The sequence below is a fragment of the Numenius arquata genome, chromosome 6 (genome assembly GCF_964106895.1).
Source record: "Numenius arquata chromosome 6, bNumArq3.hap1.1, whole genome shotgun sequence".
NCBI lineage: Eukaryota > Metazoa > Chordata > Aves > Charadriiformes > Scolopacidae > Numenius > Numenius arquata.
This window is the reverse complement of record NC_133581.1, coordinates 51303080-51447258: the sequence shown is the minus strand read 5'-3', so window position 1 is coordinate 51447258 and position 144179 is coordinate 51303080. Positions and strand designations below refer to the sequence as shown.

General features: G+C 38.1%; 1 protein-coding gene across 3 annotated transcripts; it reads left to right on the top strand.

Annotated features, from left to right (window-relative positions):
• The first annotated feature begins 23324 nt into the window (after positions 1-23324).
• Positions 23325-139625, top strand: STXBP6 (syntaxin binding protein 6). Of its 3 annotated transcripts, XM_074149511.1 has the most exons (6): positions 23325-23424; positions 62334-62519; positions 112359-112489; positions 113506-113671; positions 133029-133186; positions 136499-139625. In XM_074149511.1, the coding sequence occupies exons 2-6, from the start codon at positions 62366-62368 to the stop codon at positions 136520-136522; spliced, it is 633 nt and encodes a 210-aa protein (XP_074005612.1). In that variant the 5' UTR covers positions 23325-23424; positions 62334-62365; the 3' UTR covers positions 136523-139625. The 3 variants fall into 3 exon arrangements, with proteins under 3 accessions (XP_074005612.1, XP_074005613.1, XP_074005614.1); XM_074149512.1 differs by lacking the exon at positions 23325-23424 and having other exon boundaries at positions 62340-62519; positions 133050-133186; positions 136499-136522; XM_074149513.1 differs by lacking the exons at positions 23325-23424; positions 112359-112489; positions 113506-113671 and having other exon boundaries at positions 62340-62519; positions 136499-136522.
• The last annotated feature ends 4554 nt before the right edge of the window (positions 139626-144179 follow it).

Genomic DNA, 144179 nt, shown 5'->3' with positions numbered 1-144179 from the left:
AACCCAGGCATCTGTTGGTCATGGCACTTATTCACCTGTTATACATCAGTTCAGAATCCAATGTTGTGAGCAATGAGCTACAGTGAAACTTCTTCAATAGATATGTATCAAATGAAAAATAATGTTTGCTTTCTAGTGACTCCTACTGTATTTTGAGCAGGTAACAATCTCATGTTAATTTTTAAACCTGACTTGTTTCTGGCAGTTGCAGAAGCTAGAAGAATATATCATGATGGCAATTTGAGCTCTGTGTGCAGCTGCCAGATACAGTCTCTATCTAGGGAGAAATGGCTTGTCTTTTCCTTTTCCACTTTTATTTCATGATAACATTTTCTGTAGAGATTCTTCTTTCTAGCAGTGCCAGCTCCAACAGCAAAATACAATTCCTACAGCTCAACGCACAATCTATAAAATTATTTAACTGAAGCCATCATTTTTTTCTTCTGCTACTTTAGTCTGGCATAAAACTTGCTTTAGGAAGGAAAATATTTTCTCTTCAGCAATTTCATACTGTTGATCATCTTCTTTATTGACTAAAACCTTGTATGAAGACATAAAACCAAGAATATTTTTATTCTTATGCACCACTAACTGATCACAATAAAATATATAGTACTACAGATGTCTGCTCAGATTTCCTGTGGCATTGAAGAGGCAGAAAGGTACTGTTGAACTTCACCATAGCTGGATCTTGTCTTTTCTACATAAGAACAGAACTGGTAACTGGTTATCTAGTGCCATACTAAAACTGATTGGGGTTCCTTGCTGCTGTGTATGCTGGAAAACAAGGTACAATGTGGAAATTCACAGGCCAAAAAAAATGGCATATGAACAATTGGTACACATCAGAGTTCTCTAAATATCATCAAATTTATTTCTGGAAAAGTGGACAAAGGAGCATATTGGGTCTTCTCCGAAGTCTTCTGCCCTCTGCCACACATAATTATGGGACAGTTTGATTCTGTGGGACCTCTGTGGTTCCAGGTTAGGATGTACATCTGGTCATGCAGAGAAAAGGAATAAGTGAGGTGTTATCTTAAGCCTCCTATACTGAGATGTGGGTCAGCGCATGCTAAGCACATTTTACTTCATTCTGTTATATGAAGAATTTGCTGTGGGGCTTCCTGGAGCTGAAGTGCTTCTTTAAGTCTGTTTTTACTACTGGTAGAATGGCTGAGGCTCTTCAGGAGATTTTTAAAGAGGATTTCAAATAAAAGCTTAATTTCAGTTTCCTGTTCTTAAGAAGTCACACAGGACATGCTATTCTACTTTTAATAGAAGTTGTGTTTTAAGAGTGCGTTTTAACAGAAATGAATTTTTTTTCAAAATACTTAAAAATGTAAAACTGTACTTCCATAATGTTGGAGCCTCCTTTCAACATCTTCCAGGCTTAGGCTAAAAATCAAAATATCTTCTAAGTGAACTAAGCACAAGGCCTTCCCTTAGAAAACAATGGTTGTGCACATATTAAGGAAAACGTGCTCAAAGATGCAACATAGTCCTTGAAGAAGAGTGTTGTGTTTCTTCCTGTGCAGCTTGTTCTCTGATAATGTATGAAGCTGAGAGAGAGAATGGAATCTGCTCTTTCTGGCAGTAGAGCACCATGTTTTAACACTCTCATATTTCAAGTCTATAATGACTAAGACTGAGTCTGCACAGTATGTAGGTTTGCAAGTAAGGAGTGTTTTTTGCGTCCTTTGATGTTCTCCATTAACATCTATACAAGGACAGCTGCAGCTTTCCCCCTCGGATGTCCTGAAGATTGACTATCTGCTGGTCGTAAAGAAAGCCATATCAGCTGCAACACAGATTTTACTGTTTTGAGGCTTAAATAGATAGAGGATAGAAGTGTTGGGGTATAGATGTGCTGAAGCAGAGTAAGAGTAATTTTCAAGGTAGGAGACAGTTAAGTTGGTGGAGTTTTTGTTTGAGGGTTTTTTTTTCTCATTTTCCTAAGGTGGAAAAAACTTGTTTCCTATATGAATAATTTTTAATAGGAAATTTTATCTTTAGCCACTTGAGGTGGAATAGGATTCCATCTTACAGCCAAATCTCAAAATCATGTCAAACCATGAAACAGAATGACATTCTTTTTTTTTTTTTTCTTTTTTTTTCTTTTTTTTTTAAGGAAAACACCCAATACGAGAGACAGGTGTTGAAAGTGAACATGGTGGTTCAGAAGGTGGCACTGTTTCCCCTGTTAAGTTTAAATGCTATTGTGTGCAAGGACAGGGCACAGATGTCATTTAATGAAGTTATATGAATTCCTTCCACATCCATTAATGCATATGACAAGGAAATAGAAAATAAAATGTATGTTAATGCTTTGTTCATTACTTGCTGATGAGTCAAGTAATACACTATTACAATTCCAGTTATGTCTCTTACCTGACTTTCTGTGCTTATGGTATGTAAAATCACCTCTGTTCACATTATGGAAATACAGAATATACAATTTCATTATGAATACCTTTTTATTGTTTTTGTCATGGTCAGACATTTTTTATGTGATCCATTATGCTAATTCCACCTACAAATATACACCAAACACAGTAAAGAGCGTATATCCTAATTACCTCTTATCTCACCTGTGTAAACAATTTTGCTATTGCTTTCTCTAATAAGTAAAAGAATATTTACAGTTTTCAGTAATTTTCAGAAAGGAAAAATAAGCCACTTTCAAGCTGTAATGCATTAACTGAAAAACTGTAAAATAACAGATGTCAGTGCAGATTGGATTTATTTTTCCAATATGCTTTTAAATGAATGAATGTGAAACTGTTAATACTTGTTGTATCTCAGAAAGTTGGTTATATTTACATGATTTTAATGTCTGTTTCTTAATGTTAGAGCTGCAGTCATGTATGTGGGTGGTAACTGATGTTTGGCAGTTTCCCAAAAGAGCCTAGCTGCTATGAGCTTGTCATTTAGGATGACAGCCATCTTTTCTTTCCTGTTTATTTTGTGATTTCATAAATCAGATCTTTTTTTCATGGTTAAATACTGGATGTGGTACTTCTACTCACAGTAGAGCTCAATAGTCAGATAAATGTTCCAATAATGCTAAATGGACAAATGAAGGAGGGTGTATTTTTCCTGAAAGAAAGAAATTCTAGTCTCCTAAAGCAGTCTTGTATAGTTTTGAAGCTGTACAGAGACATTTTTTTCTTGATAGAGATAAAGAAATATATACAGGTTCTTTGCATATAGGCACCTTGAGAATGTGATAAAATTAGATCCACTAATAAACCAATCTGCAGAGGTTATGGTCAGGAAAAATAACATTGTAAAGAGTGATGTCTTATTACTCTGAATCTATATCGACTGCTGTCGAATCATATATGCTAATGCCAAAGACTTTTTTTTTTCACTTCTGTGTTATAGTATCAATATAGTTATGGAAGAATGAGCTGGACTGCAGCTTTCCTTCTACATCATCCAAATTATCAGCTTAGTTCTGTCTGCAGAATCCTCATTAGAAAGTCAAGTGGAGGGAATGAACAGCTTGCTTTTTTCAGATTCCAGATGGAGTTTGTAAATCTGACAGGTGGGGAAGAAAAATGAGTGGGAAAGAAAAATTTTTGTACTTGTGAAATGACAAAAATCTATCTAGAAAGTCTTGAGAAAATGAATATTGGACAAACCAGGGTTGTATATTATATCTTTCCTGAGTATAACAGCATTTGAGGGGTTAATCATTCAAAAATACTTGTAACTAACACCCAGATAATCTGCAATTGGAAATATATCAGATGAAGAGGAGTTAGCAGGGCTCATTGAAAGACCTTTAAACTAAATTTGAAGGGGGAAAGGGATAAAACCAGGCTAGCTAGAGATAAGCCTGGGGATAACATGCCAATGTTTGAGGGATGGTGTGCTAGCAAGGCCCTTCGGTCTGTCATCTCAATGGAGGTAGGGGATGCAGAGCCAAGCAACAGCAAAGACACACCTCTCTTGATCTTCTGGCCACACCCTTTTTTAATGCACTCCGGGAGACCATTGGCCTTCTTGGCCACAAGGGCACACTGCTGCCTCATGGTCACCCTGTCTACCAGGACTCCCAGGTCTCTCTCTGCAGAGATGCTTTCCAGCAGGTCAGCCCCTAATACATACCGGTGCATGAGGTTATTCCTCCCTACAAGACCCTACAGTTGCCCTTGTTGAACTTCATTAGGTTCCTCGCCGCCCAACTCTCAAGCCTGTCCAGGTCTCATTGAACAGCAGCACAGCCTTCTGGTGCGTCAGCCACTCCTCCCAGTTTTGTATCGTAAACAAACTTGCTGAGGGTACACTCTGTCCCCTCATCCAGGTAACTGATGAATATATCGATCAAGACCGGACCCAGACCTGACCCCTTGGGAACACCACTAGTTACAGGCCTCCAAATGGACTCTGCACTGCTGATCACAACCCTCTGAGCTCTGCCATTCAGCTGGTTCTCAATTGTCCCAGTTTGAAGTAAAACAGAACCAACTCTCTGTGTAGTAATTTTACATTTTAGATAGGCCTGTTCTAACTCTCCGAAATTAATGGCATATTGTGGAGAAACAAGCAGTTTCAGAGAGTTAGAAGAGGCCTAGCTAAAATGTAAAATTATTAAACAGAAAGTTGGTTCTGTTTTACTTCAAACTGGGACATCATTCCACCTCACTGTCCACTCATCTAACCCACACTTCCTAAGCTTTCAGTCACTAGCGCTTGTTCTCATGGGGAACTTCAACTTACCAGATGTCTGCCAGAAATACAATACGGCAGAGAGGAAACAGTCTAGGAGGTTCCTGGAGTGTACAGAAGATAACTTCCTGACACAGCTGGTGAGTGAGACAACTGAGGAAGGCGTCCTGCTAGACCTGTTGTTCATGAACAGAGAAGGACTTGTGGGTGATGTGAAGGTTGGAGGCTGTCTTGAGCGTAGTGATCATGAAATGACAAAGTTTTCAATTCTTGGAGAAGTAAGGAGTGGGGTTAGTTGAACTGTCATCTTGGACTTCTGGAAGGCAGACTTTGACCTGTTTACGAGACTGGTTGACAAAATCCCTTGGGAGGCAGTCCTGAAGGGCAAAGGAGTCCAGGAAGGGTGGTCATTCTTCAAGAAGGAACAGGAGTAGTCTGGAGAAAAGAAGGTTGAGGGGAGACCGTAACGCTTTCTACAACTACCTGAAAGGAGGTTGCAGTAAGGTGGGTGTTGGTCTCTTCTCCCAAATAACAGGTGATAGGACAAAAGGAAATGGCCTCGAGTTGCACCAGGGGAGGCTTATATTGGATAGTAGGAGAAGTTTCTTCACTGAAACAGTTGTCAAGCATTGGAACAGGATGCCCAGGGAAGTGGTTAAGTCACCATCCCTGAAGGCATTTAAAAAATAGGTATATGTGGTGCTTAGAGACACAGTTTAGTGTTGGACTTGGCAGTGTTACATTAACAGTTGGACTCAAAATGATCTTAAAAACCCTTTCCTTCCTAAAGGATTCTATGGTTCTATAATACCAGCTGAGATCCTTGCCCATGTATAGATTACTTTGCATAAGAACTTGGGCTATTAAGTGTTTCATTTGAACCTCATTTTCCTGTATTCTCCACATATAGATTGTTTCTCTGCTATAGAAACATAAATCTTACACATGCAGCTTACTTGCTTGTTTTCAAAATTCAATCATCTAATGTGTTTTCAGGCATCAAATGACTGTACGAAGGCTATACAGAATACTTTTTACTTTGTTTCACTTAAATTTTTAAGATTTCATATAACTTTTAATATGGTATGTTCCTTTTTGAGCTTGTAAGCATGAGGCTGTTGTTTTCCAGATATGGGTATTAAACTGCACTGCACAGGTGTCTAACTACATAGCCCTCTAGCTTCAGGTCGAGACTTATCTGCTTGCTTTCTTCTTAAGTGACTGTGCCACTTATCCTGAAATGAACTGGACTTAAATAAGTACAATAGTTAGTTTGTATAAATCATACTTTCTGTTTTGCACATTTGCAGATACTGGAGGCAATGGAAGGCAACCAGGTTGAAAGCTTAAAAGCTAAGCTTTATACTACAAGCCACTTAATTTCTATTATTTTCCAAATGTATTTGAAAAGCAAAAGGTAAGGGAATAGCATGGAAAAAATTTGAACATGTGATAATGAAATATATAAGACTGAAAACCAAATTTCCTTCAACAGTTTATGAATAGATACATGGATATATCTGATTGCTTTATGCAAATCCAAGCTAGGCAGCTATACAACACCACTGACAACAGCATGTAGAGGTAAGCTATACAGAACCATGTAGACATTTGTGGAGCAGGTTTGTGGAGCAGTTGTAGTGCTCTGAACTAAAATATTGCTGCCTGGCTGGCTATCATTGTAGGAAGACGAGCTAGGTTACACATGTGGTTCCTTCTAGTCCCATTTGGGAACAACTGAAGTGAAATCCCTGGCCATGCTGTATTTCCATTAATGTGAACATGCCTGGATTTAATTTTAATTTACCTTAATTTAAATTTTCTAGGCATTCTGTTGCATTCCCATCTCTGAATTTGCCTATATATTTATATGGGCATATATATATGTACACAGTATATAAAAATATTACATATAGCATACATGGATATATATAGTGTGTGTATATGCACAAATGTATATGCTTCTGGACTATAGTGTGCCATGATACAGTCCTTAGCTAGCTTGTAAGCTCCTCTAGAACATATACAAGTAAAATAAATGCTAGGTAAAATAAATAGCTTTATGTGGCTGTGTTGAGCTCTGCAGTACTTTATGGTATCTGAAGATTCACAGTACAAGTAACTCACAGAGATTCTTTCACATCACTTATGACCCAGACCCTGACCATAAGAAGTGTGATACAAAAAAATAAATTAATTTGTTTAAAAGGAAACTGAGTATGTTTATTCTGAAAGAGAGTAAGGTAATCCTGCACAGTAATATATGCCTTTACAGAATTATTTCAAGTTATTGAGAAAGGAAACTTACTCTTTGTTAGCCTACCATTTTTGAATTACACCATTAAAAAGGAATTTTTAAAAAAATATAAGTTCCTTTTCAAATTGTTCATTATTTTTCCAGTTGTCTATACCATTAGTCTTGAAATAATTTCTTGGTCTTGCATTGTCTTACTGTGGGTTTTCTGATTGTGTGTTTCACTTGACTTTTCAAGCAGGAGCCGACACTGTTGTGTTTGGAATATCAACACTGAAATATAAGGAATGTTACATAGGACCAGGGCAAAGGTCTATCTAATCCTGCCAATGACTGATATCAAAGCATAAGGAAAGAGTACAAGAACTAGAGCATTTATATAATCCTTCCCCTTTTAGATTCTGGCAGATCAGTTAAGCTGGGGCTTTGAAAGAAAAATTTTACTTTTAGTAACTATCAGTAGAACCACCTTCCAAAAATTATCTTCTCCTATTGTCTTTTAATGTATGAAATTATTTGTGTTGATTTTTTACTTACACTGCTTTACCCTTAAGCCTTTATATTAGAGATTGAATCAAGATGACTGTATTTTTCCCTAAGAGAATGGCCCCAGAAGCTGTGAATCCATCAAGCAGTGTCAAAGCACCTAGAAAAACAGATACATAAAAAGCTATTTCTATAGTCCGAAATGGGTTCTTGGCAGAGCTTCAAAATCCGGATATAAATTTCTTCTGACCACAGAAGGCCTGCTTCTGGGTCACAGAAGAGCAAGTGCTTTCAAGGAATACGAAATTCATGATTTTGCTCTCAGTGGAGTGTAAACTGCTAAAGGGTGCATGCCTGCAGCCTGCATTCAGACAGAACTCTGGCTCCTTTGTATTCATAGAAGAATATCAGACTGCTAGATATCCTCTGGGGAAAAAATGTGTATGCTGGGAAAATAAAGGTCCTGCCTCTGCCGCAGGAAAGTATTGCATTGACACTTTTAGAAACTGTGTAAGGTTATTTGTGACTTGCTATGCCGCGTTGTACACCATATATTCTTCAGATTTTTGTTACAAGCTGTTATTTTTACTTTAGTTGGATTTAGAAAGCAAAATACATTTTAAGCTAGTATTTCACACCTCACTTTCTGCAAAGTGAGCAGAAGGAAAAGGCTTATTTAGTGATTGACTCAAAGAATTCTAATTTCTCTACCCATTTTGTATCTTTATGCCCTAATCTAAACTCTTTAGGAAACAGCCATACTATTTATTCTCACAGAGGCTCTAGGTAGAGATTTGTTAGCAATGTGCTTCTGAATTCTTCAGATTAATATACAACTGAAATGAACAGTGCCCTTACTGATTATAGAAATGGCAGCCTATATAGCCAAGACAAAGCATTTTTCATAAACTTAAGCTTGATTCAAATTCCACTGCATTTGTATCCAGAATGTCTATTAGAGGTAGGTAGTACGAACTACCAGACTTACTTTTGTTTCCAACAGAAAAAACATGTATTCTAAAAATATACTTAAAATATTACTTGGGCAGCCTCTAAGAGTGCTTGGCTTCAAATTAGTCATCAAGTACTGAGGGATAATTATAGCACCGTAGCAGAGTGAGTGTAGGAATTGTGGCTCTCTTTGCTGAAGCAGAGACAATTGCTGTGAACAGGCTCTCCACCCTTGCCGTTCTATAAACACTCCGTTTGGCAGAGTGGTGAAGAGACTGCTTAGCTTATTTCTGCAGAAATGTGTCCATGCATTGTTAGTCTGGAGCATTAAGAGAAAATTTGTTTTAGTCAAATCGGTGGTAATTTTGCTGTCTTCTACAATAACTATGTCTTACGCTACCATACTATCAGAGGCTCAAATGTGCTTATTAGTCCGTTTCCCTGCTGTTAGTAGTATCCAGTTGACAACAATACCTGCTTTCTGCAGAAGTATCCCCAAAGCCTCGTGATCTCCTCATGACCCTCCCCTCTCTTTCCATTTCAGTCCCAGCAACAAAAAAGCCACACAGGAGCAGGATGAAAAACAACCCTCTCCTTTCTGAGGCAAAAATCCATGTTTCAGGTATCTAGAATCTGATTGAAATACTCAGGCCTTTTTTACTCAGGCTATGAATGCCTGCATCATACTTCTATATGGGAATATTTGGCATATCAAAATATCTTAAGCAGTTCCCACAGATGCCTTGATTCCCACCATATTTTCTCTCCAGCTCTCACCAAAACCTGAGTTGTACACAGTAGCAATCTGCTCTATGCAGAGGCTGCGGACGCAAAATGCAGTCCAAGGACTCTGATATTTCATGACGATGTTGTATATGCTGGTGCCAGAACATGCTCTAGAGAACCCGGTTGTCCCCTTCTCAATCCCACATGCCTTTTCATGTTTTTCTCCAAATCTCTCTTCTCTCTCTCTCCCACTTCCAGAATGGCCAAGACACATCTCCAAATTTGGCAGCAAATTCCACAAGGAAGAATTCACCTGTATTTTTCTCCAAAAGTAGCACAATGTATTTGGGAGAGGTTGAGAGCACTACTTCAGCACTCTATCCATGCTCTTGGCCCACAGTGGAACCCCTGCCATATGGAGAGGGATTTAACGTGCTGAAGCAACTCTGGGTAGCATGGAAGTCTGGAAAGTCTATGGTTGGACTTGATGATCTCAAAGGTCCCTTCCAACCATGAAGATTCTGTGATTCTGTGATTCTGTGAAAAATGTATAACAATGGAAAAATTCCCCAGTAGTAAGTCATACATGCAATGCCTCAGTCAGCCTAAGGAACAGAAGCAGGTAAAGCACCTCTGTTGCAGGTACGGATGCCAATTTCAGATGCCCATGCTAGTTTCCAAGATGGCAAGAGAGTCAGCAAGAAGCTTGTGCAGACCTCACCGTTCTCTCTCACGAGGACAGACACAAGATTAACAGATTGTCTTAGACGAAGAAATGAAAAAGCAGACCTTTCCTTTCCTCTTTCACTTTGCTTACATTTCTTAGCCTTTCCTTCTTCTCTAGAGGAATAGCTGGCATAATCATGCTGTCTCCTTCAGAAACCTGCAGTGTGGAATTCAGCTACCTAAAAGACAAGCATCTAAGCTTTCTCACTGGAAACAAAAATATACCTCCACAGTCCCCTATCATCATCTAAGGCAATGCAAGAAATGTTTTCCAAGTATGACCATGAATTAACATTACTTTTGTGTGAGACACAATAGCCAATGAAGACATTTTTAAAAAACAGTTCTGATTTAAAATGCTCTTCATTTTTCTGAGTATGGAATTTTAGCTTTTTGTTCTGTGATTTAAAAATAATGTCAAATAGTCTATTGTTAGACTTGTCTACTTCTGAAAACTGGGAGTCTCAGTTCCAGTCCCATCCTTCATTTGGTCATGAAAATGTATGTTCTTTATTGTAAACACAGTGTATTTTTAAAGCATTTGCATTTTATTTGCAGGTTTCTACATTTCTGAAGCAAAAAAAAATGCAGGTTTTATTACCCTTGTATGCACATTAAACAAATCATATGTTTAAAATTTGAGAAGGGCTTTTAATATAGAATGTAAGTCAACCAGTGTTTTCTCAGCCCAGTCAGCAAAACTGGGTTCTAGTTGAAATAATTATTTCTCATGTAAGAATCAAATGCTCGTAATGTGACATCTTAGTTAGCAGCAGCATCATTTTAAATACAGTTTTATACACTTGTTAAAATAAAAATCACATTATATAATAATATTTATTCCCTCTAGACAATTTTTCTTACTAGGTGACTTGTCATAACACAAAATGTCAATTCCCAATTGTTAAAAGCATGACTGCTTTGTTTATTTTAAGTATTTCTTCCCCCCTGCAAATACATTACTAAAAACATTACTGAAAAACATTACTAAAAACATACTTTCAAGACATTACTAAAAACATACTTTCAGAAGTAATTTTCAGTGCTATTCAATATAATGTGTTTCTTGTCTGGAGTTTTCCTCTGAAAAATAAGTATCTACCTTAAAATCTTCACATTCTTCACCCTATTGATTTTTTAAATATTTTGTGCACATGACAAAGTGATAATATACTTTGTAAGGAAATATACCCATTGTCCTTTGTCACTATATCCTGTCTGCAAAGTCCTGTAAATAAAAATTATATAAAAATCAATTATTTCTAATAATTCTAACTTAAGAGAACATACTTTTCTAATACTTAATAGCTAATATGTCAATTCAACATACACTTTTTGTTCAGCTTGGTTTCAATTTCCAACAATTGGCTTAGCTGATTAGTTTTGGGTTTTGTAAAATCTATTTAGAATCCCACAGCTGTTGGGATATCTTGCCTCTTTTTTAAACAATCCTTATGTTTTGAAAATCTCTTACTTATCACTGAAATCTGAATAACATTAAGTAAAAACTCCTGTTTGATTACAGGGCCATAGGAAAATTTAGTGACTTCTCCTAACTAACATTTTGAATATAGAAAGCCAAATAAATTTTGAGTGATTTTATGTTGCTTTGCTTTGGGCTATCAGGATAAGTAGCTCTTCAAGAGACTTAGGAGAGCTATAACAAACGTCAAAACTTTTGGGTTAGGCCAGTTACCGTCTAAGTTGTTAGTTTTGAGTAAGGGATTCCCCCTCTTCTGGGGAATCAGCACTCTAGGTGCTGGTTGGTGAAGAACTGAGAATTAAGCAGAACAGAGACTAAGCACCATGTACATAACCCTGATACTACAGGAGGGGGGAGAAAGCTCAAGGGATGATCTTTTTTGTATGCACTACTCACAGAGGTGATGAGCAAGAGCTTTCAAACTGGTGAATGCCACCTCCTCAAGTCTTTTGCCAGATGATAGTCAACAGTAGGCTTACTGGCTTCCAGAAATGTCCCTTCAACAGCCCGTGGTTCTCTGAGGTCAGTTGTCTACTTCAGCAGCTAAAGGGTGAACTCAGCACAGACTTATATACATGGGCATCGACTCTTCCATCTGGAAGCTGTCTCTCCGCTGAGGATCACTCTACAGCACTCAGCCAGTATCTTCCTCAGGGTCCAGACAGTATCTGGTGTAGGTGTCTGGATGTTTATGAGACAGACATCTGGCAGTCAGATGCACTGACTCCTTGCCTACCACTCTGCGGTTTTTGGAGAGCAGGAAACAGTACTCACCATTCAGTGACCACACAGCTCCTTTCCCAATGTCAGGCTGCTGTCAGGTTTCAGACCAGAAAGGCTTCTAAAAAGCACGCTGGAGATGACTGGGCTGAAAGGTAATGTTGTCCTGATAGTGATTTGGCTCTTTATGTCAGGCTTTTCACAGAGCTGAGCTCAGAAACAGGAGAGTTTAGGAACAAGCTGCCAAAAGCACTTTCAATGTGCCATGCAGATAAGCAGAGGAAAAGCACCAGGCAATCTGGAACAGCAGCCCACATGCCCACAGAGAATGCAGATGTAAATACCATAGTATGTGCTCTCTTTATTGATGCCTGGTCCTATACAAATCTGCGCTATTTAGGGATCTGAGGGCATAGGGATCCCCTTTAAATGAACACGGATGAGTGGCCTTAGGTACCAACAGAACCTTTTCTCTCCTCAAAGCTTGTCCCCTAGTTTAATTTAGCTTTTTGTTATGTTAAACACTCGTTCTAGCTGTAATTCCCTGAGTCAGAGTTCTCATTACTAACACCTGAGAACAAAATCACAGATCACTGAGTATTTTGAAAACAAATGTGTTCTGAAAAATATACAGAAATCCATGAAGTTTTCAATTTTCTTCATTTAAAATGTCTTAACCTCGCAAAGGACAGTGGGGTTATCTGTATATCATCCTATGTATTATTGCAGTGCACCCATTATTATCTTTGTGAGAAGGCTTTACCGTCATAAGTACTTGCATCTGCACTGTTGCAGAGAAGAATATTAAAGACATACAGATAAAAGATGCCAGTTGAAAAGAAAAACAGCCTTCTGGATTTGGCCTACAGGCTGTAAGCAGGAGGAGAGTTGGGTTTTTTTATTTAAATACTATGTATTTATGAAAAACTTCAGCTGAACAAAAAAAATGCTTTTCCAGTCTTAGAAAAATTTTTCACTGGTACGCAAGGAAAGCATTTACTTTATTGAAAGGAAAATGAATAGAAAAATTGGGAAGATTGCAAGATCAAAAGAGAGTAACATCATTGAAATTAGGCAGCTATAAGAACACAGCGAAGCCAAAGTGCACTTTTCAGAGCAGGGAGAGTACACCCTGCAGAATATTTATCATTAATGTCAATCCTGCCACGGAAAAACACAAGTTAACTGCAGTAATATTCTCACTGACGGAACACTAACTTTTAAAACTAGCATTTGGATACTAACAAAAGTGTATTATTTCAGGACTCTCTCTTCCTCAGCTGTCCTTTTTATTTTAGGAATTTTTGGCCTGACTGTTTTCCCTTACAGAGAATAAAGTTTTGAGAGACAGAAGTTGCATAACAGGGATATTTTCTTTCTTTTTATTTTTTTTCTAATGTAAAAAGAAAAAAAGTTAATCTTTAAACACAAAAGTGAGCAAATACAACCAGTATCAAAACTTTTTTCACTTAGGCAAGATGGTGTCAATGAAAGCTGATTATAGTACTGCTTATCTAGATACTATAACACTTATAAAGGAGAGAATTTTTCCTGTTTGCCAGATATGCAGGTTAAAAATAGATTGGTAGTGAAACAAAACACATGATGACAATGTGCCAGGTGACAACTAAATGGCCTAGAAATGGAATAGAAATCAATTATATGTAAAATATTTTCTTCTCACCTGCTCTCATTTTCTACACCACTTTTCTGTCATCCTACTCTATAGCATAAGACTCAAAAGAAGAATAGTTAACAGAATGCACTTTTAACTTCAAGTTGGAGATATGCTACTAGAACTGAAGTTGGTGTTTCAGCAGTTGAGAGTGATTTTTTTGTTGGAAACAAATTCTGGATTTTATTCATTAACTGTATTTATCATTATTTCTCTTCAACAGATTAACAACACAAGGCAACTCTAATATTAATTTTGTGTATCATTAGTTTAAATATGTCACAGGAAACTTTTCTACTAATAGTACTGAATGCCTTTTGAGAACTGAATTTATTCAAGAGATTGTTTGGTTTTCAGATTTAGTTATCTCTTCTCTTTCATAGACAGTGAATGTTTTACTGTGTTTTTTTCTTCCCTTAGTTTGCAGAAAGTAAAATGTAGCTTAGAGAAACCGATCTAGAATCCATTTTTTTAAATTTTAGATAATTATCAGAAGTGTTAACAATAAAACCTAATGAAGACAAAGCTCAAGTTGCAAAGAGGGTCTGCCCAATTTATCCTAAGAAATGTTTACAATGAGCAGTAATAATGACATGAAAGGAAGTTAATTTGACTATTATTGCTATTATTCAGGGAATGAAAGCATTTCAGAAGGAACTGCACTTTAAAATTAATCTCTTGGAATTCAGAAGACCAAACTTCAAGTACTTGTGAAGTTTATAATCCCTCTTAGGAAGTTAACATCACTGGCCATATATAGATGTGTGCTGAAATTCATTTTCTAATATGAAGGAAAAGTCATTCATTCTTTTTTAAATCCTCAAGACTATTAATTTTTAAAGCAACTTTCCATTACATATGCTCAAATCCTTCAAATGTTGTATTGTAAATACATTAACTTTCCCCAGCCCAAAATTTATTATCTCTCTGTGTATTGACTACAGCTACTGAATCACCATTTTCAGTATATAAAGAAACCTGATGGTGATATCAATTGTATTATTTGGTAAGTGATTTCAGGTCAAAAAACATAGTATTGATTAGACTCCAGTTTTGCAAGAGGTAAACAAACATTTATTGCTTTCTCTTTCTGTGGATATATATATGTGGGTGTACATATACATATATACACATAGCTGTTTATTTTGACAAGCATGGTTTGACTAGCTCCCTCAGGGAATGGTGCCATTAATCAGCTAATCATGAGTGGAAAATTGTCCATTGGTCATTTAATTCATTGTCAGAATACACAAAGCCATTTCACCTAACTGATTTTGTAAATGATTGGAGAGGCTGGGTACTATGCTATGTACGGGTTGCGAATTGATTTTCTTAAATACAAAATGAAACCCAAAAGTCACTAAGTATGTGTGCTTGCTACTGCCGTTTGCTGTATGCAGTGAAACTTTTTTAAAGTTTGAGATGCTTACAGTGCTGGAGCTGACTGAACTCCAAGGTTCGTCTCTCTGAAGTAAGGATTGTGAGCCTTACTGCTCCTGACAGTCTTGGTGGCCAGCAGAGAGCTCGTGCCATGAGTAAGTCACAGCTTTGCGCTGTTTAGGCCTCACTGCACAAAGCTGTTTCCCCTCTGCTGCAGAAATTCTCAGGGCACTGGTACTGAGTCTTTGAGGATTGTGATTATTTCAGTAAGGTGATAATGCTAAACAATATCTCCACAGAAACACATACCGCTATGAATATGCAGGATATAGACATAGGTATACACGTAAACATTAAAAAAATGTGTTAATTAAATAGCCTATTAATTTCTTTCTTAAGACCACTGATTTGATTCTTTCTGCCTCTGAAGACAAGATTTAATTTATTGTCATTTATGTGAGGAATATATCTTACAGCTTGTAACTGGACTTCTACCTAATAAACCTCACTATTCTAAAAAAGTACATTCTTCCACATGCATGCATTCCTATCCAAGAAACCTGTCTGTACAAATTTTGTCTAATATAATTTCAGTACAGCCTCTAGTATTGGCAACCAGTGAAGCTCTTTCAGTGTTAACGCATGATCAGAGCTTGTGGCTGATTTTACTAGAACCAAACTGAAATCTAGCCCTGAATTTAAAAATATTTCACATATTAGGTCTATGATACAGAGAACTTCAAAATTATTTTCAATTTGATGTGTCCTCACGAAAGGCAGACAGATGGTCAGTGGTAGAAAAATAAAGAAAAATCCCACAGGAAATCTATTTTAATGTTATTATAAATTCATATTAGAAAAAAAGCTATCAAAACAATTCAGGGAGAAGTGGTGCACAATTACTTCTAGGACAGGTTTATGTATCTGCCTTCTTGTGTCTTTGTTAAGGCTGGTTGCAGAAACAAAGGTAAACATAATGATTAGAACAACAAATCTGAGTTCCAGAGAATAAAGCTTGGCAAGATCTTGAAGCTTCTCTAAGATTTATATTCTTCCAATTTTTGACCGGTGCTGAATCAACTGCTCTGCAGATACGGATTTTCTGATTTTTATGGTTTTGTTTGATGATTCTTATTAAATAAAAAAAAAAGATGACATAAGCAGCAGTGTTGGTGAGTGAAAAATTTTTATAGTTCAGTGTGTAATTCAAAAGTATGCCTTAGCATTGTGTCCTGCCTATGATGAGTTTTCATAAGCAGAGCTTTCACTTTTTTTTTTTTACAATAAAATGCCTCCTTGCAATTTTTCTTACTCCTTATTCCCACTTTGAAGATTCAGCAATACACAAATTAGTTAGAAAAGACAGTACAATAGTGGTTCCTTGAAGAGTTTTATACAGGAGGTTACAAGAAACATAGGAAACCTTCTCTGTCTTACCAGACATCCGACCACCATGGGGACAGAGGAGAGCTTTGCAGAGTTTGCCGCAGTCATGGTCCACCTCTTCGTGTACCCCCCAGTGCCATGTCAGGACAAAGCCTTCTCAGGCAAGTTTTGAATGTCTGTGTTGGCTTCATCCAGAACCTCCTTCCAGTTCTTCAGGATGACATCTAACTCAACCATGGAATCACAGGAAAATTTAATTACACTGGGACCTTAGAGGTCATTTTGTGCAAACTCAAAGCAGGGCTAACTTCAAAGAGAGATTTGGCCTTCCCATCAATGGCTATTCCACTGCCCTTCTGTATCATCATTCTCATCACCAAGAATTTACTTCCAGTTGTACCTATATACAATACTGTAATTGTGGCAAAATTATTATAGTTACATCAGTAAGACCTATTAAGAAAAGAAGCTCCTCTTAAAAAAAGTACAAAGTGACAGACCAAAGACTCTCCTGTTCCAAACCTACCAGCTGCTGTGCAATCATGGTCACACTTCTAACAATTACTTCTAATTTTACATTTCTTTCTCATGTATATTATTTTGGGCATTTTAAATGGTTCTTCAAGTCTGGGAGAGCAAGAAGTTTAAGATCACTTTTGAAGATGCAGCTTTTGGTATCTCTGGGCTTCACTTCTTCTGAAAAGTTAGAATATACTTCATAGAGTATTATGCATGTTAATTGTAAACAATTGGTATAATTCTATTTATTTTTTTAGAATGTTGAATTTAAACTGTCATTACCCGCAGATTTCCACTAAAAGCACTCCTCAAAAGTGCCTATCACTACTCTGGAATATATGTTATACACAGCTCTCATCCAGAGCCCCACTTATGTCAGCAAGAGTGCTATTCTTGCAACTTTAGGAAGTACAGGGTACTGTCCTATTTCTGAGTTGTAATCAGACATGAAGTATGAGATGCTTCCTTTTCAGTTACGATGGGTTATAAAATATGGATCCCATGGTATTGCCAATTTGCTGTAAGGATTTCTGCTCACAGCCTTGACTCTCTCATAGGATAACACTTTTCTTCAAACTGAATGTAAGACTTGCTAACGATTTTTTTCAGAAAATTGGAATTTAGAGTGTGTTTATATGTATGTATGTATGCACCAGTAATTAGTTATGAATCCAGACAATTAAACACACAAGTGAAGGCATTCAGCCATCTTTCACAGGTAACTGAAAGCCAAGGCATTTTGACCTTAATTTTGTCATTTGCATATGCAAAAATAGAAATCAGATTGAGGAACTTTTGAAAATTTTGCATTTTCATAAACAATTGTGAAGCCAACATCATAATATTGCTAAAAATGACACAGTTTTCAAAAATCTATTTTCAACGTTTCCTCCAGCACGTAGCGTATCTTCAGTTACTTATATGGTCTTTAAACCTACTCCTCTTCATTATTATCAAGCTGTTTAAAATATAATATTCAATTTGAGGAAAATACATTTCCTGTACATTTTGTATTTCAAATATAAAATCAAATAATTGTTTACAACTTAAACAAAATCAGGGTCTATAATCACTGCAATAATAAAAAATAAACTGAATGATTTTCTGGGAGAACAAAACTTTCTCAAAACAATCAGATTTTTCTTTTCTTTTTTCACAGCTGCAAGTTGAATAGAAAAAGAAACTTGTTTCTAAGGAAGGAACATATTTGTATTAGCAAATCTGGGACATGATTTAGGGAAGAATACTACAGAGCTGATAAAACATTACACAAGCGCTTTGTACAGGCATCATAGTAAATTATCTGGTGCTGTCTGCTTTTTCTCCACTTTACCATGAAAGGCGTTTTTCAAATAATTGCTATAAACTTTCGAGGTACTCTTGACTCCAAAGCAAAAAACAAAATCTCAGTTATAAAAATTTTTAAATTAATGGTTATGAAAGCATGTTTCTAACCTTTCTAAAATCCTTGAATTTCATACTCAGCCCCATGATCTTTAACACTAGTCTCCACATGGCTTTGATACTAACCATTTGGTGATGATAAACAGAAAGGCATGCTGTGCAAATGATATATAATTTTATGTTGCATTCCCCATACCATATTATGAATCACACTAGAATTTCAGTGGTCAAGTCATATACTTTGGTAGGCCAGGCAGAATGTGATGTCACTCCCCTGGTAATCATAAACATTATGCATAGATTTTATCGCTGTTCAAGAGAAACCTGTAATTAGTGACTAAGCCAACCAGATCTAATAAAATGCTAGGGTCTTCCAAGTCCTGTAAGCATGCACTACTCAAACCCATTTAAAGCTCCCACTGCTGCCTAACCCACTGTATGTTTTTTCAGAAAAGTGCATCTTTTCAAAAAAGGAAAATGCCACTTGTGCTCTCCACTGCCTTGCTGTGGGTCTGGAAGCTTTCTGAGATATCACTGGTCATGGAAGACCATTCTTCATCTCATTCTTACATGGCTATTTTTAAACTGATCGATGCGTGGTTTGTGACAGCAAGCTCCAGTATCCTCATATTAGGAAGCTGGTCAATTCTAATGTATCCCAGTAATTTGGGATTTGGATTTCCCACACAGAAACACATATATTTCTTGATGTTATCTTGGTTAGATTTGAATTAAGGGCTATTTCTTTCAGACAGTGCTCATACTTAATTAAACATTTTAATTTTCGGTTGGAGATGAGGCTTAGAGGAGACCTGAGTTTGCAGTTAGGGATATTACTTTTAATGTAAACAGGAAATGAATAAACATCAGAGGATATCAGTGAAGAAAGACAGTGAACAGAAAAATGATGACAAAATATTATTCAACTTTTTGTGGTGCTTCATTTTGTCTGTCTTAAAGAAAGATAAAAATCTTGTAGAACAGCATCCTCCACATACTGGACTCTTATTGATATTTTGAAGTATCAAAACTTCCTGCTTCTGTTTTATGGTTCTGTCAGATCAGAGTCTCTTGATGAAAAACTTGCTTTGCTTTACATGTCCTACAGACCCTGCTGTAGAATAACCGGTGTCCAAGATGTTTTATACAAAATGTTGTTTTTTCAGTCTGACTTGCTTCCCACCCTCAATCCTTTTGGTCATTCTTTCAGCCTCATAGAACTAATACTTTTGAGAAGGTATTGGGGGGGGCAGTTATTAAGCAGGAAAGGAAGAGTCCAAAAGATTAGAGAGAAGGATTGCTCCCTTTGCTACCTGCCAATACTTTCTGCTGCCGGAAGAAGAGCGGAATTCCTGAATGCTCTCTCCATGGGTAACAAAGGAGTGGGAGCAATTTGTTAAATGACCTTATTATCACCAAGAAGTCTGTATCTATTAATATAGACTTATCAGTTTTGCAGTGCGTAGATGCATACTGCTTTTCTTGAAAACATTAGTAAATCATATTAATTCTCTGGACCAGATTCTACCAAATTTCTTTTTATTAAGCAACACTTGCTAATACTGAATACTTTCAGAAGAAAATATGACTCGGCAAGGGTGGTGGGAAGTAGACTTTTACGTTAAAAATTTATTTGTACCTTTTAAAAAAATACAGATTCAATTCTGTTCACTTTCTCATGTATGGATGCATTTTTTCATCATTAGAAAAAGCAATACTGTTTATTTCATTCTGAAGCAAAAAGAAAAACTGAGTTATGGTCCTTCGGATGACACATTGAGGATATGCTGTAGTTTTGCAGTATACATGCTGTTTGTCACAGATAACTAGTTTCTCCTTTTACCTACCTTGCACAAGGTCCTACCCCTCCTGCTGTCAGGTCTCCACAGGCCCTCTGGCTCTCCAGGCCTGCATGACATTTCTTTAGCCTAAATTCCAAGGTCATATTTTTTGGAAGCAGTTTACATATGAAATGCAATTTTAAGTATCTTGCACACAAGCCATTTCCACAGTCTCATGTGCTCCTGGAACAAAGGCTAAATTTTGCTTTTTAATACTCAGATGAGTCTTACACCCAGATAACCACCAATATCTCTTTCACCTCTATTCTTGTAGAACTGGTGGAAAGTGAACCTTTCTGAATCTGGATTTCGCTCCTGATCCCACAGGATTACAGAATACACAGGCAAGCTCAGAATTTGTTTCTCGGATCTCAACCCTGCAAACACTATTTCTCTCAGAGATGTGCCTTGGTAGCAATAGTTAAAATGGTTTAAGACAGTATCACTTTCCAGGTTTAAGCTCTGCCTCTTGGCCAGACATTGCAGCAAGGAATGTTTAGGTTAGAGGTGAGGTTAGTTTGCACTGAGATAATAGACTATGAATTGGGGTAGGAGAGACACAAACATGTCCGTTTTACTATGAAGACTTTAAGCTCTGTGAAGAAGCCCGGCATACTGCTGAGGGCATTAATCTCTCCAATTTATTCATTTAAATCCACCGAATATTACTTGTCGGAACCCTTAGGCATTCAAATAATTTTACATGGTTGACTGACAGATTTTTTGTGTGCTGTTTAGGGTTACTTACATGTGTAAACCCACTTGCTTGCCTAGACCTGTTTGGCATGAAGGCTGAAGTCTGCTGGACAGTTTTGATGTGCTAAAACTGTCTAACTAATAAATTTATCCAGTCGTAGGAGGAGAACAATGGCTGAGCACAAGCATGCCACTCAGCCTGACAAGCCCAAGGACATTGAAGAAGACATTTAACAGGAACAGTACAAGTCATTGTAAATGACAGGCTATATGCTGAGATATAAATCGAAGTCCATCAATATAATTTAGCATTTCTAGTAGCAACAAACAACTCACCAAAATTAAATACTATTGGTTCAAAAGATGATGGAAGCAAAAATGAGACACATTTGAAAGGTTTGAGTAGCTGCAAAAATAAAAGTTGGACTTCAAGTTCTACTCTCCTCTGAAATATATTGCCTGCAGAGAAGCTACAGGGGAAAAAAGGAGAAAAAAAACCCCAAACCAACCCCCCCAAAAAAAACCCCAAAACAAAACAAAAAAGGAAACTGCACCAAAATACAGTAGAACTAAAAGAAGCAAAAAGGGTTAAAAGGTTGAAGGGCTGAAAAGTGTCATTTTTAGTGTTTCTGATTGCATATTCAGCTTTTTTCTTCTTGGTTTCTGGAATCAGGCAATTAAATGACCATCTCAGCTTCAGTGTTACTAGTCTGTATGGTTGCAGAGAAGTTAGAAAATGACATTTTTAAAGACTTGGTATTTAGAGAGTAGATAAAAATGGATCACATACCTGGATGTTCCCAAGTTTACCTCTCTAAAACAGGTAGCGATGAACTCTTTGAAGGTCTCAATGCTCAGATTCATCAGGAAAAAAGTGACCTTGTTTCCAACTTTGCCTTTCAGAACTGTGGCCTGTTTTCCCCATTTTCATTTCATGGCCGCGCATTCAGCCTATGGATCCTGGAGACATTGAACTTTGCTGGCAACCAGACTCACACAAAAGGGATCTATCTTTTGGAAATTTATGTTTAATATACAGGGAAAACTGAAGGCCACTGGGGGGCTGAACTTTATATGTAAGATGGGGAGGCAGTAAGGCATTTGTGGGAGGCTGTTGCCTTCAACAGAAGTAGATTGGCCTGTTTCCACGACATCCATGAAAAATTTATTGAAATTAATATGAGTCATTGAATGGATTTCAGAGCATTTTACAGAGAGATCTAAAGGCGCAGCAATACAACTGAGTGTAATGGGCTGAAAAACTGAGGTGGTAGTGAACAACTGCCACTGTGTAACATCAGCAACCGTTAGATTAAATGATGGGATCAAAACACACAGACAGCGAGCAACAATCAACTTACTTACATTTTCATTAATTAACGGAAAATGTACTAATTACAATTCATGTTGACAATTATACAAAACCACAGTGTTGTAAATTAAACATTGTAAAACAAAGTACAAAAAATATTTTCGCTATGTTAGGAATGTTTATTTTCTTACTACCCAGCTCATTGTTTTCAAGCACTACATTCCCAGTATTGCCATAACGAGCACGCAGCAATTCCAGCAATGTGGCGCAGAAGCTGGACATCTCACTAATACCCAAGGCAGAAAGTGCAGCGGCAGAATTTGTCTCTGGTCTCACCTTCTGCGTGTGATTCAGCAGCCCCGTGTTACTACTGATTTGAAGTCGGATGCTTTAGCAGAAGGCAGTGCCTCTCAGGAAGCCCACCAGCCATTCCCACACCTGGCCCACCCAAGGCTCTCTCTCCTGCCATCCCTGAGCCCTGCTTTAGCTTCGGGCCATTTAGAAAACCCAGACCCGACCCCTACACTGCGGGCTCTCCGGGACAAGGTGTGAACGTGTTTCTGTTTTCCTCAGCGCATTTAGCGCAGCAAAACTCACGAGAGCGCTAAAAGGATGCTCTATAAATTCATTTCGGAGGCTTGTCCGTCTAAACCCTCCTAACCCAGGCGCCGGGCGCCTCCGCCCGCCCAGTGCCGGCTCAAGCGGCGCGGAGGCTCCGGCCACGGCGGAACTCAGCCCCCGCAGGGCCCTCCCCTGCCGCCGCCTCGCTGTGCTCCCGCGCTACCGCCGCCGCCGCTCCGGCTCCGCGGGCGCGGAAGCGGCGCCCAGCCCGCCACCAGCAGCGTTTGGGGTTTGCTTTGTTCCCTGCCCTCCCGCCACCCCAAACTCCCGTCCCAACCAGCCCTCCCAAACCACCTTCCTGCCGCCGCCGCAGCCGGGGCTGGTACTCCCCGCCCGCCCCGCCGCTGCCGCTTCGCGGGCGGCCCGGGACGGTGGCGGCGGCGGGGGCGGGGGGCGGCCAACGGGCGGCCCCGATTGGCGCAGCCGGCGCACGTGGGGCCGCCCTCACGCCTCGGCGCTGGCAGCGCGGCGGCGGCCGCCGCGGGGCAGGGTACGGCACGGCGCGGCACTCCGCTCCCCGCGGGTCTCCGCGCATCGCCCGCGCCGCTGCGGCGAGGAAACGGCGGGAAGGTAGGTGGGTGTGGGGGCGGTAGCCTCCCTGCTGCGGGTCGCGGTCGCCGTGGAGCGGGACGGTGGCAACTGTGCCCACCGGCTCCCTCGGTGGCGGCGGCGAGGCCGCCCCGTTGGGGCTGCCGGCTGCCAGGGCGCCCGCGGGAGGAGCTCTCGGGGGAAGCGGGGCAGCGAGTTAACGATTAACTCCACAGTGGCGTCCTCCGCCTCGGTCCCGGCGCCGGGAGCGCCGTGGGCGCCCCGGGGGTGGCGGGCTGAGAGAGCCGGGTCTGCGCCCTCGAGGGAAGGCGGCTGTTCCCGGGCCCTGCGGCGGGGCGGGGGTGGCCCGCGGAGCTCCGCGGGCGCGGAGCGCTGTCAGCAGGGCGGCGGGGGTGAGGTGAAGGGGGCGTCTGGCGGCGCAGCCCGCCTTGCTTCGCCGTCGGAGTCTGTCGGAGCGGGGCGGGTCCCGGCCCTGCAGTCAGCCCCCGGCGGGAGGCTTCGCCCTGGCACCGGCCCGAAAGCCTGGGCGCCGCCGGTGCAGCCCGGCTCTGGTCCTTCCCCCGGCGTTCCTCCCGGGGAGATCCTCCGGGTCGCGAAGAGCAGCACAGGCGTCAAGCGTATCTAGTGGTCTCTTTCCAGCACAGTGTTTTAGGAGTAACCTTGACAGTCCAGTGAAACGGCCGTCGCTGCCTGCCCTGCCTTCCCTTTGAACTGGCTTTGCGAGTGGAAAAGTAAAACTTACAGCATCTGTCTTCTTTATACTCTTGTGTTGCACAGATGCTGCTGAAGTCTGAAGTTAAAGGGAATATTTACCATTATTTAGAGAAATATGTTATTCCTTTTTCATCTTATTTTGCCCTCTGTCAAACAGAGGAGTTTTCGCTTTAGGAATTGCATCATTTTGCAAATCCCTCTATCTTTCTCTAAATATAAGCTGTCTTTTGGTATGTCTTCTGCTTGCCTGTTTTCCTTTTGTGAGTCAGAACTAGAGTTACAGCTTTTCATTGCTTGAACAGGCTCCGCAGACCCGTGACACCTCTCTTAAGAGTTTTAGGAGTTGTTGCTCATGTGATGGGGATCATCTGGCGTCTCTATGCTTAATGTTACTGAGGCAGACAGGACCTTATCCTTTTTCCACCCTGAAAGACTGGAAGATGGCAATATGGTATCTCGATTCTGTTTCGATGATGATATCTAATCAAAGCGGCAGCATCTGACTGTAGAGGCGGTCTCTGACCTGCCATCTCCTTTAGAAGAGAGGAACAAGCAGAGGGCAAGGAAGTTGTACCTTGTTGGTGATGAGTTAGCAAGTCATAGGTTTCTTTTCCACATCTGTAATTTCCAAGCACCCTTTAACCCCAAAGTTTTTCTGTAGGTGTAGTTAGCTATTTTAATGAGGCCTCAAAAACTCCACACATGATGTTTTTTGAAGTAATGAACACAGAAGAAATACTTGTGGTAGTTAATAAGTGTGAATAATCATGATGGTGAGTTGGGATTTTTTTTTCCTCACCCTCTGTGAAATATAATTTTACAGTTTTTTGCTCCTAGGAAGAATGATCCCCCGCGGGGTTGATGGTATTCTGCTTGATAAATTACTTGAAAAAGGTCTCTTTCAGTGAAATGTTTTAGGGCCTTACTGCCTGGGGGAATACGGTTATGGTGCAGTCATGCCACACTAATTTCCTGTGTGCATACTCTTGATTTTCTTTAAGAATATACCTTAAAAGTTGAATGGTGCCTTTAAAGATGCACTAATATAAATCAGTGAAAATAAAAAATACTGTGACATTTTTAGAGTGGAGTGAAAGGACTATTTTGGAAGTCGCCATTTTGTGATAGCTTCCACAGGTGAAGGAATTTCCAGGTGGAAAAAGGTCTGTGAACCATTGTGCTGTGGAAAATAGGGGGTGTTTTACCCCTGAGTAAGAGTGTTTTCTGGGGGGACTGAGGTTGCTGTTAACTTGCACATATTGATTTCTCATCTCAATTTCATTTATCTTCAAGTTTCTGAATGTCCCTCTAGACATGGTTCAGATCTGAACATCTAGAGTCAGGGAATTGTGATGATAACACAATAACCTGTGCTGTAGAAGGCCCAAAGAGAAGTATTTTAAGTTTTTTCTTCCAGGTGTGTATTCAGATCACCTCACTCTTGTGTGTATGTGAGATTTTTAGACAGTGAGGATAATATAAAAATAAGCTATTTATAAAGTCCCCAGTATGAAGGGGTGTTTTTTTCCTTGTCCTAGTTGAATATTTTTTAACTACGCCACTTCAGGGTACTTATACTGGAAGTTCACATCTTAAATAAGATGGATTCAGCAATAGATACCTCTTGTGTTTGTACTATTTTTAGTAGATTAAAGTGTACATTTTAGAGAACTTAAAAAATACCTTTTTTTAAAAAGCAGTTTTTAAAACTGTATGGGTTAAGATGACTTCTGTTTTATTATGAATAAAATTCTGTGAAATGCTGACTCTAGAAAGGAGTAGCTGTTGGTCTGTTTTGGGAGGAGGTATGCTGTCTAAATAATAGTGTATTTGTTCTTTCTTTCTCTTTTCTTTCTTTGTAACTGCATGTTCCTTTCCAGTGTACAGTTGGTAAGTTAACATTGTGAAGGTTGCACAAAAGTGTTATAATCACAGTTTTGGAAGCCTGTGTTTGTATAACGTGATGGTAAGACAAATTAATTCCTCCTGTTTTTAACCAAACAGGAATGTTATAACTAATGTGTGTACAGAGACAAATCAAGTCCTTCAAGAGAACACTTAATTTGCTTAGTCCTTGATTGGCAGTCTCCAGTGATGTTGGGGATTTGAAAAATGGATGAACTAGAAAGCCTTGGCATTAATTTGTATTGTAGCCAGATATGCCAGTGAATTCATTAATACTTTTGCATATGACTGCAGCAGGCAGTGCTGTGTTAACTGTATAGAAGCGTGCTCTTGGTTTGACTATTTCTTGTTCTGAGTCGGGACACACAAACTAGGGTAAAGCTAGTATCTTATCAGTGCTAATAAACATCACATTTGTATCTCAGACAGATTTCTTAAACTTGGAGAAAAGGAGAGCAAAATAGTAAGAACAATTCAAAACAAGAAATATATTAACAAGAGAACGGGCTATTGGTTTTCCTGCCCAGATGATGTCACTGAACATTTAGGCTGTGATCTGAAGAGGGGAACTCTGGTCCGAGAGGGATGAGGTTTTTTTTTTGCCTGCCCTACTCTGTGTAAGCTGCTATCACAGAAATGAATGATGGTTTCTCAGGAAGCAAATGCATTTCTGAGGCTATATATAGCAGAAATAAACTTGTGAAATATACTCACTGGGTAATTGAGGGGAGAAAAGAGACCAGACCATTTTACAAAATCATTATACTCAAACTCTTTCAAAACAGCCAGTACCCTCCCTCCATCCCAAAAAATCTCTTTATGGTAGTCCATTTTCCTTCTCCAGTATGCATTTGCTGGTGACTTTTGGCACGTGTTGTTCATTGTGACGCTCTGGACCTCATAGTTGAACATTAAGGTGGGGGTTTTTTCCGTCTTAAGCTTAGGCAGGCATCCTCTGCACCTGAAGTCTTTGACACAGTCGATGCTGTAGGGCTTCTTTGTCATAAGTGCAGAAGATACTAGTTCCTTTGCAAATGGGATTACATGACTGTTGGTTAACTCAATTATAGTATGTGTTCCTACTTTCCCTTTTATATTTTTTCTTTGGCAGATAGTGTTGGGAAAGAATTCCCGGCTGTGCGGGAGTGCTGCAGGTCTGGGAGCAGTTTGGACTGTAATGTTCCTGGAAGGGTGGGTTGTGTTCTTTGCAAGATAGCACTTATATTGGATTTCTGATGCTTAGAAGACCTAGGTTTATATATATGTGTGTTTAATATTGCGAGCTTCTGATTTTTATGTGTAGATTACAGTTAGTGGTAATGCAATGAGAGTAGCCCTAAGGGAAAAAAAAAAATCTAGGCATTTCTGATCTGTAAAATTTTGATTTCCGTAACAAAACAGGAGCGTTATGAGCATTCAGGATTGCTCAGCGGTGTAGAATTCTTACCAATGGTTATGAACACAAGTTGTTAAAAGTTCTACTTTTATGAGCTCATATGGATTAAAGTCCAGCACTGATAGCTAAACTTTTCCTTTCTTGCCCTTTAAACTTGGTTCTAGTCTTGCTGTAGACATAAGAGCAGTGCCAGCTCCAAGTCTCATTTTTGTTTTTTCCTACCTTAACTATCTTGTGTGGTAGACTTTAGATACTTTCCCTTCATTGCCTTTTCTTAGAGATTGCATGTGGGTTTTTATATCTTTGAAGTTTCCAAGTAGCATAAAACTGATGTTGTATAATTACAGTGAGATCTGTTAATGATAGGGAAAAACCCCAAATTATATATGAAACGCTTTGAATGGAGAGGCTTTGCAAAACGGGTTTCTGGATAGGTTCAGTTTGTCTTGTCTCTGTACAAACCAGTTCAGTTAAACCTGTGTCAGTAATAAATAATAAACTTGTCTTGAATTACACTTCAGTACAAGAAGTTAACCTACTCCTACTCCAGTTAAACTGAACCAAAATAAATCTGGTTAAATCATGAATAAAATTGTGCTGCTGTGGAAACAATTCCTTTTGCTTGAAATATTACCATAAGGTAAAATCAGAAATGTAACTTTTATAGGATTTGGTGCTTGCCTGCAATTCATCTGCAAAACAGATCTTGTAAATATTTACCATTTCTTTTTGGTAAGTGTGCTGGCCAACAAGTTTGTTATTTATGCATTTTGGTTTTGGGTCTCCTTTTCACAAGGAATTCTATGCTATGCACTTAGGCCGTTTTAGAAAACGCTGTCTTGTATCTTGCAATTACTTGCTCACAGAACCAAAACTGTAATTCCCTAAGTTTGCTTAAATTTTTTTTGAGGATTGTTGAAGTGCAAAATTGGAAAATGTTTCAGTTCCATTTCTTCCTTTCCACTTGCTGGTGTGTTTTGGAGGAGGGGAAGAACAAACACTTGGCCATATGCAGTCCACAGTAGGAAACTCCCTCTTGGTAATTAAAAGAAGTTCTAGGATGTTCACAAGCTTCCTCTTGAATTGTTTGCCTTTGCGGGCCATTATCTGAGCATATCAGCTTTCTCCCTTCATTTAAAGGTACATGATGCTCGGGTCACCGTCATTAGTCATATATAGAAAGAAAGAATATGATCAGTTATTGACAGATTAGTATTACTCTGTTAGAGCAAGTTCCTGTTAGTTCATTTATTTTCTTGAACTTGTGTGGCAGGTTCCTGAAACTGTAATAAAAAGTGTCCAAAAGCTCTGATGTGCCCAGAGGTTAGTGACTAGTCTGTTAGCATCTTTGTGACTTTACTATGAACACTACAATTAGTTTTTGGAAAATGTTCGCTGTAGGGTAATAAATGACTCTAACCTCTAAGAGCATACACTTCACTATTCTGTAGGACTCGGTGTTGGTTCATGACCCTTTCGGGCAGCATGCACTGGAGATGGGATGGATGCTTAGATGAGATGTGCTCCACTTGTGCCTGGCAATGCACAAGTGGATTTGTGGTGGCCATGAGTTCCCTGCTGGTATGCAGCGATTGCAACTGGGCTCTGTACCCATGCCTTTGCCACTTTGCTTTACTGAATGCAAGTTAAGAGATGCAGAGAGACAAAAAGAGTTTGTTGTCACTATACATCTTTCTATTGGGAATGAGCAACAAAAGAACTTACTTACATTCAGCTGCCCTAAGTCTCCTAAAGACAGGTTTAAAGGTAGGTGTTGAAACTCAGAATTCACAACTTAATTTTGTTATTTTAAAATCTATAGCTACACAAAAGTGTTTGCATGAAGAAAGCAATCTGACTTAAAAATACAAAAAAAACCCAAAAACCTAGAAGATCACAGAATCACAGAACAGCTGAGGTTGGACAGAACGTCTGGAGGTCCCTTTTTTGCAGATCTATTGTACCTATCTCTTTAGAAGAAAAGCTAAGTTAAGATTAGCTTTTTGTTTGTTTGTTTTGGAAGATGTAGAAAGGAGACTGATGTTTGTAAATTCAGATGTTTACTGGTTAAGACAGACTGTCTAATTTAGGAGGTTTTGTTTTGTTCTTTTCCCTTTGTTTTGTAAGCAGACATCTGAGTGAGGTCAGGGAAGCATTCACAGGTGGAATGGAGTTCTTGTTCTCTAGACCTTAAATTTTCCTAACATGTTTTTTCTGAGCTGTCTTAAATGGAGACCTTTCAGTTCTCCATAGGCCTTTTCAGAAATGTTGATGTTCCCTCCTGTTTCCCTGTGGCTTCTAACCTTAGTGCTTTGCTCTCCTGTTGTTAGCAGGTTGCATTAGCAGTCCATACTGTATTGGAAATGGTGGAAAGGTGATTCTGTTTCTAGGCAGAAGGAATGGAATTGTTAGTTAAAATTGTGCCCAAACTATTTATTTTTGTCTTGATCAGTGCGGAAGTTCAATTTCATTACAAACACACTTTCAGTAAATTGTTTGGGGAATGATTATTCTTGACTGGTTTCATGAAACTCCAACTTAAAAGAACTGAAATAATGTATCTGTTCATTTAAATTTTGAAAACGTTAGTTTTACTGTAGCCTGTATACATTTGCAGCTTGTTCAGAAGTGCTGTCAGAGGAGCAAGGTATGATTCACCAGCGTATGAAGTGCTGAGTACTTCCCATGTTGCTGGTAATGTAGTAAGATCTGTATTTGAAGAATGCAACCAAGACTGGATGTTTACATGTTTTTAATATTTTTTTTCTGCAAATTAGTTTGTGTTATGTTAGCAGACTGAAGTTGCTTTAGGGTAGTGTATTCAGATCACCTTCAATTCACCAGGGTCTGAAATTTGCATACAGAAGTTCATGATTGAAGTGTGGTTTTTGAAGATTCTGACTTAATTTAGCTCCTGTGGAAATAAAGAAAAGGTTCTAGTTGACTTCATTGAGACTTGAACAGAGCAGCTAGGCATGCTTTGTCCCATGGAGCTGCTTTGGGTAGGTTTCAGGCATTCCTTTAGTATCTGACTATGGGACTAGGTGACATAAGTTTCTCAGATACTGAGACTATAGTTACAGTACATAATCTTACATTTGGATATTTCAAGAATAGATTAAGGATTTTTCTTATGATGATCGTTTGTATCTTGCAAAGCTGTTAATTAACCTGCACTTAAACACAAATTGCATTTTTGCTTCAGTCTGCGCTTAAAACTAGTCTTTTATGTCAGGCCTTGCATTGACTCATGTGACTTGGCACTGTCTTCTTCAGGCACCTGATTACCCTCTGACCTGAGGTGTCCACGTTTCCTGTGTAGTCAGTGGAAGGAGTTTGAAGCCCTGAGGGCATGAATTGGATCACTGTAGTGTTTCACAAAATAGTAATGGCATTACTTCGTTAAGTAGTGTTGGAAAGTATGAACAGAAATAGCTTTTATGTGAGTTAAGAATAAGGCAATACAATTTTGTGACTGGACCACATTAGGTGATGTTAGCTATGTCTGTTGGGTTACGCCCCATTTACACGTATCAGCACACCACTGTCCCTGCATGCTCTGACTTATCAAGGTAATACTGAGGCGTGGGTGGTTTTTGTCCCCAGCCCAGGGGATCAGTTGCATGAGGGTGTCACTTGAGAAAGCTTTGTGAAGGTAAGAGAATTCATTGATCTGTGAAGTTTCTTAGGATGAAGTTGGGACCTGTAACTTATTTTTAATGCTGTGATGGGATTTCAAATATGACTTGCAACATCTTAAAATAAAAGTAAAACCTGTGTGTTCGATACGAGATTTTTAACTCAAAGCACTTATCTGACAGAAGATCAGTATGCCAGTCCTTACAGGAGTATGAAACCAAAATGCATCTACTTTGATTAAAGAATCTAGTAGATGTGAGCGATGTATAGGGCACCTTCAGATCCTTAGAAGAATTACGTAAAAGAAAACTAGTTTCAGGTTCTGTTCAGTTGCTAGACAATGTCTCATTTTAGGGGACGAGAAGTATGCAGTTAAAATATTTTAGATTCTGGTAGCTTTTAAATATGTGTGTTCTTTAAAATTTGTGCGTCTTAACCTCCTAAAAAGAAAACTTCAAAGATAATTTCTGTCAGCTAAGAAATGTCTTGATTCTACTTACTTTTCTCCATAGAAGAAAACGAGTATGTATGTATATATATATTTTGTATGTAATATGTATACACACACACATATATTGGTCTTAGTCATGTCATGTAAAATAAAACTGCTTTTTTTTGTTGTTGTTGTCTATTCTTGTGAAATAGACAGTAATGTTTTGGAGTGGGAGAATAATTGCTTATGATGGGCATTGTAAACTCCTTTGTCATGCTTCCAAATATCAGTGGGTCCAATATTACTTTTAGTTACTTGTGTAACAAGTGCTTGTAAGTACTTGTGTACTCCTAATTCGTTCTTGTAGCAATGGCTGCTTATGCACGAGAGTGTGCAGGTCTGGGCTGAGGTAAGGCTTGATCCTGTTGTCCTTAGAGTGCAATAACGGCGGGTGATAAGAACATGTTTGCAACTCTGCTTCCTCTTCCCCACCGCTAGTTTATTAGGGAGCTGAGGTTTTCTGTATGTTTGGGTAAATAAAACTAGGAATTCTCCAGTGGTATCAGACACTTGTTCATTTCACATTTGTCCCCTGTGGAAGCTTGTGAAGCAGCGTATAGTCAAGATGCTGAAATAGCTTGTGATTAGGTGCTTGTTTCGAACAGTAATGGCTGATGTCTTCAAGTTATTTATCTGAAACCTTGGAGTAACTTTAAATATTGACTGGTTTTTTCTGTGTGTAAAAGTAGTTTTGTTATTTATTCATAAGCTAACTGTGTAAGATCTGGGATTTATTCTTTGTATTCCATTTAGTCACTGGGAAAAGTGCAGGAATGTGTTGTCTATGCTGGTAACCCAGGTACCAGCTTGAATGCGAAGTGAGGTTTCCTGACAGCCCCCTCTCGGAGAAGTGGAATTCCTCAGTCTCGGCTGAGGAATGCAGCTGGGCATTACCTGCAGCACCAGCCTGGCACCTGAGGTACCACAAGCGCTTACCAGATGCTGAGCACCCCCACGCATCCGTGAGCTGGGTGTGGTGAGCAGTCATTTGTTGCTGAAGGAAATGACCTTAAGTGAGTTATTTAAGGTCATGTTATACTTTAGTGGTGAAACTGAAATAATAACACATCTTTCTATTTCCATTTTTATAGATTGCCAGTGTATCAGACTTTATCTTTTAAGCAATTCAATAAAAGACTTGAAAGCAACTTGGTGTGCATTTGAAGTCCTTTGGTATTTGAATTTGTGCATTTATGCCATGGAGAATCTTGCCCAGTTGGTAAGAAAAACTTCTTCCCCTTTACAGTTTATAACAAACAAGTTACTTAAATTTCTAGAGTAAAACAGGCAATGATGTATATGGACTATTACATTTTCTGCCTCTATGCACCTGTTGTGACCTGCTCTGTAGTCTGACATAGTTTGTGCATGTACCCTGTCTCTGCATCGGAAGGGAATGAAATTTCACAGTTAGAGCAATAGAAGCCACCCATGTGAAGATGTAGCGTCTGGATGTTCCGTAGGGGCCCGGGTTGGTAGCCAGAGTTGCACGAGTGCGTTTGCTCACTTCCTGCTGGTGACAAAGCAGTAAATCCAGAGTTAGTTTTCTGTATGTTTCCTCCATTATGAGGTTTTATTTTGTGTTCTTACCACGTAGACTTTTCTGAACTTGAAGATGTGCCCCAGCTTTGATGTGAGTGCTCATATTAATTTTTGCCTTATCGTTTCAACATCCCCCCTTCCTCCCCCTTCCAAAAGGGTGCTATGAGATAGAGGTGACAATGTCTTGTCTATTATGGCTTTGAAAGAGAGCCTTGTTCTTTTTAACAAGGGGGGTGACTACGTAGTTTTGCTGGCAGTAAGAGAAATAAGCTTTTTATTTCGTTCAGTGAGCTACCGTGGGGGGGTAGGAGGAATCAGAAAAGTGGAACCCAAACTATGATATAATGTGTTGTAATAAGCTATTCTGAATAAACTCTTCTGAAAATGGAAAACAGATGTTACAGGATTTCAGAAAGTGCAGCAGTCTGCCTATAAACGTGTCTGAGACGTGAAGTGAGACTTCAGTACCACAGAAACATGGAGAGGTGCAGTGATTAGCCTTTTTAACACAGAGGTGTGGAAGCTGTTAGTGGTGTTTATCTGATTAATGAACTAGTAGCACTGGTTTGGCTGTCCTCCTCAGATACAGATCGTTCCCATGACCTGGTCTCAGCTGTGTGTTATTCTGTCTGATCTCACTCTTTATATTTTCTGCCTTTATAATTTTGTGTATTTTTTCTGCATTTCTCATCTTCTCTTCCTTTTTATGTGTCTTTAATCTTTCTTTTAAGCCTCGTTTAGCAGTCCCCTGGAACTTCTTAAGGGACTTAATAAGTGTGTATTTCCTTGTTGTGTCTCACCTTAAACATAAACTTCTGCATCTTTGGACAAAAAATTTTGACTAGAGATTGATTTCTTCCACTGACAGGTTAGTTCTTCCCTTTCCTCATTTTCTTGTTTCCTTCTCTATATAATCAGGCTTTTCCAACTTACCTTGAAAAGAAGGTATCTTTTAGGGAGAGTAAGATGTGACATTTCTTTTCTAGCTTCCATTTCTCTCTACTTTCCATTTTTCTTCCCTTTCACAAAATTTCAGCTGTCATTCTTGTGAGAGTTGCATACTTTAAATGAAACAATGAAGTTACTGATGATAAGGGATAAAAGGTTCTGTAGATGCCACTGTGATATGTTCTGGGTCTGTCCAGCTGTGTTACTGCACTCTGTGATAAGAGGATATGAAATACTTCACATACATTGAGTAAATAATAGCTGTTGGGAATAAACCATTTTAAATTAGCAGAGCTGTGTAGCTTGTTCCAGAAAATCCTGAAATGCAAAGCTGGGAAAGGTGTGGATAGAATAAGGGGTTGAGTGGAGGGAGGGTCCTGGAGTTATTGGATAGGTAACTAAATGGTTGCTCCTTATGCTGTAGTGGACCAAAAGAAGCCAATGCCGTGCCAATGCTGAAAGGAGAAAATAGGAGTTAACGGTCACTAAAAATAACAAGGCGGCAAACTTGAGGTGGTGGGTGGTTGTTTGACTCGGAGTAGGGTGCTGGCAAGTCTGAGATATTTATCTCTCTATATATATGTAAAAAAATACAAATATTGTATAGAGTATTCTGTATGTAATAAAACTTAAAATTGGAGCAATGTACATTAAAAGGCAAAAGAAATAGATCTGGTAGTTATCTTTTAACCTTTCATTGAAAGGAGCAATTGATTTCAGTATAGTATTATCTGCATAACAAGATACAGTACACTGTATGGCTGCCTCCTCTTCTGGTTGGCGTTTTGACTTGTTCCAGAAAGTCTGAGCACTTTAAATATTTGTAATATCTCTGTCATATTTCTGAACTTTCTATTGTGCATCTTTAAAGTTATTTTTTAAGGGTTAACTTCAGTATATGTAATTAATCAGACATTTATATATATATGAAACCTCTGCTTTTAAAGAGATGAACTTGTATAATATCCATAACATGCAGGGGTTTTGTTTGATGTTTGATATTAGTTTAAAAAGTGGGACTTAAATCAAATATGAATTGTCTTAACTTCTTGTATCTGTAAAAAATCTGCTCTTATCTAGAGTATGAAGCTGAATAAAACCAATGGTCTGTTTGCAGAGCTTCGTTTTATTACCAGTACATAGAGGACCTTAGAATGGAAGTGGTCTGAGCACTATTATGTTTTGGATTGATAATAAAAATTCTGGTAGATGATTTATTGATTGGTCTGCTATGTTGAAAGAACAAATACTACTTTTTTTTTTGTGCCGTTGGACTGAACGGACAGCTGAGGCAGAAAGCATTTCTTGGAAGATTTTATGGAACGTTTATTAACCGTAGATCCTTGCTTGATTCCTGATGAAAATCTTTCAATTCTCTTTGGGTTTCCTATGAAGTTGTTCTTTCCTACAGTAAGCAAATAGTCTCTCTCAAGTATATAAATGATGCTAGAATTGTCAAGCTGAGTGAGCAACTAAAAATAATGAATTCTAAAGAATTCAAAGTATGCATCTGGCTATTAGGGCTATACCCACACTTTTCTGATATCATCCGTATTTGAAAAACGTCTCTCACTTTCTTCACTTGCTGTGCAGATGGCCATACAAAAGATTGCTCTTTGAAGAAAGAATGAAACATCACTAGGCATAGTAGCTAAAAGCACAGAATGCGTTTAACTCTGTCCTTCTCAAACTCAAAATCTCTCTCTCATGTGGATTTAGAAGCAGCTCTCATAATGATGTATCTTTTGACAAATCGGTATTCTTGTAAAAATGAAACGAAAGCCTTTTAAGAATTTGCGAGAACAATATTTGTGTGCCTATGCTCATGGCTCTTGCATTATAGATGCTGATTTTTCCAGAGATGCCTGTTTGGTCTTGAAATACTTCCTGTATAAAACTTTCTTGGAGAGACAAAGTTGTCAAATAGTAATAGGTCCTGTAGCCCTTAAGACATGTATACTTTGCAATGAAATGCATATTTCTTTCTTTAGGCAAATGGAGTAATGTGTGGGTTTTCTGATTTGTGTGGGGCTTTTTGTGTCTGTTTTGGGGGTTTTTTTGCGTGGTGGGGTTTTTTGGTGGCTTTTTTTGTGGTGTGTTTTGGTTTTGTTTTGTTTTTTGTTTGTTTTGTAAATAATTTTATGCTTCTTTTTCCCCAGAGCATTCTGGGAGATTAACTTTGGTTTTCTTCTTTGAAACCTTTCTAACATATAAAGAGGAATAATAAAGATTACATACTGCTGTCCTGATAGTATCGGTGTAGGATCTTGATGAAAACATCTGAACTTGTGGAAAGCTAGGGTCAGGTACCATAGCACAAAATGATCAGAGGAAAGCGTATGCAGATATGTGTAGGTACCCACTGTGTCATCAGACCCTTTTAAGGATAATGTTTAGTGGTTCTCTTTTTTGAAACCGCTTTGCCTATCTGTATGAGGTGTGATTCATCAATGGCATCATTGTACCAGTTACGCTGGATATAGTCTGTTAGTTTATATTTTGTCTTAGCATCACTCCTGCAATACATATTGTACATCTGTGTTCCACATAGATCAAAATGTTTTTTAAAGAGAACGTTTTTCTCATAGCTGCCAAGGCTTGAATTCAGACCTTTGAGATTCTGGGTTTGTTTTTGTGGTTTTTTTGCTACGGAATAAGTTGTGAAACTGTAGTGAGGAATGTGGGTCCTGCTTTGACCTGAGGTGTTGAAGATAGACTACTTGGCTTACAGAATTCTTCTATTTTAAAGAATAAAACTTGCCATATTCAAATCTCAGAAAGTTAGAGCTATAATGGTAACATAATAAGTGATCCTTACCAGAGTAGGGATAAAAATGTCGTTTGCAAAGCAAATGTGTGCAAAATTGAATAGGTCTGTCTTACTGTCCTTCTCGGGTATGGGTAATATTTTGTTTGGTTGGATTTTTTACTTTTATCTTTTGTTTATACAGTGTTTAATGTATTCTGTTAGTGATAACGTCTATGATAAAATGCATAGCTGAATGCTCCTTGCATAATGGGAGAGCTACTGGAACAGCTCTTAAATACAAAGAATTATCTGTGGGGCTTTAACTATCTGTCCTGAAGATCTCTCTCAGGATTGAGCAAAATAAGCACAGAACATAAGTGTCTTTAAAGTTAATTATGTATAGAACAGGATCCTTGCTCTATGTAAATGTATGACACTTACAGGTTTTCTTCCTCTCTGCTATAAGTCTGTCCTATCCCTGTTACAGGCTTGTCTTCATATTAAAATTAATAGGACTTCTCTTCCTTTCCTTCTTTTCTTTCCATCTTCTCAATTTTCTTTTTCCTTATCCTAGTGTCATGCACTTGGATTGCTTTTCTTTTATCTCCCATTCCCTCCCTTCACCAAATTTCACTTGGGTACAAGTGATTAAAAAGCCAGTAGTTGCAGCAGGATATCTACCAGGTTATAGCATGATTAGTGTGAAAGCTTCATATTAAAAGGAGAAGACTTTAAAGAAAGAAAAAAGTGTTAAGCTTCCAGAAAAAAATCTACAAAACCTTTCTGTTTAACAAGTTGTAGAATGCCACGCACATTGCAGTGATGAGTACTGATCATAAAAGAATATTACTAACAGTAATCTGAATAAGATTTTAACAATTCTAAGACAAGTTTGTAGTTGATGGAAATTTGTTTAAAAATACTTTTCTTTTGACTTCAGCATATGTTCTCACAGCTCTCTGCTCTTCCCACTGTATCGTAACAGGGCTCAAAACCCCTGAGGTAAGCCATTTTTCTTTCCTTTCAGAAATGAACAGAGGAGAGAATTGTGTTTTTGGTGAAGACAACTCTAGAGTTGTGTACGAGGAAATACTAGATCTGAATTGTTCTTGGTGCAGTTGTGAAAAGGCATCAGAACAGTAAATAACTCTATTGTGTAGCAGCAAATACAGCTAAAGAACAGTAAACATTTGGGTTTGATCTTGAATCTGATTTATATAGTTTATTTAACAAAGCTGCCTGTTTTTAGAGTAGAAGAGCAGGAACTTGTGGATAAGGTGAGTAGCAATTTGAGTTTTCGTGTGTGCTTTCCTTGGGTGTTTGTACCTTGGGCTTACTTGATGTCACATACCTTGAGGCAATTAATATATTTGCGACAGCTAGAAGGAATACTGCATACATTTGAAGCTCAGCAAACATTTGTCCTTTATTTTAGGCAAGCTCACAGGTGTCAGAGTAAACCTTCAAGACACCAAATGTGCTGTTTCACTGAAAGCACATCTTCTCAGTGTGAACACAGCTGTACAAGCTCACTACTGGGAAATAAGATCCTGAGAAGGTCGAGTCCTAACAGAAGGCGGAGATAACCTCATGTTTGAAAGACCTAGTTCTTTCTCTCTCTGTGTTAAACACAGCTAGCATCATCTTGCGGTACAAGGGAGGGAGTTGAGCAACCTTCCTGCGAGAGCTTCAGAGTCCATGCTGACTGGGTTTGAGAGCATTGTATGGAAAGATCCAGTAATCTGCTGGCAAAGTAATGGTATAGCAAGGGAGTATGGGCTGGAGTCTACTCTTAATCTGTTTGGAGTGTTAGCAAATATGAGAATGAAGGGAAGATGAAATTCATTTGATTTCATATCACTGAGGACAGCAGTAGTAGCCAGAGTAGCCTGTTGATTTCAAGTAAACTGCACAGTGTTGATTTAAAAGCCCCTAAAGACCGTAGAACCACATAAGTTTGTTTATGAAACTTCAAAAGTAATTTGAAGAGGTTTGGGGTTTTTTTTTCACGAGGCCTTTGTTCTCCCTTTTACCTATACCCCCTCCATTCATATTTTGAAGTTATACTAGGATTGCACTGCAAACTTTGATCATATGTAATTGCAGTGTGGTAAGTTTTCCCCTGTTCCCTCTCCTTAAAAAAAAGGAAAGGAAAATAAAGTAATTACTGTTCTCATTGAAGGTGTGTTGTTCAGTAATAGCAATGAGGGCATTTTATTAAAATTGTAAAACTGTCCTAAAATGCTCTTCCAGCAAAACACTGTTCTTCAAACAAAATGGATTTATGGTTCGTGGTTTATGAAGTAATCAAAAATGCAGTCTACTAATATATTTGAATTGGAAGAAATAGATTCAAAGATCTGTTTAGTTTAAGATTTTTTTTGGAACCGAAGTTACGTAAGAAGTGGCAGTTGGTCACCTCGCTGTTACTCTCCTTCAGGGAGCACACCCATAAAGTCAATAAATGCAGACTTGTATGGGAACTTATGTGCGACAGCAGAAAGATACTAATTATGAAGATGAACTTCCAAATACTGTTTTATTTCAGTATGTTTTCGGTTTCCAGCTGTTTATTTACTTGGAACAGAATTAACACTAATTACTTTTAAGATTGACCTTTCAATGTCTCTTTCTTTTCTTTTTTTTTTTTTTTAATGTATTTTTGGAGCACTTTCTTTGTGTTATTAAAACCACGTGTTAGCCTAAAATGTTACTGTTTGTCAGTGAAGTTCATAATATCTTTTGCTTCAAGGAAATGATGTGCTCTCTGCTCATAGATGACCTTTTTGTTTTGTGTGATTGTGCTAGAAGGTGGTAACTGGTGCCGATTTAAGAATGCTTTTTAATTAACTTCTTTTGCTGTTCTTCAAGGTATCTAATTCACATATTCAGTAATTAATGAGAAACTGAAAGGAAGTTACATGGAATATTACATGGCTATTTCTTTTTTGGCAATGCTTAGTAAGCATGTTTTGTCGTCCCAGAAATTGTGTTCAGTCTCAGCCTAATTTTGGAAAAGAAGGAAAACTGGTGGCTCTGCCTGGTGCTTGGTTGCTACGGGGCAGAAACTTTGTAACTGAATGAATGCACATAATTTGTGTTTGAAGAAATAACCATAAGGAAAAATTTAATGAGTTGGAATCTTAGGTTTTTAATTTGTTTTCAACTGTCATTGGAGAGTGACCAGATTCATTTAATGCGTCATGTAATCTCTCTTCATTAATATATTCTCACCATGTCTCTGGTCCTCTCCTCCTTTTGGATGCTTGATGCTCTCATTGTGGACTTCTAGTTAAATGAAAATGACAACTTCAGTGTAAATGACAGTTTTCAAATCCTCTTTCAAATAGACACTTAAGAATTTCATCTGATTTCTTGTAGATTGCAGTAATCCTCTTGTACTGCTTTTAATGGATTTGTGGGATTTCTTAAGCAGCTGGAAAAGAGTCTGTCTTATAACACTTGTCAGCAGCACCAATTACAGTTCGTAGAACGTGCCATGTACTGCTTGCTGCTATTCTGCTGAGCTATTCTAGCATGGATGCATTGTGACCTGTGAGTCTGTTGCATACCATTTATCCTGTGCATAAGCACTGCAATTACCTCATGCTTATGTGTCACAAGTATGGGCATGAACCAGGTGTGTAATACAGAATGTTGATGTACTAGAGGAATGCTTGGCAGAGCGATGTAATTAAGTGTGATGCAAACAGGACATGTATCTGTCAGACGGGAGCTCTGTGTTCTGTAACGAGTATAAATAAATGGTCGTCTTTTGGAACGATAGATATTTAGTGTTTTGATCCATCAGATGCCAGATGACATGATGATCAAATGCTAAATAGAAAGCTTTTAAATTTTGTATGTTTTAAATATGGATTTAGAAGACTGAGATCTGTATTTCTTCTAATGCTGTTCAAACTAATTCTACATTGACACACGGACAATAGTTTCTGGCTTTAAAATGCCAGATTTCTAGTTTTATTACTGCTTTTTAAGATACACTGCGTAGGCAGACAACTTGTTGTGGTGTTTGTGAGTTTGAACTATTATGTAGAAGCGGCTGAGGCTTGAGTGGTATAAATGACTGTAGTAAGTAGGATGAAAGAATATTAAAACAATACAAGGAATAGCTTGTTCTTTTTCTTTTTTTTTTTTTTGTCTAATATGCATGAAGTGATGGGTTCTCTTTGGTTTAGACAGATTTAGGCATGACATTTCCTGGTTTCATCTCCTGGGGGGAAAAAGTACCTCTGGAAGGAGTTTATCTTGGGGTGGCATTAAAACCAGTTTATACTAGTGGTAAATGTGTGCTGGAGATGTCTCCAGGAGGGGCTGGATCTTTTGAAATGCTTTCCAGACCTATTTTCCAATTTTCAATATGAATGGAACTTCTTTCAGGGTGAAAAATTCCTCACTCTGTAGTTCTGTCCCCATAAAATAGTTGATCTGTTAGTTTTGGTGATATTCTATTATCAGTAATTCTTAACTGGTAGTTTTGTCTGGCAATGGTGCTAGTTTACTTATGTTTTACTGATATTTTCTCTTTCAAATCTCAAAACATTGCCTCTTTATGCAACAGATAAGGCTGAGAAGAATCTGTTTGTTTTATCAGTAAGTGCTTGTTTACAGCGGGCAGTTATGCTCTTCATTTCATACATCCACTGACAAAAAGTGGAGAAAACCCCTGGGAAATAATGAAGACTGAAATTCACCAAGTATTATTTTGAAATATGATCTCAAAGTTTCTCATAAATGTTCAGGCAGAAGTTGCTGTCTCTTATTTTATATGTAGCCAGCATTTTAAGAGGTAGAATTCATTCAATTATTAAGGTTTGTATCCGATGTCTTATCGATAGTAACACATACTAGGGATCTGTGAAATAGTTTTAACTCTTTCTAAACAACTGCACAAAGTGCTCAAAAATCTGATTTAAAATGTTAATTTTTCTGTTTTACTTACACAATAACAATGCTAGCTCTTTCAACAATGCTCAGACATGCTTATAGCTTCAAGGATTTCTTTTTTTTTAATTTCTTCAAGTTTAATAGTTGCTTCAAGTTTATGGACTAGAGTCTCTCTGACATTCAGAAGACTGCCTGTTGCTGACCTCTATTGAAAGGGAACCATATTGAGCCATGGAGCAAGACCATTTAGTGCATAATTCTCCTTTCTGGCCTGTTCTGTTTATCTTCTCACTAGAATGGGATCATGCCCCCAGAATGTTGATAAATATTGATAAGGATCAGTTGCGGTTTTCGCAGTTACTTCCATTATGCATGAACTATTGTGTCTGAATAGGAAGGAATTTTCATTTACAGTGGTGTGATGTCTTGGGCTTTGTAATTGCCATACTGTTGTTAAAGTAGTTATCTCATTGTCTTGACTTGGAGTGGAAGAACTGGCAAGGCTTGGCAGCCCCTTTGCCTCCTATCTAATTTGGATTACTTGCCAATGTCACGGAACCATTTTTTTTAATGTGCTCTGATTAGACTAGAAATTGCTCGCCTCGTTTTTCTTTCCCACTAAATCACAGCTCAGAGTTTGTCAGAAGGACTAAGTATGTTCTTGTGATGCTGGTGAGTGTTTCGAAGAACGTCATTAGTCACTTCGGCTCTGCCTACAGGAGGCATGGTGACTAAGGGAGACGCTGTAGCCTTTCTAGGTCAAAGTCAAATCAGGCTGCTGCTGTCGTTCTGTCGTTCTGCAGCCCTCCCTCTGAAGATCTCCATCTGCAGTTCTGAAGTCCTTGTTGCCCTTGCTAACCACAAATAAGCAGAAAGTTTTTGGTTCTGTGGTATAGGTTTCAGATGCATGCGTCTTCCTTCCCGCTGCTGAGCTGGGCAGTCTCTTGCATGATTACCTTTTCTTTGAAAAAGAAAAATAGCTCAGGGTGGCTACTGCTGCTGAATTGGAGATATTGCTGTGCGCAAGCAATGGTTAGGTGTTTCTGTTCCCCCCCCCCCCCCCCCCCTTGCCTCCCTGCTCTGACGGGTTGGCTGTCCTTTGCTGGTAGTTTCCACAGTATTTTCTCGTGCTCTGCAGTCCCTTACATAAAACCTTCTGAAAGCAGTAAAAATCAATTTTGTTTGCTTGATTCCTTTGTTTTTCCCTTTCCCTGTCACAATGAGACTTGGAATAACTGTGCGATAACAAAAGGCTTGAGTCAGCTCAGGCTTTGGATCCTGCTTGCTGCTTAGTACGTTTACTCAAGCCGTTGTTGATGTACATCATCCTGTGCAAGTAGTTGCTGATGGCTTCAAGTTGGTCTTTTATTTCTTGCCTTGGTTAAACCTGGCTGGGTGCCCATGGGCTGGTGGCTCCCTGCAGCCGGGGCACCAGGAGCAGCAGGGGCTCCCTTGGGGCTTGCAGCCAGGGAGTAACCCCAGCCCAGAGCATCGGGCACCGCCCTGGGGATGAGAACAAGCCAAGGCCAGGCCAGGAGATCAGCCTGCCGGCAGGTGGGGGGACAGGATCAGGCCTGTTGAGGGGAACTGTTGTCAGATGGGGCCATAGGGACAGCCTGGGATGTCGGCCTGGCTTGGCAGGGCCCTTGGATGGGCAGGGCTGCGGGGAGCTGGAGGCTGGCCCTGCTACAGTGTGGCTGGGGCAGGGGCTGATGGCCCCTGGTTCACTGGCATGGGGTCCTGGGCCGTGGTCAGGGTGGGGGGAGCCCCATGGGGCTGACATGGGGTCCTGGGCCGTGGTCAGGGTGGGGGGAGCCCCATGGGGCTGACATGGGGTCCTGAGCTGTGGGCTGGGTGGGGGGAGCCCCAGGGGGATTGGCAGAGCCAGTACAGCGTGTCAGGGTTCTGACAAAACCTATACAAAATTTTAGCTGTAAAATTAAAATAACTAATAGAACTGTTTAAAATGCCTATTTAAATATGAGGGGGTTTACAGGAAAAGAGCAAAAGACTGCAGAAGCACCAGTGGCTGTCAGATATGCAGAAGGCTGGACTGAGGATATTTTCTGGCACAGAAAGATCATGAACGTGTTGGCAATCTTTTCTAACAATGTAAACCATAGCTTTTAAAAAATCTGACTAGCTTGTCATGCTTATTGTAAATTTCTTTTCTATAACAGTAAGAGGTGCTGTATAATTTTAATATTTCTACTGATGTACCCCAGCTGATACTTTCAATATTTAATTTTCTTTTTTGGTCAGATTGAATATTATAGAAATAACAGCTTGTCATCGCTTGTTTGCAGCTGTCTTCTTGTAGAAGTAGTCTACGTCTACATAGTTTACATCTAGATGTAGTCTACATTTAGACCTTGGCTGAGAAGAGAGGGTTACTTCCAATATTCCCTTCTCCGTCTATGTCTTTTCTTTCTCCTTTATGCTAAATAAGAATTAGTATGTGAACTTTGTTCATCTAATTGACGTGGCAAAGATCATATGGATTACAGCAACAAAAAAAGTCTGAGAGTTTTTCCACAGTAATTTTACTTTATATGGCATAAGATGACTTGTTTTTTGCTGTTGGTTGTACAGAGATAAATCAAGTCAGTAGTGCTATTATGGGTGCTACGTAAAGCAAGTGGTTTTCTGAGAGTATTCTCCCTGATGTGCCACAACTGTTCCACTTGGGAGACATTTGCTTGCAGATTTATTTTTTTTAAGCTAGACAAAAAGTGGCATAATTCTAATACTGCTTTTCATAGCTCTGAGAGTAAATTTCAAATTTATTGGGAAGAATGCCAAAATCTGTTCTCTAAACCCAGCAGTTCTCTGCCCATCAGGCAGTGACTAGCTGATGGACATGCTGGTGTATTGAATTTGCTCCAGTATAACTGACCTCTAACCATTATCGTTCTGGGCTTGTGTAGCTTTTCAGGTAGCTGACAATGCCATTAATAGACCTGAATTCAACAGTTGCATGTTGATTCCTTTACTGCAAAAGTAGAAAATCAAGGATGGTAGTGAGGTAGTGGTTATAGTAGGGTTTTTTTGGTTTTGTATTTTTCATATCGAAGTAAGCATACAGTTTACAAAGGACCTGGTCACATGCATCATACAGTGATACTAAACTCTTAAATTGCCAGCTCAAGTTAAATCTGTTTCTCAGAGTTACTAGTCTTTGTTTGGGCTACATCTGTAGCCCAGATAAGTTAAGGCATACATTTGTTGGCTAATTGCCATAGGGTTTTCCCGGATTGTTAACATTTCAGCTGCATGGAAGCATGCATCTTCTTGCATTTGGTATGAAAGTTGTGAGAAAGATCTTTATTCTGCAGTATTGAACAATATCTAGGGAATTGGATAAAGACCAGAGATCCCCTTAAATGCTAGTGAAATGAGCATAAATAAAATAATTTGAAATGAGGATTTTCTGATGGTTTGGAGATGGTCCAGTCCCATGGATTTCACTAAGGTATGGATACCTAGCTTTCATTAATGTTTTGAAGTGCCAGGTTTTCTTTACTGGGATGTAAATTAGATACATCTGAGAGTATTGTTACAAAACAAACTGGATAGGAAGGAGGAAGTACTATGTTATAAAACCACAAACCATGTGCAAAGGAGGATACGGTGATGACAAAGTGTGGGGGACGAGAACACAAGTCTGCATCATGAGTAAATTTATCTCTGTCGAACTGGCTGATACTGGGATTCTGTGCATTTTAGGGTTAGACAAAAATACTTTTTTTTTTTTAATGGGGGCAAGAAGCAAACATCATGTAGGGGCTACTTCTCTTAAGTTAGCATAACTCCACTGATGTTATTTCAGAGACTGTTTTAAAAAATTGCTAACTAACAAGTTTTTTTAAATGAAAATGCTCTTTTGAGATTTGATGTCAAACTGAACAATGCTGAAAGTCATTCCATTTAATTTCACTATCTGTTAATAAACTGTACTTGGGTCTTAGTTTAATTTTATGTCCCAAGACACAAATAATATCAGCTTTTGCTGCATAAGGCCTATGGAATTAAACTTTAAAGGCGGAAACCTGAATATTTAGAAGTTACACATTGTTAGTAACTGGGAAATCAAATCTTTATTGGCAAGACAGTGTTTTCTTTTTTCCTAAATAAATTGTTCAAGCTTCAGTAGCATGCACTGCCATTTCAGTTTTAACATAATAGTATTAAGAAAAGGGTAAGGTAGGAGCATGACTATCACACTTGTATCTTCTGCACACAAAGTAAAGCCTGATGTTTTTATGAGCAAGACATACTGAAGGAATTAATTCATCATAAACAAAACATCTGTCTCCCCAGCAGTTTTTTTCTGGGATTGGAATGAGTCATGGGTTTGGGAACTGTGCTGGTCTCAGCGCAATGAGATCACCAGAAGACTGTGCTTTCTGAAAAGAAAAATTGTATTGTGAACTCAGTAAAACTTGCCTTCTTTTTTCACTTGGACAGGGCCTCTTACTTTTGAGCCTTTATGATACTTGGACAAAATTTTCTATACTAGTAAAAGTAAGAATCTGAATGCAATGAGAAGGAATGAAGAATATGGCAAGAGTGGTGAGGACTGGCATGTTGTTAGAAGTTCAGTTTTGACATAAATTTATATGTGGGTAAATACTGTCACTGAGGGAAGAAGTAGTACAGAAATGTTTTGAAGAAAATCAGATTTTCAACACAAACTACTTGAAAAGCAGTATTATGGCACTAGTAGATGGAAAATAGTTGTTGAAGCTGTTCTATGCTGCACTTTCTTTTTATGAGGTTTTATTTGTGAAGTATTAGGTTTTTATCTAGTTGAGTTTTATTATTATATATAAGAAAATGAGGTGACTTTCAGTGCTTCAATCCGTCCTTTCTAAATTTTGAAGGAGATGTAGTAGGTTTTGAAATACTGGCTAGCAAGGATTTTGTATAACTCTATTCTCCAGATTTGATGCTGTAGTTCATAAGGTGAGAATAGCATTTTCTCGGCAGAAGTGTATGCATTTGGGTTAGCATAATCACCTTGCACTTGAGCTTTCTTTCTATAGATACTTTATTAAATCTCTAAATTTGATTTGTTTGGAAACTGATCCAGTCCCTTAAAAGAGTCTTAATTTATTTTGTACCTCAGCTGCTGGATCCCACGTGCATCCTGAGGTCTCGTTACCACAGCAGTCAGTGGCCCCATCTCTGAGTCTCTTGCATATATTCCCACATCCAGATTCTCTGTCTGGCAGTCTCGTTAAGCAGTGGGAACCTGTACTTCAGCTATTAGTGATAGGCCCACTCGCGGTCTTGTTTTTTCTTTAGGATCTTTTTTAATTTTCAAAGTTTCTTTTAATTACATTATGTCTTAGAGGTTCCTTCCTCAATTTATGTGCAGCTGACTTATAATACTCTTAAAGCATGAACAAATCTTTTTTTTTTTTTTTTTTTTTGTACTTGGCAAGACCATTAGGGCACAGGAGTCTACCGCTGAATGGCTTCCCACGTCTTTCAGAGTCATTCCTTTGTCTAGCCAGCCCCGGCATAGCTGTAGTCCAGGTTGGTAAAGCCCAAGCCTGGATTTCACAGCATCCTAACCACTCTCCATAATGTGGAGCACCTTCAGTGTTTCTGAGTCCAGGCTTGGTCTCCACTAGCACCCAGATTTCTGCAGTAAAAGAAACAAGCAATTCTGCTCCTGAAGCAATAGCTTGGTTTTGTTTAGACACTGCAGTTTTAAAAAATAAAATAATTTGTAGGTTCTGGAAGTCAAGGTTTGGCATTTATAAGTTCAGTTCAGTGTTGGAGAGGAAACAGCTTTTCTCCGGGTATCCTTTCAGATATCTGAAGCCTAGTTAGTGATGGTGCTGCCTTCTTCCACAACCCCATTTCATATCCATTGCCAGAGAAGAATGAACTGTCTCCTTCCTGGCTGGGATCTTTTGCATCTGGTGTGTTTTGCTCAAGTCCTTTGGAGGAGCCTTCTCTTCCTGTCTCTGAGCATCTATGATTGCACTTGGATAGAACTGTACGTCTTCAGATTATCTCAACCTGACGGTCGGGTAGAAGGAAAAGATTTAAAAAAAAGTCTTTCATATTCTTGGATGGAAAGCAAAGAAGTGGAGACGCTACTTCTTTTCCCTGCTCAAAAGAGATTTTGGGGTAGAATCCATTAGAAGTCAATAGCCTTGAAACAATGGGTTTACTTTTCCCCTGAGAAGTTGCCTGGAAATGGCAAATTTCTATTTATGAAACAACATATTGTAGTAACTGTACACAGACTTACTCCCTGAACCGTCACCAGCATTGGCTGTGTCACCTCCTTCTCACAGAATAAACTCCGAGGATAAATGCTCATTGCAGGAATTGCAGTGTACTGTATCTGTGTCTGACAGAAGTGGAGTTCCCAGGGTGTTTTACAGAAAGTATTCTCATCTTAAAATGCAATTAAGAAGCACGGACCAAAGTGTGTTATGCTTAGCCCATGCATATCCTTGACTGTATCTGTAGGGCTGCAGCAAGCAATTCTGATCTTTCTCCTCTCCACTGGATAAGTTTAAAAGATCCAGCTTTCGTAACTGATATTTATGCTGGTTTTTTTTTTTCATCGTTGGGGCTGAGTCTTTCTGCCAACAACATAAGATGTGCTTGGGACAGCAGCCAGGCAAGCATTAGTGTCTAACGAACCTGAGTCACTAGTGAGGTGCTGGTAGGGCATGCAGAGGATCACAGCTGAGAAATAGTGCGAAGGCAACAGGGTAAGCGATGTGAAAGACAGAATATCTTCCCTATATTACTCATCCCCCCCCCCCCCCTTTTTGTTGTAAGAAGTCATAGCAGGCTCTTACGTTTTGTCAGTGGAAGCTATTTCCAGGCACGTGAAGGACAAGAAGGTGAGCAGGAAGAGCCAAGACAGTAAACCAGGCTTGACCAATCTGCCTTCTGTGATGAAATGGCTTCCTCAGTGCATGAGGGGAGAGCTGTGGAGGCTGAACAAAATGAGGAGAGATATTCTCCTCATTTATTTTTTTTTTTACTCATTTATTTTTTTTACTCCTCATTTATTTATTTTACTCTGCAATTTATTCATTCCTCTTCTGATATCATCGTAGCGCTTTGAGAAGTGAGGCTTTGCCCCCACCTTTTTTTCATTGCTCGTACTCAGTTTGTCTCTTCTTCTGGTAGATTGTGGGTTCTCTCTGCTGTCCTGCTAGGACATGGAGGTGTTATATAGGTTGAAGAAACAAGTTTTACCTTTTTATGTGGAATGTGAAGTTTTTTGGGGTTTTTTTGTTTGTTTTTTTTTGTGGTTTTTTTTTTTTTTTTTATCTTATGGGGCAAAATATTTTGTAACTGTGCCACAGCCAAAAGCTTCTAAATCAAGGGCTTCTTGCACTTGTGGTTACAGTACTCGCTTAATTTTTTACTGGTATTTCAATGAATGTTCTCTATGTCTCCATTCCCTTCTTCATTAGAAGCTGGAATTGCTCTCTTCTCTAAGTTTCATTACTGTACCCCGTACTGTTTTGACAAACTTACATTCTTTTCAGCTATATCTTTTACTCCCTGTAACTGTGTGAAAAGTAACTGCTGGTTACTATCTAGATTGCAAGTCTGTTAAGACAGATGTAGTGAGCTTTTCTGCATTACGCATTTAAAAATAATAATGCACTTTTCTGTCGTGGTTTCGGCTGAATTTACCAAAACCGGACCGGCAGATGGCCCTTCCCCCCCCTTCCCCCCCTAAAAGAGGAGAGAGGAGGAGAAAGAGATAAGGAGATTCAGAAGTTTAGAATGAACTAAACTACTTTAATGAAAAATTAATATTAAAATAAAAATAAAGAAGAAAAATAATGAAATAGATACAATATATACAAAACCGTATCAAGTTCCCAGGCTGACAGTCACATCACCGGCAGGCACTGGGGAAGTCCCAGACTGGACTCAGTGACGAATGGGAACTGGATTCCAGCTCTGGAGTCAGGAACACACGGATCGGGATCAAAGGCAGATGAACAGACAGAGTCCCCTCTGGACGTTGGCCATCGCAGGAAGCGCTGACCCTTTGATCCCTCAGCCTTTATACTGAGCATGGGGCAGATGGGATGGAATACCCCGGTTGGTCAGGTTTGGGTCACCTGTCCTGTCCACTCCTCCCCATCAATGTGACCCCTCTACGTTTTTTCCGTTTCCGACCCTCTAAGGGGGCAAATAACAAAATTGGCTGACCTTGGTTGTTATAGCAATAAGTATAAGCAAGGGCCTCCCTGCACACCATTCCTTGGCATGGAGCACAAACATGGGTCTTATCATTCTGAGAACGAGCAGTTTTCTCCACAATATGCTGTTAATTTCAGAGAGTTAGAGGAGGCCTAGCTAGGATGTAAAGTTACAGAACAGAAAATTGGTTCGGTTTTACTTCAAACCGGGACATTTTCTTTATTATGTGCAGCCAAAGTGCTGTTTTTAATGTGGATGAACCAGGTGCAGAAATGAACCTTAATGTCACTTTTCACAAAGTTTTTGAGTATGTTTTTTGTTTTAACAAGTCTTTGTATAAATCCTTCTGTAATTATACATATTATAAGTTACCTTAAACATGCAAGCATATCCTTAGGTGATGGAAGTTTTGCATGTGTATTGTGAATTTAAGCCACCTGTGCAAATTTTCAAGCTTCTTTGCTAAATCTTTTTAGGCGCTATGAAGTGAACATGTTTGATGTACATTGTTACAGTGGTTTAGTCTAATAAATGGGCAAGTATGAGGTTCTGAAGCCATGTTTATTTGCATACTGTCTGTGTGAAATAAAAAGTAAAAGATAAAGTGAAATGTGATTTAGATCATTTGTATTAATAAATTAATCTTTTTCTTTTAATGTAGCTGATTTTGTAGGTGGGTGGTTTTCAGAAGTTATAAGTTTGGAGATAATGCTAATGCTACCTTTCTGAATTTTTTTGTATCGTTCTTCTGTGTGTGCAGAATATATGAAAGGAAAAGCCTATAGCAAAGAGATCACTTGGTCTAATATAAGATATACTTGTAAAATTTTCTGGATGCAGGGTGTGATAAGCAGTTAATTACTGACTGGACCTAGTTGCTTTTAATTACTTATGATGATTGTTAGACTACATGAAAAGCAAAGTAGTTTAGTAGTTTTGAATAAAGCATGATGTTAGGATGGGTAGAGGTGGTGTGCTGTTGACTAAATGAAAAAAAAGATTGAAGCTGTGGAGAGGAGTCTGTATGTTCATTGTAACAGACCCTATCACATCATTTCCTCTGAGACATCAGTTTAGGATTTGAGATTAATCAAGTTTAAAAATGTCATTTTCAGGCTTGTTTCTAAAGGTATGTGCAGAGGTGAGGGTAAAGTTTCAAGAATGAATTAACACAGTGAACTGTAGATTAGTGCCAAAAGTAGTGCATATTCCCACTGATTCCTCTGTGTTGATAGTAATGATGTAAGCTAAATGCAGCTAAAAACTTTAGTATGGCATTACTGTTCTCATGAATCGGCAAAAAAAAAAAGGAGATAAAAGGTGTTGACCATGTTATTTGGCAGCATCCCACAGCTAAACTGGCATAAGCTGGTGCTGAAGAGATCTTTTGGCTGAGGACAGAACTGGATTGATTTCTTTGTGAATGGTTTTCTTACCTGCAACTGGATATTTCTGTCCTTGAGCAATTGTGTGGGTCGCTACTATTGCGTAGTGATGGCAATAGTGATTCCGTAGTGAAGTCCACGTGGAGGACTTTCTTGAGCCTGGCTATGCTGGAAAAAGAATATTGCATTTGAGATAAGCATGTATATATGTACATGGATTTCTTTTTTAGGCTGCACACCACAACCGGGGATGCGTGGCTGGCAGTTGTTTTTTCTTCCGTTGTATTCAGAGGTCTTAGTTAAATATGCAATCTATTTCTTCCTGTTGCTCTTGCAGAAAGCATTTGTGGGATAAAAATCGTAACACTGTATGGGATATGTACTTGTTCTTTCAGTTAGATGTCAGTTTATCTAAGGGTGTTGCCATGTAAAATACCTTTTTGTATTTTTTAGATGGTTACTGGCAGTAAACAGTTTGAATGTTGGAGATGTCATTTTCTTAGTAATATCAATGTTTACAGCTCTGCACTAGATGTGGTATGAAGTTGATTTTGGCATAGAATCATTGCAGAGGATTTGTTGCTGTGGATGTTGTCAGTTATTATACTTCTGAATGGTGGGGGGAGATTGGAATTCTTAGTCCATTTGAAAATGTATATTTCTAAATTCAGCATACTCTTGGTACTCTAATCATCTTTGTTTAAGCCTATGAATATATATTGAGAGATGATGTTATTTCAGGGTCCATAGCTTTGCGCATTGTTCAGAGACAATGTAAATTATTCACAGTAAAGTTGCAAGTGAGATTAAGATTGGGAGGATATTTGATACATTGATTGGGCTGGTATCTTCTGGGATCAGTCTAATGAAAGAAGTACATTGCATGTTTTGTTTTTTAAACTGCCCTACTTATGCATGTAGATGCTTAAGAGCTATAAATGTGCAAGAAGCACAGAATCACTCCTAAACTTAAACAAATGTTGCAGGGTTTTTGTATCGTCCTGTCCCATCCCCACTTCTTGGATAGGGCGTTTCTTACACAAGCTTAAGTGCCACTGTTTGGTCTACCTTCTCATGCCTCCATGTTTTATTCAGTTGTATCTCAGTTCAGATGTGCAAAACACATGTAATTATTTAAAGTGGAAATATTGAGAAAGGTATTTCACTATCTTTCTCTTTTGGGAAAATGTGAAAACACATAATAGAAAAAACTAGAGAAGGACATTTTTTGTTTTGGCTGTCTAGGTTTTCCTTTCATCCCTCATTGTGATTTTATACTGTTGGTCTTAGAATTTAGTGTAGAACTGTAAAATGTTACTATGTGTTTTACAGGTATCCCATACACTTGATCTGTAAGAGATTTTAATCCCAAACTTATTGGTTTGTCCAGATTCCTAAACCTGATGAAAGCTTTCAAATCCTCAAGAAGTCACTACTTGGTCCCTGAAAGGAGTGCAGAGGGTGAAAGCTGTATCTTCTTTTTTGTTTTTATGTTAAAAGAAGAGTATCTCGTGCCCAACAGGCTATCGCTTGACAAGATATTTTCTCCCCACCACCTCCATGTTTAATGGAAACTTTCTGGTTGTTAAAATACAGTACTTCTACTACTGGTCACTGATTGCAAATTACTATGAAAGTATCAAGAGAGAGGAAAAAATCAGTAGTTTCCCTTTCAGCTTTTCTCAGGTTTCTGTGAGACTAAAGAACAATCCATTCATTTAACACACATAAAAAAACCAAACAACCAACAACAAACCAAAATCCAAAACCAAAACAAAAGAAACCAAACCACAAAACAGTAAAAGTCTTCAAATATACAAGGTCTGTTTGCAGTCTTGTTTTTTGCCTTTTTTTTTTTTTTTTTCCTCCTGAATTCTGTCAGGAGTGCAGAGCTAAGCGTTCAAACATAGTGGGGGATAAAAGCCATGGATGACATTTTTAATAATTCCTGAGATGATAACATCCCTTGAACAAAACACTGGAGCAGACTAGTTTTTCATAATTTCTTCAGTTTGCGCAACTCTTCGCAGTTTTGCAAGCGTTATTGGGTTCACCCATTTTGAAATGGGTGATATTGGAGGATTCCTGGGAAGAGGTATTCAGCATGTCAGGAATGTGTTTAGCTTGTGTCATTTGCCAGAAAGAAAACTATATTTAGTTAACTGCTAGAAAATATCGGGACACTGCCAACAGATGGTTTACTACTTTTACACAGTTCTTGTTTTCCCTCAAGTCTAATGTTGGTGTAATACTTTACAGAAGTGTCTCTGCCCTTAGAGAGTTTCTGAAATCCCCAGAACCTGATATATTGCATTCTTAAAAGAATTATGCATTTTGCTAGTAAGTGATTTTGCTTGTGTATTTGAAGTGATTGGAAAAAAATATTTATACTTACCAGAGCAAGTTGATCCACCTTTGACGAATGAAATAGAATGCTTTAATCCCCTGATGTGATGTTTTATGCCATTGTATTACTCTGCTTTTGTACTCTTCCTCAGCATTAAAGTAATATAAAGGAACAGAATGATAAAGAGTTTACTTCCTTTTTTTTTTTTTTTTTTTTTTTTCAGATATGGGTGTTGCAGGTTGCAGTTCAGAAAACTGAAAATCTTCAGCCTGAGAGACCTGACTGTTCCCTCCTCCTCTTTTGGAATATTCCATTTAATAGATGACTGTAATGTGCAGAAATTTGCAGTTTATGCCAGTTTCATGAGGAGGAATGGAAATGGAACTGTGAGGATGTGGAAAACATGATTTAAGAGCATACTGAGGTACACTAGTTGGAGTAAGCCAGTTGCAAGAGTACTATGTGCTAGCTGTTTGCTGAATCAGTGGTTTAGTTCTTTTTCTTTAAAACGCTTTCAGCTAATACTGTAGTAATGTCCTGTCTCTCTTGCAACCTCTACACTGAATAATGAAGCCATTTAACAGCTGGTTTTTTTCAGTGATCAGTACTTAGTACTTGCAGAGTTTGCCTTCATTGAGCATCTGTGACTGTTCATGTTAAGAAGGCAAAATTAGGTTCTTGTGAGATGTCTTGCCAGAGTAGCTGCTGTGACTTAGTGTGTTCTGATTATGTGGGGTATACTGCAGTAGTAGCACTGCATAATATTTTTGTATATTCCTATATGCAGCAGGTTCTGATTTAGTGCACAAATCACATTGCATGCTAACCAAGCCTAACTTCCAACCTGCCTTTTTGCTATGCCTCTGTTTAACCCAATAATAATGGAGTCAGTATACTGAGAAATTCACTCCTATCAGGAGATGTGTTCTTATCAAGGAGAGCCTCATGTGAACTCCTCTCTTTTAGCACTTTTAATTCAGTTTTGTTCTTTTTTGCAAGTTTTGATTTAAAAAAATTTCACCTAGATTGGCTCTGTGCCATGTCTTCAGTCAGCCAATTTCACTATTTCATGAAAGCTCCTGACATTTCAGGTTTTGTCTTTAAACCACAGTTTCATGTTCTTTGCAAACTAATACTGTTGGTGCCTAAGCAGCCCTAATCTTACCCCTGCTCTTCCTTCCCACGTGCTGACACGCAGCTGTGTAGTGAACGGAGTCAGGGAGCTGATCTGAGTGAAAACAAAACTAATCACTATATTTCTTCTTTTAAACTGGATTAAACCTGGATTAATTCTCTTGTCTAGTTCACTGCACTACCACATAAGCACCTGTGCTGTCAAAAGGAAGAAAAGTGCACAGGGAAATCAATCATTTCTGCCAGCACAAATGTACGAGGTGGGCATAAATTAAACGTGAAACAACACAAACTGCTGAAAGAAACGGTGCATGCTCCCAACTGCAGTCCTTCAAACCAGTTCCCTATTCCCTGGAGAACATGGGCTGCTCCTTCTCACCAAGATTCTTTAATTCCATGTTTTAAATTATTTTTCTTTTGAGAGAACTCAAAAAAAAAAAAATCAAACCAATTGATTTGTTTCTGTGATAAAGTATTAGACCATATGAATAAGTTGGAACTGGCAGAGATATCTCAACTTTAATGGTGTCTTATGACCAATGTCGAATCATGGAATTGTCAGAGTTGGAAGGGACCTCTAGAGATCATCTAGTCCAACTCCCCTGCTAAAGCAGGATTGCCTAGAGCACATTACTCAGGACTGCATCATTGAATCCAACTCGCAGGACTACATAAAACTAAACCATATGACTAAGAGTGTCATCCAGACACTCCTTGAACTCTGACTTGGTGCCATGACCACTTCACTGGGGAGCCTGTTCCAGTGACTGACCAAGTAATTCCTCAAGTTGACTCTGGTGCCGTAAGTGAAGCTGAGTCCAGATTTGAGGATTGCATTTTGTAAAAGATGTAGGACAATGGGAAAGGGTTTGGAGAGGTGAGGTGTTTGGAACAAGAAGCCTGTGAGGAATGACAGCAGAAACTGTGATAGTTCAGACTGCAAATAAAAATCTAAGGGCAGATGTAATAACTGGTCTTAACATCTAAAAATATCTAAAAGATCATAAGGATTAAGCTGACCTTAAGACTATGATTTTCAGTGTTGCTATGCAGAAGTAATAGTTATTACTGCTATGAATGTCCCAGTGTCCTAAAGGAATAAATGCAACTTGCTACAAATGCAAATGTAGTCTCTCTGGGGCTTTGTTGTAACATCTGGCAGTTCCCAAGTTTCTCTGTGAATCTGTTTGTGAGGTTCAGAACGTTTCCTTTTCAAAGAGATGACTCCAATGGCAGTCTTCCCAAGCAGTTCTCAGGTACTTTCTGGCGAACAGGTTCATTGTTTGGATGATGCTGCTTAATGGGGCGTTGTCCATCCTTATTTTCAAATTCATACATTCTCAAACAATAGCAACTGTCAGATTGTGGGACTTTTATAATCAGAACCTCTCCAAGTGGGTAACCAGCTGTCAGGGAGAGGCCCTGACAGGGCTCTACTGCCTTCTACTGAGGTGCCTTTCTCTCCCTGGGGCATCTTTGCATCCCAGAAACACACCCAGCTCTTATGGAGTCCAGGGGAAAGCACACATAGGGAGTACTCCTGCTCTCGGATGTGAAAAAACACTTAGAGACTGAATGTCCATAATGTCCACCAATTCTTGCATTATTATTTATTAACTTCTTATAGTACAGTCTTGATCCAAAATGCTAAGAAAACATAAGCAGCAATTCTTTCTAATTTGCCGCAGTTCTTGAATGTATGGTTGTTTTCTTGTTTCTCCTGTTTAAGGAGTCTATTAACTGTCTGCAGCTGTTCACACACAAACTTGCAGTACAGAAGTGTTACATGTCTTATATTTGAGTCTAATTTTTCCAGCTTGCAGTACTGTAGGTTCACTTCAGAATTAATATCCTCTTGTGAGCAAAGTTTATCTGCAACCCAACATACTGTTTACTAGGACGTTAGCTGCTAGGTCTGGAATTGCTGTGTGTTTGTCAGAACAAGAAACAATTGTTTCACCTGGAATATACAGTAGAAAGAAAAAAGTCATTTCAGCGGAAGAAAGACTCAAGTTTTAGATTTAGGAGCCACTGCTCTCTGAAGTCTGCTTATGTCCAGCTCAGCTTGGTTGGGCAGACAGTTTATTTTGTAGTTATACATGTAAGTAAAACACATTTCTTGTTTCTCTTTTAAAAAATTTCCACAAATGCAGTTTGCAACTTCATAATTTTCTTGTTGTAGAGTTAATATTTTATCCAAATAAACCAGTCATGACTGAAAGCTTATTTGAAAAAATGAATTGGAACTGTGACTGCCTACGAGTAGCTCTGGAGAGTGATTTCCCCCTGCACCTCCCCCTGTAAATACTTTTAAAAGTTGTGAACTCATGTTAGTAGGAAATAATATTTTTTTTCTGGCATGTATAGTGGCTACCACTATTGTCCTAATTTAAATAAAAATCTATCAAGAAAAGTTGTATTTTGCAAGTAGAAGGGTGACGGAAGATATTCTGATATTCTTGTTATGTTCAAGCCTTTTGAAGATTTTACCTCAACTATTTTATAGTAAGGTTCATCTAGTGGTTTAATCCTTGCTTGCAGAGCTTATTAAACTTGGTGTTATTCCTGTAGGATAGAATTAAGCTTAACTAATCTATTGCAAACCAACTTTAGAAATTGTATTTTCTAATATTTGCTTTTTAAGGATTTATAAACTACTTGCCTTGGTTTAGCAATGATTTTGTGCTTCTCAAAAGTTGTACTAGCTCTTTGAGATGACAACAAATACAGATTTTTTTTGATGAATGTAATGATCAAATATGTAGTCCCAACACTTCCAGCAAGTAAATACCAGACAATTATCACAATAGCAGAAGCTGGGCTTTTAATAATGGTGTCTTGCAATGATTTCCTAAAGTAGATGTCCTTTCTCAGAATGTTGGCTTTATTAAAAGCAGATTTGAGCGCTTGCTAGAGCTAATAGTGCAGCCCAGCAATAGCTGGTTGCTCAGATGATTTCCCACTGCAGGCAGCATTTCAGTGGTTAGCCTGTCCTGTGAGCCCATCCCTGTTTTTGATTAAACTAAAGATCCTTGAAAACAGGGAGTCTTAACATACTGAACATTTTTTCTTTTTTTTGGAAAACATTACTTGCTCTTCCTTCTCTTGCTTCTTACTTAATTTCTCCTTGCTAATTTACTACTACTTAAATTCTGCGTGCTGAGGTTTAGTTTCCCCAGTTCCTTCTGTGTACCAATACCTCAAGAAAGATACTGCAAATCTCCTTTTTTCCCCTCACTTGCATAGTCCTATAAAACATCTGGATGTAAAGATAAGTGAGCCGCTTGCTGGCTGTCTGCCCGAAAACAGTCTGAGATTCTGGCTGACCAGAAAACAGTCCAAGTTTTTTGTTGCTGAATGTGTGGGATCTGTGAAGGTATCAGCCTAAGTATCTTGGTTTTATTTAATATCTTTTAGAGATTACCTTTAATCCCCGTCCCCTCACGCGCACATATAGAGGAATGGTCAGCTGTTCCTAGAAGGAGGTTTTAGTGATAAAAATATCATGGAGAAGAATTGCAGCAGAGAAAGACTGGAGGAGATGCAGATGGACAGTGTGTTACAGGCACTAGTTCAAATCTGCACAGGAATCTTCCCTCTTGGGTGTTTTTGTTGAGCACTGGGGGCACAGTGTAAATGTTGACATCCTCTTCCATAACACTGTGATGGCTGGAGTGAAAATCTGTGGGAGAAAAATGGAATTTTCTTCGTTCAGCCAAAAGCATCGTTATAATAATTTAAGCAGAATTAACTACATGGAACAAAGAATGCACGTGAGGCAGGAAATGTTGGCTCTCCTTAAAGGCTCTTGCATTTACTGAAACATTTAAATACCTCTTGCCACAGAGGGGAAAACATTGTGAACACTAATGTACTGTCTCAGAGAGCTCAGAGATCATCCAGTAAAAGTTTCAACTTTTAAGGCACTTTATATTTGAGCATGGGGAAAACTGTTTGCATTCCACATGGGCCATGAATGGAAACTGCTGATCGTTTGAATTCGTCCTGGAATGCGTGCCAAGAGCAAACATTACTGTGTAAAGAAGTGTGCATGTACTACATGAAGTTTTGCATGTACTGCTAGCATTACTTCTTTTTAGGTAGAGAATTGTTTGTGTTGGAGAATGGGAAAAATTGAGACTTAATTCATGTTCCTTGAGCAAGTCTTCCATATTTTTTAGTAAGACTAATAAGACTCCCTTATGCCTGCTTTTGGAAAAGAAGAGTGTTGGAATGTTTTACTTAAGACTTTAATATAACATTTGCTTTTTCTAGAAACATAGAATATCTCAATTTGAAAGGGACCTGTAAGGAACATCGAGTCGAACTCCCATAGATCCACCAGGAAATATGCAGAAGGTAGCTTATTTAAACCCAGGTGCTGATTTTTGTTGACGTATGAAAAAAAACTTCATCCAAACTATACCAACAGCTCAATCTCAGGAGTCTGTTTGCGTACAGGCACAGTTGGCTGGTTTTTCTTTTTTAAATAAATAGGCTTTTGCAGTTTGTGCCAGTGTCAGTTTCCACATCAGATTCAGCAATCAGTAACACTGCATTAGATTAGTTGGTTAATTCCAGCATCTGAGGCTGTTGTAAACAAAGTATGGGGAACAGAAGGATCTTGGGCAGTGAGTGCGTGATTTAGTTGGAGATTGCAGTTACAACATTGGGTGTCTACAGCATCTGTCTGTGTACAGCTTCTGGTGGATGTCTATACAACCAGCTTAATCACAAAGCAAATAACAGTATGCAGCAATAGACTGCAATATTTGCTTGTTCTAGTCATGTCTTCTGTGTCTCTAGTGAAACAGGAGTTTGAATCTGTCTTGGAATATTGTGTTGAGCTAGGCTTTATTTAAAGAAGGATTTGTATGTTGTACGTGCATAATAGCACTTGCCTTAAGACACAGATGTATATATACATGGAGAAGTACATTAATTAAATCTCCTAGGTTTTGCATTTATTTTGGGTTATTGTCTATGTGGCAGTCACTCTAGCTTCATGCTGTAAGTTGGAGTGCATATATGAAGCAAAATTATTTGGGAAATCTATAAAATAGGATTTGAATAGTGTCTCTTGTTTGTTTGGCTTGCCTCCTGTTCAGCAGTCTTACCAAATACAGCCATATACAGTGAGATCTATTGCTTGTAATATCCTTAAAGTATACGTGGAAGTTTTGAAGCTCTAAACCGATAACAGTTACTACTACAACCAACTGTAGGTAGGGAAAACTTAATCCAGGAAACCTTTACATCACTGAGTATGTCTTTGAAATCACGCTTTATTTTGCAGTATGTGAACCTCAAAAAAAGGTCTGAGAACATCTATTCAACATCTCAGTTGCAGAATTAACAGCATCAGATCATTGCAAGCTGGAGAACACTTTTTCCATTGACTGTGACTCGAGTATGTTTTTATCTGACAGTGTTTGTGTGTGTTTTCTCAGTAGGGTATTTATTGAAAATTCTTTAAGTATGTGAAGGCCTGAGACTGAAGTTATTTTTGCAAAGATTATCAATCTTTATCTCAGCCGAAAGAAGGTCTGTGTTATTAAACCCGTAGTCATCGATACTGGCCTTGAACTTAAAAATAAAGCAAACAAAAAAAAAAAAATCCAAAAAAACCGAAACCGCAAACCAAAGCAAAAAAAAAAAAAAACCCATCCTGAAACCCTAGTCATAAACTGCCAGCAGCTCGCATGCTGGTATACGATATACTACAAATATTTTCATAACACAGAGGAGGGGAAAATCGTGGTACAATAAACATGAATGTGAAAACAATCTTTTCTAAGTAACTAGCAGGTAAATTTATTCTTTTTTCAAGTTGATCTATTTGTTGTTAAAGGTAGATAACTTACATGGCAGGAGTTATGAAATCACATCTTTTCAGGAGCTGCATGTTCTTTTTTTCCTTTGAAATTGGTCTGGATTTTTCCTTTGGCGCCATTTTTTTTAATGCAATTGATTTTTGTAAAGGTGCATGTAAAATAACTTAATGCTAAGAGTTGTCAGAGTTTGCATATCTTTATATGGTTAACTGAAGTATACTAGTACAGATTACTTTGACAAAGGATTCTATTTGCATACCAAAATAAATAGGTGGTGAATTTGATTTGGACTAATTTGTGCTCTTTCATACCTCCATGAATACAGGTTTTTTTTGTTTGTTTGTTTTTATTTTGGTTTGGATTTTTTTAGATAAAGGATTGTCATAAGTGCCTACAAAATGTTGAGACTGAAAGTGTTAAGACAATTACTCTGCTGATAGTACGCAGACTAAAGATAATGGATTCATGACTCTTTTGGCTTCATAATGTAATTTGACTGGAATTTATCTATGTTTTTTAATAGTTAAATTGTGGCAAATATCAAATGATCCCACAGGCAGAATTTCTGGCTTCAGTAGTGGAGACCTGAAGGTGATCTTGCCCATACTAAGAAAGCTAAGGGTGTCAAAGATCTGTGGGCTTAAAAGTCTTAATGATATGGAGATGTGGCATTTAACATGTATGTATTGGAGCGTCATTGTATTTGAGCAATAAAAAGGGGCATTTGTCAGTCTCTGTCAGTGAGACCTATATACTTGTTAACAGATTTCAGTGCAGAACTAGATGGAGTTATAACTGTAGTGCTGCTAGATAATACACCCTCTGTAACTGAGTTCTCTCTCCTTCAGTTAGGTGCCTCTGTAAGCTGTGGTCAGATCAACCTTTCTTCTGCTGGACAAGCTTGAATAAGCAGCTTCCATTCTCCCTCCTCATTCTCTACATCTGCCACTCACCCCACCCACCCAAATGTCTCTCCTAAGTTGGTTGCTGTTTTCTTATGAAACACAGTGAGGAACTGACCTGGGTCAAAATTGCTTAGCAGAAAAGAGGAGATGTGGTTTTGTCTGTGTGAGCACCAGTGGCTTCTCTGACACTCACTGTTTCTGTGGAGTTGCCCAGTTGATAATTAAAGAGGTGTTGAGGGGATGAGGTGCTAAAGCTGCAAGAAGTGCAGGAGCTGCTTAGTCAAGTACTGTCACCAAGAGCAGTGCTCCTGAAAGAAGTGTCTTACTGAGTCTGAAGCTTTCTGTATCTTCTATAAATGTGACTTCTTGTCTGCAAGCACAACCAAGCTCAGAGAGGACACTGATAAACTCAACCACAATGTTCCTTCCCTATGCTCTTGGAGAGCTTTCCCTGTCTGTAGGACAGATGAGCTTCCCTCAAGTTACCAGAGAGGGAATTAATGAAGCTTTTATATAGCATGAAGTTACAGGGTGTCCCTCTGAGAAGATTTTGCATCCAACTGAAGAGCTAGTGTTGGATGGCTTCTGCTCAAAATCCGCTAAGCTAGTTTCAGAGAATTTAAGAAGCGTGGAGAACAACTTAAGTGAGACTCTTACATACATGGAAAATTCTGCCTCTAAATGCATGAAATTATCTTCTAAATTCTTTGAATCATTAAAAACTTTAACAGCTCTGACCTTCAAATAATGCCCATGTAAGTTAGCTGGACTTTCATATAACTTTCGAGTTTCTAATATTATTTTTATTTATTTATGGCTTTATTTTTAGAGAGCAGCAGTCTGCTATATCTGTGATCTACAATGAATGCCAAATCTGCAATCAGTAAAGAAATTTTTGCCCCACATGATGAAAGGATGCTGGGAGCCGTCCAAGTGAAAAGAAGAACGAAAAAAAAGATTCCTTTCTTAGCTACTGGGGGTCAGGGTGAATATTTAACATACATCTGCCTGTCAGGTAAGATTAATGATTTTGACATGCAGTTATCTGTTTTGGTTTATCTTTGATTAACTGATTAGATGTTATCTGTAGCCATGAGGAGCTGTGTGACTTGACTCTTAATAAAGTAACCAGAGAATTATGATGCTTTTATCTTTAATCTTGAGAAGACACATGCTCAAGGCTGTTAATACTTATTTCATATAATAAATTGAACAGGTGGCTTCATTGTTTTAAAAAAAAAAACAAACAGGTGTTCTCTCACAGCATAGCTGCAGAGTATGAACAAATAGAATATTTGGTAACAGTCTTTGCCTATTGAGTTTGTTCTTTCTTGGAGGGATGAACTTCATAATGCATTTCCTTTTAATGCACTGAAATTTTTTGTTTGAAGCAAAAAATACACTTGCATCTTCTTTTCATATTTGCCTCTGTGTGTTACCAGCTCATTGGTTACTTAGATATGCAGCTGTCAGCCAGGGTATTTTCAGTTCATTGAACAGAACAGGTGCTACATGTCAATCACATGACTTTAAGAGGGATGAAGATGGAAATATTTGGAATGAAGAAGAAAAGCATGTGTAAAGACATGTTTTGTGAGAGGCCATGGGGAACAGGGAGAAAGGATCTATTTGTTGCTGACATGTTCAGATGAAACTAATTTGAGTTTCTCCAAGGTCAAACCAGCACTCGTGAGAGTCTGGATTGCAGGAACAGGGTAGGCAGTAGCTGTACAATGTTTTGCTTTATATTTTTATCTTTCCTAATAAAAGTAATGGTCTAATTAATGTCTTGCTTTTTAACATGTATAAAGCAAACCCACTGATTCAGTAACTTGAGATTAACTATGATATTGTAGGTTTTTGGTTGGCTTTTTTTAATGCTTTGGATACTTTCTGGTTATTGTGGTGAAATTAACCTTAATCAAGATAACAACATCTCAAGGCTGTTGGAAAGCAGTTTGTGATCCTGATTTGCTTGTACTTAATACCTGTTTTCAAACTTTAAAATGCAATTCAGTTGCCTGGAAGTAAGCATTCAGTACACTTCTAGGTTTGTTTCTTACCCTTCCTCCAGGTAGCTTTCTAGAAAGACAAAAATCCCTTCTAGTTTCTACGTCTACCAGCCGAGTGTGCGTGAATATCTTTGGTATCCTACGGTGATTTAGTCACGTTTTTAGGCATATCAGTTGCTCCCTTTGAGTGTTGCCTCAGTCTCTTATTCTTACCCATAGGTCTCAATCTGCTCATGGTTATTCTTCAGAGACAGCTCTTCACACTCTACCCTACTCTTGACATAGAGGGAAATACCTTCACCCCTTCTTCCTTGCCCGTCCCTTCTGAAGAGCCTGTAGCCATCGCTAACCATGCTCCAGTTATGGGATTTGTTTCCCCCAAGTTTCAGTAATGGCAACTAGATCATAGCTTTCTAGCAGCACAGTAGCTTTCAGCTCCTCCTGTTAGTTGCCCATGCTGCATGCATTGCTGCAGAGGCACTTCAGCTGGGCTGTTGGCTATGTCACCTTCTTAGAGGCACACCCCTTAATTCCTTTGAGGTACTTCACCAATGTTTCCTTGTTGGTTCCTATTATCTCAAGAGCCCCTTTCTTCTCTCTAAGATTTCAAGTGTGCTCCAGCGTAGCCAGCACATCTCAGAACAACAGGCTGAGGACCCTTGCTGGTACCCCATCTAACTTTGGTGTGTCATCTCACAGCTTGTCACGGGCAAGCCTGATACTATCCCTGTTCCCCCTCAACCTAGTTTAAAGCTCTGTCAATGAGCTACACTAGCTTGTGAGCAAAGACCCTCTTGCCCCTTTCAGAAAGGTGAATCCGATCTGATGCCAGCAAGCCTGGTCCTCTGTAGACTACCCCATTATTGAAAAACCTGAAATTGTGGCGGTGACACTGGCCATGGAGTCACATATTAATAAACTGGGCTTGTTTGTTTCTTACAATGCTGCTTCTCGCAACTGGGAGGAGATAAGGGAACCTAGAGCACAGCTTTATTTTTTCCTATCAACTGTCTCAAGGCTCTGAAGTCACTTCTGATTGCCCTTGGACTACGTGTTGCTGCTTCATTGCCACCCACATGCAAGAGCAATAAGTGCTCTATAAATCTCAGAAGACCACAATTATTTTTGTACTAAATAGAAGATAGTGTTTCATGGACTCTGTTTTGGTGGGTTTTTCTTCCCCATTAAACATTGTGTTAAAACTTTCAAAGCATAGGATGTAGAATGCAGTGACTCTACTACTGGTGTAAGACATCACACACATGCACACACAATGTACATTTATTGAAAATTACTGAATGAAATGATATTTGTATGCATATATACAAATGCTTATGTTAAAATACGAGCTACAGATTGTATATATGCACACATATACTGAGGACAGTGAGACAAAACAGAAGACTTCTCATTTCCAGCTGAGTGTTCTGCTTTTTATCCTCCCTATATACAGAGCTTCAAGGAAGGATGTAAAAATTGATTTCCTGAGGCTGTTCCCTAGACTTGTAGTTGGGATACTCTTTTTGGATGTAAGGATTGCAGGTTTCAATCCTCACAGGTTGCAGAGGAAACTGAATCTAGGTCTCCCATCTTTTAAAGAAACGTTCAAATCACTAACCTTTTGAAGCAAAGCTCAACTCTTCTTCCTTTGACAGTCAAATTTTCCAAGTGTCAGTCAGATATTTTTTTCTAAGTCATCTGATTTTAAAGAACAATCCTGTTCACGAGGCTAACTCTATTCAGTAGATGGATTTTTTTAATTATTTTTTTTTTAAATTTGCGTTCTGGGGAACCAAGCCCTCTTTCATCTCCCCCACCCCCATGTTGATGTGTAGCAGCCAACATGTATTTTAAGAGATTGAATGATCTTAGCTGCATCTTATGTCTTTCTGCAAGAGGATAACGTATTACAAGCAAGGAAGAAACATCAGGTGTCCTGACTTCAGCAGCGTTTCTCACTGATGACAAGATGGTCTGATTGGTAATTTTGATAGATGACAAGATGGTCTGATTGGTAATTTTGATAGACAACAAAGTGACCAGGGAGAGAACTGCCTGGCTGTGTTTGTGTTTGAGAGTAATATTAGAATTCCAAACAGCCTGATCAGAAAGATGATGCAATTTAGTAGGGTCAAGTGCAATTAGTTATTTAGTCAGGAATAATCAGTGGCACAAAACTAAGGAGTAGGGAACAACTGTTTCTGCCACTGTGGTTAAAGGAAATTGTGGCAATGATAAACTGTGGGGTTTGCTGTTCCTGATGGCTGTAAAGCAATAACAGTTTTAGTTGCAGGAAGAAGTTGTGTTACAAATAAAACATTTTCCTTTAGTAAGGGTAAGTTAATGCAGGGATGGCATTTTACCTGTCCCCCCCAAATGGTCTAAGATTAACTATGTCTTGGTATAACAGAATATACTTGGTGACCTTCCATTTTTCTGTGATTTGATGCAATGAGTAAGACACAATGGTGGCTACCTCTGGATTCTACTTTCCATTTCAAGCAATGTGTGCTTTAATGCTGAGTGTTCCAATTTCTATCTTGGAAACACCTTTATCAGCCTTTGACTCTTGTCCCATTTTCCCCAGGTTTGCTATGTGTTAGGTAAACGTATCTTTGTGCTCCTAGTTTCCTTGGACTAATACAGTTTGGCCTTTGCTAAAAGGAATTTGATAATTTACTGTTTACAACTGAATTTGTCAGTTGAAAGAATACACACAGAAACTGACTTGTTAAGGGATAAATATTTGGCGATATAAAATATCCTGCCTAGTTGTATTTTCATTCAAGATAGGATACAGAAAGTTAAACATAGCCATTGTGACAGCTACTTTTATTTACTGCTCAGTTTGTAACTGACAAATTGCATGAATTGCTGTAATGAGTTAAATGTTTTCCTTTCAGTGTTGAATTGAAAATACATTATATCATAATTTTTCTCTGTCTGTGTTTTTGTAAGCATGGATAGAGATGCTGATCAGGTAGAATACCCTTAGGCCTCAAAGAGATGGGGTAGTGAAGCATTAGAAGTATCAAATATTGAACAGAGCAAGATGGAAGAGTAAGGAACATTCTTCCTTAAAATTTGTGTTTGAGTTACGTGCTGGATTTTTTTATTTGACAATACTAAATACTGAATTGGTTAGAAGGAAATACTCATTAACGCTCCAAAAAGTTGTACCTAATGCCTGTCATCTGAAACTGGAGACAGGTTACGATAAGAAAGCTGGAGGAAGACCGCTTGCTGGACTGGTGGAAACTGTGCAGCTGGGTTACCTGCAACCTTCTAGCCTGCTGGCGTGATGGGGCTGGCCAAGTTAGACTGGCAAGCAGAGCCAAGAGAGATCTTCTGGGAGTTATTCAGCTGAAGAACAGCAAGAAAGGAGTAGACAGATGGGAAACACAGAGGTGGCTGTAGGCAGAACAGAAGATGAAAACTGGGGGGTTTTTTTGGTTGGTTTTTTTTTTTTTTAATGTTAGAAGAGGACTTAACACAGAGAAAAACCAAGAAATTCAGAGCTGAAAGTGGATATTTATCACCTCCTCCACACTAGCAGACCCAGTGACAGTTATTGGATCATATCTAAGTTTTAATTTTGTCATCATTGTCTTACGTAATTGAAACATAATTTTTAAAATAGTTCTTAGCCTTATTTAGAATTCTGAATTAAGTATAAAATAGTTAAAAGGTCACTTCAGAAACACAGGACACTGGCGATCTCTCCTACTTGATTGTGTACAGTTCTCTGTGTGTTATTTCCCTTGACACCCTGTCATTACATTTTTTAACTAACTTCTAATATTTAAAAAGGTTTTTATTTTGTTACAGTGCATTGGAAGTATTCCAGTTTTTACATATGCATGTGACATTGACCTTTCAGAACTAAAAATCTATTGCAGTTGCAGTGAACTGAACGAACCAGATGGTTCCTTTTGAACCTGAATTCCTGTGTGTCATAACACTCAGCTTAGCTGCACCGCTCTTTCTAGTCCCTCTGGTAAAAAGCTTGGGATCTGACAGTAAAGCTAAAGTTGTTTAAAGCTGGGAGTGAAACTTTTTTCCCCCTGTGGTTACGGTTTAATAGTGTTATTAACATATTGTCAGTTCAGAGGTTTTTTTGTATGACTTCTATGCAAAAGTACAATCTACCAAGAATGGTGCTGGAAAAGCATAAGAAGCAAAGAAATCATAAGAAAAGAAATAATATACAAAAATAAGATGTACGTGCAGGGAGAGAGTGTGTTGGGTTTTTCTTCCCTCTTTATTTGTTAGCCTTATTGACCATGTCACAGACTTTTGAAAAAGACAGTAAATAGCTTAGAAAACTATTTGCAGTTAACCTAGAAGGTTTTGGGGTGGTTTTTTTTTTTGCTTCTATTTCTAAGCATGCAGAGAGACGGAGGCTTGCCTTATTAGCTTAGTCAGTTCTGTGAATATTCTTTGTGTTCTTACAGAACACTTCCTTCAGCGGGTATCTAACCACACCACTCAGTTACACTTCCAACATAAGCTTTGTATTCTGTTTTTTGCCCCTAAAGCCAATGGTGCTGTGAGGTTGTTTTTCCAAAGATGAATTTGTTGTTCCTCCCGTCCTGGCTGCTCGTTGAATAGAGTATTACACAGGAATGACCTGTATCTCTTGCTTCTTTGAAGGTCACTTGACGTGGCTGCCAGAAATTGGCCATAATTTCATGGGGAGTTCAAGGGCAGGTTAAGTGCAATTGAGGTTTCAGCATGGTAGCTGAACTGAAAATTGGAAAGTAGCGAGAAGGAACTTCATATCAGAAGAATTCAGGTTTCTCCTAATGTGCTCTCACTTTCCATTTGAGTTTTGCTACTGTCCTGAAGTGGCAGTCTCCCAGCTTATTTTCTGCATTTTCTTGTTGAAGGAAACATCTCATTTTCAGGAGTTTACAGTGCAGAGGATTCTCATGGTGCCTTCTCAGGACATATGAAATGAAAGGAAACTTCATTTTCCACTGACTTTCCAGGAGAATGCTCTAATCATTTCCCCATAGGGTGTATTGAGGTAATATTGCATACGGGGGGGGTGGGGAAGAGGGCCATTTCCCCTCTGTTTAAATGTTCTGTTAAGGAAGTGAGTGTTCTTCAGTGTTCGTGGTCAGACATAGGGCATTCACTTTCAGTCTGACTCACTTAGATGTCAGACTCTCCATGGAACGTTCAATTGTTTATGCAATTAGAAAATACCTGATAACTTTTTGAGGGCTAGTGGAGAAACTATTCCAGAATTCAGTGGAAAGGACTCTGCAATGCAGAAAATGTAGAAAATAAATGTACTGTTCCTTGTTTATTGGCTTTTTTAATGTCAAAGCACAGAGATATTGAAGACTTTCTTTAATTGGCTACTGATCCATCTAAAACCTAATTGTGCAGAGTCAGTGGCTACTTTTGCTTCCAGTTGCTCAGAGATCTGCTTTACACAGATTTTGTGTGAATTCTGCATTCGTGTTGACTAAGTCAAAGTTGATACAATTTGCTAATATGGGTAGAATTAAACTGATGTAACATTCTGTGATTTCCACACGCATGTAGTTAGATTCTAGTTCAATGGCAGCTTCTTCACATATATGCCTGGACTTCATGGACTATGATGCCTCTTACTGCCTTCCTAGTGCCTCAGCTGATGTTCATGTGTCTATATAGTGAGCTGACTGTAGCAGCTCACTGAAGCTTTTTACTAGTGTTCATGCAGCTGAACTGGTGCAAATGTGTGAGCAAGAATCTCTGACCAAGAGAACCATGAACCACTGCAGTTCACTTTTGCTCATAGGAAACCATTAAGAGTAACATCACAGTTGTAAAAAAAATAAAGTACAGTGATGAAGATGCTACGAGGAAAACCTTTTTTCTTAGCAGAATAGCAAGTCACTGATATAGCTAGCTTTGAAAAGTTATATAGTATGTCGTCAGAGACCTTTGGGAAGAAGTTGTGGAATTGTCAAGAGTGGCATAAAAGGTGACTGGTTTTGTCTTTACGATAAGAAGATGCTCTGAGAGATCACTTGGGTTTATTTCTAGATTATTTTTTTCAAAATACATTATTACATAGATTAATTTGTTAAGAGTAGCTTCAGAGGAAAAAGATCGATAATATTACTATTTTCTGATGATTAAGCTACAGATTATTTTTTTTCCCTATTCAATTGCTGGATACTTTTTGATATGCTTAGATGTAAGTGTGTTGGCATACGCCTGTGTAAAATGTAATCATACTTAATCCTTCTATTTTTATTCAGTCTTCATACAGTAATTGTTTTACCACCAGAAAATAAGGAAATAAACAGAAGCGTTGTCAGCCTTTATATGCCCTTTTATATAAGCTGCATCTTGTTTCCACATTGCCATTTTTTTTGTTTGTATTTTCAGATTAGAAAATCTGGGAAACAGTTTCCTGGGTGTGTGCAGCACAACTTCTGTATAATACTTCGTTGATAAGTGGAGCTTGTAGGAGACATTCAAATACTTAGTTTTAGTCCTTCTAGCCATGGCTCAATCTTGGAAACATCAGCTTTCCTCATTTGGGGAAATACTTCATTCCTTGAAGCAGCTTTCCAAGGAAACAAGCTGAAATACGTAAGCTCTTCAGTGAATTTAAGGGCATGTGTGAGAATGCCTTTAAGCGAGTCAGGAGGCTGTGGCAAACATTGAAAAGGGTCAAGAACTGTGTCCTTTTCAGAAGGTATGGTTTTGCCTTGAAATTTTCAGTGTTTGGAGGGTAGAACAGGCTCATTCCATTTTCTTCTTTGCTTTGCTTCATTAATTTAGTAAAAAAATTTATTTGATTATGGCCTTTTGTGAATGGATATGTTTTTCCCCTTATCGACATTGCTTCAGAAATCAGTCTGAGTGGAGTTAAAATCCTTTCAAAAAGAAATAGGATTGAAGCAAATAGGTCTTTTCAGCATCCCTACTTTGTCTTCACTAGGGTTTCTTTTAACCTTGATTAAACCATAGGAGTTTGGAGTAATTCTCTGGCGTTTACTCTGCCTTTATTTCTCCTTTTGAAATAGCTACCTAAAAAAATCATCAAAAGCTTTTGGTTAAAAGTTTTAAAGTTATTTAAATTTTACTGAAAATAAGGAATTAGAAGTTTATGCATGCATAGGCATAATGTTATCATTAGCTTTTCTGTGAAGTGAGCTAAGGCCCTTTACAGCCTTGATGTTTTCTGTTGGAAGAGAAATTAAAAAAAAAAAAAGTCCAAGAGATGTTTCAGACCTCGTCTTCCCTACCATGAGCCTCTAACCATGTATGTGTGGTGCTCTGGATTCAGGTGTTAGCTAGGTTTTTTGGGTGTTTTGTGTTAAACAATAATAGCATGAGTTTTGTACTGTCTTTCATGGCAAAAATGCAAATCCCTTTTTTCATAAGCCAGAACAGGGGGAAAAAAAAACAAACGAGCTTCTCTTCCTTCCACTTCTACCAAGGGTGAAATTCATAACCATCACTGTCTTATCTTGGTAATGGCTTCTTTAAGACGAAGGCTTAATCATTCAGGTACCTGTAGGGCTAATGAATGTCTAGCTCCTCTTGCTGTGTGCTCAATGACCTGTGTTCACTGCTGTGGACTGACAAGTTGGGTAAAAGAGAGCAGTGATTTTTTTTTTTTTTTAATTGTTTCTTAACATAGTTACATTCAGGTAATGTACTGTGAGTGTCTAAATAAACATACATTAAATGTATACATATGTATGTCACTTTGTTCTACTCTTATCTGCTAGCCTCAGGGCTTGTAGAAACTGGAAGCAGTTGTTTCCAGCTGTGCTCAGATGTATCTCATGTTGTGTCTTGGAAACTGGCAGCACAGACAAGGGTTGTCTCAAAAAGTTTCCCTGTTGCATCACAGCTCAGTGAATTTGCCACTGATTGATGTTTTGGATGCAGTGTGCTCATACTAAACTGTCGAAATATTATAAGTACATGAAGGTAGTTATAAGTGATTGTGATATTGAATACAGTTCTTAACCAAACCCCTTTTCTCTTTATCAGAACATGTTTTGTCTTTGTTAGGTATTTCCGATATTTTCACCTCATGGTTCTCAAAATGAGTTTTAGAAGTCCAAATATCACTTACTCTTAATGATATTTGTTAGTCCACAGAACTTGTATTACTAATGATGCCTTCAGTTTTATTCAGAATTGAGCTTCTGGAATTGCTTTTCCCTCCAGCTCATGCATACATGACTCCTTGGAAAGATTTCCAAAATTACAAATGAGATCACATTGGAAAAATAAGAAAGGCAAGAAAAAACATGAGCAAAACAAAACCATAGCAAACTTGATGGGATGTGTTTATTTCGTCAAATGCAATTTTTCAGTAATCAGAAGGGAATAGGTTTAATATTCATAAATATGAAGCCTCTATTAATGCAATAAGTTTTTTATGCATAAAACAAGTTGGTTGCAAAGCTCTACATTGGAAGTTGTGCACTGGAAGCTCTGTGTTGCCCCATTCATCATAAAGGAAGCTTGATGAAGTTATTCTTAGTTGGAATTTGTAGCCTTTTCCATGGGGTCATCTGAAAATTACTGTGAAGGCTTACACAAAGTAATCAGGTTGCAGACTTCCTTTCCCATCTCCATGTTCAGAAGAGGATGGTGGCTCTGCAGTGCTTTATTTGGGTTGCTCAAGAGCTGGCAGTAGCTACCTTCAGTGAGTGCAGCATACTTCACTGCAGTGTTTTGCCAAGAACATGGCAGATGCTTGCATCAAGTTTAATGCCAGGTTAAAATGTTTGAATGTCGTGCTGTCTTTGAAAGTAGTTTGTTTGTTCTTTGTCCAGGTGAGACTTTTGGCAGGGCTTGGTGCTATGTTATACGTGATAAAATTGCAGAACTAGAAGTGTGTAATAAACAATATTTCACAGTAACTATTCCTTCAAGTTTAAGTGTAGCAATTATGCACATCAGACCTGTCTGAGTATCTTCTAATTGCTAGCTTTGTTGCAAACCATTTTCACTGTACCAAGATAGTTAAAACTGGTCGGAGTTTCACTTTGAGGTAGAGTTCAATTTGAAAATTTTTCTCAGTTTTTAAGGTGCATGATATTTATAATACCCTAACTCACTGTGTTAAGGATTGTTGAACTTGAATCGTACTGGGCAGAAAACATCTGGATTGTTCCCTTGCAGTTGCACTTCAGAAAGCGTTTCTGTCAGTTCTCTTTCTGTCTGACCAGTGGCTGGTGTATTACAAACTCTTTTAGTAGATAAATATCAGATTAAAATCTTATCCTTTTATACTGCTACAAGCTGTAGGATTCAAATCCTTTAAGTTTTCATCATACTTCTGACCTTTGAAGACTGTACTATCAAATAATTCTCAGTGCAGAGCAGCACGTAAGAAGTACTTAACAAAGGAATTGCTAAGCCGATTAGAATATTACATCAAGCTTCTCTATCATTAGGTAGGTTTTATTGTTGTCTTTAGAAAAAGATGAATAATGCTGTCCTGATCTCTAAATATTTTCTTTTTGTGATTTTAATCTATAAATAATCTTTTTAAAGCAAATTAAATAGAAAAAGAACAGATCAGAACTGATGCCTGATCTACTGCTGTGATTTGCCTGTATCCCCTAGTTTATCCAAACTGCTGCCACAAGAGCTTGTATACTAATCAAGTAGCGTGTCACCTATGAAATACAGTAGGGAGGAAATTTTGAACTAATTCTGTCCAGTTCTTCCTCGATGGTGTAATAGACAAACATCTCTAGCTGAAGCAACAAAAACAAGGTCATGGTCTCGTGCATGCATGTATATATGCCACCACAAACAATTGCTCTGCATTTACAGCAGGCAATGTTTTTCCTCCAGCCTACTTACATTAAGATTTTACGTAACTTGGTTTTTGTAGTTTGATTATGCATATCCTAACAAGAAGGAAAAAACATATGAAGGGTGGGGAGGCTGAGAGAATATAAACTATGCAAAGTTTTGTTGGCCTTGTATCAGGGAGGAGCCTACCCGTTTGTCCAAGTTAAAACAATCTCTAGTAACTGTGTAGCTGGAACAACTTCATAGAAAAAGTCTGGCACACCCTGTCAGCTGCTCTCTTGCTGTGTTCATTAGAGCTCAGCAGCACACAGTAAATATGGTAGTGATAGGGAATGATGGAGTTAAAACCCTATTGCAGCTCAAATTCTCTAATATTAGTGTTTTGAAGAAAACTTCATTTAGGTGAAATTTTTACAGCGTGGGTGTGAGATAGCTTTATAATACTGTGCAATATAGGCATCAGACAGTGAAGTTTCCTAGGCAATTTTATCCCCTAAATCTAGATGGCTATTGGAAAATTGCTTTAAGCATCTAATTGTCCTTCCGTATTGTCTTCTCAGGCATGTCTTCAGAGCACAGGCTCAGCTTGAAGGGAAGCTGCAACATAAACAGCTTCTTGCTGGATGAAATAACTAGTAAATGCTTTTCATGGATAATATGATATCAGCCCCTGCTGTGTCAGTTTTCTTAAATCGCTGCCTCTTGTCACACTTTGTGGAACACAGTAGTAATGGCAAGAGCAGTTTTTTGTGACTGGATCAATGACTTGGAAGAGAACAGAACTGTTAAAAGAATATTCTCTTGCTAGAAGCAAGGGAAGCATTTACACAAAGCATTCAAAGCATTTGCACAAAGTATGCTTTTCCTGATTGAGGTGAAAATTGAAAGCTTAAATAAACAAAAACTTTCAACCTCCAGTCATTATGTTTGTTCACCTGCATTAATGACAGGTTCCTAAAAAATCTTGGCTATTCAAGTGTCTGGGCATATCTAAAATCGTCTAAAACACTATCTGATAAGATTTTTGGCAGCTGAAATCTGTTAAATTTACTTAAAAGGAAAACAACAAAAGCTACGTAGAGTACTTCTGTAAAAGTTGTGGAATAATTTGTGTTCTGTTTTATTTTTGTGTTCAGGTATCACAGTTTCTTTTAAGAATAGTTTTCATACGTTTAGCCTACATAAATTTAGCATACAAATACACACAAACCATCCTTCAGCTGTACCATCTTCCTGAGGGAATGCTGGTTGTTTATCCAATGTTGATTCTGTAATGGCAGGTAGTTGGGAAGCAAACAAAACTTGTGCTCAAGTATGGAGAATATAAATTTGGAAAAGACCTGGAGGGATACTTTGATATTTGTCAGTAATTGGAGAACAGAATGTCTTTTACTGTGGCATTTGAAAGATTCTAAACTGATAGACCACTGTGTGTGTGTGTGTGTGTTCAATGATAGAGCCATGAAGTATTCATATTTTATTCAGTTGGACTCCCAAATAAATTCTTTTTTTTTTTTAATTTAAATTTTAGAAAAACTCTTCTTGTCGTGTCTCATGTGCCCCTTCCCCCCTCAAAATTACGTAAGCTTGCCTTTGGGTGTGTCAACAACTTGAAGTATTGATCTGTGTTCATAGCAGATTGTGTAAAGCAATATAATTTTCAACAAAAGGTGAGGTTTGTTTGTTTTCTACCTAGAAACTGATGCAGCCTAATAAAACATTTTTGTGCTAATGTCAAATAGCTTTTTTTTTTTTTTTTTTTTTTGGCCAGGAGGAAGAGTCAGGAGGGGAATTAAAAGAATCAATGTGTGCAACTACACAAGCTGGTAGAACTACGGAGTTCTCTTGACCTTACTGATGTATTGCAGCATGATGTTGCCATTTGGGAAGATGGGTCTTTTAATCCATACTTGAGATATTGTGAGGACTGAAGCACTTTATCATTAACTTCCAGTGGTAGTGGGTTTTTTGTGATCATGGTGATGAGAAATAACATAGATTTCATTAAAGGCTCTAATTGCCTTTTAAATATGACAGAAATGTCTCTTTGTTTGGTCATGTTTCAGTCCTCATGTTACAGTAATCATAGAATAGCAGAATAACCTAGGTTGGAAGGGACCTTGAAAGATCATCTGGTCCAACCTTTACTCATTAAAGAGTTTATAAAAAAAAAAAAGGTGTGTAGTGAGACAGTGATGCCATTCAGGCAATCTGTTTGAATTATCCAGAGCAGCAGTCTAAACAGTAGAATTATTGTCAAGAATTGTAGTAAAAGACCATTTAGAAGATAGCACAGTCTCAAAGACTTGAGTAATCACAGGTGTACTATTGCTTTGTATAACTTCGGACTCAAAATTTAATGAAGTAGAGAAAAATTTCATAAGTTATTTGTATTTGTGACTTTCTACAACTCTACTTTCCTATTGTAAGCATACTGTAAAATATATTGTAAGTATAACCTATGTTTTCAGGCTGTTTCAGCTCAGTCTTGGTCACTTCATAAAGATCTGGATTTCACAGATGGATTTCATAAAGAATGTTCTTACTTCTGTTTACTGTGGACCCATTGAAACATTCATTCTTTCCATTTGTTCTTTTCTCTTCTTTTAAAAAAAAAACTTACATGATATAGGGGAATCAACTTGGTTTCATGATGTCTTTCCCTTTTTTGCATATCTAAAATGTCTTGGAAGGCTGGAAAAATGTTTGAAATGCCCTTTTTCTGTAAGTAGCTCCTATTTTCAAACCAACTGGCCTATTATGGACAGCTTCTTTTAGTCTTATTTGTGGAAAACTTTAGCAAGGTTTCTATTTATTACTTCTACTTTTAAAATACTCTTTTTTTTCTTTATGGTTAATTGGATTCTTTCTGCAGCCATTTATATTGCCTTTTTCTACCTCAGCTGCTTTCTGTTAGCTGTCCTGGTTTGGGACAAAACCACGACACAGCTGATTGTGATTCTCTTAGGCTGCAACAGCTTCTTGGAGAAATTTCTGTCACTAAACATAGTTCCTTCACTTCAAGTTAATTCACATCTTAATTTTGCGTGCTTCCTTCCTGAATGTGAATATTCACTAGTAACAAACCATTGTCATCTTGCCGCTATTTCTGCTTAATTCAATTTCCAGCTGTCCAGCTCTCCACAACAATCTACTCTGTTTTATTTGTTTAAAAAAAAAATAACACTATTCTTCCTCTGTCAACCGCTGCTTATGCCAACCTCTTTCATTCTTAACACAGACTAGGAATGTTGCTGATTGTCTTTTAACCTCATGTGATTATCCCATCCCCTCTTACTTTCTTTCTCTTTTTAAGCAGTCTGCTCTTCTGACTTTTCTGTCTTACAGTCAAGCTCTTTAATTTTCGATACCTCATCTGCTCTGTTGGAGCATATTTTGGTTTGCTTTGCTTTGTTTTTCTCTTTCCTTTTGTTTCTAGAATCCTGCTACAGCTGTAAACCCAGGCTTCTGCTATGCCATTTCTGTGAAAATTTGATACCCTATTGCTTGGCTCTATGCCCTACTCAGGAGGAATCATTTGGATTGCAGAATCTTTATTTCCTATTCTACTGTTTCTCTTTGCCTTCAGCTGAATGGGTTGTTTGCTGTTTCTGTTAGGTTTTGTGAACTCTGCTCTCTTAGTGAGCATCTACTGGGAGATCAGAATGTATCATTCAGCTGATTTGTGTAAAATTTGATTAATGCAATCCTAGCACTTGCTTGTCTGCTCTGTATAGGGTGTCACATAGCAGAAGGGCAGAGAAATTGTTCCTGAAAAATGGTTTCGGGTTTTTTTTGGCCACGGAGCCAAGAGATTTTAAAACCATTTGGAAAACTAAGTGCACAAAATAGCAAAGAAACAGTGAGTATTAGATCAGTCTTGTAGATCTATATTTTTGGCTGTGAATGGGTGGTCATTAGGACATGTTTGTGGGGATGGATCATTGGAAGCATCTGTGTTGCATTCTCTTAGATGTTTGGGATTCGGCTTTAAACTAATGGTTTAGCTAGTTGTGCTCTGGCTTCCTTTTCACCTGTTAAAGCTTATTACACCTTCCCTCTAGGAGAACTTTTTGTCTTCACTACTATTTGTGCTTCGTTCTCTTTTGCATATTAATCTCAACAGAAAGATATTTTACAGCTTCTTCCCCTCTTTTTACACAGTTTTCTCCATAAATACTATTCATGTATACGTATATAAAAATAGTATATTACATTTTCCATGTGTTGAGTCTTCAGTGAACAACAGAGGAGAGAGGAATGCAAATTGGTACCTTTCAACATATCCATTCTCATGTTTTAAAATTAGCTTTAGACCTAGTTCATCTATTTAAGTTGACTCAGCATTTCTTGCAAAAGAGGGCAGATAAAAATTGAGTAATATGGTGACTTATTTTTTTTCCTTTTCATAAAATGATTTATCTCTGATAGTGTGACATGTTAATAAGTTTGCTAAACATCTGTATATATACAGAATATAAAATAAAAGAAATGCAGATTCTTTGGGCCTTGAAGTGCTGCCTAAGTAGACAATTTCTCTTAAATCATAACATGAATGCATGAATTTGAGGGCTGACCTTAAAATTATTTTTCCTAAGTGCAGAAATGATTTTGAAAGGATGGATTTTGTTTCATTTTGAGCATAATACAAACATCTCAAGAATTGGATGGCATTGATATCAAATAAATTCTGGAAACTTAATATATGTATATGCAACTTTGTCAAGCTATGTCTTGACTGTGTGCTTTTATCTGTCAAAGCACTCTGACTCAGAGTACACATAGAATTTCCTAGAATAGGAATAACTTGACTGACATGTCCTTTATTTTAAGATGTTATTTTTACTGAACTAGTAGTTTCATAATCTAGTTATCAATATTCTTGAAACAAAGGCAGTTACCACCAAGTTGCTAAGTGACTATAAGCTTGCATAAGGGGTAGTACTGTAAGGAAAACGGGTAGATGGCCCACTTCTAATGTTTCTAGTATAAAACTAAGAATTCTTGTCTGATTTCTCAGGTTTATTCTTTGACAGTGATGTGGCAGCAATTCGTACAGAAATTAGTTTTGTCTTACTGGATAGCGAGTACCAAAAGATATGTTAGAGGAACCCTTGAATCATAACGTAACTGACTGTGGGATCCTTTCTACAAAGAATGCTATTTCCTTATTACCCAAAACACTGGTTAGTGCTTTGTTGTTTTTTTTAAAGCAACTGGAAGCAGGATCTTTATAAGGCACAGATGACAAGGAGTCTCAGGGGACAACTGATGCCATACTGTGCAAGCTATGCACAGTACGGTCTGCGGCTACATCATGAGAAGGGTGCAGCCATGCAATTGCTCTGCTCACATCCACTGTGCGGCCAGGTCTCTAAGTGTGGTATCACCAGCCACAGGAGAGGGAAGCTCAGAACCTATAGGGCATGTTTTCATAGATTTGGTGTTTTAGCTAATGGTATTCATAGTTATTTTATTGAAATTGAATCTGGATTGAGGGAGTAGCAAACATAAATTAAAATGCACTACAAAGAAAATCATTCCCTGGGAACAATGATGACTGTGGAACATCCAAAATGTGATTAAGCAAGGTGTCAAGATACTATTTCTGGATATTTCAAATAACATGAGGGTCTGCAGGATTTTCTTCACTACTATAACACAGTATGAAAAGAATAAACAATAGAAGTAATGAATTAGCTTGCATTCATTTTGGTGTTGACCATAATGAATTCAGCAGGCAGACTTGAGACAGGTAAAAGGAGATTGGTTTACTAAACTGATGCATGTCAATACATGCAAACCCTGTGTTGATAGGACCTGCTATCTGGAAGGGGTCATAATATTTGAGCAGTAGAAGGTGATTCTTACGGACATCTCTAAAGATTGATCATTTGAAAGCAAATGCTGAGTGACATAATGTGTGTTTATCCCTCTCCACTTGTGCACCTTTGGGATTGTTTAGTTGCTCTGAAATGCAGAGAATGTTCCAAAATTACTTTGTCATCTTCCCCCTATCTTTTGTGTTATACCAGTAGGTGTTTGATGTACAGTTGATAACCGTATTGATAACTTCTAAAGAACTTAATGTTTTCTTCCAGGTTCAGTGTGTTGGTTGTTTGAGATGCACTGTCCAAGGAAGTTGGTGAACTGTCGGGAAGCATAACCCAGGCAAGGGGGGGTGGAGATAGAGAAAAGAGCTATAGTTCTATCTGCAGCCAGTGCATCCTGCTCACAGTACAGCTGACCTATAAAATGAGGTGGATACTACAATATCTAATTCAACCAAGTCTTATTTTATTTTCTATCTGAATACATTGTCTGCATTTGTTCAGAACATCATTAAAGTTATTACACAGTTGGTTAGGTGTCTGTTGTGCGTAACCTGTTGTTGGATTGTGTTTGAACTTGGTGCTAACAGGGATAATCACACATGTATGAGGTGAGTTTTTCTAGATAAGACATTTGTATTTATTGTGCTAGGAAACTTTGACCTCTTATTCATATAAATGTTTCGATGCACTCCAGGAGAACAGTTTACATTTTCCCAGCAGTAATTCCTAGTCCCAGGAATACTGGACCACTACTCCACCAAAGTACTTGGTTATTCATTGTACTGTGACATCCTTTGAAGACTGAAGGGTGGTTATCCTGTAAGGTCCTGCTATTTGACTATAATTTCAGAACTGTTTACTTTAAGTCATGGGTTATATGTAAAAACTAAAAAACCAAACCCCGAGCCCTAAATCCTGTTATCCAGAACCTCTATCTGTGATAACAAACAGTACTATATCTGTGGTCTCATAATGTTAAATCATTCATCAGCAAGATCTCTTGTGTAATCTATAACCTGAGTCTACAGATTAACATTGTTTATCATAATGTAGTAATAAAACTTAATTTCCTACTCATACATTGCTGTATTTTTTAACTCTACATGGATCATCCACATGATAATCATTCTTGGCTGTGTCTTGTCTGTATTACGTGTTCCACAGGATCTCTGCTGGTAATATTTGTGTAAGCTTCCAATATGTAGCTGTTTCTTATGTTATTAAATCCTTTTCATTATGTATTCTTGATGGAAGGATAGAGAACTTGCTGCAGTCTGGGGCTATACAACTGCAATTTGTGTAGTATGCTATGTTCAGTTTTAAAGTTCAACATCATTAATGTACAAATAATCCCCTATGATTTTGCTGTGTAATTTCTAAAATTAAATTTAAGGCTGACTTTCACAGGGTGGCAGAATGAAATAGTAAAAGGCTGGGATTCCTATTAAAGCTAAACTGATTACTATACTATATTGGCAAAAGAAAGTCCTCATAGTCATATTAATCTGAGGACAATGATGGTAGGTATGGTATGAAATTCTAATTTAAAAATCAACAATTAACAAATATAAATATCTGAGTACTAGGATTTATTATTTGTTCATGGAAAGTCTTCTAAACAAAGAGCCACCCCCCTGCAAAACACTACCTATAATACCATGCATTTTTTTGATCCCTCAAGATATGATGCTTTCTGAGAATTGTTCATCGCAAAAATTAGTCTGCACTGCATATGTAGAAGGCTAAGGAATTACAGGAACTTTAAGTAGTTATTGACGTGGTTGGTCTTTCTCCAACAGGTACAAGCAAGGGGAGAAAAAGTAACTCAGCCAAGTATTAGTTTCTTTCTGCTCTAGGTACTTGAACTAGCTGATGCCATTCCAGGCCATGGGCTTTTGAATCCATGTTTATTTGCTCCATTGAGAGAAGTATATGCAACTGATAGCTCTTTGTCTTTCTCAGTGAAGAAGTACTTGAATGAGATTTTTGTGGTATTGAGGAGGACTCTAGGCAACCTTAAGCAGAATTCCTGTGTTTATACATGGGATTTCCAGAAAAATCTGTATGAAAGTACATGTGTTGCAAGACCTGCAGTGTTAGACTAACTGCGTGTTCACAGTCAGTGCACACAGTGTACAGGTGTTTCTCAGGGTCCTGGTATGTTGCTGAGTCTCGTAGTCTCACCTGAGCAACAAATTGTGTGGGGAAACCTCATAGAAGTATTCAGTCTTCAGCTTAGGGAAGACTTCCCAATGGAAAGGGAGGAGGGTATATCTGAGGAAATCTGGACATAGGGCAGGTGTGTTTCTTCAGTTTGTTTTATTTTCAGCTTTCTGGATAATGACTGGCTTTGTAAACAAAATGTTGAAATAATAGCCTTGTTTGATAATGTTAAAAGAATTGATCTGCAACAGGTGACAGAAACTTATGTAGAATTTTTTAAAAGCTTATTTTATTTGTCTATTGTATATTGTGATTCAGGATTTTGTGGTTTAGTGTGAATCAGGCTGGATTATTGTTTTTTTAATTGGATTTTCCAGATTAAAACACTTTATCTTGTCTTACCCCAGTTTGTAATCAAATACACATACTGGATTCTCTTTCTGCATATGTGAAACACAGTTCCTTAAGCAGCTTCATAAAGCCATGTTTTCCCATTCCTATCTGAACAGGAATATCCTTAGCAAGGTCCCAGAGAACTTGACACAGCATTGATATAGATAGATACTGAACTATTTATTATTTTTTTTTAGCTGTTTAGCTGTAATGATTTGGGTGAGTTTAGTAATATATCCAGTGGGGCTTATTGTTCTGATGGTTTATAAGGCTTTAATTATCTATTTCATTTTGTAATTGTTTGTAACAGTTACAGCCAGGTCCTAACTGGCAGTGCTGCCATGGGAATATGTAATTTAATGCTCTGTTGTCAGTGCTTTTGTTAAGGAGAGTAGTTTCTGGCTAATCTAGCAGTAAAAGGTAGATTAGATGTTACATCTGAACAGTCCAGGTCATGGAAGACAAGGAATTAGCTCAATAATGTACTGGCAGATGTGTTAGAATAATTAAAAAAAAAAAAAAAAAAAAATTTAAAAAACCACAACCCCCAAAAGCCAACAAAAATAACCCACACCAAAAAAAACCCCAACACACCACAAAACCCCAACAAAATCGACAAAGCTAAAACCAAAACCCACAGGTCTGAAAGGAGTCTGCAAAGCAAGTCCTTCACTCTTAACGTTTTGGTGGCGGTTTAGGGAGTTGCCATTCTCTCCCTCTCCGATGGCACTGCAGTTTGTGTGGTTGTATACTGACCCAGGGCAGGAACTGATTCAACTGAAAAATATTTTTCTTTTCCTGTGTTCCTTTTCAGCCTGCTCACTCTGCAGTCTGGTTCTTTCTGTGACTATGAAACCCACAGCATGGGGCATAGTGAAAGCCAAAGCAATGGGAGGAGGTAGCTGACAGCAGTATCTCGTTTAAGCCGTAGAGGTAGGAAGCTTCTAACCAAAGCCTGAGCTCTGCACTGCAGCTCTTGTTTGGTGCTGGTATAAATCCTGAACAAACCGATTCCATGCATTTGTGCAGAGCTGTATTTGAGCTTAGTTGAAATCAAGCTGAAGTCTTCTTAAACAAGTTATGCATTTGTTAAAAGGAAAATAAAAATTCTGTGTGTAAATAATCAAAAAGGGAACAAAGTGAAATTCGCAAGGCTGAGGTATTATGCAAGGATTTTCCTAAGCAGTATCTATTACTGTTACCTGAATACTTATTTCAAATGTACTTTTTATCCAAAGACTAGAATAGTAGTCTGCATAGCTTCTCCCCAAGTCATGTATACTAGGATATACGTTCAGAGGAAGCTAAGGGTCACAACAGCCCCATAAAGGACATGTTAGTGAGCTGGTCAGCGTTCTCAGCCACAGAATGGCAGCTCACAAACCAAATAAGCATTCCAGCTCAGTCACCCAAGCCCCTCAAAGATGGGTGCTTGTGTCCCATTGTAAAGGTGATATCTCTCTTATAGGCATTTATCCTTACCAGATTTATGTGAAATGCATGATTTTTTTCCTCACACTGTGGTTCTTTATTTGCCACTGACTGAAGAACTGAAGACCTAGTAAGTATCAACATTGTAGATGGTATCTAATCTTTATTTTTATATTTACTGCAATGAATTAACAGAGTTAATATTATATTCATTGCAGAAGTAGCTGTATAATATCTCTATCCTCATCTTTCTCGGGAGAAATGTTGTTTCTGATTGGCCATATCAAGTAAGGTGGGGAGAGCGTGTGGTGTTTTTTCTTCTGACACGTTCCAATCCTTGTTAGTATTTCACAGTGAGATATAATCAAAGAACTGCTTCCTTCTTAAGCAAAAGTATTGTATCAGGTATCCCTTTCCTGTTTTTTTTTTTCTGCAAGTATGATGCTCCTGTGTGTTTGCTTTCTGGGTAGGGAAGAAAGCTATGTGGCTTGGAGGTCTTTTATTACTGCACGGATGACCTTTCTGCAAGGTCTGTTTAAAATGAAATCAATAGCTCTTATGTCTGGATAATTTGACAAACACAGAAGGGTGGAAAAGTTTCTTTCCCTTTTTTTAGATCACTCTTTAAATGTCTGATGTGTGTGGATGATGTAGATGTGAAACATCACTTGGCTGATGATGCATGTTAGCTCTCCTTAAGAGAAACTGATTTGGTTCAATTATTGGCTTTAAAGTAGTCTTACAACCTTGCTGGTCATATTCAGTGCCTGTTATTCTGAGAATGGTTTGGCCTAACTCAGCACATAAAATACAACTGACCAGATCAAAGTGACAGCGAGGATGTGGCCCTCTACAAACAGATAGGGGCAGCATCGCGCTCACACGCTCTGGTCCTCATGGGGGACTTCAACCACCCCGACATCTGTTGGAAGGACAACACAGCAGAGCACAGGAAATCCAGGAAGTTCTTAGAATGTGTCGACGACAACTTTCTTCTGCAAATAATAGAGGAACCAACGAGGAAAGGAGCAGTGCTGGACCTTGTCCTCACCAACAAGGAGGGGCTGGTCGGGAATGTCAAGTTCAAGGGTAGCCTCGGCTGCAGTGACCATGAGATGATAGAATTCAAGATTCATAAGGCAGCAAGGAGGGTGCGCAGCAAGCTGGCTACCCTGGACTTCAAAAGAGCAGACTTTGATCTCCTGAGAGATCTGATTGGTAAGGTAGCGTGGGAAAAAGAACTGGAAGGGAGAGGGGCCCAAAAAAGCTGGGTGGTATTTAAGGATTGCCTCCTCCAAGCTCAGGAGAGGTGCATCCCAAAAAAGAAGAAATCGGGCAAAATAGCCAGTAGGCCGGCGTGGATGAACAAGGAACTGCTGGACAAACTCAGGACCAAAAAGGAGGCCTATAGAGGGTGGAAGCAGGGAAAGGTAGACTGGGAAGAATACAGAGAAGCTGTCCGAGTCACCAGAAACCTGATCAGGCAAGCAAAAGCCCAGGCAGAACTAAATCTAGCCAGGGATGTGAAAAATAACAAGAAGAACTTCTATAGATATATCAGGGATAAAAATAAGACGAGGGAAGCTGTGGGTCCCCTCCGGAAGGAAACGGGAGACCTGGTCACCCAGGATGTGGATAAGGCTGAGCTACTGAATGACTTCTTTGCCTCAGTCTTCACTGGCAAGGGCCCTAACCACACTGCCCAAGTCACGGAGGGCAAGAACAGGGGCTCTGGGAATGAAGAAGCACCCACAGTACAAGAAGACGAGGTTCGAGACCTCTTAAAGAACCTGAAGGTGCATAAGTCCATGGGACCTGATGAAATCCATCCACGGGTCCTGAGAGAACTGGCGGACGAAGTTGCTAGGCCCCTCTCCATCATATTTGAGAAATCGTGGCAGTCTGGTGAAGTTCCCACTGACTGGAAAAAAGGGAACATAACTCCAATATTCAAAAAAGGAAACAAAGAAGACCCGGGAAACTACAGGCCGGTCAGTCTCACCTCTGTGCCTGGCAAGATCATGGAGCAGATCCTCCTGAAATCCTTGCTAAGGCACATGGAGAATAAAGAAGTGATTGGAAACAGCCAACATGGCTTCACCGAGGGCAAATCGTGCCTGACAAATTTGGTGGCCTTTTACAATACTGCCACAGACTTGGTAGACAAGGGCAGAGCGACTGACGTCATTTACCTGGACTTATGCAAAGCATTTGACACTGTCCCGCACGACATCCTGGTCTCAAAATTGGAAACTCATGGATTCGATGGATGGACCACTCGGTGGATAGGGAACTGGCTGGATGGCCGCATCCAAAGGGTTACAATCAATGGCTCAATGTCCAGGTGGCGGCCAGTAACGAGTGGTGTTCCGCAGGGGTCGGTACTGGGACCAGTACTGTTTAACATCTTTGTCGGTGACATGGACAGTGGGATAGAGTGCACCCTCAGCAAGTTTGCTGATGACACCAAGCTCGGTGGCGCAGTTGACACGCTGGAGGGAAGGGATGCCATCCAGAGGGACCTAGACAGGCTGGAGAGGTGGGCTTGTGCAAATTGCATGAAGTTCAACCAAGCCAAGTGCAGGGTCCTGCACCTGGGACGTGGCAACCCCAGGCACAAATACAAGTTGGGTGGAGAATGGCTGGAGAGCAGCCCCGAGGAGAAGGACTTGGGAGTGCTTATGGATGAGAAGCTCAACATGAGCAGGCAGTGTGCACTGGCAGCCCAGAGAGCCAACCGTGTCCTGGGCTGCATCAGGAGAAGTGTGGCCAGCAGGTCTCGCGAGGTGATTCTGCCCCTCTACTCTGCGCTCGTGAGACCCCTCCTGGAGTACTGTGTCCAGCTTTGGAGTCCTCAACACAGAAAGGACATGGACCTGTTGGAACGGGTCCAGCGGAGGGCCACGAGGATGATCAGAGGGATGGAGCACCTCTCCTATGAAGACAGACTGAGAGAGCTGGGGTTGTTCAGCCTGGAGAAGAGAAGGCTCCGGGGAGACCTTATAACAGCCTATCAATACCTGAAGGGAGCCTACAGAAGAGCTGAAGAGGGACTCTTTGTCAGGAAGAGTGGTGACAGGACAAGGGGCAATGGTTTTAAATTGGAAGAGAAGAGATTTAGATTAGATATAAGGAAGAAATTCTTTACAGTGAGGGTGGTGAGGCACTGGAACAGGTTGCCCAGGGAAGTTGTGGATGCCCCATCCCTGGAAGTGTTCAAGGCCAGGCTGGATGGGGCTTTAAGCAACCTGCTCTAGTGAGAGGTGTCCCTGCCCATGGCAGGGGGGTTGGAACTAGATGATCTTTAAGGTCCTTTCCAACTCTAGCCATTCTATGATTCTTTTAAAATATAATTAAAACCAAGAAGCCTTACTGTTCCCATGGTATTGTCCAGTGATCTTTGAGCATTTGTTTCAGACTGCACTCAACCAGTCTGTTCACCAGTGCTGTACTTGCTGTTATGCTTCATACTTTTGAGTTTTACTAGGGAGAGTGAATTATTAAGATAAAACAGTTCGAATGGGATAAGGCTGTTCTGCTCACTTCCCCTGTAATTTTAGTCCTTGCCTCCTTTCAATCCAAATGCCTTTGCTTTCTTTCCCTGATGTTGTAGTTTCTCTAGCTATTCTGGATCACATTAAACTTCTTGTGTTGGCAGCCTTTGCAATTACACCACATTCAGTAAATCTCTGACAAGGCTAAATTGACTTCTGAAGAGCCTTTTGAAGGCCTCATTACCATCAGTTTCTGTCCTGACATGCTAATACAGACACATCCCTGCACTTCTAGCAGTGCCAAAAAATTAAGTGGTTGAATACCTGTCCCTGTGCAGTATAAATTTTCTAGGATAGTGCTCGGGTTTTTCTTTAGTTGCAAATAGCATATTCTTCACAGCTGTGATAGAATAGGTCTGTGGAAACCTGGAACTGGGATGCAGATGTGTTTGCTTAAGAACTGTTAAACCAACTGATGCAGCAACTTACTGCTTATACATTGCTCGCTCTAGCTAGCAAAAATTCTTTCAGGCTCGTAGGTAATCTTGTGGATTTAAGATTCCAGTTCATGTAAGAGCAAACGATTCAGTATTCTCAGGTTTGGGAAGAGGACAGAAGGGTTCAAAGGTTGTCTGTCACCAGTGCCACAGGAGATTTTGCCAGCAAATGTTATAAACAGCTGTTGTGGTGGTTAGGCAGGTCAGATGACAGGTACTAATTACTGCATCTCAGTGAATCCCAGATATTTTGATGTCCCGTTTATCGCTTAATCAACAGGGACTGAGTTCTGAAAGAAAAGTTGCTGTTTCTTGGAAAAGCCAGTGACAGAAGAAGTGCTAGGCAGGGGAGAACTCAAACAGGAATGCTGCAAAGGCTTTTAATGCATAATTTTGATATGAATTCTTTTGATTTCTTAGATGGTCATGTGGGAAGATGAAAGGGGAGTAATTGAACCCCTTAAAGTGACCTATTTCTTGGTCTTTATTTATTTCAGGGGTTTTAGTAAAGCATTTTACCTAGCAGCAGGATGCTGTTCTGAGCGAACATGAACTGAAATGGTAGTTTGGAACATGTCACTAACTAGGAATAATTACTGGATGGAAAAGGTAATGGAAATAGACATCTGTGACACAATGAAACATTTCTCATTAAAAGAATTAGCCTGTAGAGTGGGGTGTTTCCTTCCCTCCTCTCCTTTTTTTTTTTTTTTTTTTTCCCTTTTAAGGTGCTTAACTGCTACTATTAATGTGTACTTAAGTAATTAAGCTAATGAATGCTGGTAAATTTTTAAAACTTGTGTTTCTAGGAGGTTTCTATGGTGCTATTTTCTCTTAAATTTCACTCTGAAGCAACTTAAATAATGGCTTTATTGCTACTTTTTTCTTTTCCATTTTTGTTTTTTACAAAAGCTTGGGACTTGGAAATTTCCAACTGATTTTGCAACTTAGTTTCAGTGGGAGGCATGGTCAGACCTGCAGGAATTACGGTAGCTGTTGACAATATGCTGTTGTAGTAAATTCTTCAAAGTTGTGAAAATGAATCTTTATGATATGAAGCAAACCCTGTGTGTTTTGTTTTGTTTTTAACATGAAACTGAAAACTGAATTTAAATGCCCAGAGAACTTCTTAAAGTACCCCAAGATTTTGCATTTTCGTTTCAAACACCTTTTACATTTCAGTTCTGTTTCCAGCTCTAACACTATTCTGAAATTTAAATTAATTTACTCAATGAGGTTATACTATGTAAAATAAAAGTTTGTTGAATAGGGTTTGTGTTTGCAGGGACTGATCTGTGAAAATTCTTCTTTTTTTTTTTTTTTTTTTTTACTGCTTCTGTGGAAAAAGAGTGATTTTTTTTTTTTTTCCTTCCACCCACCTGTAATGGAAATTCATTAGTCTAACTTTTTTCATTTCAAAGGAATTTAATGAATACTATGTCTGACTTTTCTAGAAGGAAAAGGCGTGGAAGCACCCTGTACCTACTTGGTGGATGGGGACAGAGATAAAAGCCAGCTATAGATGCACCATGCTTGACTTGCTTTGAACTACCTCTTTCTCCTCAGAATATGTACTTATCTGAAAGAAACAAAACATTTATGTGTTTCATTGGTTAGAGCTTTTCTGTAGAAAAATTGATTCCTAGCATTAGAGAACCAACCACAAATTTTAAACCACAATAATAAAGCAGGTCTTGATCCAGTGCAGTGAGTTCTTCCAGGCTGAGCAAATCAAAGCAGTTATTTATTGCTGAAGCAGACCACAGTTTTGACACTGCATGGTTGAAATCTTCCTCAATTTATACAACCAACCAAAAAATATTAGCCTTGGGCCACGTGTATAAGACAGTAGCTTGGATCTGTTTTCCTCCTGAAACATCAGCCAAAGACGTGGAGCTCTGATATAGTTATCTCTTGATGGCTGGGGATGGCTGGCTGCGCAGTGGCGCGGAAGAGAACCGTTAAGGGAAAACAGATTGTGCCAAAGCTTCTTGTTGTGTTCTCCTTTTATCTTGACGTAAGAAGGTTGTCATGCTGTTGTCGCAGGGCTCTGATAAGAAAGGGAAGTGTTACAAGTCTGAACTCTGCAGACAGGAGTGGTGTGTAATACAAATGTGCAGTTCAGTTAAGCACTGAGAAATGGTGATATATGGGCTGCAATCCTGAATTTCCCAGCACCACTTCCTGAAACTGTGTATAGCTGAGCCCAGTAAAGTAAATAACCTTTGATTTGAAATGAAAGAGAATTTCACTTGCTTATATATATGCTTTAGACTTTTACAGTATTCTTTTCACTGCTCAGCATATTGCTCTAGCTATTTTGAGTCCTTTAAGGACTTCACAGAAAGCAGCTGAGAATTCTCCCAATATTTACTCCCCCCCAAAGTCAACTAAGCATTTGGTAACGTGCAAAGACACATGTGATTGAACAAGTTTGAATTTTATTCTATAGTGGGTTTTTATTGAATAGCTTAGTGCTTGTCTATAAGGAAGAGTTAGTTTGTCTATGATGGGTTAGTCTGTAACAGTGATATTGAGAATTCTCAAAGTAGCCCGATTTTCTTTGATACTGGCTAATAATGAGTACTTGGAGATTGAAGATAAGAAAAGGGTGAACACACGTCAAATATACTCACTAGTGTATTTTTTAGCTCCTTCCTGAATCTTGTACTTTCTGAACGTGGTATTGGATCTTTATACTTAATTATTTGAGGATCTTTTTTGTGAGCTTGTCTAATCAATGTTTAAACTCATCTAGGTTTTCTAGTGTTTTATGACAATTGTTACATGGTTTAATTTTGAATTGCAAGTGTTTGCTTATTTGATTAACTTAATTTAATGCCTTGTAGTAACTGTGAGAAATTGTGAGGAAAACTCAGTAGTTATTTGCTGTTCGTCATCTTCATGCCATGCATGAAGTTGGGACTTACATTATGCTTCTGACGTCTTCACCCTTCCCAGTGTTTAGCTCTCTAGAGATTGAAAAATATTTGTAGTTTCTCATTGCAAAATATCCCTGCATAATCTTTGATTGTTCTTGTGTTACTCTCTATTGCTTTATCTTGTATGAGATGGCAGTACACCTACAGTGCAGTACTACTGAATGCTTACATGGATATCTTAATTATGTTGTAAATAAGTAAAATATATTTAAATCAAATTGTATAATGTGGAATACGTAAGCATGTACTGTTACAATAAAAGATGTGTAATTAGGAAAGCAGTATTACTCTTGTGAGTTGGAAGTTAACCTTGTTATAATAATGACCTATTTAATTTAAGATAAAGTCTCTGCCATATGATGATTATTTAGTCTTTTTTCCATTTTGTATTTCTCTTCTTTTTTCTATCAGATAGTATTATATTTCATTGAAATGCTCATCAATTCCTTTTAAAATCGATGATAGCACAGTCTTTACAAACCTTTTGTTTCATTTATTGTGTTCAGTATTTCTGTTCTTGCTTCTAAACTTGAACTTTTTGAGTGGAGTTATATTGATTCATTGCCATGGTACTAATAATGTCTTGTCCAGAAGAGATCCAGCTGGATAGCTTGTGTCCAAGCTAGAAAAATCACTCGAGTCTGTAAAATTCTCTGCATGAGAGAAAGTTATTATATAAGAATATTAGTTGAGCCAAAGGTGTTTTGTGTTTTTTTTTTTAATGTAGGTATTCACATCTACATATGGTCTTAATAAAGTTGCACAGAGAAAAGAAAGCTCTGATGGAGGTTCAACAGTCTTTAACCATGGGGGGGGGGAGTACAAATGCATAAATCTTAAAATCTGGATATCCAGAAAGAACTTAAACGAATGTTATACTGAGGATACAGAAGACAATGTGTTTCAAGAAGATAAAAGATGCATTTTGCCTAACTCTTGGCATAATTTCAATGTATTGAGGTAAGGGGGAAAACAATCTAAAATCTGTTTATTAGAAATGACTATTCTGTGGCTTTCATATGAAGTAGCTGTTCTCTGAAATAAGTCCTGGTCCTGCTCTTTTAAGTGGCATTTAGGCATTAAAAAAACTCTAGGTATAGATTATTACAGAAAATGTTTTCTGCTTGTAATGCTTATGTTTATTTACTAATGTGTCCAGCATTCTCCAGGAGTGGTTTTTTTTTAATGTAGGGATTCTTAGTAAATATAAGAAACCACCAGCTGAAACTGCTAGTGATAATGAAGTTGCTTCTCTTCTTGCTTTGGCAGAACTTTGTTGTTGTCCTCTTATTAAATCTGTAAAACCTCTGATCTTAATTCCTCTGTATGAACCATCATCAAAGGATTTGTATTGATTTGCATCAGTTGATGAGTGGATGTAAAGGCCATGTGCTTAAATTGAGGTTGGACTGGGACTTACACCCCCATGATAGTCTATTGACCAACTGGACAGACTGCATAATATAGCACAGTCCACAGAGAAGGACTTCATGTCTCTTTGTCTTCAATAAGTGATAAAGTTCTCAGTAAAACAGGGTGTCTTTTGGTAAGTCACTTTTGCTTTTAATAGATGTATAGCGATATACCAAGATCTTATAATTTCACAATATTTTAGTTCTTTAAACTGAGTTAAGACTGCCATATTGGTTTTGTGGAATTACAAAAGCTTTATTCACTAAAACTAATTCTTTTGAAGAGTCATTTTGATAACGTAAATAATTGTAAGGCACTGGACAAAGCTGTTGAAGCTTGAGTTTGGTGATAAAAGCTGGTACTTTTAAGGAGGATTATGTTCTTTAGAAAGCGTTGACCTTCATTTTCCTGGTCAGCTATCATATAACTTCTGAATGTTATATTAAAAATGTGGCCTTGCCTGTCATCGATCTGTATGTGTGCCGCTTTCTTTCTTAATGCTTTTAAACTAATACATCAGTATCTGTAAATGATGATCTGAATTTTATGACTTAAGTACTTGGTTCATCTTGATATCACATGGTAAATGGCAACATCAAAGAATGCTGTCCAGTAACGTTGTTTATCTTACATAAACTTAAAATCTGTATCATTAATTGATTTACTGGGAAATCTTTCCTAATCTGCAATGAAAATATGTAGTGTTAGTAGTCATAGGAGGTGAAGGAAGTAGTGACAATTTACTTTATGATGCTGTCTGTTGGAAAGACTATTTTTAGACTGGAAGAGTCTAAAAAAACTGGAAGAGACAATAATTAACTTCATACATTTGTATACTTGCAAGTATGTCTCAAGTATAGAGAGTCACAACAAAGAAGCATAAAATGTGATTTCTTAATTTATGTAGCATAAGCAGAAATACTTCAGGGAATATCTTGGTGAGGTACTTTGATGTAACCTTTGATCAGTGTTCAGAATTTACTTTCTGAATTGCCAGAGCTGAATTCAAGTGCATGTGTTTAAGTGATACTGATTTGCTTCCTGAATGCATCACTCAGGACACAGTCCCACTCTTTTGGTTTGTCTGCAGCTATTAATAATTTAACAAATGCAACTGCATTTTTATAAAATAATTTTATTTTGGGCCTTTTTATTTTAAAAAGGCAAACTATTGTCTTTTGAGGAGAGCATGGCCAATTATTGGTTTCTCTAGCTTCTACTTTCTACTTCTCTAGCTTCTACTTAAGGGTTTAATATGTTTAAGACTTCCAGCAAGCTTTGAGATAATTTTATTTCACACAGAGTAAAGGCTTACGGAAATGAAAAAAGCAATGGAGTTACTGCTGCCACTCCTGTAGTTCATGTTTAAGGCCATTCTGTTCTCATCTTAAATTTCAATGTAGTTTCGAGCCGTTGAAAAAGACATTGATACATTTAAACCAGGCAATTTACAGTAAGGACTGCAGATATATTTTCCCCTTTCCTGCACCATTTAACTGGTTTTATCAATGCATATTTGTGGATGACTCTAACAGGGTAATTGCAGGATCGCCTTCGTAAACTAGGCAGCAGATAAGCCAGCACTCACGGTGATTTTTTAGCTCCAAACTGCAGTGGGAAGAAGCTATTAACAGCAAATTTATAAGCAATGAGGCTTAGAATAATAGAAAATATTAATACCGTGTGTTAGAAAACAGGAAAATCAAGCAAATGCTCTACTATACATACAATATCAGGTTAGACATAGGAGCTTTCCGTTCAGGGTGGGAATTGTCTGGTTTAGGGGTATGTAAAGTAGAGAATAAGAAAGAAACTCCAAAAAGTCATAGCCAAGCAAAAATATTTTAAAAGGTAAATAAAATACACAAATGCACTTAACTTGCACAGTAATAAATTTCCTACAAGAAAAACAGGAATTGTTTATGATGATATGTTGAAATTCAATTTGTTAGTCCTGGTGTTTGGAGATTCTTTTGATTCTTGGTAGGAATTTAAATTTGAATGGGGAGAAGTGGAGGAATGGGTAATTTGGTAGAAATTTAGTGGGTTTTTTCTTTTACTTAATTCCCTCACTTTAAATTTTTGCAGTTTTTGCAGAGTAGTCAGCACACTAAAAATAGCTGGGACATAAATGTTGAGTAGGGAATTTGATCAGAAGAAAATGCTAAGACTAATTAGGGGGACAGTTAAGTTGAATAATAAAATTATTTGAGTGATAGGTACATACATACGTACATTTCTGTGTATCTTTAGAGTCCATTCAAGCTTTCACTATAAGCTTATGTAAACATTACCTAAATTGAAATTTGCCAATCTGTGTAGTGCTAGGCCCTTAGGCAGTAGATGTGGCATTATATAGTTGGTCTGATTTTAAGTGTTAGGCCCTGAGCCTTCAATAATTAAATAATGCTGTAGTAGAATATTGGTGAGAGTAAAAATTACCTGTTATATAAAACTGATATAATAAGACAGAAGATCTCTAGCTTGCTGCTTTGCATTACAGCAGTAAACGGATGTATTGATGCTTATAGTGGAATTTATAAATCCTCAAGTAAATCTAAGATCACTGAGTTGTCATACAGGAACGTAGTCATGTGTAGAAGGGTAGGGCAGCTTTCAGTGCTCTGCCTTTCTGTTCTTGCAGGCAGATGAGGTAATTTGGATTTGAGAGGTGGACTGCAAGGTGAGGGAAAGAGCTGGGAGTACCGCAGGGCTCAAAGGTGTGATACTGTGTCTCCTCGGTGGCTGGGAGTCCAGCCGGCCAGCTGCCAGTGGCATGGTGCGAAGGCTGATACTTGAGCTAATCCTGGTTCGTGTGTCCTTCTTTATGACCAGGACAATGGGATGTGCTGTGATTCCCTCAGGTTTGCAGGTGATACCAAATTTGGAGGAGCGTAGTCGATAGTTTATTAAAAGTTCTATCTACTACTGACTCTAGATGGGGACATGGGACGACAAGAACTTCATGACAATTAACCAAGACAAGTGTGAAGTCCTGTACCTTGGTTGGAATAACCCACTGCTCTGGCTGGGGGCTGGCTGGTTGAGTTCACACTGGTCTCCTGGGAAAGACAGGCTGGGGAGGGGTCAGTGGACCACCCTTGCAGCAGTGAAGATGAACTGAAAGTTGAGCTCCATTAGCAGGAGCGTAGCTGCAGATCAGCAGAAGTCATTATTCTCCTCTGTTGGGCATATGGGACTGCATCTGGAAACCCAGTTTCAGCCTCCTGCTGTAAGGTGTGTGCTGTTAAACTTCTGAGTCTAGCACAAGTCAACCGGGGTAGTCAGGCAGCTGTAGTATATGATAGGAGGAGGGACTGAGGAAACCGGTTTTGTTTAGAAAAGATCAAAAGAGAAGACAAGGCCTGGGGGGGAAGTAATTGCAGCCTTCCACTCCCGAAATGTTTCATGGTTGTAGAGAAGGTAGAACTAGATTCTTCTTAGAGGTGTATGGTAATTGTAATGTTTGCCCTGCTTTGAGCAGGAGTCTGATGAGAGGACCTTGAGAGGTCTGTTCCAGTTCTGTGACTCTGAATTGTATAAATGAGCGGGCGTCAGTGGAGGAATTCCAGGATGTTTAAGCAAAGTCATTCCAGTCTGTCATGAAATTACAAACGTTTTGGGAATCTGAGTGCTACGAGCAACAGGAGCTTCTTGAAAACTTCATAATGGAATTGAAACAAGCAAAAAAAATATGTTTCTGGAGGAAGAGGAGACTATTAAATTTAGGTTAAATCTCTTTATGAACATGCTGGGTGCTTCCCGAGGCTGTCACTGCTATCAATGGACTTTTCTCTTTTTTTTTTTTTTTTTTTTTTTTTCCCTGAAGATGAGTTTGGAGATATCTCTTAGTCCTAAATTAACTTTGCTTTTAATGACATGTACATTACAAAGACCTAGGATGCTGGTAAATGCAAGGCATTTAGTGAGAGGGAAGCTTCTATCAATATAAAAGTAAACTGATTTTATCCTTGCTCCTGATAAGTATTGCCAAAAGTATCACGGCTCAGCCAGAAGTGTGTTGATTATCTTTCACAAAATTTAGCAGTGAAGTGTGGCAAGATTGTAACAGTATCATGTTGTGAGGGAAATTGCATTTGATTTTAACCATCCCAGATTAAACTCTCTCATGAGGAAATTCCACAGCAAAGTCTTATTTATTCAAGATGGTATTTGACGCTTACTTTACTTTTCAGTGATGGCTGTTATGTATTTATTCTGTAACTATTGGTTTTATTTGACATGTTTCTGTATCTTGGTGAAGAATGGGTGGACCCAATGTGTTTTGCTTTAGGTTGTGTTGCAACAGGTGTATGAAAGTGAATACAAATTACCCATTTTCTCATGACTTCTACAGCAAGTATGCTAAGTCTTCTTGCTAGATTATTGTAGACACAAAAAGTAAGTAGTCTCATTTAGGGACTCCAATTTTAAAGAAAGTAGGATAATTATTTTCATCTGGTCTTTCTTTAATTCTCCTAGCGTCTGGCTGGAAGAAACCAAATGCATTTGCTGTATCAAAGCATGTTTCCAGGGAGTTTCTTGTAAAATATCTGGCGTGGTATAGGTTGTCCACCCTGTTACCTCCCATGCACTGCAAAGAACTGAAGAAAATTGGTCATGAGACAATAAAAGTCATGAGACAAGAAAGCTGTACTGTCAAATTTCGGTTTGCAGGTTGTGGTTGAGCTTTTAGAGATCATAACTTCAAATACACGCTTTTAAAAAACCTGCTGGAATTTGTTGTGGTTTTTCATATTTTAACAGTCTTCTCAGGTACTAAATTTGCCTTATTGTATGCTGTTCTGCACCTCATTTCTTACCATGGAGAAGCTATAAATCAGTCAGAAGAATTAAGTACAGGGAGATGTAATGAGCAGTTCATCTATTTTAAAATAGATTCCTCTCATTGCATTGTGCAATGCAATGCAACGTAGTGACAACAGGAGGAACAAATCTGCAAGGTGTTGCAGTGGTGCTTGTAGTGATTGTAGTCGGTTCTCTTCATGTTCAGACACTTTTTTTGTGTAATGAGACATTCAGTGAAATGAAGGTTGGGGGGGGGGGGGGTTGCAGCATTTCTTCATACCCAGATTTCTCCTGATTTGAGGAATTATTTGTCCTCCAGACACTACCATGGATTAGGGCTTTTTTGCACTATTGTAGCATTGTATTTTTCCTCTCCTCATATGTCACTGTAGATATAACTCTCTTTTAATTTGGTTGCAGTAATACAAATGTCCTCTGTACAACCACCTACCAAGACAGCAGGTAGCTCCACTGCATTATAGTTCTCATACCAACAGTCACAGCTTGACTGTAAGCTGAGGGGGCACACCTGCTGCCGAAAGTTCGAATTATTGAGTGTCCTAGTTGTAACTTTTGCTAGGTAGTGAAATTATTTTAAATATTTAAGATCCATGATTTCTGTGATCTGTACTTTCTTCATGTTTCATGCCTGTTCTTTTTCTTTGTATTTTGTTTCTCCTTTCAGGATCTTTCAAACTGTTGTGTTTATCTGCTTCAAAGTTCTTTAGTTTTAAGCTTTGAAGGTAGAGGAAATCAAGATCTGAGAAACACACACACGTTTTTATTTGGCTTAGATAAAAATGTGTTACTCATACACACAATTTGCAATAATTGTTTTTCTCCTCTCAAGGACTGATATTAGTGTACTGTGTCCAGGAATGCTTTGGATATTGCTTTAAAGAAAATACTCTTTCCTCTGTGTGTGTTACCTTTACCTTATCCTTTGCATACTGTCAATTCGTTTATACCTTCACTGGCTCTTTTCTGGTAGGAAATTGATCCAATTCAGTCATACAAAATACACACTTCCAGTCAATTAATTCATAGTTATCTACTTGAGCAGATAAAATCGTATTGTTCAGATGGTTTAAAAACAAAGTAAGCAGTAGTGCTTTTTGCAGATGTAATTTTATTTCTGGTTTGGTGGTTTTTTGTTTTATTTTGGGTTGGGGTTTGTTGTGTTGTTTTGCAAAGCACAGCTGGAGGGGCTAGATTTGTGGGTAATTTGTGTGTAACAGTTTTTCCACGTTTTATATTTTTCTGAGGAAGAGGTTCTGTCTTTTTCTGTTTTTCTGTGAAGTGTGACAGCAGACCAAGCTTAGATGAGATAGTGTTCAAACACTAATCTGCTGGTCTGTTTCAAACCAGGCATTAGTATGCATTGCCTGTCCATAGAGCTTAACTGAGAACCTGAGTCATTAGCTCAATTGGCCCTGTGTAGGGATGATTAATAACCCTTCAAAAGGTCAACTCATTCCATAAAACACGGATGTTGATGTCTTCTTTTGCAGCTCTTGAGGTGTACGCTTCACTAATTATCCCGATTCCATCATTCAACCTCTATAAAACCCCAGGGTTTTGTATTTTAGTCTATATATTGGAAGTGTTCAAAATATTGGCTAATTTATTGTCTTGTGAAGAAGGAGAAGGACTTCTGTGGTTGCATCTTATTGGAGGAGGGAGCAAGTCACTGTTTTTAATCTTTCAGAAAAAATGACATATAAGTAAAATGTGCTATACAGTATCAAAATTGTCTCAGGCAGTTGAAAGAGGTGTATGCTGTAATACTTGAGTGCTACACTACTGAATGCCTCCTATTTATCTTGAATCAAATGGTGATCACTAATATATAGTGTAAAAATAATTTTTAAAGTTCTGACTTCATTTTTTAATCAGTTCTTTGTGTTTCTATTTAACTTATTTACTGTATCAATGAGATTTTTGCTTCTGTCCATATATTTTAATGTTCTATTTTTCTTTGGGTTTTTTTTTTTTTAGGGACTTTGTGACGATAATTAGTACTTGGTCGAGGGAAATTGGAATGTGTCTCTGTAGTAGCTTCTGTTGTTGGCATTTACAGATGATGGACAAAATTAGTGCAATCCATATAGACTTGTTAAAGAACACTTCAGTATTCACCTGGGACCCAAAATGAAACTTTAAAGTGTTTCCAAACTGAAAGCTCTTTTCTCTTTTGGCTGCACTTTAGATTTCAGCTATGACTTTAGGTCTGGCCTCTTAATCTATCACTTAATGTGTCAAAAATTATTTCATGGCCTTTAGGTCTGTTAGTTTTTCTTCTCTGTTCTGTATCCCTTTAGGTAGGACCACAGTGCTTAGAAGGCTTTAGTGAGTGTCTGTTAACCTGAGAAGTGCTTTCATTACAAGCCAAGCTAAAGAGGAAAAAGTAATTGTGGGTTATTGTTTGATTAGGGTTTTCTTGTTTTGTTTGTGGGGTTTTTTTGTTGTTGGTTCTTTGTTTTGGTGGCTTGTTTTTTTGGTGCGGTTTTTTGTGGTTTGATGTTGGTTTTTAGAAGAAGTACGAAGAGGAGCAACATAGCAACAGTAGTATGTAAAATAACAAAAGTATGAGATACTTTTTTTTTTTTTTTTTTAATCTGTTTAGGTGGTTTTAGTACTTTTGCCAGTGGGATATTCCCTGTGTTCTGTTTTTCTTTGGAAACAGTTGTCCCCTCAGGAGGGTCAAACATAGACACATCCCAACTGGCAAACTGTTAAACCACTGAGGAGCAAACAGTGAGTCTTCTCAGATGTAAAATGTGAAAATATTACTGTGAAACGTACTCACATTACATGATTTTTAACAATCCTGTTTGATAAAAATGTAAAGGAAATTATGATCTTAATGTTTAGTAAAGACTTTGCTAGTAACCATTGTACTTACTGGAAGGAGGTTTTTTCATTTGTAACTAATAATATGTCTCAAGTGGTAATGAGTTTCTTTTTTTGGCGGGGGAGATTGGTGTGGAAGATTAACAGGTTTTGTTGGGTTTTATGAAATGTAATGAAAAGGATGTTGTCCCTCATAATAGTGCAGTACAATATGTACAGTAGAAAAATAAGTTCAGTGAACAGCCCGTTAGCTGCAAAGACCTCGTTATGAGGATCTATAATGTGCAGAGAAATAAGGTTGAGTTGCGCATTTTTTGTGCTCTAAAATAAATTAATGAAGAAAACTAATTTGTAACACTGGCAGTATAGATTTTTTTTTTTTGAGTTACTTTCAGAGGAAAAAATTTCACAAAGGAAAAGCTTCTATAAGCAGTAAAATGTTAGTGCAAATTAAAAATTAATGCTACATTGACATAGTAAGTCATTAAAAGGTTTTTAAGATACTATTTTCTATTTAAATGTGTAAGAGTTATTTCTAGATTCTTTTTTTTTTTTGAGACATTTCTATGTCTGTACGGTATCTATTTTTCTCCTTAAGCATGAATCATCAATTGTATCTTAAACCTATTTCCAAGTTTTTATTTTTGAAATTTCATGTGTTAAGTAATAACCAGGGGCACATTCAGTTTAGGTTTCCATAGCCTCACAGCTGAGAGATTAAATCTGGAGCCAGATTTAATTGCAGTTATGAATAAGGAGCAGAGCATAGTCTTCCATAAATTACTGGGAAGAAAACTTGGGGCCTGTAAGAACTACGTGGAGTATATTCCTGTAAGAAGTATACCTATGAATTAACAGTATTTAACCCTGTATTTATGAAATAGCAGCAATTAACCCTGTAGCATAAGCAGCTATGCATTTTAAGATACACAGATCAATGGGCCTCCTTCAAATGGAAAAGAATGCAAACCGAAAAAAGAGCTGGTGAGAAAAACACACAGTAACTGAATGCTGCCTGCACATAGCACCTTCAAAATCTAGTCCACCGCGGGTGTGAAACTTGCAATGTAGAATATAGAATCAAAACTTTTCTTGGAGTTCAAATGTCTTTCTACAAAGTCTAATGAGGGTTATATTCTACTGGATATGTTTGATCTGTGAACGTACCTAGGATCCACATATTAAGAAAAATGAGTAGGTGTTTATAAAATGGGTAAAACCTGTGAAGCTGAGATACTCAGACTCGAGTGTCTGTTTGAAGCTTGAGAAATTATGTATCTTTACGCAGTTGAAGTATATTGCCAAAGGTCTTCCTGCATTGGTTTTGCTTTTCTGAAGATACTGAGCCAATTAATCAGCAATTGATATTTACTGTGTTTTAAAAAAAAATAAAAAAAGCCATTCGAATGGTCCTCTGAAATGCATTCAGGTGCAGTGGTGGTGTGCTGTAACCCCGCAGTTCTGAAAAGTATTTCTCATAACATGAAGTGCACGTTTGCTTTGCTATTCATTTCAGTAAATGGTATGAAGTAACCATTTCAAATTAGTCTTGAATATACTTTGAATATATATTGTGTATTAACAAGTACACAAATAACAAATGCACAAGAGTTCCAAAGTTATTCGTGGGGGCTTTTTTTTGTTTCCATAGCAGTAACAGAAGGCTGCTTTTCCTCAGTTCGTACCATACATACTTTCATATCAGTCTTTCTTTACAACCTTTTAGTGTGACAAGGGAAGATATGTATCTCATCTGATTTGCTGACCTACCCTTGTAGGTTTTGAGCAGCTAATGATTTTTATTTACACACACACAAACACAAAAATCACCTCGCCTTAATGCGTGTGCCATCAGTGAGATCAGGATTGTGTTGATTGTTTTGAAGTGTGTAGCCAGGGAGACAGGGAGAGGGAAATTCAATTAGACTTTTTTCTTTCCTTGTTTTTGTGGTCTAAAGAGAAAGGGAACCAAAATATAGTTAGTTATTTCTTTAAATGGTCCAACGTGTTTTTTCCTTATGTTTATTTTGCCATGTTTTTTAGGTTAGTAACCAATTGTACAGTGTTTGTCACTCATTCTTCTGGTGTTACATGTAGCTGTTTGTTTGCTCTTGGTTTATTGTGGTAGGGCTTTTTGATGTGTCAGTCTGTAACTAAGTATTGATATAGTAAAAGTACCAAAGTATACGGATACTTTAGACACTTTAATTATCTGCATCTTGTTCACAAAGTGAAACAAGCTCAGTGGGTAGCTGCAATGAGTCAATAGTTGGAAGAAGAAAAAGCAGTTTGAGACATGCCATCATTGTACAAATTTAAAATGGAGCAGGAGAATAAAGCATACGAAAAGGATGGAGGGCAAATACACAACCTGTGTTGGGTCCCAGTGCAGCAAGACACTTTCTGTAAACTGGATTATTACTTTTTTTAGCACTTTTAAGTCAGTCTCATTAGGGTTTCAATTTCACTTGGTTTCCAGATCACTATCTGCATGCTTAAAGATGTCAAAATTTTATACTCGCACATTGCCTTCTATCTCTTGGTCTCAAGTGCTTTGCAAACCAAATTGGCATAAAATAAGTGGAGGTGACTTCCGACCCTGACATGCTGAACAGCACATGGAAATAGTAGTGAACATCTTGGCAAGAGACCATACTGTGTCTTTTCAGATAATTGAAGCTGTAGGGAATAATTATGAAGGTTTAAGAAATTCTCTGTTTATTTTGTGGGTTATGTCAAGAGTACTTGTTGGCTGATGTCAGTGAAAAAGAGGACTTAACCACAGCAGCCAGTGTGCAAGAGCAACCGCTGAACACCCTTGGTTGCAGATGGGCAGAGAACTGATTTCTGGAAGCATGACGGGCATTGGAAGTGTGACAAGGATGCAGTCTGCTGACCTGTCTATAAAACACTGTACAGGATTCATTCTGTACCATGAAGGTTTCTGGTCATACCTCTAAACTGCCGTGATAGTTTAGTATGTAAATCTGTGAAGGTTGGTGCCTAAAGTTAATTTGTTCCGTTCATACTTTTTAAAGCAATTAAAAATTATGGGTGGGGACTGGGGATGGGGTAAGATTGCATTTCAAAAGTCTGTTCATTCATATATATATATATATATATATATATATATATATACACACACATATAAATTACTCTCTGGACTACTGCTGAATACATAGGATAGAGATGAGACCTGGTGATTTATAAATTTCCTTTGGATTTGTCTAAGATGCACATAATATGAGCATTCTCCCAGATTTAACAATAGTAGTACTGGTAGTCTGATTTTTTTTTTTGAACATAGAAGCTCAAAATACTCAGAATATACCTACTTTAGAGATTATTAATTTTTGTTGCCTGCAGAAAGTAATCAGACAGCAAAAAAAAAAAAGTGCGCATGTAAAAACATCCCTTCACAGTAATTATTGCACTTCCTTGATAAGATGCAAGAAAGGCTGGATATCTGGGTTCTGCTGAAAAAATATGTTGTGGGTTATATACTGTGGGTAGAGCACTTCATAGGTTGAGATACTGGGTTTTGTTGGCTTTGAATGGGCAGGATTTATTTAACTGGCTTCAGTTAAAATAATGTATGATGATAACTTGAAATTGCAGCCCTTGGTCCACTTGTTTTTCTTCCTGCTTGGCCTCACCTTTATTCACCCCCTGTACTTCCCTACAGCTGTGTTTCTGGGAGTTTTGTTGTTTTGGTTCCTGTGTGTGTTTGGGTTTTAATTTCTTCATAATCTGAAGTCATCGAAGTCTGCCAGCCTTTTTCAGTTGCTTATATTGGGACTTGGATGTTATCGCTCAACATGTGAATGTGAAGGTTTTTGTAGAATTGTGTCCATCTGAAAATTTGAGTCATAAGAATATTGGATAATTTGCTCACTGCTGTTCTGACTTGGTCTGGTGTAAAGCAAAAGCTATGCATTGAACAGAAGTGATAGCGTCCTTTCTTGCATCTGCTGTGTGCAAAGTATTTTCTTTAGTAGTAGTCTTGTCTTCTGTATTTTAGGCCATTGATTCATTACAAAATCAAGAAAGGAACACAGATTTGTAAGTCAGTTCTTTAAAAGCTCCAGTAAACACTCTCCCATGTTACAACAGGGTCCTATTGCACTGAAGGATCATAAAAATCATTGGCCAATTTCTTCCAGAAACTGAAGCCTGTCAAATTAGATTAGCAAAATTACAAATGGAGAACTGCTTCTTAATACCGTACTTGTTGTGTGAGTTACTGAGTAATGAATTGGAACTTTAATTTTCCAGAGCCTCTTCCTGCCCCTCAGGACACTCGCTGTGATGTTCAAACATTGTTTTCAGGCTGGTGAGGTAATTCCTAGTGTAGTCTCTACATGCGGATGCACATCTGTTAACTTGTATGGGAATTATGCCAAATTCCACTTAAGAGTTGAAGTACTTTCGTGGTATTGACTTTAACTGTTCTCCATAGTTGCAGGTGCTGAAGTGACCAGAATGTGATAAAAGGAATAACTTGAGCCACCCACACAGGTATTCACTGTGGTCTGTATCTTGAGCCTTGATTTCTAAGCTAAATTGAAGAGAGATTTTCTGAAGTGTGTGTAAGTGTTCACAAGGCTATTTAAAGTATCCTGTTCAGTAAAGTCTGTGTAGGATGCTGCCTTCCTTCTAAGGAAAAGCGAGCTAAGAAGTTTGAAGCTGTAGATGATTCAGACTAATACAGAAGGGCGTGTGCTGTAGTGGACTGAAATTCCCAGTCATCAAATACCTTCCAGTTAAGAAGTGAGACTCTACCATGACAGGACAAAGTGAAATGCTAATGTGAAATGCTGTAGGCCAGGATCAGCAGGAGCTCTGCACTGGTTGAGAGGTCCCTGATGAAGACTTTGGTTCCTGGGTTGTGAGGAAGTCACCCCTCTTCCCTGAGACCTGCCTGGATTATCTTCCCCTGCAGCAACTTGGGCCTTGGTAGATCTGTCAGAGCACCATCCTGTCCTCTCAACAGGTTTTAACTCAAAACATATATACAACTCAAATGGGCTATGTGTGACTAGAAATAGCTCAAGTCTTCAAATGCAGCTGACTATCCGTATGCAGGAAAAAGGAGGTGGGAAAAGTTTGAAAGTTGGCTGCTTTGCAATATGGAATAGTAAGAGGCAATTCCAACAAAACCTGGAAGTTCAGTCATCATTCTGGAAGTGAATATGTGTTTAATAAGAATCCTTTCCAAATATTTGCAGTTAAGCAGAAGCTTTCTCTCTGGCTATAAAACGAAGTCTGCCATTCTTTCCACTGTTAACTGCATCTGTCTGTATAACCGTGCCGATATGAAAAGTAGTTGCTTTGGTATCAATACCTTGAACTGTATTGCTGTAGTATATGAAGAATACTTTAAGCAAGCTATTAATTTATAACTGCAACACTTCTATCTTTCTAGCCTTAAAAATTTGATAGGAATGAAAAATCAGTCTGTCAAGAAACTGTAAGGGCTGTAAGATATGGTATGATGGGGACTTAAAATGTTTGAATAGGCATAAAAGCTATTTTTAAGTACATGTATTTACATGGTTCTGTAAAAAGTAAATATAATGGTAAACTAGGTGCAAAACTAAAGGTTAAGGCATACTTTGTTATTAATGCACTGAGTGTTATGTTTGGAAAACATACAGGCTCTTACTAGAGGCTTATAGCACTTTATGGTGTCTTTCACATGAAAAAAAAAAAATCACAAAATTTTATTTGAAGGCACCAGAAAGCTGTTTTGTCTAGTCTTTCATCTTGGGAAGATACCACATACCTTAATCTGAATTTCCAGATTCCAAAATCCAAAAAACTGATTTTTTTTTTTAAATTTTTTTTTTTTATTTGATTTTTGGTTTACTTTTCAGCAGATGAAGGTAACTTGTATGTAGAAGGAATAAATATTACTTAAACAAAACTATATTTTGAACAATGTATGAATAAACCTTAATTGAGATGTATATTTCATACATTTTTATCTAGAAAGCAAAGAGGCTGGCAACTTGTTATGGACAGTAATGCAGCAGACGCTGACTTAAGCAGAAAGGTGATGCAAATTGTTAGTTCAACTGTTGGGTAGTGCTCTGGGGAAAACCAGTATGTGTTTAAATTTATGAGTACTTTGCCTCTTGTATCTGAAAGCTTCTCTCTTCTTCGTGTCAACATTATGCTATGGCTAAAGAAACAGAAGGAATTAATTTTTGGTTAAATTGCTGTGTATTAGGGCTACTGACATCCCCTTGTCCTATTTGGCAAGTGGAGAAAGTGAGAACTGTGCAGCTTCTCCCTGCTTTCAGCTCCTTGGATGTCCCAGATGGTGAGAAGGCATTGTCAATGGAAGGAAAGAGGAAATACGGGCAAAGTAGGAAATAAAATTCTGGGAAGTCCAGCCTCAATTTATCAGACATTTTGACACGTGGTAAGCCTTGACCAGCAAGTGAGAATTTAAACCTGCCCCAGTTTAGCTGCTTTTGTTTATTTTCAGTGATTCTATCTGTCTTCTACTGCAAACATGGCCTTTTTTTTTTTTTTCTGTACCTAAAATGAATCCTAGAGGTGGCAATGTAAGTCTTATTAGCACTGTGTTCTCAGAGAATCTTTCTGTATTATAGTTGAGGTCTAAGAGCCATAGCAGGTATGAAGTTTGAAGGACATAGCAGTTGGAAATCACAGTGGGAAGACTCAAAGTTCTAGAATTAATTTATGCTCCACCTTAAATCAGTTTTTAGTTGAAACTGTCCTGAGAAAACAGGAAATAACAAAAGTTTTGGTGTTCAAACTCAAAGCTGGAGTTGATAGAGACAGAAAAGCTCACAACCATCACGTGTAGCAGACTGGAAATAGTTCTCCTGAAATCCACATGGTATGCTAAGACAGTTTCATGTATCTGGTCCTTATTCTTTAATAACTAAGTGAGAATGTACCCATTTGCTCCATCTTACTTAATCCTCAGCTTCATTTTTCTGATTGTTGGAAAGTTGCTTTGGGAAATTGTGGAAGTTGGTTGCCAGTTATAGGACCATGTGGCCTGAGCAGTAGTAGTTCAAACTACCTTGGTGGATTGCGGAACAGCAATAATACAAGTTTCTACTATCATAAGGGTTGTGGGATGTGTTATTTAGTGTCCTTTCCCGTGCCTAGTCCCCATTTCCTCACTGAAATGAAGAAAAGGAAAGGAAGAAAACAGGGAGAGTAAGATTTTTGAAATATGGGGGAAAACAACTATAAGGTGGTTGTTATGACAGAAGGAAGAGCTTCTCATGTTAGAGAAATAGAGATAAATCTTCTTTTCTTGACTTTTGCTTTGGAATGATGTAGGTAAGAGTAGCAAATGAGGGTTAGTCCTTGTTGTCTTTTCTTTGAGCTTTTATGACATTTGCAAGAAAAAAATGGCTTGGATTTCCTCAAACTTCTAAGGCATTTCCAGAAGTTACTTATGCTTTGTTTTCTGAATATAAAACCTCAAACATGTTGCAGAATTGAGTAGCAATTGGACAAAGAAACAAAACAGTCACTATTTTTTTTCAGTGGTCAGAAACTGCAGATCATCAGCCGAATTGGTAGCCATAGCTACCATATGATTGTGTACAGGACTGTCAGAATTTGAGCGTTTTGCAAGTTTAAGAAATAGTTGTTTCCTTGATGGCTGGGAGTGAAGGGACTTGCAGAATGCGAATTAGATGTAATTGCACAAACAGAAGTCTGGAGGGAGCAGACAGCTTTTCAATATGTAACTCTGGAGAACTGGGAAGTATAGAGAAGTAATTATCTCTGTCACAGTCTGTTCATAACCTACTTTTTTACCTTAAGAACTGGCTTGAAAAAAGTGCATTTCTACCACAAATACTAATACATAATTTTATCTATTTCATAATAAAATCTGTATCAGATATTAAATAATATTTTTTAATTAAAATATGCTGCTGCTTTTAAATTTTCTCTTTTTATTCTGACTGAATCAAAAGCTTTTTTAGGAAACTCCTGGCTGTTTTTAGACTTAGTCTCACTGTGAAGAGTTTTGCTTTAGGGCAACTTTTCTACAAGAAGGTAGGAATGATTAAATAGATACAGTGACCATGAAATCACATCACGCTTCCATGGTATTCAGTTCAACTTTTTCTTCTTCTTTTTTTTTTTTTTTTTTTTTTGAAAGGCTTTAGACTGTCTTGAATGCGTTCTAAAGATTTTTCCCATCATTATTGACAGCCATTTTGACAAATGTCGTATCATTAGTTATTTGTGAGCTGATGGATGAGTATCCCCTTTACAGGATTTGACATACAGATAGATTATGCTGATCTAACATTAAATTGATGAATAGCTTTGGGTTGAACTACACAGCCAGTACCTTTAGTAGACTTCTGCAGGCCTGCTCAGGAGTGAGTCTCAGTCTGTCACTTTCATAAACTAAATAATTTCATAGATGAAGGTATTTTTTTTGAGTGATCTTACCTCATTTGCACTATTTTCTTTTTTTTTTTTCCCTCAAGAGCTAGTGACACAACAGCAATAAAAGTTAAGGCTGCTTAATTTATTAATCTGTGAAGTGTCCAGGTAAAAAAAAAAAATCTCGTTATAATACAAACAGTTGCAGCAGTCACTGCCTGCTATGAAGACTTTGTACTTTTAATTTCTCCCTTCAGTAGTTATTTCAGTCATTCAGCACTTTAGAAATGCACTGCAATATGACTACGGATTTTGTGAGGCAATCAAGCCATTTGTCATAAGATTCCTAAATACCTAGAGTTTGAGTTATTAAATACACAGATCTAAATTTAAAGAACATCCAAAGCAAACACGGATATCCAGAGTCAAATCCTCAAGGACAGACACTACCTTTTAAACTTGCATTTCAAATCTGATAAAATAAATAGAAGTTCATAGTGCAGTGGTTTAGAGCGTTCAGACTGTTTCTCAAAGCCAGGTATTTTGGGGTAAGTATTTAAGGAATTAACCATTTTTCGTTATTCTGTCTATTCCATTCAAGTAAAGATACATTAGAAGACTGAAAAACTAAAGAAAATACTTTCTGGGCTGCAGAGGAGATGAAGTTGGACTGTGACTTTAGTCTCCCTTAGCTTTCTGTGCGAAGAGCTGTATTGATTTGCTGCTTAAGATGCTAGACATACACGTGGTACCAGATTCCAGCTGAGGCCTGGAATTCAAATACATTTGATTCCATGTGTTCCCAATGATGAGAACAGTGACTTTACAGGCTCTGTCACAGCATTATGTAAAGCTAATTCTGATCTGACTATTTCTGCCTTGTATTCTCTGATCTGCTTTTGAAACAGAGTATTTCACTTAAATGCACGCCTCTCAAACTTTAACAACCTCTTTGAAACTTAATACTGTGACTTATGTTTATTTATGATGCAAAATGGTTAATAATGTCTTGAGTCCCAGAAGAAGTGCCACTGTTTCGGACTTCGTGACTTTTGGTTATATGTTAACCTAGTATTTAAAAAAAAAACACAACCACAAACCACAATGTCTTCCATCATAAATTGCTGTATGTGACTCCTCACACATTCTTTCTTACTTTGCCAATAACTATATGTTCCTTTAAAAAATAAATAAAAAATTTAAAAGCTATTTTATTCGCATCTGATGACACACAGAAATACCATATGGACCTACCATCTATTGATGGGTTTCAAATAAACATGCATTGTCCACACTACTACAGCTTGGTATTTTGAAGGCAGAATGTTAAGTTCTGTTACAAAAAAAACCCATCAAGCAAAGCAAAACAAAAAAAAAACCCAACACCAAAAACTGAAGCATAACTTAAGTATTGTCTTTTTTTTTTTATTAAGGCAGATAATGATTGTGGAAGATTTTAGCAAACACATCTGAATGACTTGTCAGAGAGGGAATGTGGCTTGGAGCATGTAATTGCTTCCAATTTTTCTCAGATTTAAGAAAAGACTTTTTACATGTTTGCAAGGTAACACCCACTCGGTGGCTTGTGTGGAAGTGCTCTAGTTTGCAAAGCAACATAATGAGCAGCTAGTGAGGATGGTTTTCCCAGCTGCCAAAGGGTTTCACAGAGTTGTAAGGACTGCCATACTACTGTCAAGCTGTCACGGACTAAATGAAGGTTTTAAATTATATTTGGTGGGTTTGTGGGTAGCTGGTTTTTTGAATGTTCTAGAAATGCTAGCTTTTTCTTAAAATACCAAGGCACAAAAGGTGAAATGCAACTAGATCTCTGTGACTGTGTGCAAGAATTGCGTGTGTGAGACCTAAAGGGAGAACTGCCATTTTCCCAAGAGGATCACATCCGCGACCTTGAGACTGAATTTCTACCTAAGATGACTGAGATATCCCAGACACTTATAAGCTCTTCTGTAGAAGAGCAGCCCTCTCAGGCTCTCCTAGACTTACTGTGTGGTGGATGATATAGAAACAGTCATCTAATCAAATGTTTTTATAGTTGATCACTTATAGATGTTTTCAAGAATTTATGAAGTTTATGCACTTAATGTGATCTCCTTTTGCTGAAGGACAGAGCACTAACAGCTCCAGATGAAGACAAAGCTGCTGTTCATTGATTAGTAAAAGTGCTGTGCAGAGAAGTTAGGAGAATTAGATTTTTGGATATGTAAAACCAGCCAAACAATTTATGGAGGCGTTTAGTGTTTAACTAACTTACCTATAAAATTTGATATTTTCACTTGAAATGACCCCTGTTTTCAAGAGCACTAGAATGTATGTCATGTAGAAGTCTCCAGAGCAGTGAGAAGTTCTGTGTATTAAAGTTTAAGGCTATAATTGATTATCCATGAGATTCTGATGGGGTGAAAAATAGCATTTGATCACATAATTGTTCTGTCTAGTGCTTCCTGTTTTTGAGGGCTTTGTTTTGCATTGCTATTAGTGTTAATTCTATATGTGGCTTATGTATAGTATGCACAATGTCTTGTTTTTAATACATGGCTCATTCAGCAGAAGATTATTTCCTGTTTTGTGTGAAAAGGGAATAATCAAGAAACCATAAAACTTGAGCCACTGTTAGATAGCCTTCTCTTAGTACTGCTTTGTAGAAATATGTGAAACTCGTTCCAGTGGGGTGCTACGGAGTCTGCCAGAGTGATCGCTGGTGTTGGCAAAAAAGACATGAGTAAATATTAGAGTGAATTCAGGGAAGGTAGGGACGTAAGTTTGTGGTCTGCTTGTTTCCCGCTCCGTGGTATGTAAACTTGCAATGAAAACAGAACCTATGTATGCTGTGTAAGGATAGATAGGATGCCTGTCATCTTTGCTTTATTGATATTGTTAGGCTTGTGTGCATAGGCCATTGATGAATCTTTAATATTAATCTCACTTCTTAGTAAAATCTTGTCTTTGCATTTCAGTAGTTGTTCTGATCTAATTTTGCTGCTACCTTTCTGATAAATTGATTTTTCTCTGTTCTGTATCATTTGACGTGTGATTCGGAATTGCATACTGCGCTAATTTTGTTCTCAGAGCTTCAACTGCTCATTAACAGACTTCTGACAATCAGTTTCTTACATTCTTATCAATAGTCTGGTCAATATATTGAGGCCAACTACACTTTGTATTCCAAAGTAACTTCTTAAAAACAATTATCCACCATGTGGAATTTTTTTACCTACTAAAATTTACTTGGAAATGAATTTTATGTTTATCAAATTAAGTTCTCATAAGGGTGCTTGGACTTTGCATCTGTGCATAGGAGACACACACTGAACTGAAAATGTATAAATCTGAGATATTGAAAAGAACTTCCCATATTAATCTGAATTTGCTAATCTATTCCAAAGTACATTTAACAACAATACAGTGATTTATGCATTGGTAAATTTTCGTCCTAAGAAGCAATATTAACTTTTTAACTTTGCAGAATGATGAGGTATTGCATCAGTGTTTACTTACTGTATAATTGTGCCCCTGCATGCAGAAGTGTATGCAGCATGCATCTGCAAAGTGGGAAGCCCATTTTCCTGATTATTTCGGTAAAGGGGGATCCCAAAAGTAAGCAATCGTAGTATTCAAGTCTTGATTATTTTAAAAGCCTTTTTTAACTGCCAGCACCTAAAAGCAGAGAAAAGTGACTTTTCCAATAATACTCCTTTTTGAGGACCATATGGATTAAAGGATTTTTTGGAAACAAAGAGTCTAAGGAGAAAAATAAAAGACACACCACCTTTAGTAAACCGTTCAGTACAGTGATTCTGCAAATTATTTCTTCACAGGAAGTGGAAATATGTTTGGATGTGATTTAAAAGTTAGCTCTAATGAACTCTTTGAAAACCTGATGCTGAGTTAAGGATACTAATGGGAGTGTTTCATGTTGCAGACCTGCCTTGCATGACTGACTTTGTGGTTTTTAACACATATTTTGTTTATAACTGATAAGATCGTTCTTATTTATTCTATCTTTGTGGTACCTAATAGTTTTGGGGAGGTCGAGCAATCTTTAGTTCCTGAATTCTTTTACCTATATTTTTCACAGACTATTGTCTGATCTGGAGGGTTTACTTTCTTAATGCAGTAAACGCATATACTTACGTCTGTTGACTGGAAACTGGAAGTTGAGAATTGAATATCATAGATATTGGTGTTATACAAGCGTGACCTACACGTGACATGTTGTGAAAAGACTGAAGAAACCTGGTTTTTTTTGTTGTTTTTTTTTTTTCAATCAATCACCAATGTGAAAGTTAAAGTACCATGTGTTTTTTTAAAAAAGGTATATAAATGGATTTCTACTTACATGGAGATGTCTGTGTTTTTTTTTTCCTTTGTGTTCCCCTGTCTAAAATGACAAGAGAAAGAAATTAGTAAGAGGCTGTGTATGAGAAACCTCTGCTAATTAACACGAAAAGAGAACAGTAAGGTGGTTGTAAGAATGCAGATGGAAAGACCTTCGGTTTAGTTCTTTTTTTTGCAGGGTGTTGGCAACTTTAAGCTGATAGTGGCTAAAATATTTCCAATTTTGAGCAGTATAATGTTTGTTTGGCATCGTACTATCTTTCTGACAATAAAGAATGTGCTTTTCAGTATGTTATCCAGTAAAAGCAATGTGTTCTACTGTCAGAATCAGTGACATGTATTTACTTTGTGGGGCACTTTAGAAAATACACCAGCAAATCAGCTACTGATACAGTGAACTAAATGACACATTTCTGAAACATTAAGCCCACTCTAGCTATATGATTTTTCTTTTTTTCTTTTCAGTGACTAACAAGAAACCAGCTCAAGCATCTATCACGAAGGTGAAGCAATTTGAAGGCTCTACGTCTTTTGTCAGGAGAACGCAATGGATGCTCGAGCAGCTTCGACAGGTCAATGGGATAGACCCTAATCGGGTGAGTTTGAACAGTTCTGGAAAATGATAATTGAGGTATTTGGTAAATAATTTGTGGATTGGGCATTCTCTCATTATTCAAAGGGCATCTGGAAAAATAAGATGCAGGTTTAAGTGCAAATTCTCAAAAAAAGAGAAAACTCAATGGAATACATGAAATAGATTTTAATGGAAAAAATGGGAGGAAGCCAAAGCTCATAATCGTACAGTGTTTTTTCTTCCTGTCTTTCCCTACCTTTTTTCCCCTCTCTCTCTGCTTTGTGAAGAGGAAAAATAAGTCTTGTTTGCCTTGTCTTCAGCTATAAGCCTCCTGGGGTCCATTTTGCCATGCAACTGTGCTGTAAGATAAGGCAGTAAGTAGAAGCAAGGACAGGAGAGGTTACTGAGGTTCAAGTTTGTGAAATATCGTGAACCTTGGTTTTTTTCTCAGATCCTTCTGCATTTCTTATCCTTTCCTACAAAGAGCGGTGGTATGGTTTAGTTGCCGATGGAACATGAACAGTGATTTTAAACCAAAAACAAACAAAGAAACCTCCCATGAAATAGTTCTGGAATTCCTTTAATGTGGAATATACAGCCTACCTTGAGCTGTCTGAAGACAAAGTTGTACTAACACGTATTATGTTTATGAATACAAGTCTTCGGGAGTAAAACAGCAGAACTGGAAGTTAGGAATGTGCCTCATACTATGGGATCACAACATGACTTGCTGTGTTCATTGCACAGGAAAGCATGTTTGTTACTAACCCCCTTGGTCTGTTCAAAGCTGTGGTCTGATCAGCCACCTGAGCACCTTAGCAATGGCGCATCAAGTTCTGTTACTACCCAGTACAGTCTTTTGTACAAAAAAGAAGCCCTTTGACCACTGCCCTGTGAAATGCAAGGGGTGGAATAATATTGATTTGCATGACCTTTCTCCTTTTTCCAACATAATGCCTTTAAAAAATAATAGCTCTATATCTTTCTCCAAATAATTTACAAAACTGGAATAATAGTAGTGTGGTTTTTGTCTTCTAGGATTCTCCAGAATTTGATTTACTATTTGAAAACGCTTTTGACCAATGGGTAGCAAGTACAGCTTCAGAAAAATGCACCTTCTTTCAGGTTCTACACCACACTTGTCAGCGATATCTTACAGACAAGAAGCCAGAATTTATCAACTGCCAGTCTAAAATTATGGGAGGTAAGTCAGTTGCAGTTGGAGTACGTTGTGCAGTTGGACATGAAATAATTTGCACAGGAGTTATTCTGTGTTCAAATGAACTTGCAGCCTAATTACATCTGGAAATCACGGGTCTGGATATGCTAACTTCACAGTAGTAAACTTCTAGACTTCAGCATTTCTCCATCAAGCACCACTTTGCATTCTTCTGCTGTCTTTGCTTCCCTAGTCTTCAGTTCTAGAGGCAACCTCCGCTGCCCACCTTGTGAGAGGTCATTCTCCTCCCTCTGTGATTTTGATTTGTCTCTCTAATTAACACATTGTGTTAATCCAGAAACATTTCTGGGTGGCCTGAAACATTTCCCACTAAAAGCCTGTTCTGCATTGCCATTTCCTCACAAGTCTGTCAGAAAGTGGTTATTACTTCTCATGGATCTTTTGGAATTTACTTTGATCTTGACAGAAATCGGTTAGAGTTTTGTTGCATTTCATAAATCATGTATTTTAAAGTGAATTTCCAGGATTAGACTAAAAAATACCTGGTTAGATAAAGAAAGTCTGGTCAACATGTGAAATTGGTGTTTACCATCCACATCCCAAGCAACAAAAGCTTTTTTGGGGGGAGAATTTTCACGTGTTTCACAAAGTATTCTTTAGGAAAATAAACCAGTTTAGTTGTTCCCTTAGACTGAAATTTCTGAAAATAGTCTCCTTTTTGTCTGCTCTAAAACAGAACACTTTTAAAAACTCTTACATCTCCCATGTTTCTGCACAGCTCGAATAAATAAGTGTTTTTTCTCTTTCTCAACGAGTCTCCTAATGGTTCCTGTTTCCAAACTGTAAAAGAGAAGTGTGGGGTTTTGTTTAGTTGCTGTTTCTTCCCCTCAGTAGACATCAATTACAAATATGGAGAGCCTTACTCGGTTTTCTCTGGTAATTCTCCTCTCATAAATCTAGAATATGTTCCTGTATGCTACTATCAGAACTATATTTTGTGCAGCCACCTTTATGTGCTCTTTTTTCTGGCTGTTATTTTGTCTTGCATCCCTTTTCTCTAAAGCACCAAAGGTAAACTTGAGGAAAAGGGACATCATCTCCAGTTTGGTGTTTACGTTTTAGCTACTGACACTGGGCTTACCACTAATTTTGCTGTCATGAGTCAGAATTATTCTGTCAATCATCCTTTTCTTCTAGTGTCTTCTCAATCTAAGAAAAAAGGCACAAAACTTTCTTGTAAACTTCCTCTCTTGTTTTTTCCCCTTCAACATTAATAGGATTTCTTTTGTTTTCTTTTTGGGGTGGTGGGGAGGAGGGAGGAGCAGTTTCTGCACTGATGGTAGAAGATTTCCTCTACAATTTTTCCATCTCATATGAAAGAAGTCTCCTATCAAGCCTTTCTTTGTCGTCTGTTTGGTAGTGATGCTCACTTCCATCCTTCCTGCTGATAAATCAGTGTTAATAAACTACCACACATTACACATATTATTTTATTCTCATAAGCTTGAGCTGTCTGAAATTGAGTTCTTGATTCAACTGACCCAAATATTAAACTTTATCTTAAACAAATGTCATCCCAATGGAGGAAAAAAGAGTTGCCACTGAGATTCATAAAATTCTGTTTGACTTTTACTTCTTAATATACATTAGATCCCACTGTGTCCCGTGAACATACCTACATTCTCTCTATTACAACTTCATAGCTAAAATGGGCTTTTTCAGCCATCCTCTCATACCAGATGGTGACTGTTTCCATTTTCTTTGCCTGCCATTCTGACTGCGCACAGACAGGCGGGGGGTGTGCGTACATATACGCATATGTATACAGTACAGACTGTGGAAGAAGTGCAGGACCAAGGAGTAATAAATCTCCTCTTGGATGCAGTGCTTCTGTTGTTCTTCAAACTGTCAACTTTTTTTCTCACAGTAGGTTAGTCTCCCTGTGGATAAGTTTTAAATTTGACAGAAACTATAATAACTGTAAACCAAGTAATAGTTGACCCTAAATTCCAGTAACCTTCTGTGTGTCCACTTCATTGAGCCACGGGATGTCTGCCAAAAATTGAGGGGGAGGGGAAGTCCTCATTAACAAATAAGCTGTATCAATTATTATACAAGGCTATGCAATCATATAATTAGTAATTGTCTTGTAATACGTAAGATGAAATAGTCAGTTTAAACGTCTGATGTTCCTTTAAACATTCAGATTTATATTCTTAGTGTGATGCTAGGTTTTCTACCGTATTACTGTATGTATACTATAATTACAAGCCTTATTGGTGTGTTCATGCATACAGATACTTTTGTAACTGAGTAAGAACTTATCATTCTAGCACCCATGCAGATACTTCTTGAAAATATAATTATTTGAAAAAATAGATAAACTTAGCTTTTCAAACTAATTTTTTTTAAGGTGTGGAAAAATTCTTAGGTTTGCTACGTTGTTCATCATTTTTACTAATGTTCTAGTATACCTGAGGAATATATTTCACTAATCTTCTTTTCATCATCTTCAAAAGCTTTTGCTTTACTTTATATTTAAATGTATTACAATGTATTTATCTCATGAAGCCATGCTTCCTCCACTGATTTTAAAGAAAAAAAAAAAAACACAAAAAATTATCATAGCAACTTTGATATATCTCCCAATTAAAGGCAGGCCTCCTTAGTAATACATAACACTGTGAGTTAGTTCAGTAACTGGGTTATGTTAGTTGGTCTGTTACTCTGAGGCAAATGGAGTAATTGCTAAGTGACCAGAAGCAGCACCGTTCATTGACTTTAGAAGCTTTTGTGTGAGTTGGTAGTTGACTGGCTCAGATGCTGGGGAAATACATGCAGTCCTCATTTGAAGCCCAGGGATGGGCCAACTGTGTATCAAAACCCATTTAGCCTGAAACCTACAATGTCAGAAGTTTCTTATGGAAAATACAGTGAAATCTGTTGTCGATCTCAGATTCATCCTGACTGGAAAAAGTGAGGTCCAAATGTAGCCAAGCAAACCAAAGAACAAATAGGGGAGCATATATCTTGAAATTAATTAAATTCAGTTTAGAATTTGCAACTTGGGATTCTTTTGTTGTTGGTTTTGGACTATTTTTTTGTAAATTAGCCAAAGGAGTATATTCAAATAATTCTTAAACCTTAGTGCAATCAGACTGTGGATGAAGCGTGTCACTTCATCCCCTCTACCAAGGTAGCCTTTGGGGCTTAGGTTATATTCTTTAGAACTTTTGGGGGGGTGTGCAATGTAATATTATTTTTGAATGGTTAGTCAGTTTAACTTCTAATACCCTACAACTATTTTTTTTTAATAAACTATTGCAATTACACACACATATATATATATATATATGCTTATGTACGTAATGATGTAGATACACATTACATATACGATGTGCATATCTTGTAACTAATGCATATTTTCAAAAACAACAAAAAAAAGCTACCAAAGAACACTTTCTCCCAAGTGGAACTGAAGATGAAAGAAGTTGAAGGGCTTGTTTACAAGCTTGCTTATCTTATTAAGACTTATTCCTTCCTAAAGGATAGGAATGAAGAAAGTGAAATTCACACTGTGTCTGTTTCTGCAGGAAGTGCTTGAGAGCCTATAGCTGTAAATAAGTTCGGGTGTCCCTGAGGAACTGCAGACCCTCTTCATTGCCTTCCTCCTTTTACCTCCTCGCACACACACACACTTCCCCCTGCGGGCCAGAGCCCTGGTTCTTCTTCTCCAGAACCATTTTTTGCTTTATTTTCATTTGAATATCATGTGAGGATATAGTCTGTAGAGTTAAATAGGCTAGACTGTTTTCTGTAACTTGATTCATGACATTAGTAATTACAGCGATAATGAGAACAGGTTAAAGGTGTGGGTGCTAATTCTGAGAACAAAGAGCAAATTCAAATTTGGGAAGACTGTAACAAGATGCTTCACACTAGTGTCTTGTACTAAATATTACAAGTTTGTCTTTTGTTTAGTAGAGCTCTCTCCATAACTTACATGCATCCTGGATGTTTCCTCTCCCATAATGGGAGAGGAAAGGAAAGGCAGGCATTTGGGGGTAGAGGGTTTTTTTTGACTGAAGTAGGAAATACTTTCCACTTTTATGTCTTTCTAACATGCAGATTCTCATACTGGAACATGTCTAATTTGGAGTATCTTTGTGTTATGTTAAGTGTTATTCAGTGGCCAAGGTAATCAAGATTGTATTGCTTTTACATCAGTAATATAAGAAACAAAGCTGGAGATGGGTGGTGTGCAGAAATTGTCATCTACAGGTTGTGTTTGTTAAAAACAACTTAATTCTTGACACAACATTAGGCTGATACTGAGGGTGAATTTGATTCTGTCATTTCTGGATAGAGCCCTGTGATACAGCATTCAAAGCTCTTCAAAGATTAATTCTGGGCCTATAAGAATAAACAGTTGCTGCCACCTTTAGATAGGTATTAGAAATGCATAATCCTTGGAAAGGAGCAAGACCTCAGGTTGAAGGAAGGTGGTGATTTTGTGATTTTGTTTGGTTTCATTTTAAGTTTTGTCCTACCTGTGTGCTTTGCTTTTAACAGCCATTCTGCTGAATTAACTAAAATATTCTTAGAAGTCCAGAGTAAAAACATCTTTGCCTCTGTAACCTTTTCTCTGTGACAGCTGGCAAGAGTTATTAGTGGACCAGTCTTTTTCTCCTCCAAGAATATATTGCCAATGTAAGAGTGGTAATGAGTATTTCTTTTTTCATGAACTATTGACTCAGCTTACCACATTTGAGACCTGGTAAGCATATAGTGGTGTTTACCATGCTGTGCAAGATTAATGACTGACTAAAGGAGATGAATGAAAACTTGCCCTTAAGAATTAAAATGGGGAAACAAGATTGCTCCCCTCCCTCCTGTCAAATACCTGGTACTTACTGGTTTCAACTCTGACATGATAGCCACTGAAAAAAGTGTGTAATTGAACCTATTATTCTTAAACTTTCACTTGTAAACTAATTCTGATGCAAATGAATTTGACCAAAAAAAAAAAAAAAAAAAAAAAAGAAGAAAAGGATGAAGTACCTACCATGCTATTTTGATAGCATTTTGCAATTTTGAAATTTCCAATCGAATGAATCTTAGCAATGTTTCTGCACAGGAACAACAAATAATTTTTTTGCATTTGATTAAGGTAGTTCTTGCCATGGTATACCAAATGCTCAGTTGTTTGCCTTAGAGAAAATAAAGGCTGCTGTCAGTCTAGAGATTGAAATAGTAGAAATAAATTTTCATCTGCCAAAGACCATTTCAGATGCTTGCTTTTCTGCTTTTCATGTTCATGTTGAGATTCATTCTGCTTTACCATTTTTTATTTAATTGGGTGGATTTTCGTTATCTTAAGCATAAAAGCCATGTGTTGAGATCAGAATGGATAAGAATAGTTGAGTGCTTGTTCGATAGAAATATTGCATATAATCAGAGCTCTAAATTAACTTTCTAAAATGGGTATCTTGGGCAAAAAAGTACATTATGTTTTTGTAAAATCTGTACATAAAATGAGAAGGGACATTTATCATTTTAAAGGTTGGTTCCTTTTTGATCTATATAACTGAGATGAGATAATATAGAAAACGTTAAGCAATATATTTTCTAGCCTTTTCTGAAGAATGAGGATTTATGTGAGGTGTTATCTTCAAGATGCAGAATATTACTGTTTTTCGTAGAAATGGGAATTTTTTTTTTTGTGTCAAATTATCAGATTTTAGTGTTTACAGAGCTAGAATGGAGTTGTGTGCTTTTGTAGTGATTAGTGATTCTGAAAGTTCCTGGTTGGTTAAACTTTCATTAATTGTAACTATTAGTTAATATTGAAAGTATTACTTAGGTTAGTATTTATTTTTATAAATGTATTAGATTAGAGTTTAAAGTTTTCAAGTTCAAATAAATTTATTTCAAGAGGTTTATAGATGTTTAAAAAGTGTTTATAATCCACTCTTTGTTTTTTCTAGTTTCTTTGTCTTATGTGCTTTGGACAAAATACCAGATTAGATAGATTTTTAATATAAAAGTCTCTCCGTTTCAAAATAATGTGCAATATTTGCCTACGTTTTTCTATTCGCAGCTGTTCTTGACCACTATTGGTATTAAAAGATTTGTTTGTGACAGAAGAAATTGCTACCCCACATCAAAACAGGGGAAAGTAGTGTAATCAGTCTTAATTTGAGATCACTTCTTATTCTGAAACCTGCATTACTGACATACCTGTAGAATCCCTTATTATTATTATTATTATTATTTGCATCCCTTGTCAAGTTCAGCTTCAGCTGCACCTTGACCTTTCTAACCCCATCCCTACACAACTTGGCAGTGTCCCTGTACTCTTCCCAGGATACCTGTCCCTGCTTCCACTGCCTGTGCATTTCCTTCTTGCCCTTTGGTTTGACCAGTGTGTCTTGACTCATCCATGTTGGTCTCTTGCCTTCCTTTCCTGATTTCTTACGCATGGAGATCGAGAGCTCTTGTGCTCTAAGGAAAGTGTCCTTAAAGATCTGCCAGCTCTGTTCTGCTCCCTTGTCCCCGAGGGCAGTTTCCCAGGGATTCCTATTGCCTAACTCCTTGAAGAGCTGGAAATTTGCTTTTGTAAAATCCACTTTACTCTTCCCCCGACCTACATCCCTTAGGACTGCAAACTCCACCAGTGCATGATCGTTGCAGCCCGGGCTGCCTCCACAATTAACTCATTTGCATTGGTGACCAACAGGTCCAGTATTCCATCCCCTCTGGTGGGGCTGTCCGTTACCTGGCTTAAGAAGTTATCCTCCATGCACTCCAGGAGTCTCTTGGATTGCCTAAAGCTCGCTGTGCTGCTTTTCCAGCAGATGTTGGGTTGGTTGAAGTACCCCAGCAGGATGAGAGCCTACGAGTGCAATGCCTCCTGTAGCTGGAGTAAGAAGGCTTCATCAATAGGCTCCCCTTGGTCAGGTGGCCTGTAGTAGACAACAACTACAAGGTTCCCTTTGTTGCCTCAGTCTCTTATTCTTACCCATAGGCTCTCAACCTGCTCATGGTTATTCTTCAGAGGCATCTCTTCACACTCTACCCTACTCTTGACATAAAGGGCAATGCCTCCACCACTCCTTCCTTTCCCATCCCTTCTGAAGAGTCTGTAGTAGCCATCAATAGCCACACTCCAGTCATGGGGTTTGTTCAACCCAAGTTTCAGTAATGGCAATTAAGTCATAGTTTTCTAGCAACACAGTGGCTTCCAGCTCCTCCTGTTAGTTGCCCTTGCTGCATGCATTGGTGTAAAGGCACTTCAGCTGGGCTGTTGGCTGTGTCATCTTCTTAGGAACACCCCTTAGTTCCTTTGAGGTACTTCACCAGTGTTTCCTTGTTGGCTCCTATTACCACGGGAGTCTGTCTTCTCTCTGTAAGACTTTGTGTGTTCCAGGGTAGCCAGCACATCTCAGAGCAACAGGCTCTCACTAGCACCCTGTCCCTCTAACCATTGCCTGTTGTCCCACAGCTTGTCACAGGCAAACCTGATATTGCCCCCCTCCCCCTTAAAGCCTAGTTTAAAGCTCTGTCAATGAGCCACACTAGCTTGTGAGCAGAGACCCTCTTGCCCCTTTCAGAAAGGTGAATCCTATCTGACACCAGCAAGCCTGGCGCTGTGTAGGCCATCCCACTATGAAAAAAAACTAAATTGTGGCAGCGCACCAGCCTTGGAGTCACGTATTAGTAGACTGGGGTCATCTGTTTCTTCCAGTGTCACTTCCCACAACTGGGAGAAGAGAGGAAAAAATAACCTGTGCTTCAGATTCCCTTACCAACCATCCCAAAGCCCTGAAGTCTCCTTTGATTACCCTTGGACTATGCATTGTGGCTTCATCACCACCTGCAAGGAAGAGCAGCAATGGGTAATAGTCTGAATGCCATACCAGGCTAGTGGTGTCCTTAACCCAGGTCCCAGGGAGGTAGCAGACTTCCCTAAGAGGAGCTTCTGTCTGGCATATTGAACACTCTTTTCCTCTCAGAAGGGAGTTGCCTACAACTATGACCTTTCTTCTTTGTGGAGGTGATTGTGATACCAGGGGTAGGCCTTTCTGAGCTTGGCAGCATCTCTGGTGAAGACGGACTGTCATCCACATCATCATTCGTTAACTGGCCTTCCACATCCAGAGCCTGTACCTGCTCTTCAGAGGCACCTGGGAAGGCAGGGTGGGCAAGGAGGGGGGAAGTCCATGGGAATCCTCCTGTTCAGGCTGAGCTACGAGACTTCTAGATTTTAAGGCTCAAATTGAAGTTGGGAAGGACATTATCCTTGAAAGATAAATTGAGAAATTGATTTCCAGATTTAAATCTGCAGCTTCAAGTATTTCAAAGTTATAATTAAATTAATAAATCCAGTAAAGATACTACTTCCTATGAGTGATCTGTCTTTCTGAACATTTAGTCATCCTTTCTGGCTGATAATTTAAATATTGAAATTATCTAGAGAACATTCCATTCATGTGATACAGGAATTCATTAAGTTGTGAGAGGGAATTATCTAACAGGATTACAATCACAGAAATACTATTTCTGTAATCTTCTACTTAATAACTCAAGCTATTTAATAAGACTTTTGCGTGGCTATTTAAGAGAGTTCAGAAACCTTTTATCTGTTTGGTTCTTTTTAGTAGCATTTTCAGTTTTTTATTCAAAGCTCCTAAACAAGGCTGTTAGGGCCAATATACATGAAAGGAAGTGTAATAGTCACTTGGCAGGGATGTGAGAGGCATGAAGAAGGAGGGGAAGAACATGTTCATTCTGTCAGCCTTTATGATCAGCTGTTACGTTACAGTAGTGTTGGAAGGCCTTGGGCTAATGGTAGTCTAGGAACTGTAACTCTTTGATAATTATGACTTTAATAAAGCAAGTATTCTCAGTAAGGAGACGCAGCTTATGGAATTGTGAAGTGCCACCATCAGTTGGAACTCCATCAGTCTAAGTATTTTGATTTTGAAATGCCTGAGCTTCCTGAGTTCACTTAGTCCTTTATTACTGTTGTAGTGTTTCTGGCGGGTCATTCTGGACACAGCTGTTCCTCGTTGTGAACAGCTTCCATGATAATTTTAGGGGAGGAAGAGATTTGCCTTCATGTCTTCAGTGCTGTCTTGCAGTAATGAACAATAGTTAATTATTTTTTTTTAATGGCATAATTCTTTCTCCTAACAAAACTTACTGGTTTGATTGCAGAATTGAGATAATATGTGGGAGTCACCTGAGCCTTGACAGCCTAGGGGAAACTTTCAGACTAGAGAAGCTTATAACTTCCTCTTTCCTTTTTTCCTTGGGAAAAAAAATCCCTTTCTAGGCAGTTGAATTGCCATCTGAACAAATGCCAGGTAAAGAATTTGAGCTTCCTGTGGTCACTTTCTTCTTTCTGAAGTGTTGCTTTCAGGAGTTAAGTACAGTTTGGAGGGTGGAGGAGGAGGTGGCTTTTACAAAGTGCTCTCTAGAAGAGTAACTAATCAGATACAAGCTAGACTCAAACTGGTTTTTATTATTGACAGTAACTGATGGAAACAAATGGGAGTAAGGTATACAGTAAGCAGAGAAAACATTCAGATATAGACTGGGATTTTGCAAAAAGATTGCCCTTAAATGTATAGCTCCAAGGTTACCAGACCACATTCTCCCTGAGGGCAGCTGCTGTAGCACAGCCAGTCAGTCTCAGGCCAGACGCTGCATTTTTCATTTGATGCGTTCAAACCATTGCTCTTTGACTCTATCCTGACACTGATAGTTCTCACTCAGTCTTCTTCATTCTTACTCATTAGCTACAACTTTATTTCAGGCTGTGTGGTAACACAAGTTGGTGGTTTTGAATATGCTACTTAAGTAGTCTTTTTATAAATACACAGACTGAGTTTGTAGCAAACACAGAATTTTCAGTCACCTACCTGGTTTAGAAGTGTGAATCTATTGACAAATGCATGGTGTTCCATGCCTCCATTGTAGCAGGTTAGTGCAGTTTGTTTCTCAATAATAATTAACACTACTTAGTCAGAAGCTCAGTCAATAGTATTGACACAGGGCCTGTAAGCAGTACCTTTGTTTCAAAAAATGCTGTGTTTTATCTTCAGTCCATGTTGCTACCAGATTCTTCCCACCCACCCTAAATAAATATCAATGCTTTAGTGAATTGAATTTGAAACAAAACAAAACAACAAAAAAAGTGCATATGGAAATGTGTAAACCTTTTGGATTACCTTGACAGGGAAAATGTGAATTAGGCTTTGTTGGTTTTGTCTGGGATGGAGCTCATTTTCTTCATAGCAGCCAGTATAGTGCTGTATTTTTAGACTTGTGACCAAAACTGTGTTGATGACACACCAGTGTTTTAGGTGAGCAGTGCTTATGCAGTGTCAAGGCCTTCTCTGTTTCTCATTCTGCCTGCCCCCAGCAAGTAGGCTGGGAGGGGACACAGCTTGGGAAGCTGACCCAGACTGACCATGGTTATACACCACACCATGTAATGGCATGCTCAGCAATAAGAACTGGGGGGAATACCTTTTTCCAAGGTAGCCATTGCTCTGGGACTGGCTGGGCATTGGGCAGCTAGTGGCGAGTGATTATTTTTGTGTCATGTGGGTTTTGTTGCTTTTTCTACCCACCCCACTCCCCTTTCACTTACTGAACCATTTTTATCTCAACCTTCGAGTTTTCTCACTTTTGACCTTCTGATTCTCTTCCTCCATCCCACTGGGTGGGAGTAAGCCAGCAGCTGGGTGGGAGCTTACCTGCCAACCAGGGTCAGCCCACCATAGACTTTCATTCAAAATGGGTAATTTTTGACATTAGATATCACTCTTTATAGTAGTCACTGTCTTTTTATCCTATATGAAATCTGTTTCCTCTTTCTGAATATTCCTTACAGAAAAATATTCTGATTTTGAATAGAATTTGATGGCTATTTCAGCTTGTGGTCATGAGGAAATGTAGAAAATACAGGATTTCACCTACTGGCAGAAATGTCTGTAAGGTTTCAACCAAAAAACCCATACTTTTTCTTTATAGGATGACATCAACGTCATATGTATATGGAAGTTAATCCATTTCCAGTGATTTTACCAGTCAGCTAATCAAAAGCATCAAAGCTCGCAAACCTTTTTAGTATTCACAGCTTTCACAGCTCTCCACTCGTGGCCCCAGTGGAACTGGATTTAAGATAACTATTTAAATTTGGCATCTTAGTCTCCAAAAGGAGCTTGCCATGGTGCAGAGCTGCTGTTCTTTGTTTCAGTTACACATTCTGCTCCTTGACAGGTCAGCTGTAACAGTGGCATTGCCTGAGATCCTGTAGAATTCCAGAACTTTGCCAGAGTAAGCCCCTTTACAACAATTATGAATTAATGAGCAAATATCACTGCTCAGTAAAGTTTTTAGACTTTATTGGGTTTATAATCCCCAAGAAAATTTACCCTATTTAGAGAAAAAATTAGGCTTTCTTCCTGCAAGGCTGTTGAAGTTATCACATCCAAAGTCTTTTCCAGCTTGGATCTTTAGATACAAAGTTTTTCCCAAAGGCGTGAATTTCTGTGTATTTGGCCTGTATTTGATATACTGGGTATAATAATCTTGACTATAACTATTTATCATTAATACGAGCACTAATATTAACTATCACCATTAAATATTATTTAATAGTGATTTTAATTTGTCAGGATTTATCTATAAGATATTTGCATAAAATGTAGTAAAATAACAGCATAATCTGCCACCCCCTCCCCCAGCCCCAAGGATTAACAACATGTTAAGCAAAATAAAGATATGGGAAAAATTCCTACAGTAAGTTGAAGCAAAGATACATTAAATGAATTTTTCTAATTTTACTGTTTGACATTTGAATCAGTAATTTGGTAAAATCAGTCTCTTCATGCCAAGTGCAAGGACTCTTAAGAAATACTTCTCATATGCAGGGTTTTTTCTTCCTTTTCTTGGTCTTTGTCAGATTTTCTGTGGAGAAAATCTTTTTTAATCCTTTTTCTCTACCTCTGAATGTGGCCTTACTTAGGTGTCCCAATAGAGTAATACTTGTAAAGCTTTAGATAACATTATTTCACATATCATCTATGCAACGTGGCTTTCTTTTAATCTGTAAGAACGTTTATCTTTTCAGTCAGCACAAATACTCTTGTGCGTATAAAGCATTTATATTACTTCAACTGTTCAAAAGTATAAATAATTTACTTGATGCAATTGCTCTGGAGTACTGAATGAAACAGAAGAGAATCTCAGTAGCTCAGGAGATATTCTCATTATCAAGAGATATCAATGAAAAATATAGATTTATTTATTTATTTATTTTACTGTCATGCCCTTGTGTTGTTTAATGTCACTATTTAAAATAAAAGGGCACTAGCGTCAGAGATAATACCTCCATTTTCTTCCAACTGTGGCAAGAAAGGTTATCCTACTCAGCTGTCCTTGGAAAGGGTTTTTATAGTCCCTTGCAGAACCATAAAAAGGGTTGGGTTTTTTGTGATAAACTCTTTGTAAATCTAAGATTTTGGAAACCACGTTGAGAAATTTGAATACACCTTACTTGTTAGCAATAAAAATACTGAATTGTTGAACCTTTAAGGTAATTATGGTAATTTTTTTATTTTTTTTAAGACCTCATCTTCTCCACTTGATTAAATCTTATTCCCTGTGCTCTGCAGAAGTCATTCTGATTATGTGCTCCTTTCAGGTTTTGGTCAAGTAATTGTCTGCTGTTTTTCATGCTACTTGATTTTCTTTAATTTGTGTGGTTCTGGTTAGGATATGTTGAAATAGCAGAGTTAAACAGCAGAGGTGTAACTTGGGAGGAGAAATAATGCTATACTGTAACCGCTTCTCTTCTTCAGACCACTTTCCTGATTACAAAAGGCATCACTATGGTGCTTCCTTCTTTCACGAGGGTATGTTCATTCTTAATTGTTAAGCACCTTTCTGTTCTCCCTGAAGTCCTTTAGTTTTGTACTGATATGTTAATTGTTTGGTGCTTTTGGTTCTTAAGTGATGAGAGCACAGGCAGTTAACAAAACACAAAATCATGAGGGAGAAAAAAGCCATTCTGTGTATTTACAATCAATGTTTCCAAACTTCTGTTGAAGTTTTAGTGGCACCAGTATATCTGAGTGTAAATAGTATGTATAGGCATATAGAATAATTATGTTGTGATAGAGGTAGTCTTGTTAATGAACTTGAACTGATTGTCATTATGCTTTTAAGCTTTATTCAGTGACATAGGTCCAGTTTTATGCAGTTGAATGGGAACCATAAATATCTGTTTTCTTTAAATAAAAAATAAGTTTTCATGTGATAGACAGAACTTCTTAATTTTTGTAGCTAATTGCATTTGTTTCCTTCTCAGAATAAGGTAGTTGCTAAATACTGCATTAATGCATGTACAATTAAAAACTGCTTGCATTTACAAATCAGTCACTGTAGAGTACTATCACTAATGTAAGATAAATCTCTGCATTGAACTGGAAAACATTTGATATGGCTAATAGAGAATGCGATGAACCTTTCATGAATGTAGGATACAGTTATTTAGTTTGCATGATTTGTTTTATCTCTAGAGACTAATTAGTTTCTTCAACAAATAGACCAGTTGCCATGCTGGTTGATGATACTATCTATATCTTTCAGGTACTGGATAATGGTGGGTTAAGGATGTACTTTTCTCTTGTACATGGTAAAAGGCCTAAAGCAGCGTCACCTGATTTTATGGGCTGAGAGACCCTCTGGTATAGCTTGTAATCATAAGAACTAAAAATTCAAAAATTAGTCTGAGGGGAGCTGTGGTGCTTCATGAAAAGTGTTATTTCTTTAGTTTTTATGTCCATAAGCAAGTAACACTGGTAGGATCACTGGTCTAAACCACTCACCCAAGTGCTGCTGCCCTTCTGCTATTTCTGCACCTTTGGGCAACAATAACTTTAAGTAGTATTATACAGGTCACTAACTGAATTTTCTAAGGGGAGAGGGGAGTTTAATTCCAGTAGTTTATATTTCACTACAGCAAATTCAAAATAAAATGTATAATTTGCTTAGCAAATTAGATTACCAAGATGTATAGCTATTGATTGATTTGGAAATCTGTGTGTTCCTTTCCTCTGGGTAGAAAACTTCAGATAATAATGACAAAAAGTATTATAGAAGCAAAGCTGTATTAGAAGCAACCTTATTAAGCCACTTGATTGACTAATTGAAAACAAATTAGCAGTATGGTGCTGTGCTTTTATATATATTTTTATATAATAGAAAAATTAAACCAAAGAATCTTACTGAATTAAGCTTGATTTGTTTAGTTTTGAGAGCAGCAGATGTCATATACCTTGACTTCAGCAAAGCTTTTGACACTGTCTCCCATAACATCCTCAATTAGATAATTAAGGAAGTGTGGGCTAGACGAGGGGGCAGTGAGGTGGATTGAGAGCTGGCTGTGTGACAGAACTCAGAGGGTTGTAATTAATGGAGCAGGGTCAAGTTGGAGGCCTGTAACCAGCAGTGTCCCCCAGGGGTCACTACTCGGCCCAGTCCTGTTCAACATATTCATCAATGACCTGGACGACGGGACAGAGTGTACCCTCAGCAAGTTCGCTGATGATACCAAACTGGGAGGGCTGGCCGACGCTCCAGAGGGCTGTGCCGCCATCCAGCGTGACCTGAACAGGCTGGAGAGCTGGGCAGAGAAGAACCTAATGAGGTTCAACAGGGGCAAGTGTAGGGTCCTGCACCTGGGGAGGAAGAACCCCGGGCACCACTATAGGTTAGGGATGGATCTTCTGGAAAGCACTACTGAGGAGAAGGATCTGGGGGTCCTGGTGGATAGTAAACTATCCATGAGCCAGCAGTGTGCCCTTGTTGCCAAGAGGGCCAATGGGATCCTGGGCTGCATAGGGAAGAGTGTGGCCAGTAGGTCGAGGGAGGTCATTCTCCCCCTCTACTCTGCACTGGTGAGGCCACAACTGGAATACTGTGTCCAGTTCTGGGCTCCCCAGTTCAAGAGAGACAGGGAACTACTGGAGAGAGTCCAGCGTAGGGCAACAAAGATGATTAAGGAATTGGAGCATCTCCCTTATGAGGAAAGGCTCAAAGAGCTGGGGCTTTTTAGCCTGGAGAAGAGAAGGTTGAGGGGAGAACCTTATCTATGTTTACAGGTACCTAAAGGGTAGGTTGAAGGATGATGGAGCTGGACTCTTTTCAGTGGTTTCCAGCAATAGGACGAGGGGCAACGGGCACAAGCTGGAACATAGGAAGTTCCATTCAAATATGAGGAGAAACTTCTTTATGATGAGGGTGACAGAGCACTGGAACAGGCTGCCCAGGGAGGCTGTGGAGTCCCTGTCTCTGGAGATTTTCAAGACCCACCTGGATACAGTCCTGAGTAATGTGCTCTAGGCAATCCTGCTTTAGCAGGGGAGTTGGACTAGATGATCTCTAGAGGTCTCTTCCAACTCTGACAATTCCATGATTCCGTTTCAAACTGAAGTTGGCCTAAAGACACGTTTTGTTGATACTAGAAATTAATATTAACCTAGTACTTTATATTAAACTCAGTATAAATACATATTTTCTCAATGTTAACTGGCAATATTTGCTCTACTTACTCAGTGAGTCTGCAAATACTCTTAAATAGCGAAAAGCTGTGTGCTTGCCCTTAATAGAGACTTCAAAAACAAGCTGTTTAATAAAATCACCAAACATGAAAACTTTCCTGTTTTCCTTTCATGTTTATTTGAAAGAGAAAATTCTATAGTCTCAACTGCTGGGATCTGATCTACAGAGCTATAGAAAGATACAAATGCTCCAAAAATGGGAGAATCTCCATATACTTTAGAAAAAGCAGTAACACAAGCACATAACCCTTTCTGCTTACAGTGAAGACTGTAGCTCTGTGAAGTTTGAGATTGCAGGCCTTTGGAGTTGAACATCTTGGGAACAATGCAAGTTCTTTCTTACTAAAAGCAACTCAGAACATCAGTTGACCTATACCTATATTTTGGTGGTGTTTATCTCATCTTGCAAGTGTTACAAAATCTTTTTCCTGAGCAGACATACGTGAAAAGCTGTTGAAAGTCTTCCACTGAGGAGCTTGTGTCTCTAACCCAGTAGATGAGAAGTCCTGAAATCTTTCAGACTCGGGGAGTGGGGTGGGGAGTGTGTGGAGGGACGTAGTTAACAGCAGTTGTGTAACCGAAGATGGAAAACAGTCTTTCTAGACTTTAGTAAAGAGATGTTGACCATCACATTTTTTTAGGTTTTTCTTCAGTGGCTCAGTGCAGCTGGCTGGCACAAGTTTACACTTCAGTAAGTACAGTTCAGGCAGTTTTGTTGTTCAGTCATGGAACAAACTTCTCTGGAGATCTGGAATCACAGTAGTTACCTCCTGAAGAATGGCTTAAAAATTTTTCAGGTTGTAGGTAATTTGTTCATAGGAATGATTCTCCAATACATCCAGTACAAATGTTGCTATTCTTGCAGTGATACTAATATAAGGACGAGGCATAGTCAGTCATACCAGCAACCACCTACACAGGCTCTAGAAATACACTGATGAAATTCAGTAGACTGCTGACATGAGTTTCTGTGTTGCTCATAGATTAGAGTGGATTTTTTTATTGGCTTATTGATATTCCATTGGAAAAGATTATCTAAAAGTAGTTATTCCAGAACAGTCTCAGAATTGTAACTTCTGCAAGTCACTGGCTATAGAAGAATACAGCAGATCTTACCTGGAGAGAACACAATATTGTATTAGCTATGGAGAAAAACAATTACTATCGTTGTACCAAACTTTCAAGTTTGTTCCTCTGCTGAAAACAACGTAGAGGAATAGATAACAATCTTTGTCGCAAATCCTGGTATTTTCAGTGATACAGAAAATACAGAGTATTTTCCTTCTGCAGTTTCCTATTGGCGTTGACAGAAGGTCAGCAGTGTGTTAACTTTTACTTCCCAGTACCCTTTAAGACTTCAGAAGATGCTTAGTTTTATAAAACTCTCCATGTACCCTGCTTCCCTTGAATTCAGCAGATTTGTGTTCTTGTAAAGTAACAACAGAGTTAATCCAGTGTCGAGACCTTTCAAAACTCTTATCCTAGAAAACTAGCACTGATTTATACAAGAGGCTAAAGCCTTTAGATCACACCACCAAAAAAGGGAAACTATTTCCAGTGTGGTGTTGCCCAGTACATGTGTTTATTGGAAAGGCTACCTGAATAGAAGCCAAAATAGTCTCCTAGGAACTGGCTTTAAACAAGCAAATTATAAACAAAATGACAATTGACTGGAAAATCTTGAATTAAAAATGTGTACAATATTTAAAGCTGTTCTGTTTTATTATCAGACTCCCAATGACTGGAGAGAGACCACTTGAAAAGATAAAGTTTCATTTCTGTCTCGCCAAATCCAACTCACAGTATTCTCAGATATTCATCTCTTCAGCATTAATACTGATCGTTATTTTCCTTTTCTAAATGCACCCTCTTTGTTCCATGCAAAAATAGAAAAAACCTAAACTTGTAGCTGTTCCATATCCTAGACATCCATTATTTTTAATTACTGATGTGAAAAATCTAACAATATTGGTATACAGGAGGCCAAGGTGCTCTTTGTTTGGCATTTCTTATGTTGACTCATCAGATGTGAGTCATTTTGTGTAGATTCTTGGGTCCCTCCCCCACCTCCATAGTTTGATACTAGTTGCGTTTTAGTTTAATAAAATTTTAAGGCAATTTTTTATCTCAAGAGTTCCTGCATGTTTGTACTGTTGTTCCACAGGCTACCTGGAGCGACCTTCAGTTTCATTCTTACTGTTTGTTTGCTTTTTTTAGGGAAAGGAGTATTATCTGTAAAATGAGTCTGAATGGGTCTTTTATTCTTTTTCCTTAATGAAACTAATAACCCTTTAAATTAATGTTTGGGGTTTATTTTTAACCTGGCAATACTTTTGAAGTAGACACACTTTTCAGATTAATGATAAAAGCATTAGGTTTCTGTTTATTTTCACTTGGTTTGTTATGTCCATAAGAACAGCAGACTTTTTTCTAACAGCAGATTTGCTGTAGCGCTCGGTTCAGCTTCTTGTCTTTTGTACCTTTACCAGCATAATTCATTTTAAAATGTTACATATTTGGCTTTAACACTTTGAGAAAAGGCTCTGTGCAATTACAATATTTGGGGCAGTTTAGAAAACTGGCAGTGATGGCATGCTTAGTGGTTTAATACTCTATCTGTAATGGCTTTCTGACTCTCACAGTTCCTTTATTTATATCTAGATAACAAATTCCCTGTGAGGTAGATTAAGTTTTAAAGCTTGTGGAAGACACCAAGGGACTACTTACTGTACTGCCAAAAAGCTGAATTTTTACTAGTTCTTTTGCTGAAAAGGTCCAATGATAGGACAATTTTTTTTTTTTTTTGGTCCTTCATGTATTTTAACACGTACCAGTTTATAGTGATAACATGTAACTTTGTCTGGAGTTTTCAGTTTGTACTGTGGTTCCTATTATAAACGTTCAGCAGCAGCTCATTCTGGAAAGAGGATAATCCCTTCTGTTGAGAAGCAGTATAGAAAGGAGTACTGAAAAGAATGAGCATTTAAAAGGGATAAATGTAGAGGAGAAATTTGGTTCTGTTGAATACTTGAAGAAACTACTACATTGTGTGCCAGAAAGGAAACAGAGACACTGATAAGTTGATTTGGATCATAAAGCTAAAAGCTTAGGACACACTGAGCCTTGCTGGGGCTTCAAATACTAAGGTTTAAATAAAGTATGTTGTCACATGAAACATGGCTGGTGCTCCATGTGGGGAAGGGTCAAAGGTAGATAGATCAGAGCAGCATAAAATAACTGTTTGGGGTGCACTTGGAAATGAAATATTATTATAATAATTACAATACGGAAAAATATGGTGAATTCATACAGAGGTGTCCTGTAGCGTCAATCATTTATTCTCTAGGGAAATAGTGTAAATTCCAAAGAAAGTTAATCTGTATTAACATGAGAGTGTTGTGAAGAAGCTGTGTGCACTTGTGAATAGTTTCACTGATTTAGTAGAATAGCTTCCTGAAATGATGTATAAGCGTGTCTTTAAAAAAAAAAATAAAAAATACATAGCTATGTCCGCTGCTTCCTTATATTCCCCAAGTATTATGTGGCTATATGGTGCATGTTTAATTTACTAATAATATGGTTTGAGTGAGAAAACAATAACTTATCCCATTATGCAAAATGCAACTAGATGGTAAACTAACAGATAACACATCAGCTCTAGAACACTATAAATAAAAATAACTGTACTTATTACAAAGCATGCATATATTTGGGTGTTCTAATATTTTCTTTTGATATTGCAGGAAACAGCATACTCCATTCAGCAGCAGACAGTGTGACAAGTGCAGTACAGAAGGCAAGTCAAGCTTTGAATGAGCGTGGTGAAAGGCTAGGTCGAGCAGAAGAAAAGACAGAGGAGCTGAAGAACAGTGCTCAGCAGTTCGCAGAAACTGCACACAAGGTAGGATTTTGGTGGGCTAAGGCTCTTAGTAGGTTAAAGTCACATATTGCTTTATTTTGAGAGGAGGAAGTTCTAGAACGAATTGCAGTCAGTCACTGTTTACAAACAGCTTGCTATTTTTCTTGATACAATTCCTTACTTGGCAGATTTCTGGTTTATAACTTTTTCTGTGTAAATCTGAGGTTTGCTGTATTTCCACTTGAATTGAAACTAGGTAACTTCACGTTCCTGAAGCATATTTCAAATACATCTTCCCACTGCTGTTTAGTACTATTCCTCATACTTTGTGCAGTAGCACAGTGAAATTGTTGTTCATCCCCTTTGGTAAGCAGTCATAGGTCTGTGACTGTCTGTTTCTTAAGACCTATCTTTTTATGTCTGGGAACGTTATTTATGAGGATTTTGAGGAATTGTTGCATCTTGGGAATGTATGGACATTCCCTGTTCTTGGTGGAAGGTATTGACAGTACTATGCCTGATGCTTCTGCATGTGCATAATGGTGCTGAGCTGTATATTAGGGAGTGTTTTGACTGTGTAGAGCTTGATGATGGTAATGGTAGGGTTGAGTGTTTGTGGGTAAGAATTGGAGGAAAGGCCAACAAGGCAGATATCATAGTGGGAGTCTGTTACAGACCACCTAACTAGGATGAAAAGGTAAATTAAATATTCTGTGAGCAGCTGGGAGAAGTCTCGCAGTCACTAGCCCTTGTTCTCTTGGACTTCAACTTACCAGACATCTGCTGGAAATACAGTACTGGAGAGAGGAAGCAGTCTAGGAGGTTCCTGGAGTGTGTGGAACGTAACTTCCCAACACAGCTGGTGAGTGAGCCAACTAGGGAAGGCGCCTGCTAGACCTGTTGTTTGCGAACAGAGAAGGACTTGTGGATGATGTGAAGGTTGGAGGGTGTCTTGGGTGTAGTGATCATGAAATACTATGAGTTTTCAATTCTCGGAGAAGTAGGGAGGTGGACAGCAGAACTGCTACCTTGGTCTTCCAGAGCGCAGACTTTCATCTTTTTAGGGAACTGGTTGACAGTCCCTTGGGGAGGCAGTGGTGTAGGGCAAAGGAGTCCAGGAAGGCTGGCCATTCTTCAAGAATGAAGTCTTAAAGGTGCAGGAGCAGGCCATCCCCATGTGCCAAAAAATGAGGTGGTGTAGAAGAAGACCTACCTGGCTGAACAGAGAGGTTTGGCTGGAACTCATGAAATAAAAGAGAGTTTGAACTTTGGAAGAACGGGCAGGCAATTCAGGAGGACTACACGGAGGTCATGAGGGTGTTGGTCAACAGCTGCCTGAATATGAGCTGGCAGTGCGGCCAGGTGGCCAAGAACGCCAACAGCATCCTGGCCTGTGTCAGAAAGTGTGGTCAGCAGGACTAGGGAAATGATTGTCCCCCTGTATTTAGCGCTGGTGAGGCCCCACCTCGAATACTGTGTTCAGTTTTGGGCCCCTTACTATAAGAAAGACACTGAGGTGCTGGAGCATGTCTAAAGAAGGGCAATGAAGTTGGTGAGGGGTCTGGAGAACAAGTTTTACGAGGAGTGGCTGAGGGAGCTGGGGTTGTTTAGCCTGGAGAAAAAGAGGCTGAGGGAAGAACTTATTGGTCTCTACAACTACCTGAAACGAGGTTGTAGCGAGGTGGGGTTTGGTCTCTTCTCCCAAGTAACAAGTGTTAGGACATAAGGGAATGGCCTCAAGTTGTGCCATGGGAGGTTTAGATTGGATTTTAGGAAAAGTTTCATTGCCAAAAGGGTTGTCAGGCATTGGAACAGGCTGCCCAGGGAAGTGGTCGAGTCACCATCCCTGAAGGTATTAGAAAAATGTGTAGATGTGGTGCTTAGAGATATGGTTTAGAGGTGAACTTGGCAGTGTTAGGTTAATAGTTGGACTTGATTTTAAGGGTCTTTTCCAACCTAAATGATTCTATGATTCTCCTTCAGCTACATGTCAGGTTATTTTAAGATACAAAACATGTAGTGGAGACAGTGGAAGATGCATGGCACAGGAATGCTCTCTGTAGCATTTTTAAAAAACATCTTAGTCACCTGTAAAAATAAGTAAATAAAGTTTAAAAAACCTACTTAGTTTGCAGCAGAAACAATAGCACTCGCAGGGTGCTTCTGTTTTGGCTATCAGAGTTTGTTTTCAGTTGTGTAAAGGCTGGAACTTAGTTCAGCCTATCTGTCTAGTCCTTGCTATCAAGTCTATCTTGTCCTTGTTATCTATCAAGTCCTTGTTCTATCAAGTCCTTGTTATCACACCTTCTTCACCTTCTTTGTTTACCTCCAGAAAAAGTCCTTCCCCTTGTTGGTGACTGCACAAGAGCTCAAACTTACAGATTCTGTATAATAAAAACCTTTTGTCAGACTTGCCTGCTAAAGACACGTTTTTCGGAAAAAAAAAAAAAAATCTTGTTGAGGGTAGAAAGAAGAGTGTTGGTTGGAGTTCTTTCATGATGAAATGTGTTTCTAGTATATATCTACAAATAATAATTTTTTAAAATGGTGTATTAGTGACCAGGTCCTTGAGTATCAAAGGCTTATGTCAATTAAATTTGAATCGTTTATTGATCAGCATTTCAGTGGTAGCAAAGGAGGAAATTTTAACTGCCCCTATCAGTTATGTTTTCTAGGTAACTTCCTAGAGGGTTCACTCATCTCAACTTTGTTAGCATGCTATTATCTACAGATACCATTTTTTTTATTATACAGAGCCTAAAACTAAGTTCTCTGCTTGGTTTGTCTATGTTTTTTATACAGGATTTAACTCACTAGCTCTTTCTTCTCCCTCTCATTTCCAGTTTTAAGTCAATTTTTTAATTATTTGAAGTGGAAGTAATCCATAATCACAGAGGTAGAAAGGCCTTAATTTTTCATCATTATGTAGTGGCAGAGCTGCTGAACAGGTGTTTTAAATTACTTGTCTGGAATTTCTGATTGTATTTACCAATCCGAGTCATTAGGTCTAAATGACCATTCTTTTAAGCATGTCTTTGTTTCTCCTTTAAGCACGTCTTTGTTTCTAGCATCTTGCCCTAGCCCTCCTCACAGACAGCAAAATAATGGAACATTGGGAAACACAGCTATGAAAGCAGATAACTCCTGCCTCCTCAGCATAGCCAAGGGAGACTCTGGCCATCTGTCACAATAAAGGGAATGACTGCATATCTGTGTGCAAAGAAGTTACGGATTTCGGGCATTTTTGGAGAATTCCGTGTGCAAACTTTTCCGATCCAGACTAGCCACAGTAGCTTGATACAGCTATCATTACTTATGGTATCTCTTTAATTCTTTTTTTTTTTTCTTTTTCAGCTTGCCATGAAGCACAAATGCTGAGATACTGCCCAAAGTTGAAATCTTCCCGAGAGAAACTGAAAAGGCTACATTCAGCAACTTTTACAGGAGATCCAGACTTCTCTGTGCTTTTTTTCTTCCAGTTCAGTGGAGATGCATTCTTTCAGTTTCTGTGCAGGAAAAATTGTTGCATTTCTACCTTTTTGACATACTTTTGTTCCTCTTTTGTAATATTGCTACACAGTCCTGCAGTACTTTCTACCTGTATTTCAGTTTTTACAGGAGTGAAAGCAAACAGGGGAACTGGACCAAATGACCAGCTGATCAGGATTAAAATAGTAATATTCTTCCCCGGTTGTACAGAAAATTATTTAACTGGTTGTGGACATATGTGTGGAAATAAAATCCAAAGAAGGGGTATACTTTTCTTATGTAGCATCAGCAGAGTGTGAATATTGGAATTAAACACCTGGGGTTGTAACTGTATTGGAGAACAGACTGCTTTGTCCTGGGAAACAGAAAACCTTGTTTCTTCTGCCCAGTGTAGGAAGTTTTGCATGTGCCGTCACCAGCATTCAGAAGTGCATATCTGAATTTCATAGGGGAATCTGTTACCAGTGCTGCATTTTGAATATTCCTATTTTCCCTTCTGGATTGATTATTTGAATAGTATAGTGAAACCTACAGAATGTATGCTTGAGGTTTCAAAATTGAGGAAAAAAGTAATTTTTACATCTATACACACATGGCTGTGCCTCAAACACAATCTAGAACTTAGCAGTCTGGTATAAAATAACATTTCATTTTCTTTTTACCTGTGATTCTGTGGCTAAACGCCTGTGTCAATGAGAATGCAAAGGCCTGGGAATATGAGAATGCACTATTTTCCAAGTCATCTGTTTTTTATAAAGTCTACAGTAGGAATTTTTGGGAACGCTTCAGAAATTCGTATGATTAGAATGACTTATGTTAGATAGTTGTCTGATTTTTAAAATAGAGGCTTTCAAAAAGCATGTCTTGGTACATTAGAATCATAAGTTCTAGTTTGAGTCTCAATTTTCAATATATATTATCACTGGAAGGGTGATTCCCTACTTCATTCTTTATTCACTATATGCAATATGTGCACTATATCCTCTTACAAAAATAAGTAGGTTACTCTTCACAGCTGTTTTCTTAACACTTTTAAAATGTTCTAATACGCTTCTAGAATGAAGAAAAAGAGAAAAGAAAAAAAGTTGCACTATTTTTTTGTTTAATCAGTAAGCTAGAAACAAATCCTAGCCAAAGTTTCAGCCTTCATTTTCTGAAGATGCCTGCTCTTTTTTTTTTTTTTTTTCTTTTTTTTTTTTGCCTCATCTTACCGGAGAGCCAGAAAGCTGGCATTCTGTGAATGTACTGTAGTTTTCATTTTCAGTGTTGAATAAGATTTTTGCATTATTAATGACACTTTAAGCAGTTTAAAATCCTCAGAGCAGTGCTTGTAAGAGACATGAAAGCTTCTGTAGTAATCGAGAATATTTTAGTTACTGCAAGCTGAAGTAACTGAAAATCTCTTGGAAATATCCATTTTGTAAAAAGTTGCTTGGCTTTACGAAAACGTTTGCATTTGAGTAAGGATGCTGTCTAGTTAACTGATTGCATTCAAACTTTACATCTGTTTTTTTTCCTGTAATTTAAACTGCTTTGTGTGAAGCTCTTCATTTAATTTCACACTGAGAACTGAGAGAAGGGGTAGATTTTTCATCTGTGTAGTACCATATGATCATTTAGATCTATTTAGCATCACCTCTAACAGTTACTACATCCAGCACCGTCAACTGAAAAGGAATTTGGCCACATCTGTTATAAATCACAACTGGCTTATTAACAACCCAGGTTCTGAACACTCTGTTGAGCTGTGTACAATTCATGCTTGCCCTGGAAATGTCAGTAGCTTTCTGAGTGCTATTGTAATGACTATGGGTGTTTCTGCAAATTAACCAGGAAAACAGACCCTCATTAGGAATTAATGATAGAGATAAAATTGTAGGCTATTTTTTAAAAATAGCTGCATTAGAAATCAATCTGGGGGTACATTTTTGACCATGTAGCTGTCTTCTGTCATTTAAGTATATTCTGCTGCTAACCTCACAAGTCTTTCTCTTGAAAGAAAGAAGGAATAAGTTTTGAACTGCTGCCATCTAGCTGGTCTTCTAAGCTTGTCAATAATTTAGAAGAAATGTCTAAAACCCAGATCAGATAAACCTGAAAAGAATTAATTGTCTAAATTGAGATAAAAAGGCATAGATTTTCAGGTGTTTACATGAATATCAGCTGAACAGGACAAGGTCACAGTTGCACTGCTAAGTTCCAGACCTTTTGTGAGTTGAACTGTTCTAAAACATTACTTTAGTCCCACTGACAGTTTTTCAAAATTTTTTTTTTTTTTTTATATTCTCCAGTTAAGTGTATTGTGTTATGTATCATAACTCAGGACTTTTATCCAACCATCAAAAGCCATTTACTATGGAAATTCTAAGTAACCTACTGTTATTGAATGAAGGAAAAGCGGATTGTCTGTGTTTACTTTGTTCTTGCTGTTTGTTAAACTACAAGATTCGGTAGATTTAGAAAAAAATCAGAGATGTGTAAATGTCTATCCAAAGGTAAATCTTAGAGCATTGCAATTTCCTTCTGGAACTTAGATTGTAGTGTATACAACCTAGTATTATTAGATAGTCATGTACATAACATATACGATAATTCAGGTTAATGTTTCATATGAATGAATGTATTTGTAAATTGTAACAACATCAATAGTTTCTTTATCTTTTTAAAGTTCTGCAAAGAATAAAACTAATGTATTGTTAGACTTGACTACTGTACTGCAAACTGTCTTAAAAGGCTACTTTTGTGTCTAGCAAAAGTTGTGCATTATGTGAAATATTAACAAAAACATGCTCTCTACAAAGTGATCTTAAAGGTAGGTAGGTTTTGCTATGATTTACCAGAATTGTAATACTTGCTGGTATCTATTGTGACCAATTTCTTGAAAGTTCTCAAAGATGTAGAAATTATTTTGTGCCATTCTGGGGAGAAAAGTGGGACCTGCTCTCTTGAGTCGTTACTGGAAACCCTGATTTTGTCATTAAATACTTTAACTGTGATGAAAAGAAAACTGTCCTTGGATTATTTGAGTTGTCCATTCAAAATATAAATTATTTGTAGGTGACACTTTTATATTTCGCTCTAGCAGAGTTATATTTCACTCTAGAAAAACTGAATAAAAATTAATTCCCACTGCAATGATGAAAACTTTCTCTAGAAAGAATACTGTAGTTAAAAAAAGAAGTGGTGGGAACGAGGTTTGAAGGATTTCATGTCCAGGCAGATTGCAGACAACAGTTAACACAGGTTTAAGTTAGCATCCTACCTAAAGGCTGCAAAGTTTTAAAAAAAAAAAAAAAAAAAAAAAAAAATCAGTGTTAATTTGCTTTCAAATTGCTATGAAATGCTTATTCTGAAATTGCTATTGTTCTCTTTTGGCCATCAAACTTTATTGATAAATTTTTATCAAAACAAAAGCAATTGTAATTGCCCTGTGGGAATAAAACTATAAAGGTAGAATTCTTCTACACACAGAGAAGCAATCCCATATATTCAAATAAGGGCTACTTGCAGAAGAATTGTGTTGAATATGAACTGACTGCTGCCATCTCTTTTTTTCAGGCTTAAACATGGTCCCTAGGATCATGGTCTCAAAAACGTCCTGTTAACAAATACTGTCAACTAGTTAAATTACTTTCATTACTAGGTAAATTTTGCTAGAATGCATGTCATCTATCAGGTGTGGAATGCCATACATGCCCAATGCCCAAACTATATGAAACTTTAAAACAAATAAATCTCTGGTGGATCAGAAGCGAACAATGCAACAGTATTTTGTTGTAGTTTACACACAACAATTTGGCAGTTCTCTTACATCATTGTAAATTTACCCTGTAAGAATAGAAAAGAAAATCATTTTCTGAGCACTTTTTTAGATCATTTTCACCATATTGGCATTTTTTTCTTGATCTTAGAATTTTCATAAATCATCAGCCTAATCTGCTGTTGTTTATGAGAAAGATGATGGGGTTTTGTTTGTTATCTTTGAGTCATAGAAGAGGCTCAAGCATGAATGTTCACTGATGCAATATATTAGGATTTCTAAGTAAAAGATAAGCTACTGTTTTGAGTGTGTTGGAGGATATTGTTGCTGCCACGCTCCTGAAGGCATAACACTTTACAGAGAAAATCAAACTAAGATGCCAGTCACCTTCAGCTGCAAGTCACAGTATCAGTGACAGTGCGCACTACTTCAAGTAGTGAGCAGATCAGTACACCTGTCCAGTACTCGCTAAGGATTGCAGTGCATCTGATCAAAAATTGTTTTAATTTCTTTCAAAATTAGTCTCTCATGGAAGTGGTTAGCTACCAGTGGGGTAATGACATGAACTTGCATAAACACTTAATTTTTCCCATTATTCTGAAACTTCAGGATCCACTTCATAGCACATTGTTTCAGCTTGTTTTGTGCATCATCTGGAAGCACTCTATGGTATTTTGTATATATGTTTCAATTATATATTTTTTTAATTATTCGAGTTGGTTTTTAAATAGATAATTAATGGGATGGTGACTAGCTTTGGCAGGGGTTGAGTAGGGATTAGAGACCCAAAAAGTAATTTACTATTTATTTTCACAATGACTGAGCAACTCTAAACTGAGTGTAAAGGTACTGTTACATGGAGGCATATTAATATGGCAGATCTTCGGTGTTAAGACCAAGTATTCAGGGTATAAAAGTAAACTTGCTAGCTAGGGCAGTTGGGTGGCTTTAGAAGTGTGGAGAGTAGGTATCTAACAAAATTCTAATTGATCCTTCAAACAATTTCACAAGACTCTGATAGTTAAAATGGTGATAACTTTTGCAGAGAAACTGGAGTTCAAGCCTGTATTTTGTTGAAATTCTGTTGTTGCCAAAGGTGGGAGGACAAAGAGTTTTCTTCTGGTTTAAGTGTTCTGTTCTGGATAGGACAGAAAGGATTTGTGATAAAAGTAAACCAGAAAATTTTGACAGTTTCGTACTATATCAAAAAGTAATATTTAACATATGCAACTAACATTAATCAGCATGCTGGTTTTCAAACAAATCAGTGAGTTGGGTTTTTTTTCCAATTTCAGAAAGAGACACAGTAAAGCTTTCTTTGGATTAGCATGATCAGAAAATAAGGATTTCTACACAAAGTGCTTTTACTTGTTGGAAGTGATAAGATTTTAATGAGAATCCTTCTTTCCAAAACCTTCACCAGTTTTATTAAACCCAGCATCTGGAAACATTTATGACAGCTGCGAGATCCTTAGTGTTGTAGGTACGGTTCGCACTCTGATAAAAGGCATTTAACATTACTAAATAGAGTACTACATTTGTTTGAGGCTTGTAGGACAGTTCAGCTCAGTCAGAAGCATCCCGATATTGCTCTTTAGAGATAAGGAAGTGTAATCACTGTTTGTGCTATGAATCAGCAGTGGCTAAGTTCTGAGGTGAAGGTGGGCAAGAGGAGGGAAGGGTTGGAGCCTCCTGGGTCACCACATGAGGGAGTCGGAAGAGGTGATGAAGTATCTGCCAAGTGAGCCCTGTGATGATGCAGCTCCCCAGGAAGAAGACAGCAGAGGGCTTGCCATTAGTGTTTTCTCACAAGTGGGTAGAGAACCATCTGCAATTTTAGCAGTGAGTTCTAGAAAAACTTCAGGACAGTCCTGAGGGATTCTAAACCTACCTATAGAGAAATGTGACTACCCTTAGTTCTTATCTTACCTGTCCTTTTCTGTTGCTTCCCCTCGTGCAGTGGTTCAGCATTTCAGACAAGATGAGAACAGGTCTGTAAAAAGTCAGAGCACTCAAGCCGCGTGACAGATACTATTGTTCACTGAGGCCACGAACAATTGCAGAGCTGCCGGTGTCTGACTGAAATAACAGCTGTACATACAGGATCATTTGTAAGACAGATGGCTGAGAATGGTACCATTTATCTGCCAGGCAAGGTTTCATAACGCTAAGCATCCATTCATGAGGAAAGCATCATTAACTGTTAGCTATTGCTAATTACCTCAATTTAGTAGGTGTTAGATTAAAATCTTTTTTTCTGAAGTCTCTATATGGCAATCTCTGCAATGGCACTGAAAGAGGAAAAGTAGGTGGGAAGGAAGATGTTACGTGTTCGTGTCCATTTACTGCATATGCATCGGAGAATCCATTCCTCTCTCTGGCACAGTAAATGTGCAAGGTTAGTTATGGCCTTCCCTTACTACCCCAGCTGTTTTTCCTAGTTTCCACTTTTGTGCAGTATTTCCATATTCGGTATCATATTTTTCTCATTATTCACAAGTCCCTCGTGCTAAGAGGTAGTTCCACAGCTAAACTCTCGGGATTTTTAAGGCCAACATAAAGTACGATCTTTAGCCCTTGCCCTTTGGGGTTTGAACAGCTCCTGTTGTGTTATTTATTGACAGCAGTTTGTTACTGTTTGTAGATGAAGATATAGACGTGCACTGCACGTAAAATGTGGATACTTCACATCACAAGGGCAAAGTTGTACTGAGCGTTTTTCAGCATGTCTGAGAGGATTTAATAGTCAGAAATTCATAGTTCTAGATCACCAACCTAGGTGTTACTTCCTTAATCTTGATAAAGGTTTTTCACCAAAGTCTGTGCCAAAGCTGTAATAATACAAGGTATTTATCTTGAATGTAGTATTTTTCACCGTTCTGTAACAAGAGTTCAAAGAGAAATACAAAATTTATTTCATACAGGTATAAACTGTGGCATGGAAGTAAGTAATTTACAGTAAATTAATGAGCAGAAATAGAATGGAGATCTGAGAATATAAATCCCAGATCTCCTTATTCCTAGTAGAAAATTTCAGGATTATAATGGAAACATCTTTAATTTCTTGTTTTGTTAAAAGCATCAGAAACAAAAGTCGGCTTCTTACAAAGATTTTCTTTTTTTTCCTTCCTGCTCTAGCAATATAAAATCTTTCATGGTGTGCAGTATACACTGCCTGCGAAGCCCAATCTGTTATTGCAAAATATTTCTGGAGAAAGAGAGACACCAGAGGAAAGCCGGGCAAAGACAGCAATAAAATATCATTGCTTCTCTACTTGGATTTTACAAGCACAGCGAGAAGCCATCAGCTTTCAGGCTGAATACATTTGTATCAATGCAATGAAAGACCCCAGTTTAAGGTATCTGGGGGAGTGTTGTGTACGTGTGCCTTTTGTCACAGGCTTCAGCAACTGTGAGGAAAAAATGTCTGTTGCCTTGTGCTCAAACAGTTCTCTGACATTCTCTGGTTTAGTGTAAGGAACAAAAGCATCTCTGTGTCAGAGCCACACAGAGCGCCTTGTCAGTGTCAGCTTGGCTAAACTGCCCTTTTGAAACACGTGAACCCTCCCTCCTAAAAGCATGGAAGAAGTATCTCAAGGAAAAGAAGATAAATCCTAATAAAGCATCAGAAATACTCATATTCTGCAATGCTATAGGAATTCATACTGCACATAGTATTTCAGGCAGCCTAACTTAAGCCGCTTTCTTAACTCGGCTGAATAAATTAAAAAGCTCTTCAAAGTTTTCCCCGTCCCTGCTTTTGGAATTTAGAAATCGGTCATTGGA

Coding starts and splice junctions, on each gene's coding strand:
- STXBP6 (XM_074149511.1), top strand. CDS start 62,366: ATGAATGCCAAATCTGCAATCAGTAAAGAAATTTTTGCCCCACATGAT. Junction 112,490..113,505: donor ATGGGATAGACCCTAATCGG/GTGAGTTTGAAC, acceptor TTTGTCTTCTAG/GATTCTCCAGAATTTGATTT. Junction 113,672..133,028: donor CCAGTCTAAAATTATGGGAG/GTAAGTCAGTTG, acceptor TTGATATTGCAG/GAAACAGCATACTCCATTCA.